Source organism: Eleutherodactylus coqui, chromosome 1 (genome assembly GCF_035609145.1).
Source record: "Eleutherodactylus coqui strain aEleCoq1 chromosome 1, aEleCoq1.hap1, whole genome shotgun sequence".
Lineage (NCBI taxonomy): Eukaryota > Metazoa > Chordata > Amphibia > Anura > Eleutherodactylidae > Eleutherodactylus > Eleutherodactylus coqui.
This window is the reverse complement of record NC_089837.1, coordinates 99,164,336-99,308,514: the sequence shown is the minus strand read 5'-3', so window position 1 is coordinate 99,308,514 and position 144,179 is coordinate 99,164,336. Positions and strand designations below refer to the sequence as shown.

At 44.4% G+C, this 144,179-nt stretch overlaps 2 protein-coding genes across 2 annotated transcripts; both read right to left on the bottom strand.

Annotated features, from left to right (window-relative positions):
* Positions 1 to 4,661: 4,661 nt before the first annotated feature.
* On the bottom strand, positions 4,662 to 14,635 carry LOC136610128 (transcription cofactor HES-6-like). The gene is made up of 4 exons (XM_066589388.1): positions 14,468 to 14,635; positions 10,559 to 10,654; positions 5,776 to 5,854; positions 4,662 to 5,349 (listed from the first exon to the last, which is right to left on the bottom strand). The coding sequence occupies exons 1-4, from the start codon at positions 14,522 to 14,524 to the stop codon at positions 5,033 to 5,035; spliced, it is 549 nt and encodes a 182-aa protein (XP_066445485.1). The 5' UTR covers positions 14,525 to 14,635; the 3' UTR covers positions 4,662 to 5,032.
* Positions 14,636 to 61,608: 46,973 nt separating this feature from the next.
* LOC136623690 (period circadian protein homolog 2-like) lies at positions 61,609 to 138,365 on the bottom strand. Its single transcript, XM_066598198.1, has 23 exons — positions 138,265 to 138,365; positions 117,046 to 117,683; positions 107,164 to 107,256; positions 105,852 to 106,006; positions 102,705 to 102,826; positions 101,069 to 101,270; positions 99,316 to 99,367; positions 85,341 to 85,477; positions 83,848 to 83,926; positions 83,655 to 83,761; positions 81,639 to 81,792; positions 81,424 to 81,532; positions 78,157 to 78,285; positions 77,016 to 77,109; positions 73,752 to 73,899; positions 73,340 to 73,443; positions 71,626 to 71,994; positions 70,231 to 70,443; positions 69,330 to 70,132; positions 69,050 to 69,233; positions 68,737 to 68,926; positions 67,626 to 67,776; positions 61,609 to 63,205 (listed from the first exon to the last, which is right to left on the bottom strand). Exons 2-23 carry the CDS (start codon positions 117,642 to 117,644, stop codon positions 63,107 to 63,109), a joined length of 4,293 nt encoding a protein of 1,430 aa, XP_066454295.1. The 5' UTR covers positions 117,645 to 117,683; positions 138,265 to 138,365; the 3' UTR covers positions 61,609 to 63,106.
* Positions 138,366 to 144,179: the final 5,814 nt, after the last annotated feature.

Here is a 144,179-nt window from a genome sequence, read left to right as displayed (position 1 = left end):
CTGCTGGATTTGGAACACTTGATAGGTATGTATTTTGCTTGGACTGTTTTTATATTCTCCCTTAACATTACGAGGGAAATGAGAAACTATCTTCTTCATTCATATACAGAATATGATCCGTGCTGAATTGCCTAAAGCAATTTCCTCTACTGAGCCTCCAAACCATAGAGTCCAAGTACAGCTTGCAAAGTGCTCTGCATGGTCAAAATGTCACTGGTTCTTATTCTGCATCATGTGAAGCTAATAAAGCTGGATATCCATTGTGGTGTATTGGTGATTGCATTTTGAAGGTTCCCCCTTCTTGGTCTTCTAGATCATTCATCTTCCCACCATGATGGCAAAGTATTGATAACATTTTCCTGTACTGTGTAAATTTGCATCTTAATGTGCAATAATCTATATATCTAACATATTATAAAAACATGGATCAGCTTTGGTGAGTGCTCCGTACCCTCAGCTGTCATCTGCCTCTTGGCTTCACTTAGGAGAGATGTCTGAGCAATAGACATTACTGAGCTGACAGCATCTCTTACTACTTTGGCCATAAGAGGGCGAGAGAGCCTAGCTACCTAAAATGCAGGAATGGTTGGGGTCTCAGACCCCTTGTTGATACTGTCTCCTTATATTACATATTACAGATTTATAAACGAAGATGCACGTTCTCTTTAGGGAAGCAATGCTAGGAAATGTTCCATAGAACCGATCCTATAAACCTTCCTTTATTCATGTCAATGGGAAAATGCCTTAGAAATGTGAAACAATGCAGAAGCAAGCCTTAATTAGTTATCAGAAATTCTGCAGTTCTCAATTTCCCAAGTCCTCGGACCTTTATAAATGGCACATTTTGATGCCTTCCTTTAGTTTTGAATTTCATTTTCTTCTGCTTCACCTTACTTGAAATGTAGTTTTCTAGCTTGACCTGCAGGAATCATACGTATATACAAAAATATCTGTATCCTCATCGCCTCAGTTTAGTTGTAGCGGTTTATAAAATGTTCACCCAATCCCTGTATCAATATATTGAGAAGGAGTGTCCTTCCTGTCTGTAACAACCAATCACAGCTGAGATTTAAAGGGGTTTCTGAGGATACTGATGCAAAATACTGACCAAATCTACAGCTTTCAGAAGAGGGTAGTTTTCATTGCTATCCTATCTAGCGCGCGCTAGAGGATCGCAAGTGTTACCCAAGTCAATGCAAAGTCTTTAAAGATCCCATTGAAAACAAAGGGCGAGGTGTTCCGAGAACGCAAACAAATAGGAGGACATGCAGTAATTTTTAACCTTGCAGCATCGCTCTCAGGAAAAAAAAATCGTTCATATGAATAACGCCATTCAAGTCTGTTCATGTGGGCATATAAAATGCGCTCAGATTTTTTAAAACGCACCATGCATTGCCTTTATCTATTTTGCCGATAGAAATTGACCATTGGAGTATATGGGGAGTGATGCATTTGTATGTGATCTAGATTTGATCTGTATCACATGTGTTTAGCATGCAGGTGGTTGTCCTCATGTAGTTCACTTTCTTGCCTAGAACATATATCATCACTATTAGGCCTTATGCACACGACCGTGACGGGCTCCACAAGCGGAATACCGCAGCGGAGTCCGTCATGGCACACCCCAAAGACCCCATACTCACCTCTGGATCCGCTCCGCGAAGTCCCGCATGCCGCTTCTCACAATCACACTATACTCCCACTGTGCTATAGCGGAAGAATAGCGTGACGGGCGGCTTTCATTGACTGCAATGGAAGCTGTCTGTGCGTACACCCGCGGCAAATAGGACATGCTGTGGGTAATTTCATGCTGCTGAATTCCGCAGCATGTACATTGAGCTATTAGGCTCAATGGAAGCTAATAGCTGCAGTGAAACGCCACGTGAAACGCGGCGGAAATCTGGCCGTGGGAATTAGGCCTTAGGGCTCCTAGAAGGTGAGTGAGGAGACTTTTAAGGCCATTAATTTTCCTCTGGGTAAAATGTAAATAAGGAAGATGGAACTATACCTCTGCAGCGCCACCTATTGGATGGCAGCATTCCTGCAAATCAGTGTCCGACCCTTTATACAGAATTTATCATAATGATTGGGAATTGAAAACCAATCAATGGTTTTGTTTTGTCCTGTTATGTGGCCATGATTATCATGGCCACATAACGGAACTAAATCACGCCCATCTGAAGAAGCCCTTAGGGTTCCTTCAGAAGAGCCGCAAAAAAAATAGAACCCGCTCTATTTTGAGGGCATTTGCACATCAGAGAGGCCCATAGTGGCCTACACATGTAACTGTGGGTACAGGCAAAATGCTGCACATAATCGCGAACACCGGCACCCTCTCATGTAAACTAGTGGTTCCTGCGCAAATACGCATAGCAACTGCTATCATCAAAATGCTTTGCAGAGCGGACCTTGTATTCTAGGCAATAAATCCTGGATGAGGCACCTTATCTGTACTCCTGCGTACCTGCAATTTGGCTGATATGTGTTCTTGGATACACGATACAAGGGTTTGGTGGTGGCCACTTTGGTCCCACATACCGCACTGGTAGAGTAAGTTGCTTGTTTTCTTTGTCTGTATATCCTATTGTCGCCAATTGAGGATAATCCCTGAGTGCTATCTATCTTTTTTGTCTTCCTGATCTCATGCTTACCATGGACTTTGGTATCGGGCTACTGTGATTGGCACTCTCCATTTTAGATGCCTGTTGATATATGGGGATTCCTCCTGACCCACTATGGTTTATATACATAGCCACCCAGGCTATTGGGTGTAGTAGTGAGCCCAGTGTTTCCTGCGGTGGCCCCACTACCCCAAGTGAGTTTGTTCTTGCATTGCCTATCATTTTTTATTCTTGCCCATATTCCAATTTCAGTTGCTGCATTTTTTGCACATTTGCATCATTTCCAAAGAGCAAAGAATATTGTTGTATAAACACTTTACATTTACACAGATTGTAGTATACATATCAATGCAAAAGGACAAATCACTACCAGCGGCCATACTTACCAATATACTGATGCAAAGACACACAAGGGCAGGTACAAACATCACTTCCCATTACAATGCAGACAGGCAGAATGCTACATGGAGGAGCACAAGTGCAAGATACTGATGAACAACCAATCACAAACCTACCACATATTGGGGGGATATGGCTGCTTAATACTATGCTTGCACATAAATAAGGCATACAAAGGATGCCACGTCCCACTGATACGTGTAGTGCACCATGCAGGCTTACAACCTATTAATGACATCACATACGATTCAGCCCAGTGGGTTGTCCTGGACCTCACAAGTGAACCGCACTGGACCGATACCCTGGGCTCCCCCAGCATCTAAAGTCAGACTGGTTACTGCAAAAATAAGATGAGGTATTAGTTAATATTTTGCCCCAAATATGCAAGCTCACAATCCATATCAAGGGTCCTCGTTATGTTTGAGTCCCTACACTAACACTTACAAATAGAGATGAGCAAGCGTACTCGCTAAGGCAAACTATTCGAGCGAGTAGTGCCTTATGCGAGTACCTGCCCGCTCGTCTCAAAAGATTCAGGTGCCGGCGGGGATGGGGAGCCGCGGGGGAGGAACGTGGGGGAGATCTGTCTCTCACTCTCTCCCCCCTCCCACTCCCCCCTGCTCACTCCCGCAACACAGCACTCTTCCCCGCTGGCACCCGAATCTTTTGAGATGAGCGGGCAGGTATTCGAGTACGCTCACTGATCTCTACTTACAAACATAGTATGGCCAGTGGCAGAGATTTTTTAGTTGATTTGTCCTTTCGCAGTGATGTTTATGAATGCTAGTGTAGGGACCAAAAAACAAAGTATGACCCAAAGACTGGCTGCACACAACTGGCTGTGACCCCGGCCCGCAACCCTGCGCAACTGCAAAATCGGTATTGCGGATGACCGCGAACGCTCGTTCTCAGTAATACACAGCTGCACTGTCGCTAGGTGATTATGCGGGAAAAAATTGCCCGTCTGCAATGTTAATTGTGAATGGGCTGCAGGTTGGATGGCCTCCATTGACTTCAATGCAAGCCGTCTACGTGGAGTCCGCAGCAGAATAGAGCATGCTGCAAATTTTTGTCCGCTTGCAGAATATGCAATTCGTATCCGCGAGTGTGAAGGAAAAGGCAAAAGTACATACCTCTCAATGTGTGCAATTTGCTGCAGATCCTCCATGCAGACGACGACTGGGGACTCTACAATAGGAATCCGGTCATGTGAGACCAGCCTTAAAGTAGGTTGTGAGCTTGCATATTTAGAAGAAAATACTTCATATTTATCAATATTTCTTGTTGTTTCTTGTGTGAGTGGTTGTTTATCAGTATCTTGCAGTTGTACGATGCTCCTCCATATAGCAATCAGCCAGTCTGCATTCTGTTGGGAGGTGGTGTATACCTGCCCTCCTGTATCTCTCTATCTGTATATCAGTAAGTATGGCTGCTGGCGGTGATTTCTTAGATTGTCTAAAATGATACCTTGACAGGGGTGTAGCTAAAGGCTCATGCAAAAGTTTATGATGGATCCCCTCAACTTCTCTTAACCCCTTAACGCAGAGGCGTAACTTGAAGCTTCTGGGCCCCAATGCAGAAACAATGAAAAACAAGACACAATTTGATGAATATATTATAATTTATTCATTAAAAGGAAGCAGTAAATTATCGTGTGAATAGAAATGTTACATGTTCTGTAATAAATAGTGGGGAAAGAAGCCTTCTACAATGCAGGCTACAAACATGGGGCTCCAGCCAGAAGCACCTGGTCTTTAGTACACCTACTGGGGTATGCACCCCAACATGTTAAAGCATATCTATAAGATACATATATATTGTATGGAAGACAAGCTACAGCCAACAGCAGGTTCACTCTCTGCTCCTATATCCAATGCGACTGCAGGACACAAGTGCAATACACAAGTAAGGGTGCATAAACTTCCTAAGGAGAGAGGGGAAAAAGTGAGTCTGCCTATGGTGTTACCCAGTCTGCGCTATAAGGCCCCTTTAACTAAGGTGGCATAACATAGTTACCAGGGTCTCCACATCTGCAGTGAGCCCATAAGAGGACAATGTTTCTGCAGTATGTTAACTTGTGGTTTTATGCCTGCATCAGATTTCAGGGTGGGTGAGGGAGTCCTCCCAACACCCTCCTCAATCATAAATGGCAGCTCCAACTTTGCATCCATGGCCTTGGGTAGTGATTTTAACAAATGATTAAGAAGCCGTGCACCAAGGACTTGATCCATCCAGTCACAGTTTAGAAGCAGATTGTGGAGCTCATGCATGCACTGAATGTATCCGGTGCTGAATCTCTGATGACCGTCTAAAGTTTGAGAGGTCTCACCTGCAAGAAAGGAAGGCTGTCACACAGGTACAGCATATACACATTCACTGCCTCAAAAAGTTGTCTCAAAGTTGGCTCGCAAACATGCCATAAGTGGTGCTTAGCTGCTGGGACCACCACTAACCTGACTATTTAACCCATGCTAGTGTCTGCCACCAATGTGGAAATGGTTTTGTGTGCTTGGCCACCCTACACTGAAGTGCATGGTCACTTTCTAATGGAACTCCCAAGTGTCGGGGGCTTTAGTAACTCCCATTCATTTTAACAAGTGCTTGAAGGGCAACAGCATGGGTGACCTGCAGTAATCCATTCTATGGATATGTCTTATTGGATCTGCTTTCAGTTCTGGCAAGAACAATATGGGTCCATCATAAATCAAGAAAACAAGTGAGTGAAGGCAACTTTTGAGACTTTGCAGTTCCTCACCTGTGTTCCTGCTTCTCTGAATATTTTCCAGATGTCTCACTGTCATCTCCAAGATGTCTGCTTTCTCCAGCTTGGATTGCTAAAAAAATGAAAATAGTACAGCTATTTAGGTTGAATTCATACCTTTAAAGCTTCCAGCATATTAGAATATTTGGGTCCATGTGCTGTCCGTGCCAATTCACAGACAGCATATGGACTCATTGTAGCCTATGGGGCTATGCATGTTACCGTTTCTTCATGTGGACTGATTGGTCGCGTGAGAAAGCTCATCACATGTCCTATCCTTGTTCGTATTACGAACAAGAATTAGGATGGGCAAATGCACGTCAATGTGCAGGCCATCCATACATTGGACAACACATGGACAGGTGTCCATATGATGTTTGATGCGAGTTGCGCTTGACTCTCTCAGGTGCAACTCGGACACAAGGCAACTGTGTTGATAGACTAAAGCGATTCTCAGGTTCCAGATGAATAAAGATGGCCACACCACTTCTCTGACTACCCTAACCACACTGTGCATTGGTAATGTAGGGGTGGCTTTACGTGGGACAACTATTGTCCAAGTTGTCACTGGACATACGAACGATTTGTTAGCGTATGAATCACTGCTGTTTGTGTGCTTTTACACAGAGCAATTGTTCTTCTCCTGTTGTTCAATTTTGCGGTCGCTAAAGCGCTCACCTCCCTGTAAAGTTGTTGGCCAGTCATTGAAAGCCAAATGATTGCCTGCTTACACCAAATGATAATTAATCAACCAGTGACTATTTTTAAATGAGCTGAAATGAAGTGACTAGTCAACAAATTCTCGCTCATCACCTATGGTAGTTGTTGGTCATGTTCACACAGAACTGTAGTCTACCGTTGGTCTTTTGAGCAATTAATCGGACAACTGTTATCCCATGTCAAGCCACCCTAAGGGTATCTTTACACGTAGCAAACGTGCTGCAGAATGTCCATAGCGGAAAGTCCGTGGCAAATTCTGCAGCATTTCTGCATTTAAAACAGAGTCAAAATCTGGAACCATTGGTCCCCGCAGCTGATTTCAGAAGACCCAGCACTCACCTTTGAAGTCTTCAGCTGTCCGGGCACTCCTTCACCTGATATCCGTTGGTCTCTAGTGAGCATAGCACCACTGGTCAAGTGATGGCAATTCCGCATCACCTGACCAGCGGCGTTGCACTCAGTACAGACCGCCAAGTCATGGGTAAAGGAGTGCACTGACAGTCGAAGACTTTGGAGGGAGTTCTGTGGGAACGCAGCTGATTTCAAATCAAAATCTGCACCAATGGTACAGATTTTGACTTTGTTTTGGATGCGGAAATGCTGCAGAATTTTCAGCGGAATTTCCATTGCGGACATTCCGCAGCATTTGCGCTCCGTGTAAATATACTTTAAGACGATACACTCTGCTCTAGCTGGCTAATGCTACTCATGTGAACAGCACATGTGGCCAATGAGAGCAGCACATAATGTCTGACTACCGATGTACTACCAATACACAGTGTACATCAGGTAGTCAGGAAAGTGGCGGGCCATCTTGGTTTATGTGGGAGAGTCTCTAAATAACACTGATGGCATAGTGAACCCTGCAGGAAAGCTTTAACAAAAATGGAAGGAAAGGAATGTAACATGCACAAGTTTTGCTTCTAGATGAATGAGAGGAGTTAAAAAGGACGTAACACTGGAAAACAGCTTCATTAAATACAAATTCAATATTCTTTGGGATCTTCTCATCACATGAAGCATGCCAGAAAGTGTCATCAGTAGAGTACAACTGCCAGAGCAAAATGGGCATGGCATTCTCTTAGCACCATACCCCTTTATACATTAAATCAAAGATCTGCAAATCACTGAGTCTGTTGTTGGTTTCTTCCTCATTGACACCATAAAGTGCATGTTTAGTCAAATGGGAAACAGACTAAATGTTTGCTAACCTTTCACAGATGATTGTCAGAAGATCATGTTAGTGGAAAAAGTGAACTAATAGTGACCTTATAGCTTACGGCTAGAGATGAGTGAACGTGCGCGTTTAGGACAATTACTCGATCGAGCATTGCTTTTTTCGAGTAACTGTCTACTCGGGCGAAAAGATTCGGGGGGCGCTGGGGGGGCGGCGGGGTGGAGCGAGGGATAGCAGGGGGGAACAGGGGGGAGCTCTCTGTCTCTCCCACCCCACACTCCCCACCACAACCCCCCGCTCACCCCCGGCGCCCCCCGAATCTTTTCGCCCGATTAGGCAGTTACTTGAAAAAAGCGATGCTCGATCGAGTAATTGCTCTAAACGAGCACGTTCGCTCATCTCTACTTACGGCCATTTAGATACAACGAGTATCGCTCAAAATTCTCTCAAAAGCCATCTTTTGAGCTATAATTGATGTGTGTAAATGTGCGCCCATCGTGTACTTTTCCTGCACTATTCGTTCATTGCTGACTTTAAACAAGCTTTAAGTCAGCGATGAGCCTTATCAGCGTCGCACACTGAGTTCTCAGCAGGATACCGCTGATATTTTTTCAGCTGGTATCCCACTCAGAGTTCTCAGCTGGATACCGCTCCGAGAATCAAGCAGTTTATGCAGAAGACAGTGCTCCTGCTGGTATCTGCATACAGCAGGAGCCTTCATTCACAAGCTAATAAACTCTTAGCTAGCTAATTAGCTACTTAAGAGTTTATGCAAAGTGATCAATCAAAACTATCACTCAAGCTGCCCTTTGAGTGCATTTTGAGCGATCATCTTTCAGTGTAAATGGGCCTTTAGATAGCCTTTGGACAACAGCTATTCCTCTCAACCCTCCCATACACAGGCAAAAACAGCGCAGCTGAGCATGTACATCCTCTCAGTAGGGATAGGGGAGTAAGCTGCTGCCAGACAGCTCTGATGCGGGCAAAGGATCAAACAGGTGGAAATCTGACATGACCAATCCTTGTTTCACCCAACATCTGTTTTCGGGGGAAAGTGAAGGCGCCACATATACATCAGATGTTTGACTAGTCCAGCCAGAATGGGTAAATTCATGCAATATTTATTTATTTAACTCCTTAAGGATAAAAGACAGTAAATTTATAGTGCCTGGACCTGGACTTTAATCCCGTCTGATAGCAAAAATACAATGCGAGATTAAAGTTTCTTCAATCTAGCAGAAGCAGTTCAGGTCTTCTCCTGTTAGTCACAGCTGAGGACCCAGAGGAGAAGACAGAAGTTTTTAACCGTTTCTGCCTTTTCCTTTATAGGCTACATGGTGCTCAATGAGCGCTAGGTAGTGAAGAGAGAAAGCAGAAGTGTTACTTCCACTATTCAGCTTGGTAATCACATGACCACTGGGTGCTCCCAGCACATCAGAGCTGCAGGGCCCTTACAGACCGAAATCAGCTCTACCAGTGACGACTGTCACTACAGGGGGATGTTATTCCCTACAACTGGGGATCCTAAGGATACCGCTCCTGTAGATGCCCCAGCTACAGTGGAAAAATGTGAAATTGAACCCATTCCTGTACATTATTTTAGCATAAATTTTGTATTTTTATGATATAAACAACTATAAATTAAAAAACAAACAAACATTTTTTTTAGCTTTTTACCGGGAAAAAAGTCAGTAAAAAAGATATAAAAAGATAGACTTATATGCCACAGAAGAAAAGAACACAGCAAAAATAATTTTGGTAGCTGAAGAAGAAAAATAGGGTCAGAAAAACCACCACATGGGCAAAATCCCTAAAAAGTTTCTGGTCCTTTGGGACCAAAACATCCTGGTCCTTAAGCGTTTAAAGGGGTTTTCTGGAACTAAGCTACTAGTGACCTATCCACTGATGAGCTGGTTGAAGTGACAAAGGCCCTTGAGCGAGCACCTCAGCTACTTCAGTCCATACATGACGCAGCATTGTACATTATGTAGCAGCTCTGCCCGGTATAGCACCTCAATCTCATTCACCTCAATAGGACTGAGCAGTTGTCAGGACATGTGCCGATTAATATAACAGCACAGGCCTGAGAAGAAGCCTTCGCACACACCGGAGTACCACAGACTCTTCAATCAGCAGATTGGCAGGCATCTCGAGGGCTGGGCATAGGTCATCAATGTTTTGGTCCTGGAAAACTCCGTTAATGAGTATGTTAAGACTAACAATTTCAATTTAGAGAATAACGAATGTTCAGATTTCCCCAGAATGTATGACCCTGCTCAGGCATTTCAAATAATGTAAGTATCTGATGCAATATTCAAAGCATGGGTTCAGTGATTTTTGTGGCTAGGGACTTAGAAGGTTGTCAAAGATTTCCACTGATAGAAATCTATGAGCCTCTCTCTCCTCCTTCTCTGCTCTGCACACTGACTGAAAAGTGACAGCTGTAAATTCAGCATTCCGAACCCAACTTCAAATGGCTGTAGCTCTGGTTTGGTAAGTGCTAGCTCTGCTCATTCAAAACTGTGATGTCCTTTTCTTGCAGAGCAAGCAGTGCTCCCCCTAAACTGTAGGGGTGGTGATGATGGTTAAGGAAGTTTCACAAGTGTATTATGGTGCAAGTCCCAGTGAGACCTCAGGTTGTATGACACAATCTTACAGCATCACAGAAATGAATTTCCCAAGAGCAGGGGGTTGGACCCGATGACCCTTGAGGTCCCTTCCAACTCTACCATTCTAGGATTCTATGAGATATACTTAGCAAAAGAGTAGATAAATTGTTTAACAGACTAACAGATGAGGACAACTCAAGGATTCATATTTCCATGTGATTATTTAGATTAGGAGAAAATATACATACCATGTGATAAGCAAGTTACTTACGTCAAGATGAAATGCCCTGATCACCGTTTCTTTTAGCTGTTCCAGGCAAGAGTTAATTCGTTCTCTTCTCTTTCGTTCAATGAGTGGCTTTCTGAGCTGAGTAGAGGAGAAAAATGGATGACCATTTAGAGAATTATGCTATAAGCCGTTTCACATTTCTGTTCCATCACTAGGAATGACTGGACACAATTTCAAAACTTAACAAGAAGGCAGAGAAACAAGGAACTGTAGTTATGCAGTAGCTGGAGAGAAACAGGCTAGAAACCACTATAGTATATACCATTGTCAGCTACGTAACCAGCTAACCCATACCGGATCCAATACTGCTATTCTTTTGGTTTTTATGGTACAAGGAGAAAGAAAAGCCACTCCATCTGTGAGGAACACAGACGTAGACAAGAAAAATGGATCTTCCAGCACTCTGGATGGAAAAGTATAATTATTCTTTATTTAAACCTCCAGTAAAAACATGATAGGAAGCAAGAAGTGGAACTCCATTAACACATTTCAAGCCTCTCACGCCGGGCTCTGACTAACATAATTATACTTTTTCATCTGGAGTGCTGGAAGATCCATTTTTCTTGTCTACGTAAGTATATACCATTAGCTAGAAGCAGGTGTCTCTGGGAAGGAGTGGCTGCGCTGAACTCTATATTAAAACCTCAAAATAGGTTTATGGGTTATCAGATTGGTTCATTAGCTGTCAAATAGGATTATTCCATGTCCCAATATCATCAAAATCCAATCAAAACTATACATGGTGCCCAAAGTGGAATTTATTGGTCTAATAGAGTCACAATTATTTACAGGACATCAGGAAATTTTTGGCCCACTTTGGGTGGTAAGCCGATGTCAGTAATCGTGTAGTCACAAATCAGTGACAACAGGAGGGCTACTTTAGCAATACAGTTATACCATGCATGACTGTTTCACAGATGTCAGAGTCAGGGCATGTTCACACAGCAGATTTTGCCTTCAGCAAAATGCGACTTGAAATCCGTGGCAGACATCCAAGGCCAACCTTCAGATTTCTGACATTGATTTGCATTTTGAAATGCCATGGATCCGCATGCCAGTTTAGACCAATTCAGTGGGGCAAATGCATGTGCGGCAGGGGCAAGAAGTGATTCTTTGAACTATGTATGAAATCTGACCTGAATCCCCATTGAAAATAATGGTACGCGGATTTCACATGGATTTCATGTGGATTTCAACATGGAATCCGCATGAAATTTCCTCTGTGTGAGAGGAAGGGTGCCCACACTGCAAATGATCTGCAGTGATATCATGCAGATTACCGCTAATTGCCAGGCTGCACCTGAACTTTTTTCATTTGGAAGTCTAGGTGAAACTTGGCAACGATTCGAACGACTATTTGTGCTTTTACACATAGCAATTGTTTACTTGTTGTGCAATTTTGCAATCACTGAACAAATTGTTGGGAGAATTGGCATGGGTCAAAATATCATTCGTTGACTAGTTAAGAAGTGTGAGGTTCTCTAGTGGGTGTGTATTTGAGATTTCAACCCTCCCCAATGCAAACTTATTGGTTGCCGAGTCCACCGGGCGCACATAAATATGTGTGAGTGACCTTCGAATGTTTTGTTAAAGGCCAAACCAGCGAGACACCACGGCCACGAGTCTATCTTTGAGGACCAAAACCAGCCAGAGACCGTAGCAGTGAGAGTTCTTTCAAAGACCAACGGAGACTGTTAGGTTGAGGATCCCTTGCATGTATTTATGATGCTTTGAGAACCAATAAGCGTTAAGTATGGGGGCAAAATGATCAAAAAAAAAGGTAGGAGCCAATCAGCTTTCGGTGGGAGGTGTATGCTGAAGACGCACATTCCTCCCTGCAAAGTTGCTGGCTAGTTGTTGATCACCTGTTTACGCCAGAGGATAATTATTTAACCAGTGACTATTTAGGTGAGTTGAAACTAAGCGACTAGTAAACAAATTCTCACCCGTCATCAAGTTGGTCGACATGTTTACACGGAACAAGTGTCGCATACATTCGCTCTATTAGGTGACTATATGAATGGGCCTTAAATCCTTCCAATATGATGGTTAATGGTTGTAGATGTATTACAGCATATCTAGACACGTTTGTCTGGGAAATAGGGTGACAACAGCAGTGGGAGCTGTAATGTCAGCCATATTGGTTGTCAGCCAACTGATCACACTGTCATTTTTCCTTGCTGTCAAGGGTTCCTGTATTTTTGACAGCAAGAATACTGCAGTGTGCGTGTTATTCTTGACATAGATGGAAACCTAATGCACCCATTATTAGTCAATGGGATTCACTGGAAACTAGATCGGTCATATGTGTCATGTCTTTGATATGAACAGAAGCCATGGACCCAACTTAAAGGGGTTGTCCCACTTCTAGCTATTGATGACCTATCCTCAAGATAGTGCTCCAAAAGCAGGCAGATGTCAGCATATCCAAATATTCTTTTATTGCCCGAAACAGCATATAAAGTGAAACGTTTCGGCTCACATAAGCCTGTTTCAAGCACTGTATATGCTATTTGGGGCAATAAAAGAACATTTAGATATGCTGACATCTGCCTACTTTCAGAGTACTATGTGATGCTGGGGTGGGGTCGACCCAACTCCATGGTCTGCTGCATTCCAGTGTTGAAGTGAGGAATTCATTGATGCTGTTTCCAACCTTGGATTTGTACTATTGTCAGGGCAGGTCATCAATAGAAGATCAGCTGTTTCCCCAGGCTGCTGTCTTTGTGAGCTGAGCTGTGTTGCTGCAGGAAGCATACAGCTCTGTACATTTCGCAGTGGCCTGAGTTGGTACTGCAGACTGAGTCTTGTTTAAGTAAATTAGACTCAGCCTGCAATACCAATTCAGGACACTGCAATGTACAGCACTGTCTGCTTCCTGCAGCAAAACAGTTCAGTACGCAAAGACACCAGCCTGGGGAAACAGCTGATCCCCTGGGGGCCCTGAGTGGCTGACCCCCACTGATCTGCTATTGGTGGCCTATCCTGAGGATAGGCGATCAATAGATAGAAGTGAGACAACTCCTTTAAGCAAACGTTGAACTGACATTGTGAAAACCTGACCATAAAGCCTATGTCTTAGAAGATATATACAGTATATGTTAATTTGTTTTTTTAACATTATTATTTTTATGCAGCACTTGGATTATCATTTTAGCTCTGTGCTATTATTTTATTATACAGTATATTACATTTGGTCCGCAGGCCAATGAAGCTCTAAATTCCCTACCAATGGTATGTGAACAAATACATGTCCAAGTGAGAGTCACAATTAATCAATACTCTTACCCTTGTGTCTGGAACCTGGATTGTCCAAAGGAAACATACACAATTTACACTTGCTTCATCTCTAGTCACACAATATAAGACCATATAAATTCACATGCTTGTCGTTAACAAGTATACTTATAGTCCATACAGGAGCAGGGCTCTTGATAGTAGAAGTAATATTTTGCCAAGGATTGCCAATCTTCATATTCCACCTACCCTTGCCAGTTCATACCACCAACTGCTCCAGCTGATTTCTGTACAGTCTTCTTTCATTATGCTATAAGTGAATACAACACAAAGCTATGCGGTGTTCACATGTAAGGCTTTTATACCCTGCATGCTGTGATTCTGAAATACACAGACTCAACAAGCTGCTTCTTGCTGTGTGTGAACCATCCCAATCCGCAATTAGGCACAGCCAGACTGCAGCGTCTAAATGAGTCCAGCTGCATGTGTGCCCCCTATGTGCATGTGAACTGTGCCATACTGTGGATCTTATACAGTATGCATAAGGAGGAATTTCCCATGCCGATATGTGCCAATAGTGAGTAACATGTGAGAAGTGACAGTGTGCAAGGAGACATGTCAAATGTGATACTTTTAACTCTTCACATGTCTTACCTTTCTTTCCTGTTTAGAATTGGATAGTTTCAGGGGATCCTTGGCTGCTGCAGACATTGCCACCTGCTAGCGCTGTCCAGCTTTCTGCTGTGATCCCCGGCTGAGATTGGCTCAACACTTGCACCGTACCTCAGGATTTGTGCCTCTCTAACCTCCCTCTCCTTGCCTTTTTTCTATGTCCCTACAACAGTTTCCCGCTCTAGCATTATATACAGGCTACTATTAGCATGTGAATAGCTCACTCTTTTGCCTCTCTATTCAAGAATCCTAAGACCAGATGTCCAGATCAGGGTCTATTGTGAAGATAACACCATCCCCTAAAGCCCTCATGTCACAATGTAACCTTGTCGAAAGAATGTAACTTGTAGATAAACAACAGAAGAAACCGCAGCATGAGAGGCTATGGCCAAAGTCATACATGTGCACAGTGAAGTATGTACTGTCGGAATGATAGTAGAAACCTATGGGATACTATATAGGTTATATGAGTGTATGGGGTTGTATAAGACAGTAATCATATACTGAATGACAACTTTATTAGAGACACCCATTGAGTCGCACGTTCTTTTGGACCTCTTTTGGTTTTCAGAGCTGCAACAATTTATTGCAGCATAGATTCCACTAGGTGTTGATTTTGTTCTGCAGGTATATTGGTCCATGCTGATTGGATTGCTTCTTGCAGTTGCCACAAGTTAAATTTAGGTACTGATATGCTCTTGAAAGAAGGGAAGCGATAGTCCACTCTCCCCTCTTATCATAGTGCAGTGGCCTGAAGGCAGCAGGGATGGCCCGAGAGGGAAGATTTGGAAACGTGTCATGGTGGTGGCCACCCGACCATCAGCGATGGCTTCCACAGCCAACGGATCACTCGACAAAGGAGGTAGAGCAGTAGTCATGTGACACCAGTACCTCTAAGAGTAACCTTATTAGATAGTCCAAGCCAAGTCAGTGTGTGCAAAACTGGAGGTACACAGTTTTACTGTAGCTTGAAAATTGCATATGATAACATCCACGAAAACAGTTCTTTAAACAGTAGTATCCAACAGTAGTTTTCTCAGTGATTTAACAAAGTCCTTATTGCTCTAACTTTCCCTCTCCGCAGTCAACTTTTCCTTGTCTTGATCACACAACCGCACTGGTCAGTCTAAATTATTTGAACCTTGCTCTGAACTCTTACTTGTATAGGGAAAACTGTCGGAGCTTGTCAGAAGGACATTGACTTCTTGATGATAAGGTTACGAACCACTCACGCTACATAGGCAATTCTCACTGTTCTGGAAGCGTTGGGGCGGCTCCTACACTGACACTTTCTGGTAGGATGCCAGCAGACCCTTGACGCGGATGGCTTCACCACTTATTTTCCCATCAGGCGCAGCTGGACAAAGACCAGGTTCCATCTTGGCAAAACGGTCCCTGAGTGCTGGGGGCCATCTGCCCAGGTACCACCGAACTTCACTCGGGGCCGACTTCCCATGAGGCTCTCATTCTTCCTGCTTCACTCACCTCTTTTCCCTAACTCTCCTTCTTTATGCTATTCCCCTACTCCTCCCATTCTGCAGCCTAGACTCTCCCTAGCTCCAACCCTCAACCAATTCAGCTAGGGGGCGACAGACTGAAACTCCGAGTGGGTTAGTGTAGAGGACACACCTACAAAAACCAAACAATGATCTATTAACACACACACACATATAGACAAAAACACACCAGGAGAGTATTAGTCACCTAAGTGCTGCCAGGGCCCCTAATTTGGGCCACTAGAATAGCAGCTTCAAGCTGCTTTGATGAGTGACCATTTTGGCCGCACTAAGATCCGCCACCTCCTGTTAGACAGGGGAGTGGAGTAAAGAACATTGGTCCTGCACCAGATTCAGGTACATTAGAAGCAGAAACCAAAAAGTGGCAACAGCATGCAAAATACATTTACTATCAGAAGTATACATACCTATAATAAATACTCTAACCACATTAAATAATGCAAGGTTCTTGGTATATAATTTGATCAAATCATATTGGCCCATCTACCAATGTCCAAGCTTACAGATGGGTCCTAACGCTAATGTAAAGTCATAGCACTGGTTAGCGTTGAGTGTGAACTCCCCTCCTTTCCCTCCAAAACAAGTCCAAAACATTTTCGGCACCCTGTAAAAAGGGAATTGTCTGCTTCACCACAGGAGTAGAGCAGCAGGGACTGTGACACTTAGCTGAGGTGCTGCCAGGAGTGTGATAACCTGCAGAGAGAGCCCAGGGTGTTTGGATAAAAGCCAGAATGCTGCAGACTCGGAGGGGAAGAGTCTACAGGTGGCACAAGGACAGCAAACGAGGCACTGTTAAGCTTGCAGCCGAACTACTTGAGTGAACATTAAAATTCATATGTAAGAGCCATTAGAAGGACAGAGAGGGCGCAGGACTGGTCTGCAGAGCAAATGGATTAAGGCCTAAAATGACACACAGGAATTCATTGGCACTGAGTTGTAAGTGAGGCCAGCCTCAGTAAAGCTGCTAGGTGTGCACATCGCTAGAGATCAAATAGTTAGTCAGCAGGCCTGTTGCAGTCAGGGACAGAGATATTAGTGGCTGCTCAAATGGCTATTGCAGTATCTGGGCTCAAGCACTCTTATATGGACTGAGATAGTTATGCTAATGAGAATTGAGCCTGAGAACCCAGAGACACTGATTATCCTTTAAATTATGCTACAAACTTGCTAGATTGGATGAAGAGCATTGTTGAATCTTCTAGGCAGACTGTGTATTACGTTAAGTGAGCCATACTTCTATTATATAGGATTGATCCTTGAACTGTATTATTGATATTGTTGTGTCTGTATTATTTCTTATTGTGCATAAAGTCTTATTACTCCTAGGATTCAGTTAGGCTGGGCTCATACAAACGTATCTCGCAGTGTGCTGGCTGCGAGATGTACGCGTGCGACATGCAGCCAGTAGGCAATGACATTGCGTACTGGCTGCGTGCCGCCCATCGCCATGTACTATCTTGGCATGTATGTTCACATAATAAACACCAAGTTAGAACATACTATGATTTTTTTTTGTGTGCAATTTACGCAATTTGTGTGAGCAGCAACATGGCTGCCAATGGGATATTGGTACAGCGTATTGCACGTGCAAAACCCACACGCATAATACGATATTACCATACACTCTTTGTCATTTCCACATTAAAAAGCACATAAAAATCCGCACCATTGTGCATTTACATCTGATTTCACCCTCTCAATGGATTTTTGATGCAGAAATTTTGTCACTAGGGGTCTCTCTTCCAGCTCATCTGCACTCCACTGCCGGTTGTTAGGTATTAAGATTCTGTAATTGCTAGGACATTTTCTTAGCTGTCAGGGAGGGGCTGTCTTCACAGGCTTACCTTCTCTGCATTCACAAGCTGACATATCTGTTTAAACCCTGTCTGCAATCCACATTCTCTGCTGCTCTTGCTATTTGTTTGTGTGTGTACATTACATTGGGCTTACTAAGCATTTTGCCAAAATCTCTCTGAATGCCTGAGTCATACAGTTGTTCTGGGACAGCAGAGGGGTGGGTATTCTGGTACTGCCCTCCTGCTGATTGGACCAGAGAAACTGTAATGCATTACTGGAAGTAAAGGAAAAGAAGCGCAGGACAGTGAACTACTGGCAGAATGCTAGAGTTGCTACATTTTCCCTGCTTGATAGTGAATTGCAAACAGCAGGGCAGTAGAAAAATGGGGAAGACCCCTTGTAAATCAGAACATACAAACATGAAACAGGGTGCAAACAGCAACAAATGAGAGAGTAAGGAGAACCTGGTATATTTAAATCTGTTGAAAACGAAGGTATACTTTAAGTTTTGGAATCACAGCATCAATAAATGATAACATCAGCACAGAACTTGAAGGCAGGAATCGGAGTGCAGGTCTGACTTGAGTTAGTGAAGAAAACAATAAATGTACATCAAAATGACAATACAGTTCTGTTTTTCATGCTTTTGTGGTGACAGGTGCACTTCATAATACAGTGTGCTTGTACAATGCATTAATACTGAAAATGGCAAACTATGTCAAATCCTTCCTGCTGGTTTATAAAATAGATTACTGGATCTTCAAATTCATGTTTAGCCCAAAAGTTGATATTTGATCTCCTTAACAGGTCTGTCTGTTACATAACACTGAGCTTCAGGTGTAAATGACTTTTCTTGTGGAAAGTCACTGTCCAAGGTACTGAATGCAATACATGATAATTGACTGTAGAATGTATTGATTTAGTCTACATTGCACTACAGCCTCCTTAACTCTTAGAGTTGTCCAAGCGGGCAACACAAATAAATGTTTTTACATTTTTACTAGGATAAGTTCTTAGGGCTCCTGCACACTTGCGGTTTTTTTGCGTGTTTTTTTTTCAAGCGATATCGCTGCGTTTTTTTCACGCGATTGTCAATGGGACTTTCTAATGTTAAAAACGCAACGCAAGTTGGTTCTTTGCAATTTTTGTGTGATGTGTTTTTAACATTAGAAAGTCCCATTGACAATCGCATGAAAAAAATGCGCAAGAAAAACACAAGTGGGCAAGAGCCCCTGGGGCTCCTTTCCACTGGCGATAGCGATATCGCTGCAAGAAAATCACAAGGTTAAAATTGCATCACAACGCTGCAAAATTGCAAGCTTTTGCGTTGCGATGCGAGAATCTGTTTTGCCATTGCACTATATGGGTGACAGAAAAATGCAAAACGCTGAAACAATCCTCCTGCTCAATTTTTAATCCTCGCATCGCATCGCTAGTGGAAAGGTTGTCATAGATCAACATGTGTGGGACTTTCCTGTGTCGCACTCTCGCATCGCACTGAAAACGTGCGATTACCTTGCCAGTGGAAAGGAGCCCTTAGTGATAGAAAATCTCCTGTGCCCCTCAGTATCTTTTAAATTGTGTAAAACCTTATGGTTTTATTCTAAAAACTATAAAAATCCTCATTTTTCTAGATCTTCACTCTCAGGGCGTTAAAAAAACGCTAGTGGGTAAAAGCCCTCAGACTGCCATAAATCACATAAAACAGTAGGGGCCACAAACATAGGAGGGGAGCGTGTCATCCTGGATGACTCTGTAAAAGATAGCTCTATATATGTAAAAGATGGAAGCTGCCGCTACAAGGAAAAGGAGAGGGTCAGGATTAGTGATGAGCAATAAGTGGAATAATCGGTTTGTGTCGGTGTCAGGCCGATTTCACGAAAATCATTGTGAATCAGGACAGTCGATTCCAATTCCCATGAAAGTCAATGGGAGTAAAAATCGGGATAGAATAGGAAGAACCATGTCTAAGGAATGCCAGCGGGCTTGCCTCGCCTACTGCGGAACGTAGAGCTGTTGCTTCATTAGAAGCCACTAGAAATGCCAACTTGGCCTGTCCTCTACCACTTCCATCACCACGACATGTCCTCTTCTCCTTGCTTTCTTCATGTTTTTTTTGTTTACTTTCTTAGTGTAGTTTTATGCAAGTTATCAGCTAACTTTTTGTTTTGCAGAAAACTGCTGCTAGCTGCGTTAGACCTGTAAATAATCCGTAATGGTCGGACTGGCGACTTTGAATGACATCTGAGCCCGCTGACACACACTGTGCGTATTTGCTGGTTCCCTATTTGGTTTTCTTTTTGTTTTCTATCAACAATAAATCATTGCTAACTAAATAAGCCGCAGCTAGCTGCATAACGTCTGCAAATAATTTAGAATGGCCAAACTGGAAACTTTGAATGTTGTCTGAGGCCACAAACACAGAACTGCAATATTCCCCACACTAAAGCATATTTTGTCTGCCTTCTTTGCTGCTCTATACATTGACAGTAGCAGAAATATACCCCCTTCTAATGTATAAACTATGTTTTGTATAAGCATATAAATGTGATGCAGCTTCTTTCTCTGCTCCCTCCAATAGAACCCTTGTTTAAGTTCTCTGCTGGTATACAAGGTTTCACACCAGCAGTAATATATCCTCTGTAGAATATCTGACCCTAACCACAGACAAAATGCTATATAGGCATATAAATGTCATGCAGCTTCTCTTGTGCTCAACTGTAAACTGGCCGCTCGTTACACTGTGCCTATGTTATACATGGCTAGTTCATGTGATGCATACAATGTAACTGCTGTCCATATACAGGATCGAAGACACATTTGGTGACATCAGCAAGGTACCCTGGCTGCTGATTGGCTGCATGCTGACCTTTGCAGTAGATATTATGGAAAATTTGATTTTCCCAGGATTTTCCACAAAAATCAGTTTGGACTGACCCGATTCAATATTACGAAAATTAGTATTTTATCAACCAGCCGATCAAGATGAGCAACACTAGTCTGGATCATAAATGGAAAGAACATAAAAAGAAATATGATTAAAAAATGGAAGGAACAAACAGAAGCGTTCTTAACAAAGCTAAGTTTTGAGAAATTAATGAAAATGTGCTTTGAAATAATTCCACTTACTGTTAGATATGGGGAGGGTAATAAATGTTAATTGCTACCCCTAGACTGACATCATGAAAATAGTTGTGCAGCCTTACAAAATGTGGAAGAGGAGAAGACACCAGTACTAGGAGAGGTGTGCCCTGTTTTAATTTTGCTTTGTACATATCCTATGAAGTGGAAGACTATTGAACATGTCTGCCTTTTGAAGGCCTTAAAAAAATTATGATGGAGCTCTTCTGCCTATAAAAAGGAATATAGCTCAGTGACTAATGTTTACAGGGTCATTAGGTCAGGTCTTCAAATGTCTGGGCCAAGAGAAAAAATTAATTCCATCCATCTAAGCGGTTTCGAACGAGACCTGGTCATTGGTGCTAGACTAGCCAGTCAAGTATTTGAAAAACTTTCAACTTTCTGGGGTTTTCTCATATACGGCATGGAGTGTGTATGTGAATGGTGTGATGGAGGAAAGACATCCAGCGAAGGGGATCCTGTGGATGTAAACAACGTATTGATGAAAGGGGTCAGAGGAGGATGTCAAGAATCATCCTGACAAAGAGGTGGTGCAGCTGAATATAATGCTGGTGCTCCATTTAGCATGTTCAAATGAACAACTCATTGTTCCTTAGCAGGGATGGGCTATAACAGCAGACGACAAGTTCCAGCACCATTATTGTAAAGAGAAGCAGAAAGGCAAGAGTCCAGTGGGCAAAAGAGCACAATTAATCAATCACTGAGCAGTGAAAAAAGATCACCTGGTCAGATGAATCCAGGTTTCTGTTGCACAATGCAGATGGGAGAATTTGGCACAAGCAGCATGAATTGATGACCCATTCCAGTCAGAACAGATAAGTACTTCCATGTAATTTGCGGCAACTACAAGAAGCTTTCCTGTCAAATGCTGAATGATTGGGCTCCAATGCAAACCTTGTAACAGGTCCCCCAGCTATAATGCTTTATTCATAGTATCGGGCTCCCTATATAGAGAAGAGAGGACTGATGGGCCCCCTAAGGCTACTGCGCCCGGTTGCAACCACATCCCCTGCATCCCTTATAGTTAGGCCCCCATTTAGAGTTCAGCAGGCTTGTCGAACCACAGAACACCACAAGAACATCTACCAATTTACTTCTATAAATGTTCTCATATTTTTAACTATTGGGGACCCTAACTAATGGAAAGGTTAAAAAAAAAAGCTTCCAACTACCACAGTTCTGTAATAAGAAGAAAAAGTGCTTACTTGGCAATGGAATAACATTAGCAGCCCAGATAAGGAACCACAAAAAAATAAGATTGACTTAGTGAAGTCTATACTTCAGCCAACATGTACGCAAAATGTCTTGGATACCCAAATACATGTCAACTGTTAGACATGATTACAGCAGCCATTGGAAGCCCTTTTGGCTATACAAAAGTGAGTCGCTTGGTTCTGATTGTTGAAGTCATGTGTAATAGTTACTTTAGGCCATGTATTCAGGGTCCATGCATGACGCTATGGACTGTAAGAAAGCAAGGATGCAAGGTGGAGGTTGTTGTAATTATGCATGATAGTTGATAATGGCTATGTTTAAAGGGTGCACAAAAATATTGTACATATATCACACCAGCAGAACATGGGCAAAGAGGCCTCTTCTCAGCTGTAGTACCCATAGTGTGAGACTGGCACTTACCAAGCTGTGCAGCTTCTAGTTACAGTGGCAAAGCAATGGGCAGTTATGGGCAATCAGGAGATCTTTCTGTTTGGGTGGATGGTTTTCTGCTAATGGTTGCTGCAGGCTCAGAACTCCCTTTAGGAAGTGTTCAATGAATGTCCCATAAACCACATACAAGTTGAGAGCGAGACAGAGACAGGTTGAATAGTAGTCAGTAATGTTGTATCAAAAAAATAGGTGCCCATTGTTCTCGTTGGAGTAACAACATTAGGAAAGGGGCAACTCCAGGTCTGTTTTTGTCAAGTGTTAATAGGCTTGTTAGCTCACCAAGTAGCTAGCTCATGCCCAACCACACAGGCTTGCCCTTTGCCCCAAGCACCTGCCTGCCCTGCAGAACAATAACATACCCCTCCCGAAAGAACTCCTCACAAAAGTCTGTGGGTTCTCTGCTCAGCACAAGAGAGCTGGATTTGCTTCTACCCTCCTCTCCCATGAACAAGCGACAGCTGCCAAGCCTGACACCAGATGCTGAGGAGGAAGGCACAGAATTCTAAAAGGAAAAAGTTGTTTCTTTGACTTTGATCAAGGGCAAATTAATTATGCAAGAATTGACATGGCAGATGCACAACACAGGGCTACACAGCTCCTGCCTTCTTGTTTCATGGCTGTGTACTGTACTTTGTAAAAGTTGTAGGCAGGTGTGGGAAAAATGCTGCAAAGTAAGAATGCTTTCAAAAATAGAAGTGATTTATATATATATATATATATATATTTTTTTCCTTTGGGGGGGGGGGGGCAATTAACGAAGTGCAAAGTGAATGAACAAAAGAGAAATGTAAATCACATCAATATTTGGTGTGATCACCCTTTATCTTCAAAACAGCATTAGTTCTCCTAGGTACACTTGCACACAGTTTTTTGAAGGAACTCGGCAGTAAGGTTGTTCCAAACATCTTGGAGAACTAAGCACAGATCTTCTGTGGATGTCGGCTGCTCAAATCCTTCTGTCTCTTCATGTAATTCCAGACAGACTGGATGATGCTGAGATTCAGGGTTTGTGGGGCCAAATCATCATTTTCAAGACTCCTTGTTCTTCTTTACACTTAAGATAGTTGTTGATGACATTGGCTGTATCTTTGGGGTTTTTGTCCTGCTGCAGAATAAATTTGAAGCTAGTCAGACGCCTTTTATTTTTGAAAAATAATTCTCAGTCTCAAGCATGTTTTCCACACGTGCCTAAAACTTTTACTATATATATTGTGACAAGCCAGGGTTACTTGACTTTTGGATTACCAACCTCTCTGTCTAGAAATGGGCACCACACATGTTGAAGCACTCAGGAAACTTGACTTTCTTTAAATCTGTCACCTGCCAGATTCCACATTAATTCAATCATGTACAACATACAATGTCTTTTTGTAGCCCACCAGGGTGAGAGTCGAGGGTTATCTCCCTGTCCGACTCGAGGCCTCCACTCGTCCACACCGGACCTCACCAGAGTAAGAGTTGAGGGTTGTCAACCCTGTCCGACTTGAGGCCTCCACAGGTCCACAGGAGACCTCAGTCTAGCAGTCCTTTCAGCTGCACTGAGCTATCACTTCCCTCTGAGTGTGGTGGGAACTAACATTTTTATGTTGCTTCCTGACACACCCATAGGTGTTACCTCTGGTCTCCAGTTACAGAATGCCTATTTATCACTCTCTGCAGGCCATTCCATATATTGCACTGCTACTATATATATATATATATATATATATATATATATATATATATATAGACATGCAAAGCAGGCTCGTAGCATGGTAACTACCCAGGCTGCATGTGGTTTGTAGCAGCACAAACAATGTCTCCACCTGCTTTCTGTGTTGGGTAAGGCAGGTGTAATGAATGCATTTATGTTTCACTATTACTTCATTCTGCTATCACTACATAATACACTGCTTGACATCGTCTTCATAAATATTTTAGGCCTTGTTGCAGAATATTAAAAAAATTGCCTGGAAATTTTTAAGTTTGAGCTTTTACTAATAGAGAAGTTTCACAAATGCTGTAGACTGTGAATTGTTGAATTTGTGGGGGGTGCCAAACTGTATAACCGCTTGCTTTGGAATAAAAAAACAGAAGAGCTTGGAAACGTTACTCGAGTGTTTCTCATTGTATTCTTATCTTATGCATCGAATAATAATTAGGCATACCTGATTGATAAGGTTATGATACCCCTTGAGTATAACCTAAATTAAGAGATTACTTCAGCACCTCTATGGGATTAACAGCGGCATACCAGTTATTAAATGCTCTACAGACAGATGAGACAGAACGCCCAAGCAAACCTGCACACCAGCACCTGTCTCTGACCCATTAACTTGTAGGCAATCGGTAACGGTAATCAAAGTGGAAAGAAAAAAGTAAGAAAAACCAGAAAGCGGGTATATTACATAGTAGTGACATTGATATATTATTAGAGACTGTGTTCTTGACAGACTTTGCTTCTATTCATTACCTGAGTACAGAGATAACATACTAAATATAATTAACTAACCGGTCACTGTACTTGTAGACTCAGGGTCCTCTCACACATGAATGCGGCAAAGCGCTGCAATTTTACTTTTTTTTGGCCGCAGCTCCCTCACTGCATGTTTTAGCGCACCCCATCACTGTAATGGGTGATGAGGTGCGCTAAACGACCAAAAATAGAGCAGACAGCACTCAAAAATCACGGCGCCTGAAAGCATCAGCCAGCGTCGCAATTGAACGCATGTCTGCGAGGTCCCATTTATTTCATTGGGAGCATTATGCCATGATTACTGTGGCTTTCAAAACGCCGCGTTAACTGTGTGAGAGAGGCCTTACTATTTCGGCCCGAGTATGACCTTGCATTAACATATACATTTGTTGATTCCTGCATTAAAGTTTCTTCTGCAACATGAGCGAGCCACATCCGTTTATGTACCCATGCAGTCCGAGATATATGACTATGCCACAAGTGCACTTCTACACATTACGACATCAGCCAAAGAGGGAGTTGGAGTAGCCCAACCAGGGCTATGAAAGCGTGAGGAGTTTGATGCCCTTGTATGTAGATAAAACCACCATGACCACAGTGATGATTCAGTCTCCCACTCAAACTGAGATATCGATTCAGATCTCGGAAATGAACAGGTTAGTGATCCAGCCTTTCCTAGAGGAAGGTGAAAACTCCCAACCTGCTACTTGGCCCAAATTAACAGTGTCATGGCCCCTGGGGCTCCACAGAACACTTGGTACTATATGGTAAAGCTCTATGCCAATAGTAGGGATGCGGCCTGGCACCTGTCAGTGTGACCACCACAGAAACAACCACCTCGGCAGATGCTGTGAAGAAATTACTGTATTTCACTGTGGTAAGTCCGGTGGTGCAGCTGCAGCCACTTGTGTTTTTGGTGTGTCCACACTGACTTAAAGAGACCGGTCTTGTTCCTGATAGGACACACTAACAGTCCACTGATGATACCTTTGTCTTCAGTGGTGTCTCATCTCCTGTAGCTGGTCAGGTGTTGCAGAGTATCCCTCTCTCTGACTATGGTACCTTCCATTCACCAGCTGATCCACCTGGCAAATGCCTGGAGCCACCGAACACATGGAAGATCCATTCACTCTGCACTGCACCCAGGCTCTCTCCTTCTATCCCAGCCCTAGTGGCTCTACCCATTTCTTGTGTGTCTCTATAGAGTTAACACTGTACATTGCATCTGATAGAAATCGGTACTTATGTGAGTTTAGGTATGCCTAATTTGGCGAGAGTCAATATTGCATGCCCTTAGAGAAACATTTAAGAATAGTAGCCTCTTGCCTACAAAGGCATCCATAAGATTACTATATAATAAAGTGCGTAAGTCAAGCAGCCACAGTATATAGTCAATACCTACTAAAGTGCAAAGGAGACGATATCCAAAGAAAAAACACAAGTAGAGCAATGTGATATCTAACCAAGCACAGGTTTCTCAAAGTCACAGGATATCAGAGAGCCAAGGTCTAAAAAATGTATGTCAGACTCTGGGTAGCAAACACCACGTATATCGCTACAGATATAGCTTCATCATGTCTACATGCGGAATTATGTATTTTGTATTTGTTTTTCTCTCTTTGCGAAAAAAAAAGAAAAATAGTAACTTTTTGCTCTTTTACTGCTTGGCTACCTCTAGCCTTAACTCATTGTGGTTTGCCCAGTGGGTGGCCCAGCTTTTTGTAGAGACTTTTTACTTGACTTTGGCAGTGAATTTCTAATCCCTGTTTACGGACAGTGTAAGATTGATCTATCTATTAACTTCACGCCTTGGCATAGTTTTGCTTTGCAGCGGAATGTGACACTTCTCCGGGCAGTTCATAGGTTAAATCTTTCCCGAGGTCAGAAAAGACATAATATGTGTTGTTGTATTAGCCTGTATTTCACGCTCCCTCTGTCCAAAACAAGAAGACACATCTGCTGTAGAGGAGCAGATGTCCCGCCGGTGCCACCCGACATGATGGCTGCTGCATCACGGACTACTGCTAATCTGTAATGCAGATATATGGGCTCAGTGCATTGCCCCCTTCTATACAAAGCTCATGGTGTATGCAGGAATGATAAAGACAGTATCTGTTTAGTTTCAATCCTTCTACTTTTTTTTTTTTTTTTGGCCGTTCTCCAAGGAAATGATTCATTAAAGTGTTTATCCACTCCACAATGTAGGAGAGTTGGGATTCTACAATTGGTTTTGTCCGTAAGTTAATAGAAGCTGCTGTCTGGACCAAGAACATATGTCTTATATAGGCAGCCACTGCAGTAGCTAGGAGGGACCAGGTCAAGGGTGACGCTACTCATAAGGGTTTGGCTGCCTCAGTCAAGACCAGATGAGAGTCCATATATTTATTTGTGTGTCGTGAGTGATGGTATGCAACACAAGGCAGACAATGGAGCTACAGAAATAGGGGACTTTTATATTAACCAAATCCCTGTAGAGGAATGTTAAGCAGTTAAGTAAACAATGCAAGGAACAAGTGAATTGTTATGATACTGTGATGTAATCCTTACTATGACTAAGTCTGCAGTTTGCAAAGTCTCCAGTGATAATGTACTCTAGGCCTGCACTCAATCCCAGAAAAAGTAACAATTGCAGTCTTATGCTATATACTTGAACTTCGTCAGTATTAGTGTCCCAGCAAATAATGTTTTACTACAATGCTAGCAAGCTTGCTTAATTCCTCAAACTCACTTCTAGTGTGCACACTATGCTAGCTTTTAACAAGGCCGGCCTCACTTACGACTCGATGCATGAGCACCCTGGTTCTGATTTGGTTGTTCCCTTAACATACTCTTGTGTGTAAAGTTTTCTCAGAATATGCTCCTGAGAGATCCTGACACTCTCTTCCATGATGAAACAAAGGGAGTCATCTCTCTACTGCAGTAGCTTCTCTCATTTAAATGATCTCTAAACACCTGCAGATCATTGCACTTATTTCACAGAACTGCCTCCTGTGATCCTCTTCTGCGGGCTATTGCACCCCATTGTTTTGAAGTCATACAGAAGTATTCCTCTCTTTCCCTGGTGCCCCAGCGCTCTGCACTACCATTTTCCCGTTACACTGTTTCTTTCCTCTTTATACGGTCCCAGAACATTGGGGGCCTCTGTGGAAGGGGGGGGGGGGGGGGCAAGTCCCTATTGATCCCTTTTACAAAGGTAGTCCTCTGGCAGTGATGTGATATTAGCTTCTCTCCACATCATCTGGGAGGCGAGGCCACCTCACAGTGCTTCACAGCACTTTCTATGCTGCCCCTGTTAATTTGTTCCCTACTGCTATTCTGGCAGTAGGGAAGAATGTGGCTCTGAATCTGTGCTTTTCGTGCCTCTATCCACCTCTCCCCTCCCAGACCATCTCAGATCAGAAGAAGGGGTGAAGCCAAGTCTCAGCAGCCACTCAAGACTCCGTCACAGCAGCTGTGCCACTGCATCGTATAAGAGGGAGGCTAAGGACAGTTAGGAGTGACTAGATATGCATATAGGGCACCTTTAACCCTGGTAAATCTAAGGTTTTTGACTCACATGGACCCACAACATGAGTCAGTTAGACTCACAGTTAATTCTGAGCATTGTATCACATTTTGCAGCTAACATGGTTTCAAAGGACCATTTTTAACTTTCTTAACTCTCAATTATATTAATCTCTAGTTTCTGTACATTGTGGAAGAAAAGTGTTACCAAATAATACTGCACTGTTCACTGACTTTTTTGGTAAACATTTTTGGTATTTCCTTGTAACTGAAGATTATTCGCTGCACACATTATTCTTACCACATACAGTTTTTTTCATAGTCCTTTCTTGGGGTCACATAAGTGGCGCCTTCTTTTCTTCGGTGTATCTGACGTAACAGCAGGTGAGCTTCCACTGACATGAGGAGGAACAATGTTTTTTATAGACCGAGTGATGTTTTTCTACAACCTCTGTTTTGACCTCCTTCGAATATGTTCCTGAACCAAATCTTCAGCTACATCAGTAAGGAAGATGTGTCTTCTGCTTTAGTTTTTATTCGCATTCCAGTCAGGATTCCAATGTATTGGACGAGAATACAATGAGATTCTTCACCTAAAAGACTACATATGATGCAACTCCAGCTATGCCAATGCAGTTCATGAATACTGTGAGCGGCCATCTCCTTGCTTTTCTACAGTGTAGGTGTACCATCTGATCAAGAGTATCAATACCTCCTTTTGTGTTATTGTAATGAAAAATTATTTCTCGTTTGCAAGAATCTTCCGCAATAACCTCAGAGGTGCGGTGTATTGTGGAGAGAGGCACAGCACTCATTCCTGCTTTGTGCACATAGGACATTAAGGAGTGGTCTCTTGCAAAAAAGAGAACTTTTTACCGCCCTGTGTTTGCTGGGATTAATTCCTTTGGTATGGAAGTCTTGTTTTAATGCATTGTGCCAACCAGTGTTAGCCGGTTCTTCAGCAAGTGATCAGCGAGTTCCATTGATGTAAAGAAACTCTCGATAGCAATATTTCGATGGGTGCAAAAGTACCCTATTGCCAATTCATTCAGCAATATTTGTTCCCCTCACGTTGATTTCTTTACCCAAGAAGGGCAAGCCTTTCAATGGGTAAAAGCAGTTGGAGGCACATATCCAGAAGATCCTTATTCCATATTTTGAACTCATTTTGAACTAGCTTTGAAGCACCAGCGACCTCGGAATGGGACCAATTGCTCATTAGCAGTCAGATTCACACCTGGAAGGTAATACATTGGAAGATTGTAATTTATTTGGTCCCATATTTCACGAAAAGATGCAAAATTTTTCTATAGCCCTTCGAACATTTCTTGACGAATTTGTCATCAAATCTTAAAAAGTTCATTAGGTTTTCAAGTCTACCCTTACTCATCGTGGCACGGAAAATTGGTGAACCGTATTTCTTGCTCCACAGAACATGGACATTTGAGAAATTGCTTTTCAAGTGACCTGCAGTGATCAGCAGTCCAATCAAAGCTTGAATTTCTAATGAATCGCATTTAGGCCAAATAAACAATGATTTTTTTTCTTTATAAATTTTTTTTGCTTCCAAATTGGAGTACTCGACAATTTTTTCAACAGTATCACTTTTGATTAGAGATGAGCGAGCATGCTCGTCCAAACTTGATGCTCGATCGAGCATTAGCATACTCGAAAGTACTCGTCACTTGAGCGAGTACCATGATGTGCTTGGGTAAATTTCAGAGGAAGGAGGGAGGGAGAGGGGGAGAGGGAGAGGGGGAGAGAGAGAAAGAGAGAGCCATCCCCTATGCAGAGCATTGAGTCTCCCATTGACTTCAATGGGGTTTGTTACTCGAACCGAGCTCTCGAGCATTACAAAAAGCTTGCCTCGAGTTTGTTTGTGACCTGATAATATTGTGTCTTCTCACTTTGCATGGCGCTGATCTTTCTCTACATATTAGGAATTTTCAGCAGCCAGCGGTGCAGTGCTGTTACCTTCCAAATCGTTAGCAATATTTTCAGCACTTTGCTTGTCTGGGACTTCATTAGCAGCACTCACACGATCCTCTTCACTGTCATTTGGCTGAGGTTCGAATTCATCGTCGCTGGACTCTATGTCACTGTTGTCTTCTGCAAGCAAACAAGTTATTTCTGCGTCACTCAGTTTTCTTTTCGGTATGCCGAAACACTAGCAGCAAGGTAAAAATTATGAACACACCTGTTCTCTGACTACTACTATCTGGTGACTCAACATATCTCTCACAATCATGGTGGGATCTACCCCCAAACCACTACGATACATTATCTGCCATCCATAGCAAAGCATGAAGGTGGGAAAAACAAGTGACCCGCGAAATAGCTCAGGAGTCCATCAGACTCATGTTAAGTGTCTACGGAACTAAATTAAGTAATATCCTTTATCTGCTCAATACATAAATGTAGAAAAAAAAGTGCATTATTGTGTTATATGTGGAATAACATGATGAAGGAATAGTGAAGGTGATATCATATTACATTAAGCTAAAAGGAATTACCGAAAATTCTCAAAAACATTATGTCCAAGAGACTCGACTTAGGCGTTCCAGGGTTAAATAGTGTCTTTCCATAGCTCCACGTGCTTAGTTTCAAACCGCCTGAATTAACTGTGACGTAATTACTATTGTGGTGCAAGCCTTTCGGTGTGTCGTCCGTCTACCGAAGCTCAAGCTAAATATTGACAGAGATGCTATTGGGCCAGAAGACCAAGTGCAGTTAGCTAAGCTTGTCACATGCCAATTGCCGTACACCAAAACTGCCATATTGCGGTATTCGCTGCTAAGAGACTGTTGTTCCATTGCTGTTTCTAGTTCTAAGTAAAGTTTGTTGGAAGCATCATGATAGCGGCCACCTCAAAAATTGCTTCATGACCAGCAACCAGTATGCCTTCAGTAAGCCTGACTCCGCAGACAGACTGGTGGGTGATCCTGATCCAGCAGGTAAGCCTGACATCGGCTTACATATTTTCGAGGAAGTCCCTGATGCAGAGTCTATGAACAATAAGATTAACTTGGGACTATACATGCATGTCCATACGGGTCCTCACACAACAATGCTGTTTACTAGAGATGAGCGAACGTACTCGGTAAGGCCGATTTCGCAATCGAGCACCGCGATTTTCAAGTACTTCAGTACTCGGGTGAAAAGTACTTGGGGGCGCTGTGGGGCGGGGCGTGGTGTGGTGGAGTGGGGGGTAGCAGCAGGGAACAGGTGGGAGCTCTCTCTCTCTCTCTCTCTCTCTACCCCCCACTCCCCTCTGCAACCCCCCGCTCACCCACAGCGCCCCCGAGTACATTTCACCCGAGTAGTGAAGTACTCGAAAATCGCGGTGTTCGATTGCGAAATCGGCCTTACCGAGTACGTTCGCTCATCTCTACTGTTTACATGATACCTCGTTAGTTGTAATTTTTTGCAGACATTTCTTCATACGTTCAACTATTTTTTCTTCAGGAATCTTATCATTTCATCTTCTGCACAAGCAGATCGTCAACAGCTACCATGTCTACTTCTGCATGTAATCGCTTCCTGCTTCTTCTCCGCCAGGGAGGGAGGCTAAAAATAATGTGCAACATGACCAAATCTTCAAATCTTGCAACCTTAGATTAACCCTTTCCAATCCACTGTCTGACGTCTGAAGACATTATGATTTAAGGCTGTACAGCTCTGATGTTGGAAGACGTCAGTCGGGGTACTCTTACTGTATATTGCCAGTCTCTCTGCTGTCGGAGCCTATCCAACGTGTCACCTCATGCAGTACTGGCTTTAGCCAGCAGATAGCGCCATTGTATAATGGCAGAAAGAGTAAGCCCCCTAGGAAAACCAGGATACAAATTGGTTTGGAAATATGATCACCCCTACCAGTCAGTGGTGGATAAGGGGACCATGGGCCCGAGGTGGTTCACACGACCTTAGCCCTTATCACGCACAATGTGCCCCACAGCAGAACATTCTAGTAAAGCATTAAACAAGTAGACACAATAATAACCATTTGGTGTGGATTTAACCCCTTCAATTGTGAGGAAAATCCACAACAAAATCCAAGTCAATCCAACGTCCCCAGAGGCTGCTTTCACATGGGAGACAAAATCGCGCAAATTTTCTCGCAATGTGACAGTGTTACAAATTGCATGTATGTGAAGCCCATGCTTTCCAACGGGTTTCTTCACATTCGCGATGTTTTCTCTGATTCTGTGTTGCGAGAAAAATAAAATCACTGCATACTCAATATTTGAGCGATTTGCAAATGTTTTTTGTAGCCCATGTTTCCCTATGGAGTCTCCTTGTTTATTGCATAGCATCTCATGAACTAACGATTTTCATGAGATGCAATACATTTCCCTACCCCTAAAATAAGCCCTGGCTGTATTACCTGGAAAAAAAAGGAATACTTACCTAGAAGTTTCGGTCCAGGTCCTCCTGCTGCTCTCCGAAACTTCGCCCGGCGTCCTGCAGTCCTCGTTCATCCACAGAAGATTACTTTCTGGTTGCGGGATTCAAAAATCCCGCCTCCAGGAAGCGATGGCTCTGATTGGTTCATCCAGTGCTACTCAGCCAATCAATGCAGTAGGAGCACCCGGACCAAGCCTGCTAGGTAAGTATTCCCCCCCCCCCTTTTTTTTGAGTGCAGGTAGGGCTTAGTTTCAGGGTAGGGCTTAACCTTCTCATGATAAGATCAGGCAGCAGTGATGCAATGTGTGATTTTTTTTTTCACAGGAAAACGCATCCCTGTCACTACATAATCATGGGGACAAAGCTGAGATATCGCTGCCGTATGTGTGAAAGAGGCCTAATAGTGCTTACAATGCAGCTACCACCAGTGATCACAGGTGAGGTTGTCTCTCTTTTGAGTAATCCATTTTCAGTTTTCTTCTCTCTGGGCTCAGGTCCACAATTGAGATTTTTTTTTCAGCCATGACTCGCTGTTAAGTGCACTGTTCAGACACAATCCTCTTCTTCTGTGTCTGGCAGAAGTGGGCGTCATCCTGCTCTCTCTGTTCACTGAACTTACATTTATTCTCTTCTAGGGTTAATTGCTTCTCAGCCTTCTGCTCAGCTGATGCATCTTTTCTAATCAGCGCCCTATATAGCTGCCCTGGGCCTTCCAGTCAGTGCTGTAGAGTTGTTGTGTGATTCATGTCCATAACTCCATGTTTAGCTGCTGCTCCGGCAGTTTCCTTGCTACCTTGTTTTCTGCTCGTGTCCTGTTCGTGTATCCTGCTGTTTGTTATCCTTGTGAGTCCACCTCTCTGTTTATCCTTGTCAGCCTGTACCTCCTTTGTTCCTGTACGCCCCGGTATTGTTCTGTCATTTGTTTTATAGTTGTTCTGTCCTGTCAGGGTCAGCCAGTGCCTAGAGGAAGACGAGTGCTCTGCTTATAGGCAGGGGTTTCCCGCTTCTGGTTATTAGTTCAGGGCAAGATACCCTCCCTAGTTTCCATCTGCATACGGGGTTTCTACATCCGGTATCTTACCTCCCACGCTTAGGTCGGCTGTTAATTGTACTGGACTGGATCATCACCTGTCTGCCATCTTGAGAGACCACTAGTGGTAACCACAATTGTCCTATAGAGCTCATGCCTGGTGCTGTGCCTCCTCAAGGTAGAGTATAACCTCTTTCTCTACCTGAGACCCAGTCCATGGCCGAATACGTTAAGGAAAACCTGGCCACATGGTTCATCCGTAAATCCTTATCTCCTGCTGGGGCTGTTTTTTTCTTCGTTAAAAAGAAGGACGGGTATTGACTATCGTGGTCTCAAAGCGATCACGGTTAAGAATAAATATCTTTTACCTTTGATCCCTGAGCTAATTGATCGCCTGCGTGGCACTCAGATTTCCACTAAGATCAGCCTGCGTGTTGCCTATAACTTGATCCGCATCCGCGAGGGAGATGAGTTGAAGACAGCCTTCAATACTCGAGACAGACACTACGAATACTTGGTGATGCCATTTGGTCTGGTTAATGCTCCAGCTGTCTTTCAGGAACTTATTAATAACATTTTCAGAGATGTCCTGCAGCAATGCATTATCGTATACTTGGGCAATATCCAGTTTGTTTTCCCCCGGATATACTCTCGCATCGGAGACAGGTTCGCTCCAGCGATTAAGGCAGTCTGTTTGCTAAATTGGAAAAGTGTGCTTTTGAACGCGAGTTGCTCCCCTTTTTGGGGTATATTGTCTCCAAGCAGGGGTTGGAGATGGATCCTGAAAAAGTCCTTGCAGTGCTAAATTGGCCTCGTCCCTCCGGCCTTCGGGCAATCCAATGAGTCCTGGGCTTTGCAAACTATTACCGACAATTTATTCCACACTTCTCCTCCCTGACTTCTCCCATCTCTGCTCTCACACGAAAAGGAGCTGATGCGATACAATGGTCTCCGGAGGCAGAATCTGCTTTTCAAGCCTTAAAGTTAGCCTTCCCATCTGCGTCTGTGCTGTACCGACCAGAGGGTTCGAAGCAGTTCTTTCTGGATGTTGATGCTTCTTCCTCGGGTGCAGGGGCAGTCCTACTGCAAAAAGGTGCATCTGGCAAGAGGGTGACATGCATTTTTTTTCTCAAAATCTTTTTCCACGGCAGAGCGGAATTACTCTATATGGGATCACTTCCTTGCCTTCTGCTCGTGTTCTGTGTCCTCCGTTCGTGTATCCAGCGGTCTGTTATCCTCACGAGTCTACCTCTCTGTTTATCCTTGTCAGTCTGTGCTTCCTTTGTTTCTGTATGCCCCAGTATTGTTCTGTCATTTGTTTTATAGTTGTTCTGTCCTGTCAGGGTCAGTCAGCGCCTAGAGGAAGGCTGTGGAGTCATCCCTATCAGGACGAGTGCTCCGCTTATAGACAGGGGTCTCCTTCTCCTGGTTATCAATTAAGGGCAAGGTACCTTCCCTAGTTTCCATCTGTATACAGGGTTCGTACATCCAGTACCTTACCTCCCACCCTGGGGTCGGCTGTCAACCGTGGTGGACTGGATCATCACCTACCCGGTAAGTTGACACAGTGGTTCCATGTCCACTGTCGTTACACTTACCTTTTCTCACTCTTCTCATCCTGCTGCACTCCCTTATCAACTTTTCAGTGCCTCGCATAGTAATAATGCGCTTGCTATCGCCCCACTTAGTAATAGTTATTCTTTAGTGGCCCCACTTAATAATATGGCCCTCTCTGTGGACCCAATTAGTAATAGGTCCTCCAATGTTTCCAAATTAGTAACAGCATTCTTAGTAGCCTTAATTAATACTAGGGCTCCATCTATGCCCCAAAACAGTATACAGTGAGTGGCCATGGCAGACAACTCGGCCCCACTGCTAAACCTCTGGATGCAGGGAGAAGAAGGCATTAAATCATTTACTACACATAGCTTTACCTCTCTGCTGCAGAGGAGCTCACAGTCACTGTTACGGCACTCTGACCCCCCCGAGTGCCAGGTGGGGAGCCCTGAACTTCCCGCACCCCACTGTCCCTGCCTACTTGCCTCGGCCCTGGCTAACCCCAGGTGGACAACTGGACGGCGGTCCCTGCACTGGCTAGGGACCTGGCGACTGACAAGATGTGACTAACTAAATGGGGGGACAGAGTGCCGACAGAGAGGCAGATGGAAATGACCAACAGAACATACAGAGCAAAGCAAAGCTGGAGATGGAAGCAGACAGGCAAACTAGAGGCTGAACTGAGGCTAGCTGCAGACAGGACCTACTAGACGCTGACCGAACCAATAACTGGCGGTGAGCTCAGGTCACTGCCAGCCTTATAACTGCCAGGCTCCGCCCAGGGGTGGAGAGTGGGAGGAGCTGACTCTCCCACTGCTGCATAAGAAGGGTGGAGGAGTGCGGGCGGCCCCCTACGGGCAGACACGCCCACGCCGCCGCACACTAGCTGCCCCACGCCGCCGGGAGAGCCCCGACTCCAGAGCTCCAGGACGCCGGAGCTGACACCGGAGCGACGCGCGCCGACCGCGGGACCCTGCGCCGCCCTGCATTGAATGGCTGTGACTGGTTCATCAAACGCTGCAGTGATTGGCTGGGCCACGGCACTCGAGAACCAATCAGAGTCAGCACTTCCTGGAGGCATGGTTTTGAACCCCTGACTAGGAAGCATTGGTGAAGACTACAAAAAAGCGTGCTGGAGCTGCAGAGAATTGCGGCGAAGCTGACAGCGCCTGTTAGGTAATGTATTGGTGTTTTTTATGCAGCTAGGGTTTATTTTCAGGGTAGGGCTTATATTTCAAGCCACTCCCTTCCCCTCCTCAAAAATCCCGGCAAAAGAGCACTACAAAGTCACGATATCGCTGTGAGAAAACGCAGTGATATCGCTCAGAACACAGATGTGATATTGCTACAACTTTCTTGCAGTGATATTGCTGTCGTCTGTGTAAAACAGGCCTAAAATTGGGACTGTGATGGGCCCCCCTGTATCCTTGGCCCAGGGTAGTCACCCCAATAATCCCTATTATAAGGATTGGGGTGACTACAAAGCTTACAGCTTATAATCACTTTGCAGCGCCACGGCGGATGAACACACTGACGTCACACGTTCAGTGTCTGCATCCGGGACCTTGTTTCCCCCTCCCCTGACCTCTCCTCTTTTGTTCCGCGAGAGGAGAGGAGAGGAGAAGGGAGGAGGCGCTTCTGCGGGTGCACACACACTTCCTCCCGCAGCAGGGCCGAGAAGAGGAGTAGCAGCAGCACTCTGAAGACCAGGAATAGGGTAAGTTTCATGGGTTTCATCGGTATGGGGGGTCACTATTACTACTGAGGGCTACTGAGGGTCAGTATTGCTACTGAGGGCCACTGTGGGGTTACTATTACTACTGAGGGCCACTGTGGGGGTCAACATTGCTACTGAGAGTCACTATTACTACTGAGGTCACTGTGGGAGTCACTATTGCTACTGATGGTCACTATTACTACTGAGGTCACTGTGAGTGTCACTATTGCTACTGAGGGCCACTGTGGGGGTCACTATTGCTACTGAGGGTCACTGTGGTGGTCACTATGTCCGCAGTGGAAATTTCTGCAGCATTTCTGCATCCAAAAAAACAGTAAAAATCTGTACAATTGGTGCGGATTTTGACTGAAAATGATCCGTATATCCGCAGCTGATTTCATGCTATGTGGCGCTCCCCCTCACCTTCTCCGTAAGCTTCCCGCTGTCAGCACTGCTTGGATTCCAGTTCCCAGTGGCCTGATCAGGTGTGGTGCCACTGGTCAGGTGTGACCAGTACAGGCCACTGGGACCCAGAAGCTGAGGAGCGCTGACAGTGGAAGGCCTACGGAGGTGGTAAGGAGGAGCGCCGCACAGTATGAAATCAGTTGTGTGTATGCGGCTAATTTTCTGTCAAAATTCGCACCAATCGCACGGATTTTGACTGTTTTTAGGATGCAGAAATGCTGTGGAATTTGCTCCTTGTCTTTTTTTGAAATGGCCCAGTACTTTTTATAACAACGGAGGTAAAATCATATGTTACAATAAGCCCCGCCCCTTGACCACACCTTTCTGTACCACTTTGATCGTGGGAAAATCTGGTCACCTTATCTTAGGGCCCATTCATAAATGTATATCTCCCGTGTGTGCTGTCCGTGTGTTACACAGATCCATTATATTCTATAAGGCTGTTCAGACCAGTGAACTTTCACATGTTCTGTGTGAAAGAAATTGCAATTTGCTCAATTCTAGTCCGTTTTCACAGACACAAGTAGGATAACACATGCAATGTCCACTGCCACTGCGGCTCTGACATCACACGGATGTGTGTCCGTGTGCTGTCCAATGTTAGTTGCGCCCAAGATACTCGTGTAAAACCTACACACCTCCATCAGAATGCAGCCTTAAACTCAATTTTTCATCATAATAAAGTGATGGATACGGGTAAAATGCTGATTTGTTTTCTTTGTTTTTAAATATTTTTTTAACCGTCTATTAAACTTTTTCACAGTTTTATTTTTACTCCTACTACAGAGCTTGAGCACTTGATTGCTTGTATAATACACCTCTGTGGTGCAGTATACTATACAGTACCAATCAGTTTTATACTAATAGGCTTCTGAAGATGGCAGATTGAGAGACCCATGTTATGCCTCCAGTTGCAAAACCAACCAATCAGCACCCCATGACCTTATCATGGCGAGGTGGTGTCAATGGACTGATGGAAAGAGCCCCTCCCTCTGTCAACCACTTAGATGTGGCAGACAGCATTGTCAGCAGCATCTAAGAGGTTAAATGGCTAGGATGAAAGCTAGCTCTGATCCTGGCAGTTGAGGCAGGAGGCTGGCTATATATGTCAGCTGGGCTCCCGCTGCTGATCTCCTGTGTACAGTGGCAGTACCAATGAGATCTCCATGACGTATATATCCATCATGGAGAAGGAAGTAACTTCTGCAGGATCTATACATCATGGACCATGACAGGGTTAAATTATAGCTATGATCATCATAAACTAAGAACACTCAATCTGCTCAGGGCCTGCAGGTGATCCACTGGCTATGGATCTCTGATATATATTGATTAGCCTTAAGATTGAAACCACTGACAGGTTGAGTGGAGCGCTGATAAACAATATAATGTAATACATTCCAAATGGTGTCTGTAACATAAAATATGATTTAGCTTTACTTTATAAATGGTCAATACTATGAAAACTGCAGTTTAATGTTTGCAAATGTAAATAATGTACTTGTGGAGGAGGAATCCTTGGCTGAGTATCGTATTAGCAGTTATGTGTTATCCTGGACTTCAGAAGAGAAGTCCACACAATGAGTCCACAGTGCAGTCAGGAAGTAGGGAAAGCAAGTAGGATGCTCAGCTGTGTAACTAGAGGTGTAACCAGTAGAAAGAGAGAGATTGTGATCCTGCTGTATAGAGCTCTGGTGAGATCACATCTAGAATACTGTATTCAGTTCTGGAGACCTCATCCACAGAAAGACATAGATAAAATAGAACAAGTCCAAATATGGGCTACAAAAATGATGGAAGGTATCAAAAAGAAAAAATATTAGAAGAGAAGTGAAGAACTTAATTTGTATAACCTGGAGGAGAAGGGAGAGGAGAGGACATGAGCAAAATCTTTATATATATAAAATGATCAAAAATTTTCAAAAGCAGTCCAGTTCTTCATTGGCAATTGCTTTGCTGCTGTTTGCTCCCGTTTTGAGCTATTGTTGCAGGTTTTGCAGTACAACACAGGTTCTAGGATACGAGGCAGACAACGGAGTTACAAAAATAGAAGCTTTAACTTAACTAATGAACTCTAAAGGAATTTGGTTATACAATCTAGAAAACAGTCTGAGCAGAAGTGTACTGTTATGTACGTAATCCTAACTCTGCCTAAAGGCTGATCTAGATACAGCGATTCTCACTCAAAAAAACGCTCAAAGCCGTCTTTTGAGTGAGAATCATTGTGTCTAACTGCACTGACTTTGTGCAGTTTTCGTTAAGCAGTCGCTGATCGCTGATCTTTCAGCATGCTGAAAGAGAACGATCAGCCTTATCAGGAGTTCACAGCGAGATACAGCGGCTACTATTCTTTCAGCTGTATCCCACTCTATGAACACAGTTGGGGTATGTAGAACACAGCGGTCCAGCTGTGTTCTGCATACCCCGCACGGAGCGCACAGCTGTATACCAGCTGAGCGCTCCGTGAACAGCCAGGGTATGAAGAACACAGCGGTCCAGCTGTGTTCTGCATACCCCGCTCAGAGCACTCAGCTGTATAACAGCTGAACGCTCCGAGCAGAGAACAGCTGGATGCAGAAGACAAGCGGCCCCTCTTGTCTTCTGCATACCCCGCTCGGAGCGCTCAGCTATATACCAGTTGTTCAAACCTCACTTGTCTCACTACATTCTTGTGATGCCTGTTAATACCTGAGTGCACACTTGATTTGGCTTTATCGATGCCAGGCCACAGGCTGGACCACTTTGCTCTCGCCTCAAAAGTACTCTCTGTACTGCTCACATAAGACCCCTCTCTTAGAGAGAGAGAGAGTGAGAGAGAGAGAGAGAGAGAGAGACTGGCGTGCATTTCAAAGTTGTAATCAAGTTACTAGCGACCAGTCGCCCCGTCCGTTTCTGGAGGCTGTGTCTTAAAAGAATCCCGTGTGTGTGGATTTAGTACGACAACTAGGAATTTCCCCACGAAGGCAATGCGAGGGTGCGTTTACTCCGCCATCCAGCAATTCCCCCACGGCAGAAGAAACGGTGGCGAGTAACCCTGGTTTCAGTCTTCCCCCATCAGTCCCCCTGTGGTATGTATCCAGCCGCAATTTGCTTGACTGCTCACTCCCTGTTCAACAATACAATTTAGGACAGCCTCCTTTGACCCCTTTCATTGATGAGTTGTTTATATCCATAGGATCCCCTTTTGCTGGCTGTCCTTCCTTGATCACACAATTCTCAATATAATCTAAGTAGTCGTGGATGAGAAAACCCCACGAAGTTGGCAGTGTATGAAATCTTGACCCCAGTTAGTCTAGCACTGATGACCAAGTCTTGTTGATAGCCACTCACACTGAAACGTAGCCACAAAAAACTTGCTCACTTGCTTTTATGTTGCATTTTGAGGCCACGGGTACAATTTCCATACAAGGAAGTTCCAACTGTAAAAAAGCCAGTGCCTATAAAAAGGGGCTGTTTGTGTTATATACCGTGTTTCCCCGAAAATAAGACAGTGTCTTATATTAATTTTTGTTTAAAAAGGTTTAACGTTTTTACATGTATAGCTGCCTGGACACTATTTAAACTGACTTTTTAAATTAACTGTTAGCAGGGCTCAATTTTGGCATAGGGCTTATATTTCAAGCATCCTCAAAAAGCCTGAAAAATCATTTTGCATCCTCAAAAATTCTGGAAAATCATGATATGTCTTATTTTCAGGGAAACAGGATAGCGCCGATTGCAAAAAAGTAAAGAAAAGTCCGTAAAAAGTTAGATATTCAGCTGCCCTGATGGATCGGATCCATCAGGGCAGCTGAAAATACTCACCCGGCTTGTCCGCGGTGTCCCCCGGAGATCGGGTCCTCCCGAACCCGCCGCCAGCCTTCAGCGTATGCGCGCCAGACGATGACGTCAGGTGCATGTGCAGAAGCCCGGGAGCCCCCGGCAAATTTAAAATCTCCTGGCTCCCGGCTCCTGAAGGTAGCCGGGAACCAGGAGGTGTCACCGGGGACCGCTCCATTGGATAGCGGCGATTGCAAAAAAGTTTTAAAAAGTTTTTAAAAAGTGTCATAGTTTCACCTCCCATCATGGATCGGATCCATGAGGGGAGGTGAAAATACTCACCTAAGTCCTCCCCGATGTCCCGGGACCCGAAGTCCCCGTCTGCGCATGCGCGCCCGATGTCAATCATCGGGCGCGTGCACAGAGGGTCTCGAGTCCCGGGAAATTTAAAATCCCTCTGCTCCTGGCTGCCATGTGTAGCCTGGAGCAAAGGGATGTCACCAGGGACATGATCACTGTTATCCAATGGATGACAGTGATCATGTAAAGTAAAAAAAAAAAAAGTTTAAAAAAGTAAAAAAAAAGTTAAAAAATCTTACGTCTCATCACCCCCCACAGATCATATCTGTAAGGGAGGATGAAATGACGTACCCAAGGCCCGCGGATTTTACCACAGCTTTTGCGCACGTGCCCATCGCCAAAGTGGCGGACGCATGCGCAAAAGCTGTGGATTGCCAGCGTAATTTAAAATCTCCCTGCTCCTGGCTACAAAACTTAGAGCCTGGAGATTTCACGGGGAGCCGCGGTGAGTGGTTCCTGGTCACGTGTTCGCTGTTATCCAATGGATAATGGTGATCACGTAAAAGTAAAAAAAGGTGAAGGTTCATCTCCCCTCACCGATGCGATCGGTGAGAGGAGATGAAACTTTTTACCGGAGGCCTCCGTATTTGCACCCCGATGCGATCTTCTTCCGTGAACTTTCCCGGATCCTGCGCATGCGACTGCCGGCAAAACACCGGACACATGCGCAGGAGTCGGGGAGCCCAGGTCGCCGAGAGCCTGGAGCAGTGACGGGTGGCCTCATTGAGCGGTCCCCGGTCACGTGATAAAAAGGTAGCGATCTACCTTTGGCCAGTCTCACATGACTAGATAGGAATTACGGATTCTACATGCGTCTGATCCGCGGTAATATGTGCGTTGGAATTGCGTAATCGACTCGCAGAAAAGAGAATGCAGCAGGTTCTATTTTACCGCGGATATCCGCAACATAGAGTCCATTGTGCTCCATGGTCGTGGATATACCCGCTGCCTATACGCAACTACATTGTATATGGGCTGCAGGTACCCGCGTCATCGCTAAGCGACGGTGCGGGAAATCCAAGCAAAAAAAGAAATGTACTGCGCATGACCGCCTGTGTGAGTAGGCAGTTATGCGCAGTATATTACATGGGCGTACGCAGGGTCACGGCCGGCTCACAGCTGGGATCCGCTGCGGGCCTTCGCAAGCGGATTCCACCTACGGCCGTGTGAGCCCGGCGTTATTCAGACCGCTACCTGTGATACGTATTTTACAAGAAGCCCCGGGAACGCTCGCCTTCCTGCAGTTCCAGGAGCACCTTGTTGAGCGCCTTCTGTGTGAGACCGCCGCACCTCATCAAGCTTACGGAGACTCACAGAGCGCCACCTTTTATACCCCATCCCCGCTACTAAGGTCATGAAATACCCCCAAAAAGCATGAGAGGAGGGGGGATAGACGGTTTTATTGCCCCATGTACCCATCCCAACCAGCCTCCGTAATTAACCCTGTCTTTGGAAATCCTACACAGTTCACATTATTACTTTTATCTAAGATTTGGGGAACGCCGAAAAGGGTGCGGAGTGTGTGTGGGGGGGGGGGGGGGGAGGATTTTTTTTTAAGGTGTCAATTTTTATTCCGTACAAGTGGGCAATGGGGCCTGGAATTTATTCAGTTTTGCTCTGCAATCCAACGGGTGTTCCCTCCATTATAGGCCTTGCCATGTGTCCTATAATTAGATTAGGGCCACAACGGGAATGTTTCTGAACACGGGACAAACAGGGGTATCCATTTTGGGGTGAAAGTCTTCATTCCTATGTGTGCTGTACAAAAAAACCCAGTTTTTAAATTGATACAACTGCCAAAAAAATGAAAATTGTAATTTTTTCCTACTGCTTTGCTTAGATTTATTCAAAAATTCTAGGGTAAAAATACACAGTACACCCCTAGATAAATTCGTTAAGGGGTCTAGTTTTCAAAATGGGATCATTTGTTGGGGTTCTCTGTCGTTTTGGCCGTTCAAGGGCTCTACAAGTGGGCAATGGGGCCTAAATCACCTTCATGCTAAATTTCAGTTCTGAAAGCCACCGACTACTCCTTACATTTTGGGCCCCGTTGTGCATCCAGACAAAAGATTAGGGCCACAATGGGTATGTCTCTGAACACGGGAGAAACAGGGGTATCCATTTTGGGGTGCAAGGCTTCAGTCATGTGTGTGCTGTACAAAAAAAGCTGTTTTAAAATGACAGAATTGACAAAAAAACGAAAACCACAATTTTTTCCTTTTGCTTTGCTAGAATTCATTCAAAAACTGTGGGGTCAAGATAGGTAGTAATCCCCTAGATAAATTCGTTAAGGGGTCTAGTTTTCAAAATGGGGTCATTTGTAGGGGTTCTCTATGGTTTTGGCCGCTCAAGAGCTCTACAAAAGTGCTATGGGTCCTAAAACGCCTTCAAGCAAAATTTATGTTCTGAAAGACACCGACTACTCCTTTCATTTTAGGCCCCGTTGTGCATCCAGACATAAGCTTAGGGCCACAATGGGTATATTTCTGAACACGGAAGAAACGGGGGTATCCATTTTGGTGTGTAAATCCTCATTTTCATGTGCACTATAGGAAAAAAGTATGTCTTTAAAATGACATATTTGCAAAAATATGAAATTTTATTTTTTCTCCTCTAAATTGAATTAATTCCTGAAAAAAACTGTGGAGTCAAAATACTCATGACACCCCTCAGTGGATACATTAAGGGGTGTAGTTTTTAAAATGGGGTCATTTGGGGGGGTATCTATTATTCTGACACTCATGAGCCCTTGCAAACTTGGCTTGGTGCAGGAAAACAAAGTGTTCCTCAAAATGCTGAAAAGTAATGGTAAATTTGTACGTCATTTAAATGGTTAAAAAAACACAAATGTTTTTCAAATGTGCATTCAGAATAAAGTAAACAGATGGAAATATATATCCTATCAAAAATTTGTACAGTATGTTTGGACATATTTAAGATATTACAGTTGAAAATGTGAAAAAATGACAATCTTTTCAAAGTTTTTCCAATATTGGTACTTTTAATAAATATACACAAATTATATCGGTCTCTTTTTACAACCAAAATGAAGTACAATATGTGGCGAAAAAACAATGTCAGAATCACTTGGATATGTAAAGCCTTTACGGATTTATGCTACGTTGAACGACGCATGTCAGATTTCCAAAATTTGGCTCCGTCACTAAGGCGCAAACAGGCTTCGTCACTAAGGGGTTAATAAATATCTCCAATTGCATTTTATTACAAATATTATTAAATAGGTTGTCTGTTTACTGGACAACCCCACTTTAATAGGGCAATATGGATTAAAATAAAAAACTTATACATACTTACCCTTCCATGGCTGCTGGAATCCAGCTCTGTAGCACCGCTGTGGTCCCAGTGGTTGATGTGATAGGTTATGTCATGCCTGAGGCTGTAGTGGAATCCGACCCTGTGCCCAGCTGACATCCGCGCATACCTGTCCTTTGTCTTCATAATCTGTACTGTTGGACATGTGCAGTACAGATTTTTTTTAAACCCCTGCTTTGCCTCCGTCATTAGCTAGTGATGACACGGAGTCCGTGATCTTTCCGCAGTGTCAATTGCAGAAGGGTCGCGGGTCGGATGGCTTCCATTGACTTCAATGGAAACTGTTGGGGCGAAATCTATGCAAAAATAGAGCATGCTGCGATTTTTTTTTTTTTTCTGCAAGCAGAAAATCACAGTCACCGTCCGTTCATGTGAGCGGACATACGGATGCTCTGTTGGTTTGAATTGGTGCGGAAAGCTGCGGATTATCTGCTCTGGAGACGATCGCGGATGTCGCAATTCAAATCCGATCATCTACAGGCAGCCTAAGGGGTTAATCACTGTAGTGATGCCACTTTCTGCAAGTTGAGTTTCACATCTTTTCCATTTTCAAGATCTGTTAGGGAGTAGAAAGCTGAGTGAGCTCATGAGTTATGTTATATATGTAATAAAGTATGTCAACTGCCAAGTTATGCAGCTATATGGGAGCTATGGTACATCAGTGTAAACCGTATCATTACTGGAAAGTGGGGGAGCAAGTGACAACTTGTGTGGGAGCTGTAATGGTGGTGGTCAGGAACATGCAGAGCCAAAATATGGCTAAGGATGTTTTTTAAATGTCAAACAAGTAGATAACTCAAGGACTTTTATGGAATGCCAAGTTTGTTTTCTTTGTTGAGATTTTAGGACTTTGTCTTTACAAATTTCAGGCTTCCTCTCTTACTGACTACAAAAGAACATTTTTGTCTTCTTCATACCCAACCTTAGTTTTCATAGTACTAGTGTATGCCTTCAACTGTATACATAGTCTGCCCTCTAGTGGACAACCAGAATGCTGACATCTAGCTCTGGGATAGCTTTTATATGTCTGTTCTATAGTAGGGAATTGGATGAAGTAATCACATTTCTTAAATGTGTCTAGATCCTGGGGGATTAGGAGGACCTTTTCATGTTTAGTTTATTTAATTCTGCTGATTAGCTGGGGGTCAAGTCCCCGCTGATTAAACTTTGGTGGGCTATCCTAATGAAATAAGCCCCTGGGACGGCAGTAGAGTCATAGGCAGGTGTTTTACTGGAGGGCTTGCAGACAGGGTCTCGACTGGAGGGCCTGCCAGAGTTTGGGTGACAGGTACTGGAATTCAGGCCATACTGAGTGTAGTGGGCTGGAAGAACAAACCCAGACAAGTCCAATGCTTCAACTGTTTAACAGAGTGGGGGAGTGGGGAAAATTGTCACCTTTGTCTGCAGGGTTTGCTTCTCCTCCGCAGTGATGTCACTGAGAATGGAGAGCTGGCCGAGCACGCATGTTCAGCATTCTATTAATGTCAATGGGGCTGGCAGAGATAGCCTAGTGGGTGCTGCTGAGTTGTCTCAGCAGTCCCGTTGGCAGTGAACAGGGCGTTAGTGCAGTTGCGCAGCCAGCGCTCCATTCAGTCTTTTCCTTACTGTGAGGGGTGCAGTAACCTTGCAGTGCGGCAGACAGGGGACACAGGACCCCCCCCATTCTCAAGATCGGAGGGCTCTTAGGAGTGAGACCCCTGTAATAAGCGTCCCTGAGAGACAAGCGGGACCTTGGGTGTGTCTGTGTGTGTGTGTATATATATATATATATATATATATATATATATATATATATCTGGGGATAGAGGATGTTTGCATGCAAAGTCTTGATCACAGGGATGAAATACTTTATTCCTCGGGGCAGGTGTGTTTTTGAGTGATGCAAGCTAGACTTGTGGTCCTTGCTGCAAGGTTTATCGATTAACCGAGAACAAAAGCCAGAGCCCTGGAAACGCACCCCAACGTCTTTTTGGTGGGTACCGTTGCAAGCTTGATTCTTCGTACACATGTGCAATGTTTTTTTTCAGTCTCTACAGTTTTCCTCACCAGAACACAAGTGGTCTCTACCAAGCGATTCCACAAGACGTTGTGTGAACCACAGAGCTGTGAGGGGAGCTTGATTCTGCATCTTCTCCTTCATGCAAAACCTTTTTTTCATCAGCTGAAACTAAGTGCAGCTTACGCGCTCCCTCTCATCACCACTCACGTGCCAGGGTACATCTCCCTGAATTCCCTCTGATCCGAGCAGAACCAACCAGATCTTTAACAATAAAAATTTATGGAAATGCGCAATTTTACACATGTCCACTAGGGGTCATATGAAAAAAAGGTTTGGTACTGTGTTTGCCAGTAGACTAAAGTGTAATTGTTCTTAGCCATTAAAAGGTATCAAAACCAACAAGATTACTTGATTTCTCTCACTAACAAAAATACATAATGTTACAGCGAGCTTTCGGGGATATCTCGCCCCTTCGTCAGGCTAATGAATGAAACTAGTTTGGATGGCACATAATTATAACATACAGATGCAGAGGGGAGGGGGACACAGCTTAATGAACCTCAGCCCGGGATTCTTGCATAAGTGGGGAATATGAAAGGTCTGAAGGAGGGCAAGACGGGTGTCCTCTTCCCAATCATTTCTTGTTTTTTGTCTTTCTCATAAAAATTCAGAAATTGATTGTAAGAATGTTTCCTTTCAATAGGTGGTGCTGCTGATTTAGTATTTCCATCTTTTATCTTCTTCTATGTGCATTAGAGATAAAAGACATCATAAAACTGTCGCATTCCTCAGCTCAGTGGACTGATTTAGTGTTTGTCTCTCTGCTCAGACTGTCTTGTGCTTTTTTAAGTCTCTAATTTCTGTGTGTGAACATTTATTTAGATCAAGAGGGATGCCCCCCCCCCTCTGCATCTGTATGTTATAATTATGTGCCATCCAAACTAGTTTCATTCATTATCCCGACGAAGGGGGCGAGATATCCGCGAAAACTTGCTGTAATATCATGCATTTTTGTTAGCCATTAAAAGGTATCATATCTACAAGATTACTTGGTTTCTCGCACTGAGAACAATCACACGAGGGGTCAGGCACGCACACAGAGCATGCTCAATTCGTTGCAGAAATGATCCAGAGTTTCATTGCTACATTAATTCACTGCAATGCAATGAGGGAACTCTGCAGTAAAAAGCAATGTATTTTTGTATGGGTGGCATACGTACACGTCATGAGATACCCTGTCATGTGGAATACAATATCACTGCTGTGCGCGATAGGTCGGCTCACCGCCGGCTGCACAGCGGTAAAACTGTGTGAGTCACACAGGGGTTTACGCATACGGTCATGTGAGCCTGGCCTAAAAGAACAATCCTGGCACAATTGATGAATAGTATGTCCTAAGAAGTGATGTTCAGATTTGATAACACTTGCAATCAAATGCCCCCTCTCCATTCATCCCCCAGCTGGAGGCGGCAGTTGGTGGCTTCAACACCAGATGGGACAGAAGTCAGAGGACATTTGCTCCTACCTGCTCCCGCCAGATATTTATGACGTACCCTGTGGATATCCTACAAATGTTTATGATTAAACTACCCCTTAGAGAGGCATCTAATGTTTAGATTTTTTTCATATTGAGAAAGATCACATCAGTAATACCTGTAGGCTTTAATTTAAAGGGGTTGGCCAGTTGCAAACTATTGATGGTAGAACATGGGTCTTCTGCCCAGAATCCCTTCCGGTCATCTTCTGGTCTAGTGCGCTCATGCACTAAGCTGATGTTTCACTGCAGTGGTCAGGTATTGCAGGCCAAGTAGTCATTGAAATTAATAGGAACTTTGCCTGTAATACCAAGCCTGACCACTACAGTGGAAATGGAGCTGTCTAATTCCTGTAGAAATCAGCTTGTTGCATGAGTACAGCAGTCCGAAAAATAGCTGATCAGGGAAGAGGAGCCACAGATAATGTGAGGACTCCTTGATTAAGGTCTATACCCAGTGGTGTAGCTAAAGGCTCATGGGCCCAGGTGCAAAAGTTTATCTTGGGGCCCCCCAACTTCTCTTAACGCGGAGACGTAACTTGAAGCTCCTGGGCCCCAATGCAAAACCTGTAACAGAGCCTCCAACTATAATGTTTTATTCCTAGTACTGGACTCCCTATATGGAGAAGAGAGGCCTTATGGGCCCCCTAAGGCTCCTGGACACAGGTGCAACCGCATCCCCTGCATTCCCTATAGTTACGCCAGTGCCTATACCGTCAATCACAAAGTTAATATCTTAGTGGCAGGTACATGAACTAGCACTTACTGGCCACTAGGTGTCAGCAGCTGACTAAACAATAAAAATAAATGTTAAAACAGAATAAAAAACAATGTGTCCATCATCATCACCAAAATAGTAGTAATAAAAACTACAGGTCACCTCACAAAAAACGCACCCTCACACAAACCCATTAAAGAAAAATAAAAACATCATGGAATTCAAAGCCGGCAATATTAAGCAAATTTTTTTTTGTTTCTTTTTAAAGGTTTTTATTTTTTTATTTTTTTAAAGCATTACAAAAAGTATATAAATTTGGAATCACCTTCCTTGTACTGGCCCAAAGAATAAATACAACATTTTATTTTTGTTGCATGGTGAACATCAGAAAAGCAACAACCCCCCTTCCCTCCTCAAAAAATGATATTGTCTTTTTTTTCCTTTTCTCCCCAAACTTTGTAAAAGTTTCTAATATATTATACGGGACATTAAATGGTACCATAGGAAAAATGGACTGTAAAAGTGCTCCAGTGGGGGGAGCTGGCATGTGTCTAAGGGTGCATTCACACGGCGAGCAGCATATCGAGCCTGATATCGCGCTCATCAACGTGCATTGATTCTCACCCATGCGAAGCTGGCCTCAGGCTGCTTTCACATCTTCAGTGGGGGTTCTGTCTTCCTGCTCCTTAATGGGAGCAGTAAAGGGGAATGCCCATGGTCAAACGGGTCTGTCTTACAACGAAACCGAACAGCGCCGGACAGACCCCATTGACTATAATGAGGTTTGTGAAAAACGGACCGATTTCCTAGTGTGTTTGTTCAGATTTAGTGCTTTTAATGTGCGAGTGCCGTCCCAGTATAACCCATTCGTCACGCACACGAAAAGAACATGTGACCCAATTGATGGAATTTAAAAGTTTCCTTGAAGCAAATAGGTGCTTTGAAAAAACGGAACAAAATGGCATGCTGTGTAATTGCATTCTGTTTTTTTAATGTACCCATTGACTTAAATGGGCATTTCTTGCCCGAGAATCACACCAGAACAGGACATGCCGTCATTTTTGAACAGACTACTTCTTGGTCCGTGAAAAAAAATGCACATGTGAACACACAGAGTGCGGCAGATGAACTACCAAAATGACCATTTTGTTGTGCGATTTGTACCAGAAAACTGTTGACTATGCTTTGTGCCATTTACTAAATGTTTTAGACGCTTTCAGAGAGCTTTTGCGACTTGGTAAAAAAAAAAGGGGGGCGTGGCCAAAATGTGCATCAAAAGTTTGGCAAATTTTTGGTGTTAACTAAGCCAGCTAATAGGTGGTGTAAACTTGGGCGAAGCAGTTGTAAAATTCAACAGATTTATCATTCAGCAGAACCACTGTAATAAATCTGGTGCATCTAAAGGGCTCAAACAGACGGCGGGAGCGCTAATACGCACGCTGTTACGGAGTGTATTAGCGCATGAATCCGGGGTTTTGTTCTTTTTCTTTAACTATTCAAACTCTGGGCTATTGCTTGCAAGTTTGAAAAAAAGATCAGGAATATAGGTCTTACCCTATGCTTCTTGTATGTAGAAATATAGAAAACCTTCGTGTGAGAAATAGAGATGAGCGAGCGTACTCGGAAAAGCAGTACTCGCTCGAGTAATTTGCTTTATCCGAGTATCGCTGTGCTCATCCCTGAAGATTCGGGTGCCGGCACGGAGCGGGGAGCTGCAGGGGAGAGCGGGGAGGAACGGAGGGGAGATCTTTCTCTCCCTCTCTCCCGCCCGCTCCCCCCTGCTCCCCGCTGCGACTCACCTGTCAGCCACAGCGGCACCCGAATCTTCAGGGACGAGCACAGCGATACTCGGATAAAGCAAATTACTCGAGCGAGTAGTGCTTTTCCGAGTACGCTCGTTCATCTCTAGTGAGAAAGATAGAGCGAGTCTTTTTTTTTTTTTGTACGTAGTATTAGAGTGCCAGAATTCCGATAGTAAAAACGAAACCATCGAAATCAATGGTTTCGTTCCATCCCGTTTTGCAGACGTGATTTTCACGATTTTCAGTGGGTAATACACAGGAGCGGGGAATTGTGCAAAATGTGTGTAGTTACAAGCTGCATGTCAGCAGGGATACAGCCATCTTGGAAAATAGCAATGTAGGGAAATATCAGAAATAGAGGGCAGGATAAGAAGGAAATGGCTGCGCGATTCATGCCCATAAACTGCCATGCATGCAGTTGGCACAAACACCTCTCGTATCTGGAATTTTTTAAAATTTGCTTCACAACCGGAAAACTCCTTTAAAATCATCTGTGTGAATAAGCCCTTAAAGAACACATCCCATGAATGCAGACGCTAATTCCTTCTCCTGCTCATCTTATCCCAGTTAGGCCGCCTGCAGACGGCCGGGTCGGATCCCGCTGTGAGAATTCTCACATCGTGATGCGAGCTGTGCCCCTGCTGTGACCACTGCGGCTCACCTGCTCCCACGTCACCCACCCGGCACGTGCGCAGAGCGGAGCCGGCGCATCACTAGTGACGTTTCTGTGCAGGCCTCTGCAAGACCTGCACAGAAGTAGAACATGCTGCCATTTGCTTTCCACGCATGTTTTCACGCAGACAAATCGCGGCTGAGTGCATAGGATTGCATTATGTAATGCAATCCTATGGCAGCGGGCACAGGCGGAAATTCTGCAGGAAATCCTGCCGTGGAATTTCCGCCTGTCTGCAGGAGGCCTTATTGGGGGTATGAATATACTGCATGTCTTTAAGGGTGCATTCACACGAACGTATATCGGCTCGGTTTTCACGCCGAGCCGATATACGTTGTCCTCGGGTGCAGAGGGGGGAGGATGGAAGAGCCAGGGCCAGGAACTGAGGCTCCCGCCCCCTCTCTGCATCCTCTCCGCCCCTCTGCACTATTTGCAATGAGAGGAGGTGGGACGGGGGCGGGGCTAAAGGGTGGGAATTGGCCCCGCCCCCGTCCCGCCTCTCCCTATTGCAAATAGTGCAGAGGGGCGGAGAGGAGGCAGAGAGGGGGCGGGAGCCTCAGGTCCTGGCCCTGGCTCTTCAATCCTCCCCCTTCTGCACCCGAGGACAACGTATATCGGCTCGGCGTGAAAACCGAGCCGATATACGTTCGTGTGAATGCACCCTAACTGTGTATGTAGTCTGCCCTCTAGTGGAACAACAGAATGCTGACAGCTCTAAGCTTATAGATGGTCTGTGTTATATTGCACCGTGATGTACTTAAGTCTGTGCTCCGTAGCTTGCAGAGCTCATTGGAAATAGGATGGCGCAAACTTCATGAATTCAATGAATGGCTGAGCGCTGCCTATAATTGGCTGAGCGCTCAGCCAATGAGACCAGCGCTTTCTGGGGCGGGGATTTTTCAATCCCCGGCCTCCAGAACACGAAGACTGCCGTTCCGGAGAGAAGAGCCGGACGGCTCTTCTAGGTGAGTATAATTTTTTTTTTTATACTACAGCTAGGAATGATTTTCATGGGAGGGCTTATATTTATAAGCCCTTCCCTGAAAATCATTGCTGCAGGGGTTGCCTTGAATCCACTGGATAGCGTCACAGACTTCTGCCACAGCTGTGACAGAGGATTCCTTCAGAAGTCCGCAATGTACTCCCTATGTTTTCAATGGGGCTGGCGCTGCGATATCGAAGAGTTTTCTTTGCGCTGCGAGGCACTCGCTCTTGCATCGCTTGAAAAAATATCACTAGTGGGTAGGCACCCTAAGGGTCTGTGGCTGAAATTCCAACAACCATCCCAATTATCTGCACAGGCTTGTAGAAATCCATGTCTTTGCCAGTGAAACAACCCTAATCAGGTGAATGGAGGGGATGTTCGCCCTCAGAAATGTTGGCAACAATTCAGTTGCATGAGAATTGAGCCCTGAGCAGGGGGTCGGACCCGATGACCCTGGAGGTCCTTTCCAACCCTACCATTCTATGATTCTATGGATTTCTCCCTACGGCCGGCTTCACACGGGCATAAGCATATATACACATGCATTTGCGTAATGGGTGTTGTGCTTTTGCACATGTGTGTGTGCATATTTTACTGTATTTTTCGTGAACCCAGAAAACACACACGCATGCTCCCACTGATTTCAATGGGCAATCGAAATTAATTAGTTTAATATGTGCTATTTTCGTGCGCAATTCACACGAATACAGAACATGCTGCGTATTCTTTTGCACAAACTGCACTCACAAAATACACTCATGTGAACAAACCCATTGAAATCAACGGGTTCTATTCACTGTATATTACATGCACCAATACGCCGGTGTAAAGAAGTCCTCAGGCTTCCTTCATATGTTTTTATGGTGTTTTTAGCTTCCAAATATAGATATAAAACCTAAATTTTTCTGTACTCACTGTAAAAACTCTTTCTTGTTTCATTGGGGGACATAGCTTGACCAGGAGTATATAGCAACTGCTGATTGGAGATGGACACAAAGAAGAAAAAGGGGTTGACTCCTCCCACCTGCTATATACCCCCTGCAGGCACTCAGTTAATCCCTTTTGTACACTAGCAATAGGAGCGCCCTCGCAGGGCCTGTTATAATATGGCAGTGCATAAACCAACTTAGGAAGGTGCCATTGTGACAACATTGAGAAGCCCCAATCAGGGGAAAGAACCAAAGCACAACCAAGAAGAAAAAGACCCTTATCAGGTGGGTGCTGTGTCCCCCAATCAACAAACAAGAAAGAGATTTTACAGTGAGTACAAAAAAATCTAGGTTTCTGTTTCGTATTATTGGGGACAGGGCTTGACCATGGGACGTCCCAGAGCAGTCCCCGGGTGGGAGAACCTGTTCAAGACATCTAAGAACAGTCCCTAGCCATTTGCAAAATCATCCGGCTGAGGGCGGCATCAGCAGACGCAGAGGTTTGCACTTGGTAAAATTTTGAAAAGGTGTGCAGCGACAAACCTTGGCAGCTGAGGCCCCATTCTGCATTGCCCACGAGGCCCCCTAACTGCGACCAACAGGGCCGCCTTATAGGACAAAACGCATAGATATTGACTCTAATGGTCCGAACAGATGTGACTGTAATGCATCCCACACAAGTTTAAGGTCCCACGGCGGAATCGGGGACTGAAAAGGTGGGGCCACGTGTGCAACACCCTGCAAAAAAGTATGTAGTTCCACCTCAGATGCCCATGGATGTTGAAAAAGAATCGATAGGGCGAACACCTGTCCCTTCAATGAGCTGAGGCTCAAGCCTAGGTCCAGTCCCTCTTGCAGGAATGATAGGAGGTGAGACAAAGAAAAATTAAAGGGGTGCACCAATGAAAATAACTTCTCCAGATGCGATAATAGACTGAGGAGAAAGAGGGCTTTCTAGTCTTTATCATTGTGTGAATTTCCGGCTTTGAGAAACCACGTTTTTTCAGAAATGCGGTCTCAACTGCCAGGCCGTCAAATCAAGATGAGGTAAAGTGGGATGAAAAAGGGAGCCCTGCGAGAGTAAGTTGATTTGAGGTGGAAGGTGCCAGGGTGTGTTGTCTAGCAGTTCGATGAGTACCACGCATGCCGGGGCCAATCCATAGCCATCAGAATAACTGGGCGACAATCCAACTTGATCTTTTTGAGAAGACGTGGAATCAGGGGAAAGCGTGGAAAGATGTAAGGGAGCTGAAAATCCCTTCATGAAATCATGAGAGCATCTACTGCCCAAGCCAGGGGGTCATGAAACCGAGTCACGAAGACTGGTAGTTTGCGATTGAACCTAGACGCCATAAGATCAATGGCTGCCCCACTTCAGACATATCGCTTGGAAAACTTCTGCATGTAGTTCCCCTTTCTCCTTGGTTGACTGTCTTTGGCTGAAGTCAGTCACCCAGTTGTCCACCCCAGGAATGTAAACTGCCGAGAGAGCCATTAGGTGAACCTCAGCCTAGTTGAGGATCTTGGCCACCTCTGCCATAACCATGACTGCGGGTTGCTCCATGGTGGTTTATGTATGCCACCACAGTAGCGTTGTCCGGTTGGATCCTCACAGACTGACCATCCAATTGAGGGGCAAAGTGGTAGAGGGAACAGAGAAAAGCTTGTAGTTCTAGAATGTTTATAAGTAGTGTTGATTTATGTGCGGCTCAGGTCCTCTGTGCTGACCAACTTTGCAATTTTCCAATCCCCAACCCGAGAGACTGGCATCTGTTGTCAACACCTGCCACAGAAGAACCACGAAGGGGCATCCCAGCCAGGTCTGGGAGGTACTTAACCACCACTGAAGGGAATTTTGAACCCAAATAGGAATCCAAACTCTCTTGTTCAGGGAGGCTATGGTCCTTTCCCACTTGGACAGGATGAACCATTGTAATGGCCGTGCATGAAATTGGCCGAATGGCACCGCCTCGAATGCGGCAACCATCAGCTCAAGCATACTCATACAATGTTGCAGAGTTACGGGACTAGTTGTCATTAGAGAGCTGGACCGGTCCTATATATTAGGACAAGTACTAAGGGTGCACTGTGTAGCCATGTCTGGGTCCCCTATATATTAGGACAAGTACTAAGGGTGCACTGTGTAGCCATGTCTGGGTCCCCTATATATTAGGACAAGTACTAAGGGTGCACTATGTAGCCATATTTGCGTCCCCTATATATTAAGACAAGTACTATCTTGTCACAATGACACTGCCTCGAATGTGGCAACCATCAGCCCGAGCATGCTCACACAATGTTGCAGAGTTACGGGACTCGTTGTCATCAGAGAGCGGGATTGGTCCTGAAGATGACGCAACGTCGTTAGCAGAAGACAAACTAGGGCCTGGGCTGTATTGAAAGAGAGCCCAAGAAAAATTATATTCTGAATTAGTGTTAGGGAGGATTTGTAGTAGTTGACTATCCACCCGAAACTGGTTAGTGTCTAGGGTGATCCACAGGCTTTTCAGATTGGCCGTGCGGGTCGGAGCATTTATCAAGATATTGTCTAGGTATGGGATGGCTCCCACTTCTCTGCCATGGAGAAGCAGCATCACCAAGGCCAGAACCTTGGTGAAGACACAAGGGGCAGTGGCCAATCCAAACCGAAGTGCCACAAATTGGTAGTGTTGTGTGTGCACTGCAAACCTGAGGAAGCGCTGATGGGCTTGACGGATGGGAATATGGAGGTAGGCATCCTTGATGTCCACGGATGCCAGAAACTCCCATTGTTCCGTAGACGCCACCACCGCTCAGAGATTCCATGCAAAAAGGTCTGACTCCTATGTACCGATTTAGATCCTTGAGATCTAAAACTGGATGCGCTAATCTGTCCTTTTTGGAGATAATAAATATGTTTAAGTAAAACCTCTCGAAACATTGGTAAGACGGTACGGGGATTATCATGCCCTGCTGTAGAAACTTGCAAATTGCCTTGCAGGGCTCAGTTGGCAATCCTAACACACACAAAAAAAACAGTTGGGGGGCTGGGACATGAACTTGATTGAATACCTGGACAAAATGACCTCTTGTACCCAGGAATCTGAAACCTGGGACAGATAGGTTTCCCTGAACAGGGACAGACGACCCCCTACCCACCCTGGTAGATACAGGCGGAGGCAGCCCGTCAAACAGTAGACCTGGGCTTGGTTGCCTTAGAGGCGCGAGCCTCAGAGTTCCAGGAGGGTCGTGGCTTGAAAGATGGACCCTGCCTGTGGTCCTGCAACCCTGAGCTGCCCTCCGAGGCCTGAGGACTTGGCAACAAAAAGAGGGAAAACTCGACCTCCTGTGCTGAGCAGCTCTCAACCTCCTTGGCCTATTTTGTGGCAGATGAGAACTTTTACCCCCTGTTGCATCTGCTATGATTTCATCCTGCCTGACTCCAAAGAGTCTGGACGCCGAGAAGGGCAGGCCAATTAGGGCTTTCTTGGATGAATCATCTGCTTCCCATGATTTGAGCCAGAGAGTCCTCTGCATAGCCACAGAAGCTGCTAAAATGCGAGATAAGAACTTTCTGGCATGCCCTATCTGGGAACCCAGATTACAGAGTACCTGCATTGAGGCTCCAGACTGGAGGCCTCTGCGCAGTGACCTTGCTCATTCCGTCATGAACTTATCCACCCACGTACAAGCGAACACTGGCCTGAAGGCCGACCCTGCAGCCTCAAAAGAGGCCTTAGCTACGGACTCAATTTTCCAATCCTGAGGATCAGCAAGTGCTGCTGCATCCACCATATGAAGGATGGTGAGTTTTGATAAGCAGGGCCCCAGGGAATCTACCACCAGAGGCACTGGCCATCTTTTTACCAGATCCTCCGGTAAGGAATACATGGTATTGAATTGGCTTGGGAGTTACAGACGTCTGTCTGGCGCATCCCACTGTTTTTGGATAACCTCCTCAAACTCTGCATGAGGAGGAAGTTCTTACGCAGGCATCAAGGACGTAAAAAAAGAAAAACAAACCCTGAGATGGCCAAAGTCTGATCAGACACCCGCAGCATCTCTCTCCGTGATAGCCGTAATTCACCTGTTCAACCTGGAGGAGAGCCCAGAAATCTGTTCTTCGTCCAAGTCTGAATTAGAGGCTCCTCTGCCAAACTACTGCCATTGATGAATACCTGCGGCTGTGCACCATGCAAAGATTGAGGACGTCTAAAAACTGCTTGAGCCAAAGTCTGATCGGACACCCACAGCACCTTTGTGATGGCCGTAATTAAACTGTTCACCATGAAGGAGAGCTCAGAAACCTGTTCTTCCTACAAGTCTGAGTCAGAGGGAGAAACGGAACCCTGCTCCTCTGCCAAACTACAGTTGTTGATGAATACCTGTGGCTGTGCACCATGCACAGATCGCGAGCATGACGCTGGGGAGCGCGAGGATTGCTTTGAAAGAGGACGTCTGCGTCTCTTCCGTGCTCTACCGAGTGAGGAACTCCGCCCCTGAGTGCCTTTCTCATCAGACACCAGTCTGACTGATGGGACTGTCCACTGGTCCAGTCTGTCCAGTATCGCCACGGAGGCCCTGGAGTGGTTTGCCACCACTTGAGACTGGGGGGCCACCCATTCCGGCTTGCTGACCTGAGAAGGCCTCACGAAAAAAAAGAGCCTGCTGCTTCCTTGTCAGATGGCCGCCACGCCAAGAAGCAGTTCCCACAAAATTGTTCAGCCTGACCGCCAGGAAATCTGGTCTTGCATTGGGAGCCCCCTGACCCCGGGGGCTTCTCTGGTGTCAGTGATGGCACTTCCAATAGCCAAATGCAGGGAGAACCAGCCAAGTTGCTGTCGCCCGTTCCGCCTGTGTTCGAGAAGCAGGATTGAGATGACCGGAGCACCACCACCCAATGAGATTTAATGTGTTCAGAGGGGATAGCCAAAGGACACCAGTCCCAGCTGCAGTCTCCTTAAAAACGCTGCGCAGCATGCGGATAGGCTGCGGGGGGGAAGGGGGTGCGAACTCACCTCCATAGAGCTCCTGGACGGGAACGAGCCCTGCATGCCACATGCACCAACAGTATGCCAGCAGGAGCCAGAGCACACCAGAAACACGTTACCCAGAAGTGGGGGCGGAGCCTGGGACCAGCACCGGCCGACACAGCATCAGGGGGACTGCAGGGCACAATGAACGCCATCTCTAGACCCCCATAACTTTAGTTTTTTCCATCGATGGGGTTATGTGAGGGCTCATTTTTTGCAGTGACCTGTAGTTTTTATTTGTACCATTTTGCAGTACATATTGCTTTTCAGTAACTTTTTTATTAAATTGTTTTTCTTGGAGTCAGGGTGACTAAAAAAGTGCAATTCTTGTATTGTATATTGTATTTTTCTGATGTTTGCAATGCAGGACTGGAAATGTGATATTTTAATAATTTAGACTTTTATGAGTACTAATTTCATACTTTTTTTAAATTGTGGGATCTTTATAGAAAAATCACATTCCATCCGTGTGCCATGCGGGCGTGATGCGAATTTTACCATTTAAACTATTGTAAACACTTGCGATTTCTTCACATTCAGAATGATACATTTAAGAGTACGATATTGGTCTGAGTTTCTCGTACCGCTATCAAACTTCCCGTGTGAATGCACGTTTACTGTTTAAGGCACTGACTGATATAACTGTACTTACCCTTTCCAGATCTTGTGTAAAGTAAGTTCTCACATGTACGATTATGGTCAGCTGCAAATCCATACCGACCACCGTAAAGTGTCTATAGTAATTGTCTGGATTAGAAGACATGGTTTTTAAAAACTTGATTAAAGAATTGTGGGAGTGAATAGAAGGGGGTCCCAGATTAAAAACCTACTTAAAGCTATCTGAAGTGGGTAGAGACAGTTCAGGCCCAGTTCACACGTGTTGGACTTGACACGGATTTTGGTGTGAAATCTGTGTCACATGCTAGAACAGTCCGGACCCCATGCATATAAGTGGGGTTTCCTCCAACCTGTTTAATGCAACAGATATCTCCGGCTCTGCAGGGTGGAATAAAATCCGCTGAGGATATAGAGAGTATGCTACTTATTTCTGAATAGTACACTAGGGATTAGCAGCTAGGAATGACAGTGGGACTAAGGCTGCTTTCACACGGGCGACAAAATCGTGCCATTTTGTCGCGTTGCAATGCCGCATTAGCAATGTTTTGATTGATGCTATTTAGCGACACATGAAATCGCAGTTTTCGTGCGTTGTGATGATACTTTAACATAACAAACTCCTACCTTAATGTATCGGGATTTTCGGAGGAGGGGAGGGGGATGGAAATATAAGCCCTGCCTCAAAAATAACCCCTAGCTGCATTACTCTAGGAAGCGAGGGCTCTGATTGGCTCTCAAGTGCCGGGGCTCAACCAATCAGAGCCCTCTCAAACGCAGCGATATCACACCTTTTTTTTTGTTAATATAGCCATGTGGGAGCTTATTTTTTGTGAGACAAGTTGTACATTTCTTATTGGCACCACTTTGTGGCATGTAGGGGCGGGGATGAAAAAAAACAAAAAAACTAAATTTCACCATTGATACGAGAAAAAAAAAAAACTGAAAATATTTATATAGTTCTCTTTATGTGTTATATGTGTTTTACAGACTAGAAGCAATTAAAATAAAATAGTTTCTCTGTTGCCGCATCACAAGACCAAGAACATTCTTATTTTTTGACAGAGCTGTATAAGGATTCATTTTTTACTGTACAACCTCTAGTTTTCATTAGCACCATGTTGGGTTACAGTTGACTTTTTGATCACTTTTTTGGGAGGTAGGATTAGCAGAAAACAGCAATTCTAGCATTTTTTTATCACGTTCACTGTGCGACATAAATGACGTTATAACTTTATTCTGCTGGTCAATATGATTTCAGTGACACCAAACTTATATAGTGTTTTATATTTCTTACTTCCTTTTTCCCCGCGTTCTCAACTTTGGTATCTTTCCATCAATGGAGCTATGTCGGGTCTTTTTTTTTTTCTGGAAAGAGTTGTAGTTTTCACTGATGCCATATTTGGATACATTGATCGCCTTTTAATGCACTTTTTTCCATTCTTTGGGAGATAGATGAATGAAAAATAGCAATTTTGACATTTATTTTTATGTCATTCATCTTGCGGGATAAACAAAGGTTTTCCTGTATTTGGGTCATTATGAACACAGTAATATTATGTGTGCATTTTTTTTTAAATTGTGTTTGTGGAGTAAAATGTATGTATTTTTTAAAAGTATTGAACTTAAACACTACATTTAGTCCCTCAAGGGGACTTAAAGATGCAATCGTTCGATTTGTAGCATAATACACTACATTACTTAGTTACGTACTGCAGTGTACTATCCCTATAACAGCACAGCTTATTAGACCGTGCTGGAGGCAGGGTCAGATAGACTTGAGTTACATACCAAAAACTGAGGCCTTTTTCAGGCTTCCAGCTGCATTGGAAATCCATTGGCATCTTGTGATCGCATTACAGGGTGCTGAAGGGTGACAGGAGGAGCCCCCTCCTCTGCTTACACACTGCAAACATTATTGATCATGGCATGGAAGTTATAGGTCAGGAACGGAGGTTTCTCTGCTCCCGACCATTAGAGCAAGAGCCTATCTGTCAGTATACATGGCGTATGACAAGCTGTACACTTTTCCTTCCAACTAGCTACACATGCCTTCCTCATTACCGATGCAGCATTTCCAATACCCCAGAGCAGCTAATCACAATTCTCTGCTATAGCTCTTCTGTATCCTAGCCTTACTGATGAAGAGGTCTTGTACATCGAAACGTGTTTATTTGCTGGTTCCAAAACAATAAATGAAAAGTTGATCCCAATTCTTCAGGCTTGCTGCTTCTACTTTTGATCTTGGAATTCTGCACCATCCTACCAGCTATTTTTTCCATTTTACTTCATAAACAGGTTTAAAGCCCATTAGTAAGTGCATTAAAAAGGCATATTGGTGGTCACTAAGCGGTTAAATATACAAATGCCAAATAATTTACCACACATTGTAAAAAATAAAAAATGTTTTTTACTTTTGGCTACCAAAGTTGGGACAGACCAGACATGATTAGGGCAGGGGCACACACTGAATATCAAAAAGGAGCACAGTGTAGGATTTGGTTACAACCTCTTTGAAGGTAACAGTCGATGATTGTGAATCAACTTGGGCAGGTCCACAGTGAGCTCTACAGTATGGGTACCGAGTAGGGTGATGATTCTACCATATGTCAAATGATGCCATGGAAGACTCCTCCGACACAGATGGATACAGCCTCGCTCACGGTGACACTTAAGGTGGTAGTGTTACATTATATGGACGGACAGGCACGGTGGTCTTCTTTACCATACATCACCTTCTATGCACATCTTCATATAGAGTCTAAAGGGGATGTTACTGCGGACAAGAGATGGCTAGAGACTAATGACTAAGCTGCATCCCAAACCAGACTCACCACGTAACTGGTCATCAACCAAATAGCTTACCCCCTTGGTCATGACAAATGCATAAGACCAAGCAACAACCAGAGTCCTCATGATGGGGCGATGCCATGTTGATGATGGTTGGTGTAGATATTTTGGTATAGAAGAACTTTAAGGTTACATAGCAGATTATTACATCCAATGCTGGGAACGGTTGAGGCAGCAAAACTCAACATCGCAATTTCAGATGTTCATGTTAAAAGGGTAAAGAATCCATGTTTCAGAAGTAAAACTACGACTACTGTTATCATTCGCGAATATGCACCTTAAGATTCAACTCTCCAAAATAGGAATATTTAAAAAGACAATTATCAAATAGCTGTAAAATAGCTCTCGTATAAAGTAGAGGAACTTCGAAAAAGTAAAATTCCTCCATGTGAAATGCAGTGTGATGCTTTCTACCTGTAGCCCTCTACTGACAACATTGCCCTAAGGGTTAATAATCCAGTGTTAGACTTGCAACTGATAAGAGACGGTCAAAAGGTATCCTTAAAAAATCCCCCATAGGCCAGCTATAAATAAATAACATAGTACAGTACATTGGTAAGTCATGGGCCAATTGGCACCAGCTAGGGAGGGTAAAGATGGCACCAGCCAAGAAAGTCACGTTGTGTCAGAGTTCTGGTAGATGACAGAAATGCAAGACGACTGAGTGCCGCTGTCCGGACGAAAGGAGACAGAATATGAAATGTTCCCACACGAGTGTTTCCGACAGATTCGTAGACGTTTTATGTACTTGGGTGTTCGTTGAGCGGCGCGGGGAGAACCATGTATCTTTAGTGCTTGCTTTAATCGCATGACTCCATGATGCCGCTGAGCTCCAACTCCTGGAGAGCTTCTGTATAGTCTTCACAAGCTGAACTTTTGTCCTTACAGAAAGTGCAGCCCTGGAAAAGAATGGAAACCGCGACTCAGACAATGTGGACCGGGAGCAGAATCAGTAGTCGGACAGATTTCACAGACTTGGGCCACTCTCACACAAGCATTTGTAAGAAGGCCCCGATTTTAAATGCAATGTTTTAGAACGCTTTAGAATGCGTTCAACATCATTTTTAACGCACCCCATCATTGCGATGGGTGATGTGGTGCATTAAAAAGTGTTGCAACACCGGAAAATAGAACATACAGACTTCGATTAAGCATCCATTAGAAATGCGGTGCTGAAACGCGCATCTGAGAAGCCCCATTGAAATCACTGGAGCCTCAGGACAACGTTTTTAGTGGGAGTTTCAAACGCTGCTAAAAAAAGGCTTGTGTGAGAGAGGCCTCATCAACATCAAATCTGATTCCACCTCTATGTTTTCAAGGACTTTTGAAATTGTCTGGCTACCATCAGCTTTCCATTAGCATGATTTTGATAAACATCCCCCAGCAATTAGCAAAACTTAACTATAACTCAACTTACAAAGTCTGTTTACTTGTCTAAACCTCCGAACAGTCACATTAAAATTGGAAAAAGTTAGCAATGACCGCCCCCACTCTGTACACAGCTGTAAATTCAGCATTCCCGGCCCCACTTCAAACAGCTGTAGTACAGGATCTATTATAGCCAAGGACAACCTCTTGATCTCATTTTAAAGTCAAAAACTGTAGTATGGTGGTAGCACTGATTGAACCGGAGCAACAGTTGTCTGCAATAGAATCAACCTTGTGCGTCAAAACTGTAATGTCTTTTTCCTGTGGAACGAACAGAGCTCGGGGCAATCAGTGGGGAGTTTAAAGGATGCAGTTTTTATTTACTGTAAAGTGATATTAGATTAATATGGGTAGCACGGTGGCTCAATGATTAAGCACTGTTGCCTTGCAGCTGGGGTCCTAGGTTCAAATCTCACTAAGGACAACATTTGCATAGAGTTTGCATGTTCTCCTTGTGTCTGTGTGGATTCCTATGGTTATTCCACACTTGAAAACAGAACAACATGTGAATTTAAAAACCGTGAGCTCTAATGGGGACAGAAGCCAATATCAGGCTATGTGAAGTGCTGCAAAATATGTATGCGCCATATAAATAAAGGGGATTATTATTATTACAGTTAATACCAGGATCAGAGGTACTCGCTCCAGTTCCAAGGTGGCACTCGCTCCTGTTTAGTGTGGCACCTGAGTGGACCACACTAAACAGGAGATTTAGTGGTACATCCTAGCTTGCCACTCCATCTGCTGTACACTTACGTCCTTGGCACTGATTGGTGTGAACTTGTATGGAAAGACTCACTGCAGCAGGGACCACAAAGGCAAGACTTTGCCACTCTGGTGGTCGGCACCTCGACTCCTGGCAAAAACTAAAAAAAATACTTCTACTACATGTAGAAACACTTTAAACCCTCCCTTCAAGTAAGTGATTACCATTTCTTCTACACCACTCTTTGTCCAACTAGATTGACCCTTTGAGCACAGGAGACTTTTCTTACTTTTATTGCCTGCATACTTGCTTCGAGACCCCTGGAGTGTCCTTGGATTCTCCCTGTACGATCTCCTGTTTCCTGGATGTCGCTCTGACAGGGTGTCTAGCCTACCTATTTCATATATATAAGGACCCGAGACGTGACGGCCTACCTGACCGGTAAGGCCGCCCACGCCAGGTGAGTTCTCTTTTATTAATACCATAACATTCCATGTCTTTCTTCCAAGCTCCACAGCGCCATCCTTTTTTAATTTGTATCCAATTGGAAATTCCAAGCTGGCTGCGGTAAAGTTTCACTGCTACAATGTTGCTGACAAGATTAACCAAGTAGCGGATCCTTAACATTTTTCTGCCAGATTACCTTTTCTGCATTATCTAACAAAAATCGTGCGCTCTCTATATATGGACTATATTATAATGCCAACTCTCTCGAGGGATATTCGGCACGGAAAAGCCTGTTTTGATGGAGTTGCTCTCTGAGAACAATCCAATATTAACTTGCGGATTACAGGCTGCTGTTTACTAACAGCAAGGGGGGATTTTCCAAGCATCAAAGCTTGCAAGCTATTACTGGATCCCTCCCATGTGCAAGGGCATTATGGAATTACTATTTAAGTAAGGTTCATACAGTTCAGCCCGACTGAAATATATTCTCAGTAAGTACATATATGCACGTGCACGGCCTAATCCCTTTGTGTACAGGGCGCTACATCCAAAAATAATCACCACCTGCTGCAACCACGTTTATAGGCCGCACATTTCCAGAGCTTTAATCCATCTAAATGTTGTCAGGCCAGGCAAACCGTGGCCCAAAACTGGACGGTCCCAGACAGACTCCACTATTTCCAGAGCAGACTTATCCTGTAGCCAATTATAGTATCTGCTGAGGCCAATCCGATTAGTGAATTAACTAGCAGAACGTTATTTATATACCTGCTATAGTCCGGGGTCTGCCAAAGTCCTCATCCTGCTAATATTTGCTGTCAGCTGATCCGGACTAAAATCACCCGGTGGAATCGTGCCCAGCGATCAACTATGAATTGTTCGTTCAGATGGAAAATTCATCATCATTTGTGTAGTTATGTGCAATTGTTCATCTGCCCCTTGTCTAATTAAAAGGATAATGCCTCAATGATCAAATGAGAATCTGAATGTTATGGCATATGTATGAGGAATCAAGGTAATTATTAAAGGGGTCTCCGGGATTCGAAAGACATGGCTACACTAGAAACAGCACCACACTTGTCCATGGGCTGTGTTTGGTATTGCAGCTCAGCTCTATTGAGTTAAAGGGACAGAGCTGTAATAAGACAGACCTGTAGCACTGTTTTGGAAATAAGCAGCCAGGTTATTCTAATTCTGGTCAAGCCTTGTAACGAGGTCCTAAGGGAATTTTTGAGAGTTCATCTTTAAATGCGTTACAAAAGAAAACAGAGGAGCGGAAGCTGTGACCGAGCCGAAAAGTTTTTTTATGGTCGCGGTCGCCCTGCTGACGTCATTTTTAGAGGCTGCAGTCAGCCTGAGCCGTCTCCAAACAAGCTGCTGCAGCCAATGACAGAGCTCAGAGCTTACTGCTGAGAGCTGTCATTGGCTGCAGCTGCAGGTTTACGGGACGTCAAAGCCTGTAATACACCACCAGAGCAGAGATAAGTGGGGATTGGTGAGAGACAAATATTAGTTCCTTCCTTATTCTACACCATGGAAAACCCTTTAGGATGCCTGTTAAGAACTCGGACAACCCCTTTAACATATATCGCTTTAAATATATTTGAGTGTTTCTTTAGGGACTGTATATACAGTATATATATGTATATATATATATATATATATATGTGGATGCGATTAACATTATGCATCTGGATGCTAATAATTTACATGCACCGTATGTTGTAGAAAGGACTAAAACTGGGATAGTCGCTTGTAAAGAAGGATCTGGATGTACTCATAGCTCATAGATTAAATGACAGCTCAATGTCAGTCAGCGGTTTCTAAGGCCAGCAAGATATTGCCAGGTATTTAAAGAGGCATGAACTCATGAGTCAGGGGCATCATCTAATTGCTCTACAAAGCTTAGTGTGCTCTCATCTGGAATATGTCGTTCAGTTCTGAAAGGATGCCCTGGAATTGTTGGAATTCAAAGAAGAGCACTGGGAAGGGGCATGAAGAACATAAACCAGGCTATAAAAGAAATATCATTTAAAGGCATTGTGCCAAGATTAAAAGTTAGTTATCCCCTAGCTAAAAGACAGATGATAACTATCTGATTGGTGGGAGCCGACCACTGGGATAACCAGCAACCTCGAGATTCTGAATATCCCCAACTGGTGCTGTGGTTGCTCCATTCATTTCAATGGGACTGATAGGGGATAACTGTTAATCTTGGCACAACCCTTTTAAAGGGGTATTTTGTGCTATCAATCCATAGTTGATCGTCAGCAGTCTGCTGATTGGGATCCCCGGCGATCAGCTGATCTCAGGCCTTGTACTTACTGCAGTGGGCCAGATGTTGACAGCAACATTCGCATTGAGGTTGGAGCTGGAAGTGCAGCAGAAGGTATAGCTCCCATTGATTTCAATGGAAGCACATTTTTCTATTAATACTTCCGCTTCTGACTTTAATGCGGACATGCAACTGCGCAGCAATGAGTGCGGGGGCTGAGATCATCTGATTGACAGGGATCCTAAGGATAGGTCATCAGTAGTTTTGTTAAAGCAGCTCATTAGGGAGTCCTTCCATGCATTCTCTATGAGAGAACTGTTTAAATAAAGTATACATCCAACATTTTGTAAGTATCCCCAAGCAATGATAAGCCCCTAAGTCAACCTGATTATCAGACCAATCATCAAAGCAGGTAAAAATATTGGGCAATGTGTGCCCATGTTACCAAAGGATATAATCTCACCGTGACCCCTACTGCCCATGGAAGGCCTCCTCTTTGTATCCATGGATGAATCTCTCCCAGTTCCTTCTTCTGATCATCTGTAAAACGAGGCTGAAGCTTCTGCATAGATTTCAGTCTGTCACGATCCTTCTTCAGAACCACATCAATGTCCCTGATATATAGAAATCGCATATATTAATAGACAAAACATGAGACACGGAACTATACCTTCAAGTATTCCACTGGGATTGTGAAATAATGCACAAATGTTTAGTTACTGTGCAAAAGTTTTAGGCAGCTGTGGAAAAATGCTACAAAGTAACAAATCATAGAATGCTAAAGTTGGAAGGAACCTCCAGGGTCATCCGGTCCAACCCCCTGCTCACTGGAGGAGTCACTACATCATCCCAGACAAATGTCTGTTCCGCCTCTGTTTGAAGACTTCCATTGAAGGAGAACTCACCACCTCCTGTGGTAACCTGTTCCACTCATTAATCACCCTCACTGTCAGAAAGTTATAATATAATATCAGATAAGTGGAGGTCCAACTCTCGACAGGCCCTCCGATCAGCTGTTTGAAGGTAAGTACAATGACCTCTTCTTCTCTGACCTGTGATGTCATGTTCATCAGTCACACGGCCTATATGCAGCTCAATCCCATGCAAGTGAAAAGGACTAAGCTGCAATACCAAGCACAGCCACTACAAAATGTACAGTACTGTGCCTGGGATACAAAGAAGCAGCCACAATGCTTGCCAGATCACCACAGCTGCTTCAACCTGCTGATCAATGGAGGTGTCACGAATCAGACATCGATGGCCTATCCTACAGATAAGTCATCAATATTATAGTACCAGATAACCCCTGTAGGACCAATCACACTCATGGTGATTTAATGTCCATATCTAAGATGTAATTTGCTTTTTTTTAGAAACAACTTGGTAGAGAAGACTTCAAGAACTTTTGGCTAGTAAATATGGCTAATGTATAGGGTGAAGTCAGCTGGCCAACTACACACCAGAACCTACTTACTATACTCTGATCCTACGCTGCTACAGAGACCAAGGAAAAGAGTACAGAAGGAAGAAATGGTTGCAAATTTGCAAGCTGTACGCCCACAAATTGAGCTTACCGTAAAGGGATTTGGTAGGTCATCATAACATTTTCATCTGCGTTGGCCATGAGAAGCCACATGGGATCTTGCAGGACATACTTCATGACAGACTCTCTACTTGCAGATGTTGACGCCCTTGCTTTCGGAGTGTTCTCGGAGGAGTCAACGCTTCCAAAATACTTGCTACTGTGACTTGTCTGGCTGCTCCCTGCAAAAGAAAGAGGCTAATTAGAGTATTATAATGAGCAAATACTGAAAACAAACATTACATTTGCATTGCAATGTGGTCTCCTCCAGGTAAACTATTTCCCTGCTACTGTAACCCACCCACCTGTTTGACTCCCAGATGTGCCATTTCCATTGGATCCTGAGGTTAATGATTCTGAAACTGCAGATGAACCCGAGCAAGTTCCTGAGCATGCATCTTCTTGAAGAAGAATGTCCATTAGGTCACTGCCGGTAGACACAGCATCACTAGTGTGGCCATCAGTGGGGAATCCTGCCGGTGATATAGGCTGAAGGAGTAGAAAAATAAAATGGAAGTTGAGAACTAGAAATGCAAAATCAAAAATGTAACAATAGAATATAATAAAATTTAATGTTGTATCTACCAAATCAGGGTCTTCACAGGGTTGAGGCATAAAAGTAGTGTTGACAGCACCTCCGACAGCAGCACCTCCCTCCAAACGATCAGCCTTTTGTGATTCTTCCAACTGCAGCAAATTGAGTTGAAGAGGTGAACTGCAGCGAGACTGGAAAAGAGGAGGTGACTGAGGATCCAGCGGGGTGGAGGAGCGAGAGATTCCTTCCTTCATCTTTGGTTCTGCAGGAGGAGCTGGATACGAAAAAGGCTGCACTGACTGAGGAACACAGGACGGCTGAGGAATGGGGAAGCCCTGCTGGGCAGGTGGGAATGCAGGTTGTGGAACAGGGAAGGTGGGAGTGGATGATGGAAATGTTGCTTGCGGCGTATAAAACGGTGAAGGAACTGGAAATGGTTGGGAGGGTGCTGTTCCAGGATAAACACTGGGTGGCAGAGTAGGTGGGTACATGTAATTCGGCAGCACAAGTGCTACCATGGGTGGAAGCAGAGGGGCATGGAAAGGCGGCATAGTGGATGACACTCCGTTAGTTGTTGGAATACCAGTATCATTTGGCACCGGGATTTGGGGAGAAGGAAAAACTGGCAAAGAAAAAGCAGGCAACACTGGATAGGGAAGGGGAGGACAACTAGCATGTGAGGTGCCTGACTGAGACCAAGCTGTAGTATTTAGCCCTTGGATAGGGCTGCGATGGGCTTGGGGTAATCCAGAACTGCTGCTATCCCATGATTCTGGACGCACACGTTTTTTTCGTGTCTTCCCGGTTTTCCTTCCAGAAGTATCTGGACCTTGTTGGGCATGAGATCGCAAAGCTTTAAAGGAAAGGAAAACTTTAATGAGATATCACTCCTATTCCAGCAAAAATCCAGTTTAATTCATTCACAGATGTATCCAGCAACTAAGGACTCACCTCCTGGCTTCTCATGCAAGTAGGTGTTGCACCTCGTCTGGAAGGCACTTAGCCTTTTCACATCCATAAAACCACTGAGAAAATCATTCTCCTCTTTTTGGGTGTGTGCTACCAGTACTTCCTTAGTTAACCCCAGCAGTTTATAAGGCTCCTTTTCTGTGTTGCCTGGTGGAATTGGTGGGACATCCGAATGTGACTGCCCCTCCTCCAATTCTATACAGAAACAAGGGCAGACAAAAAGTTCTGATATATAATACACTGTGTCTGATAAAAGTGCCAAGTCTGACAAGTTTCTGTAATGATCATGTGATTAAAAAGAAACTAAAGTTAAAGCATTTGTTTGTCTAAGTTATTTCATTTTTATGGCTGCCTATGTATAATAATAAGAAGCCTTCCCCAGCTCCCCGCTGTGTCCAGCTCCACAACTCCGGGTCTCTCCTGTGATGTACTGTTTACAGGCTGCAGCAGCCTGTGTATATGGGACATTACAGGCTGCTGCAGCCAATCACAGACCTCAGCGCTCAATCGACCATAGTCTTGTATGGGACAGTGTGAGAAAAAGAGTCAGATTTTCCTGCACTGCGCGTTCTTCACCAGGTGACAGCGCTGGATCATGGGAGCGGGTGAATATATAAAATCCTTCACCGACTCTCTATAATGTCGCCTAACAGCACTTAGTTTATGGTACTGTGGGGAGGTGATGGGTTCCTTTTATACAGGTTGTCTCCTTTCTATTGAGGCAAATGGGACTGCAGTACCAGCCGGGTCACTGCACAATGTACTGACTTGTTCGCTGCCTGCTAGAAGTGACACAACTAGAGATGAGCGAACCTACTCGGCCACGGCCCTTTTTCGCCCGAGCGCCGCGATTTTCGAGTACTTCCGTACTTGGGTGAAAAGATTCGGGGGGCGCCGTGGGTGAGCGGGGGGTTGCAGCGGGGAGTGGGGGGGGGGGGGGGGAGAGGGAGAGAGAGCTCCCCCCTGTTCCCCGCTGCTACCGCCCGCTTCGTCACGCCTCCCCCCGCCCCCCAGCGCCCCCGAATCTTTTCACCCGAGTACGGAAGTACTCGAAAATCGCGGTGCTCGATCGAGTAATTACTCGAAACGAGTATATTCGCTCATCTCTAGACACAACCCTTTTTATGACTGACTATGTCACACAGAAGAAAGACTTGGGCAACTGTGCCATCATTGCATGTGTTGAAAACAATCCCCATTTTCAATAACCTTCTCACAGTGCTAAGGGCAAACAATACCAACAGTTTTCAGTGTTTTTTTTACAGTGCTTTAAAAAAAGTTTAAAAAAAAGTATTTGACAGTTATGACAGATTTGGTGAGTACCAGATCCCAAGTATTCTTACATCATCTTAATCCATAAATCCTGTGAATATATACCTGCTTCTGGTTGCAATTTCTTGTCTCCCACATGTACTATGGTGCTGCTGTAGCTGCAGTGGCTGGTAAGGGATAGGACACTCTCAGCCTTGGCAGCCATAGAAAGCTGTGTGATTGCAGCGCTGGGAACAGGCAAGGACACAAGGGATGGATGCGGCAGAGAGCCTGGCACAAACTGGGATGTGGCAGAGGTGCCAGGAACACCAGCAGAGAGTACTCCTGGTTGTCGACTGTAAGTAGTGCCTGCCACACCAGAAATGGGATTCAGTGCAGAACCTGGAAAAATAGCTGGTATAGTCTGTGGGTTCCGAAAACAGTTCTGGGGAAATGGTGGCAGCCTGTGCGTCATCCTGGACAGACAGCGATCATCTGCATCAGAAAACAAACGGTTAACATTTAGCTAATATGGGATCTAGATTTTTGCAACAAAGTGCATATAGCGCAGATAGTTACATTTCCCCAACCATTTTCCCCATGTTCAGGTAAAGCAAGCATATGTAAGGTGCCTTTACACTGAGCGACTAGCGTTCAGATGCTCGCTGAGAAAAGTCGTTAGCGTGTACAAATGACAGACGTTCGTTCGCTTTTACGAGCGTGAGGATTGCTTATTATTTGTTTGCTGAGATAACGTTCACCTCCATGTAAATTCATTTACAAGTCGCTTAAATACGAACACCTGTGACTTCACACTAGACGACTTTTGATCAAGCAGTGACTATATTTTTGGTTTGCTACAATGTAACAATTAGTGACTTGTCACACTGTTGGTGGCCGTGTTACAGTGAACGAATATGGTTTAAACTTGCTCTTTTGAGTGATTATTTGCCCAAGAGCCGGCCCGTAGAATGGCCCTTTCAGACTAGACGATTATTAGTCAGAATCGTCCTGCGGGAATCTAATCGCCCCGTGGAAACACATGCAGCGACTGAACGATGAGCTGTACAGTGTAAACAGCAGTCGTTCACTTTTGACCGACTGTCTGCTTACTGTGAATGCAGGCGGACGGACGAAGAACGCTGTCTGGCCGCTCCGCCTGCATTACGATAGCTCTCTGAGCGAGGACAGAGATACTAACAGCACAGGAGTGAACATCACTGGAAAGAACTAACGGGCATCGCTTGCCTCACAGCTCGTCCCGCGTAAGGCCAGCAGCACACAAACGGATTTGCATTGCGGAATCCATGGTCGGCGTCCACACTGTGGATCTACAGCAAATACCATCCATAACATGCTATGGAAAAGCGCTTCTTATTTCTGCAAATGAGCAGAAATCAATTACGGAAAAATAGCAGCATGTTCTATTTTTGCACTTATTGCGTGCGGACGGCTTTCATTGAAGTCAATGGAAGTCATCCGACTTGCGGCTCTTCCTCATTTAACATGGCGGTAAGGTTGCGGATTCCACGTCATCACCTGGCAACGGCACAGAAAAAGCAGGGATTTTTTTAAAAAATCCAAAAAGCAGAGATTTAAAAAAAAAAAAAACTAACAAACTGTACTGCGCATGTCCAACGGCTCGCCAGCCAGGCACAGGGTCTGATTCTGCTGCAGGCTCCCGCATGCGGAATCCAACCCCTGCGTGTGTATGCGGCCTAAAAGGACCTTAAAGGTACCTTTTATTTAGACAATTAGACTATAAACTCAATTTTAGCAATTAAATCAACATGTAAACGTACAATTTTGGAAGATAAGAACCTATGTTGGTCAGACTAACCTTCTCGCATTTGGATTTGATCATCAGATAAAGATGACGTCATGTTCTCAAATGACACAAGTTCACGTTTGTCGAACGCCAAAACACTACAGCTCTCAAGATATCTAAACAGATATAATGGAAGTAAATATATTAATGAGCCTCCCCAAATAAACTGACTTTGTGCAGAGTGAAGAGAATTAGCCAGATGCAAACTTTTATCAAAAAAACAAAACTGTTGACTTCTATGGGAGAGTGTTGTTGCCATGCTCTGTGAGAAGCATAGAGGTCACTGTGTAAGGAGGAGGAAAAAGAGCCAAGCTGTCTCCATAACCTATGGTCAGTGGTATGGTTCGGTGTCATAGGTGGGATAAAATGTCGAAACCCCAAAAATTAGGAGTTTTATCTCAATATGCATTCATGATCTCCTCACCTGATAACGTTGTCCAGGCAGTTTATTTGCTGGTAGGAGTAGGGGGGCTGCTTTGCTGGCGGCTGATCATTCTGTGAGGGGCAGGGAGCAATCCCCGACCCTTCGCTATTGATGTCTTTACTGCAACCATTCGCACTTTGGCTAGCGCCTGCAAGGCAGGGAGATAATGTCATAAAGAGCACAACATGCACTAAATTATCAGCTTTGCAGCTGGCAGCGTTTCCTGGATACATCATGTTCTAGTTGGTAGTAGATTGTGCATCCGAGAGACTCCATGTACCTATTCTCTATACATAGTAATTCATGTCCTTGCGTATCCCCAAAGATGTTTTTTCTTTAGAACACCTCATTGTACATACAGCCTTAATACATAAAATGGCACATCTCATGTTGTTTTTTTCAAGCTTCACATACAGTACTGTGTAAAAGTTGTAGGCAGGTGTGGAAAAAAATACTGCAAAGTAAGAATAATTTCAAAAATAGATGTGTTAATAGTTTATTTTGTCAATTAACAAAATGCAAAGTGACTGAACAAAAGAAATGCAAATCACATCAATATTTGGTGTGACCACACTTCGTCTTCAAAACAGCATCACTTCTTCTAGGTACACTTGCACGCAGTTTTTGAATGAACTCAGCAGGGAGGTTGTTCCAAAAATCTTGGAGAACTAACAGTAGAATTCGGCTTGCTTAAATCCTTCTGTCATTGCATGTAATTCCAGAAAGACTGGATGATGCTGAGATCAGGGCTCTGTGGGATCATATTATTACTTTCAGGACTCCTTGTTCTTCTTTACACTGAAGATAGTTGTTAATGACATTGGCTGGATGTTTGGGTTTGTTGTTCTGCTGCAGAATACATTTGGAGCCAATCAGACTCCTCCCTGATGGTATTACATGATAAGTAAGTATCTGCCTGTATTTCTCAGCATTGAGGACACCATTAATCCTGACCAAATCCCCAACGCCATTTGCTGAAATGCAGCCCCAAACTTGCAAGGAAGATCCACCATGCTTCACTGCTGCCTGCAGACACACATTGTACTGCTCTCCACCAGGCTTCACTGCTGCCTGCAGACACTCATTATTGTACCGCTCTCCAGCATGCTTCACTGCTGTCTGCAGACACTCATTATTGTACTGTTCTCCAGCCTGCTTCACTGTTGCCTGCAGACACTCATTATTGTACCGCTCTCCATCACGCTTCAGTGCTGCCTGCAGACACTCATTATTGTACCACTCTCCATCATGCTTCACTGCTACCTGCAGATACTCATTATTGTACCACTCTCCATCATGCTTCAGTGCTGCCTGCAGACACGCATTATTGTACCGCTCTCCATCATGCTTCAGTGCTGCCTGCAGACACTGATTATTATACCACTCTCCATCATGCTTCACTGCTGCTTGCAGACACTCATTATTGTACTGCTCTGCACCAGGCTTCACTGCTGCCTGCAGACACATTATTGTACCGCTCTCCAGCATGCTTCACTGCTGTCTGCAGACACTCATTATTGTACCGCTCTCCAACATGCTTCACTGCTGTCTGCAGGCACTCATTATTGTACCGCTCTCCACTAGGCTTCACTGCTGCCTGCAGACACTCATTATTGTACCACTCTCCACCAGGCTTCAATGCTGCCTGCAGGCACTCATTATTGTAGCACTCTGCACCATGCTTCACTGCTGCCTGCAGACACTCATTATTGTACCGCTCTCCAACATGCTTCACTGCTGCCTGCAGACACTCATTATTGTACCACTCTCCACCAGGCTTCAATGCTGCCTACAGACACTCATTATTGTAGCACTCTGCACCATGCTTCACTGCTGCCTGCAGGCACTCATTATTGTACCGCTCTCCACTAGGCTTCACTGCTGCCTGCAGGCACTCATTATTGTACCACTCTCCACCAGGCTTTAATGCTGCCTGCAGACACTCATTATTGTAGCACTCTGCACCATGCTTCACTGCTGCCTGCAGACACTCATTATTGTACCGCTCTCCAACATGCTTCACTGCTACCTGCAGACACTCATTATTGTACCACTCTCCACCAGGCTTCAATGCTGCCTGCAGACACTCATTATTGTAGCACTCTGCACCATGCTTCACTGCTGCCTGCAGGCACTCATTATTGTACCGCTCTCCACTAGGCTTCACTGCTGCCTGCAGACACTCATTATTGTACCACTCTCCACCATGCTTCACTGCTGCCTGCAGACACTCATTATTGTACTGCTCTCCACCATGCTTCACTGCTGCCTGCAGACACTCATTATTGTACTGCTCTATTGCTCTTTGGTGAACAAACTGCCTTCTGTTACAGGCAAATATTTCAAATTTTGTCTCAGTCTAGAGCAGCTGCTACGAGTTTTCTGCACCCAAATTCCTAGGTTTTTGTGCATAGTTGAGTTGCTTGGCCTTGTTTCTATGTCAAAGGTATGGCTTTTTGGCCACAATTCTTCCATGAAGACCACTTCTGGCCAGACTTTTTCGAACAGCAGATGGGTGTACCTGGGTCCTACTGGTTTCTACCAGTTTTGAGCTGAACACTTTATTCCAGCAGAAAGTAAGCATGATGTGGCTTTCATCTGCAGTACTATGTTTCCTTGACCGACCACAGCACTTACGGTCCTCACGATTGTCCGCTTCTTTGTGCTACTTCAAAAAAAGCTTCAACAGCACATTGTGAAACCCCAGTCTGCTTGGAAATCTTTGCCTGGGAGAGACCTTGCTAGTGCAGTATAACTACCTTGTGTCTTGTTGCTGTGCTCAGTCCTGCCATGGTGCATGACCTGTGACATGAAATGGTCTTCCACAACCTCCCCTTTGTAGCAGAGTTTGGCTGTTCCTCACTCAGTTTTAAGCCTCCAACACAGCGGTTTCTGTTAAGGACTGTGTTCCAACCTACATATGAAACTCATGGTAATCCCCTGTTTGGTATAACTGGTTAATCATATACCTGACTTTAATCCTACACTATCCCAGACTTCGTACAAGTGTCCCTAGAAGAACTCATACTGTTTTGAAGGCTAAGTGTGCTCACACTAAACACTGATCTGATATTCATTCACTTTGCATTTTGTTAACTGACAAAATAATCTACTAATTAACACTTCTAATTTTGAAAGGATTCTTACTTTGCAGCATTTTTTCCACACCTGCTTAAAACCATTGCACAGAGATATTATATATATGGATAGATTACATACATATGCATGGAGAATCTCCAAGTCACCTGCCATCTTTCTCCCTACCTGCTTCAGGGCTACCCTGACCACTGTGGTGGCCTTTATTCTCCGGACCGCTGCTAGAGCCTTGGTCTTTGGATCTACGACTTGAATGTGTGCCCTGCAAGAATAATGGAAAGGATTATATAAAGCACAACAATATGAATCAATAACTGCAGGAATAAAGCCATCAGAATAGCCATCTCACAGTAGGGATCAGGCGTGGAAACTAGTACAGAGAGAAAGAAAAAGTGCTGCTTCCTATGGTTACCAGCCAGAGCAGCCCGCAGATACGTCACATTCTAGGTTTGCTAATAGATAAATCGATTAACTATCAGCTGGGAAAACTGACTCCTCCGCTATATTCTATGGGGGGGCAAATTAGATGATCAATTCTCTCCTATCTATTTATAACACTGCGGCTCTTATATGAACTACTTTTCTTACATGAGCCTCTTTATTAGTAACCTTGCATCTTAAGAGGAATTTTTTTTGTGTGCAGAAGACGGTTCTCATTACCAATTTTGCAGATTCCGTATTAAACAAGCAACAGTACATCTAATATGGCAATTTATAGAGTTATAGTCATGCATTATTCTTGATGTTATCAACCACCCCCCCCCCATCAATCAGAAAGCATATTTGCTGTCCGATTGATAGGGGGTTTTCCATGGTCATTGCAAACAGAATGTGCATTAGCAGACGAGTAATCATTCCAGCTGTATATACACCCAGACCGAATATACAGCAGCATTTACATCAGATTAGCACATCCGTCTCGTATTGACGCACAGACTCTGTGCCATATTTGCAGAATACATTGACATGCTTGAGGTCTGACGTACATTCATGTAGGTGGGCTGCTTACAGTCTATTGTAGAAATGGATTCTACTACATGCTGTCACTGGGAATCAAGCCCATAATTGGCTCTCTTCCCACACACGGCGAGTAGGAAGCCAGTGCCGAGTGGGAAAGCGGAGAGGAGGGGTGGGTTTATTATAGTGTATTCTGACAAGGTGAATAAAATGATTTAGGAGAAGGAAATGACAATGTCTATGTATGAAAACAAGCAAGGGGAGATCGGAAATGAGGGTGGAAAGGAAATAAGACAGAGAAATAGAATTAAGAAGAAAGAGAAAGGGAATACTGGTCAATTTGAACACTTACACGTTTCTCTTTAATGTCCTCATTCACATTCCCATTGCTGTCGCTCGATGAAGCTCCGCTCATTGGGTTTTCATGGGACCCATTGCTGCCCAAACTCCCATATCCACTGGAGCCACTGTTATGGACGGGCTGAGTGGAAACAAAGAATATGCATTCACTTAGGTTATGTTCCAGTCAAAAATATGGACACACTTTCATTCCATGGCTTTTTCTACATTGTTGATTCCTATTGAAGACATGCAAGCTATGAAGGAACACATGTGGAATTAAGTGGCAAACAAAAAAGTGTTCAACAAACCAGAATATGTGTTATAGACTGGGTTATTCAGCCCCCTTTTGCTTTGATGATAACTTTGCACAGTCTTGCGTTCTCTGAATCCGCTTCACAAAGACATGGCAGTTGGAACCAAAAACCAAAGTACAGATTTCCACTTGGCTTATGGCAATTCCTTGTGTTTCTTTCTTGGCCTAGCAATTCTCTTCTTGTTAAAGTTCTTCAGTAGTGGCTCTTTAGAGCAATTTGGCCAAAAAAAACCTGATTCTCACCATCTCCACTGAACAGCTGATGTTGAGAAAAAACCCATATGTGACAATCAGACAGCAAATATGCTCTCTGATTGATGGGGGTGAGGGGAGGGGATAACAAGAAAAAGGCATGCCATCCCTCTCCTGGGACAGAAAGATACAAGGGAATCACAGATCTTCTCTGCTACTACTGGTCTAAGCCCCCCCCCCCACTCCCCCACCCCGTAATACTGTAAATTCAGTATTCCAGATCCTATTTCTACTGGCTATAGCCCCAGTTCTGTAGTATTTTAAAGCCAAGACTCTTTATTTTGAAATGACACCACCAGCATGTTGGTAGCCCTGATAGACCCGGAGCTACAGTGGTTTAAAGTAACATGAGCTTTGTTCGTCCAAAACTGTAACGTCCTTTTCCTTCAGAATGAACAGAGCTCGTCCTAAACTGTAGGGTAGTTAACACTTTTTGTGTACCACCTAATTCCATATGTGTTCCTTCATAGTTTTCACATATCTACAATGTATAAAATGTAAAAAACAACAAAAAAAGCATGGCATGAAAAGGTGTGTCCAAACTTTTGACTGGTGCTTTATATAGAAGCAGTTAATATTACTAATCTACTGACGAGTAACCTGCAGGAATTAACGAGTCATTTTCTCCCCTACTTCGCTTAGGATTTTGATTGATTCTCCACACAGACAAAATCTAGACCACGCGATCCGCCTGAAGCAACAATTCACGAAGCTTACCAGGACTTCAGATTAACTCCTTCCTATGCTATGCAGTGAGCAGGTCTCAAGAACTGCTGTACTAGTGATGGTATGGGCTGTGGCGCAGCCTCTTCCATCAGCGGGTGGCAGGAGGGCCAGGAGTCAGCCCCCCACCAATCTGATATTGATGTCCTATCCTAAGAATGGATCATCAGTTCCCATTTAACAACTGGAGAACTTCTTGGGATTTTTTTTTCGTGGGAAATGCTCTTTTATATTAGAATATTTGTGCATTTTTTTTTTTTACAAGAGCGGTCGCATGATTGTTTTTTGCAGTGTTTTTCACACATCTGTAATTCTCTATTATACTTGGCTCTATCACGATAGCCAGGACGGCAGTGAACCAGATCTGAGCCAACAAGCTGGGTGCTATTGCAAAAAGTCAAAAGGTCCCTGACCACTTATCTGCCTCCACTTTTAGCATTGCAGTCCCATGCAAGGTTCCCCTCACCCCACTATAGGTGCTAGGTGGTTATACTTACCACCTCCGGTTTGTCAGGGCTTTTGCTAATCAGATAATTCTACTTTATAAAACTTTTTGACCTGAGACCTGGAGATGTCACATATGGTGGTATAATGGGATTTTAACAAGACGTGTATCCCTTTAAAGTAGATGGGAGAGCCAATAAGCTTTTTAAGCAGGTAGTTATGGCATGAGTATGAATGTTGTGGTTCGAAACGCATAGGTGAGAGAGATATGGCTCTCTTAATCTCTTTATGCAACAAGTTTTACTGAACTAGTAAGACAGGAGCAATTCTACTGCAAAGGTCTTAGGAGTTAATATATTTTGTGGCTTAGTGTCATTGGCAAGTTCCGTGCACTTGAAGATAAGGACATGGTGAACTTAATGTGTGAACTGTTGAGCACCGTTTATGGGTTGACCATGAAAATGGTAAACTGTGTTGTGTTTTTATTCTCACGTGGGAGTGGGCTGGCTTGGCATGGTTGGGTTGGGATCTCAACAATCTAAATGTTACTAGAAAAAGTCCGAAAGGGTTGTAAGAAAGACCCCAATTACTTCTACTTCAGTTCAGTCAACTGAAAAAGAACTAATTCTACTAAAAGGGGAGGGAGCTCTGTCATTTTGTAAATTCCCATCTAGGAGCAAACGCTTGGAGTAATATATGGATTAGCATAATATGATCATTTAGCATCAAGTTATTAGGCCGGCTTCACACGGGCGAGAAAGTCACAGGAGATTTGTGCGTTGCAAGACGCACAAATATGAACCCCATTCTTTTTAATAGGGGCTTACGCATAAGAGTCTTTTTCCCCCATGGCATTACGATGCGGGAATTAAATTGCGGCATGTCCTATCTTGTACGTGCTCTCCTATTGCCTTGCCCAATGGGAGAAACTCCGAAAACGTCCGCCGTGGCTATCAGCCATGGCGGAGGTTCTCTGCATCTCTGAAGTGATGCAAGACTGTTTTCAAATGAAAATGCCTTGCGTCCTCGGGCATTTCACATGGATGGCTAGGGCGGTATGGGGGCAGGATTGATGGCCCGATATCGCCATTGTCCATATGAAGTTAGCCTTAGGCCTCCTTTCACACGGACAACAGCGATATCACTGCTACAAAATCGCGGCAATACTGCAGCTTTGTTCCCAACATTTTGTAGCATCAACGATAGTTTTTCTTGAGAATAAACTTGCATTGCTGCCGATAAAAATCGCATGTTTTTTATCGCAAAAGTCAATAGGAGCTTCTAATGTTAAAATCGCAAGTTCGTGCGATGCGATAAACAAGGAGGCTCCATAGGGAAACATTGGGGACATCGCAGAATGATGGAGCATGCGTCAATTTTTTTTTCTCGCAACATCGCATCAGTGAAAACATGGCTAATGTAAAGGAACCCGTAGGAAAGCATGGGTTTCAAAAACATGTGTTTTGTAGCATTGTTGCATCGCTGGAAAAATTGCGCAATTTTGTAGCCTGTGTCAAAAACAGCTTTAGAGTCAAAGAAAGTTACCTGCATGAGAAGCTGATGGATTTGCTCTGTGAGTTCCTGAATCTCTGGTTGAAGTGGCCGATCTCCTGAGCACACGGGTGCAGTGAAAATGTCTTCATTAACTGGTCCCCTATGTAAAAAAAAGTGCATTAAGCTATTCTCCAGATCCAGTGCAAATACAGACAAACATTATATCCACTTATTACATACATAAACATAGCATATGCCGCACTCACATCCTGACTTTATGTCTACCAATGATGAAAGAAACTTTCCGACTCCAGGGGTTGATGAAGCTGGACCAGCTGGTATCTATGGTGATGTATTCTCCATTTCTCGCACAAAATCGTATTGGAGAAAAATCAAAAGGCTGCCCTCCATACTGCAGGACTAAAGAGAAGAACAGGAGCGTACACAAGGGGATTTTATTCTAACAGGAGGACAATAGTAAGGGTAAGGATACATCATCACATTAAAGTGCACCTCGGATCCTACACAAATTTGCATAAATCAATAGTACAAGCAAATATAAGAAACTTTGCAACATCTAGTATATCTATTGAGAGAAGAGAGGGCTCTTTAGCTTCACTGAGAGATCAAATTACATGCTGGCCTTACAAGTCTATGGAGAGTAGGAATGGAGGAAGCAGTCCCAGAGTGAGTGAGGCAGAGATGCACACATAGGCACGGCTGCCAAAAAGTCTAGTAAGTGTTTTAAGGTCACCTCAATGCTGGATTCACAGCAACACTGCTCAGAACTGCTGTATAATGTCCTTTGTGGTGCTGCCATATCTCAGGGTGTGCTACAGAAATAAGAGAGCAGGATCTCCTTTTGTCTGTGTGTGCAGTGTATGCGAAACATTACAGCAGCTAGTCTCTTCCTCCCCACTCGATAGACTTATATGGGCAGCATGTAACCTGATCTCTTAGTGAAGCTAAACAGTAATTGCTTCTCTGGACCAGTGAATTCTAAAGGAGTGAGCAGTTTAGAAAACATCAATGAGGAAAGAGGAAATGGGCCTGGTAAGTGAAGAAAGAATCATTGTTCTGTACTATGATATATTACAAAGATTCTTATCTCCGCTTACACGATACATTTATGCAAAGTTGTTCAGGACTGGAGGTACACTTTTAGATCTACAGAACGTACAGAGAACATAGCTTTTTGCATGATGCTCTTCTAAGTGGGATAAAATACAGTTGTGTCATGTTGGAGGCAGAACAAAACAAAAGCAAGGGTACAAGTTCCCCTAAACCTTACAGAATTAGTCTAAAGCTTTCAGTATAAACCAGGCCACAATCTGCATGAAATTGGTATGTTCTTCCAAAGTACACATTAAGGCAAGTTTATGAAAACTGGCATAGCACTGTAAGTCTCACTAGTCTGAATTTGAATGGCGGTACACATACTATCCCCTAACCAGAAGCATGTCTGTTGACCAAATTACCATAGGGGCAGTATTTCTCAGCTCTAGCCCTTAAGTATCCCCAACAGCACGTTTTAAAGAGACTCTGTCACCAACTTCTTGCACCCCTCTCTGAGAGCACCATAAGGTACTAACAGTTATACTGATCACAGTATGACTGTGTGTATCTGTGCAGTACTATAGAAACTTGCATTTTATCCCTAATAGCACATGCATTGAGGACTACCTGAAGTAGTCCTAGATATTCATGAGCTGCAGGCTAGTCCCACATACTCCACTTTCCAGCCACTGTTTGACTGTTGTCTGCCTGATACTGTCCATAGAGGGAGAGCGCTGCCAAACATTGATAGGTGTCGCTAGCCTGCAACTCATAAATATCAAGGACTACTTCTGTATCTGGCTGCTACTAAGAAAATGCATGTTTCTTCCAAACAACTGCACAGTTACACACAGCAAACATATCACTGCAATCAGTGCAATATGGTGTTCTCACTGAGAGCTGCAAAGAGATGGCGACAGATTCCCTTTAAATCCTCAACACCGGAGTTGAGGAACACTGGTGTAGGTTATTTACCCATAAGTGGCAAGATTTTCATAAAAGAGTCACAGCTGGTGTGACGTAGTGACTTATTAAATCTCTACTGATTTATTTAGGTACTGACACCAGTATACACTATGTGTGGTTGAGATAGGGAAACTAGAGTGTGAGCCCTGGTTGAGAGAGTCGCTGATGGGGTGGACACAACTCTGGTGCTATAGGAATACCATGCAATAGATATAGTTGCTGTTCAACTTGAAAATAGACATAACATATACTGTACGTACTCTTCTTGTGCACAGCTAGCATGAGGGGCCGATCACTCGGATGTAGATGCAGAATGATGGGAGTGCCGATGAGGTCTTGAGGCAGGTAGCCCAATAGGGGCACAGCTCTGTGGAGAGCATAGTATAAGGAGGAGGACAGAAAAAACAAAAACCGATCTGAATCAGGAGGGTAAATTTCTAACGGTTGACTCACCTTTCATCGACATCCTGAAATAAACAGTTTGGGGTGTGAGTGGTGGTAAAGATGCGTTTATCTGCAGGGATCCGAGGAGCTAAAACAGAAAAACAAGAAAGGAACAGAATTTCCCCATCTTCAACAATTCACCTGACTAGTACAGTAATCCGTAACAGAAGGGTACCACAATGAGGAAAGAGGAGCGCGAAATAGGATGTGAGCATAATCATGACACTACAACAAAAAGTCACATGCAAGAAAGTAATCGCACACCCAACATACAACAAACAGCCTTTATTTATTTTAGAAGATAAACACGTGTGCTCATTAAAAACGCTTAAAAAAATTCAAAACCATATCATTTATGCTACAATAAAGGCAAGAGGTCATTACAGTTAACTTACAAAGATAAACATAAACCTCCTACGGTAACAAGAGCAGCACAGCAAAACAACCAAAGTGCACATGCAGTCCAATGGAAGAGGAAGATAAAGTATAATAAAGTGCATAAGATAATCAGAAAGTCCCAAATAGAATAGAATGATATGGTATTGAAAAGTAGCAAAAAAAGCCCTAAATACAATGCATGCTCCAGAAAGTGAATGTACATAAATCCAGGCCGAGGAAGCCACATGGAGCACGGCGTAACGCGTGGGGCTCGGAGTGCTACTACAGGCACATATCACTTTTGTGGAGCATGCATGGTGTTTAGGACTTTTTTGCTTCTTTTTAATACCATAGGATTCTTTTCCATTTGGGACTTTCCAATTTTGATTATCTTATGCACTTTACTATACTTTATCTTCCTCTTCCATTGGACTGTATGTGCACTTTGGTTGTTAGACTATGCTGCTCTTCTTAGGAGGTTTAGGTTTATCCTTGTAAGTTGCCTGTAATGACCGTTTGCCGTATTTTAGCATAAATTTTTTTTTCAATGAGTGGATGTGTTTTTTTTTTCTAAATAAAGGCTATTCATTGTATTTTGGGTGTGCAATTACTTTTTTGGATGTGACTTCTTGTTGTTGCGTCCCGACTAGTACAGAACGCAGTCGCCTATTGCTCTCAGTAGCCTCAATGTAATGCTTCACTCTTTTGGTCTAAAAATACCAGATAGAAGATCACAAGTCTCTCACAGAGGATAATAGGGTCATGTGATGTATTTACAAACATGCCTCCAGGATCTCACAGGAATCAATGTGACGCGGATGCCCTGCTGCTACAGAAGATGGGAGGTACATTGACTTCTTACTGAGCAGCAAGCGGATGGCAGAATGAAAATATAACACGATAAATGGAGACCACTCCAGCACTAATCGTACATTCAGGCATTTCCAAAGTGATGGCAGAAGTAAGATGCCATTACTGGAACTCCTTCTTATAGGTCATGTGACTTTTTTTAAATTTGCAAACAGAAATGAAGGGGCAGGGTTTACTGCAAAACTTTATGCAATTTGGTCATAATTCTTCTAAGGAGCATCTACATAGCCAAAATAAGTGGCAGCTATACGTACCTTCATAACCAGAGTGGACTCTCTCTGCAAACAGTACGCAGCACAACTGCTCCGCAGCATCCTCCTGAGCACGGATCAGATATGGCGTCAGGCGGAACGGGTGGTAAGAGATTTCCTTTCGAGATTCCCGTCCACAGCTGGAGAGAAATAAAAGGTACACAAAAAATACAAGTTCTGTTAAGACTCCAAAGATAAAGCAACAACATTACAATAGTATGGCAAAATAGCAATAGGTGTCTACAAGCAAGTTACTAAGGCCGGCCTCACATTGTCTCAGAACTTCCCACCGGAGGTTCCGTCACAGATCTGGCTCAAAATAACCGTAAGATAAAGCGCTGCATGTGTCCAAGAGCCATGCGGAAAGCAGACGGACAGACTCCATTACAGTCAATGGGGTCAGTTCAACACTGTTCGCTTCCCTCCAGAGAGGAGCCATTTGGCCATGGGGATTCCCCATTGGTGCTCTCCGAATGGAGCAGGAAAGGGGAACCCTGAGCGCAGATGCTTTCTGATTATCTTATGCATTTTAATATACTTTATCTTTAATGGAAGTGTTCAAACAAAGGCTGGACAAATATCTGTCTGGGATGATTTAGTGATCCTGCACTGAGCAGGGGGTTGGACCCGATGACCCTGGAGGTCCCTTCCAACCTTACCATTCTATGCGATGTGAAAGCAACTAGCCTGCAGATTTAGTGGAGAAGTTACTAAAAATCAGTTCCAAGAGGCGAAAATATTGTCTTCCGAGTCTTTAATCGCTTCTGAAATCTTATGCAATAGTACAGAGGAAGTTGTAAGGGAATATATGAGGCCGGCTCATACGCAGCATATACACAGCTAACACCTGCCTGTAGCATCTGAGATTGGTGATAATTCTGAGCTCAGATGTTTAATCCCTTAAATGCCACAGTCAATAGTGCCCAGCACATCTGAGTGGTTAGCAGTGCTGGCCCGAGGTTAGATGTCACCTTGTTGTGGAATTTGTTTTTTTGTGCCCCTTTCCCCATTATAAGAAATGTATTGCACTGCAGGCAGTCTGTCAGTATTCTGCTAGTGCTGAAAGTAGCAAGATAGCAACATACCCACACCAGAACATAACTTAAACTAAGCACCAGAACCAAGCTCAGAACATAAATACAGCCCCAGAATCTAGAATATAAATTAAATAACTAGGCGACTGTGTTATGAAAGTATCAATGGGCTGACAGAGGTGCTTTGGAACATCAGAGGGCTGTAGACAGAGGAAGGAAAAAGACGATTCACAAAGCTCCATAAGACACTGCCGCATAGAGGAAGAAGATCATTTTCCTGGGCAGACCTACGAGGGGTGATCGCGACCAGCCTACATCCGCCTGGTGCCCCCCCCCCTACAAGCTGGTGGCCAGTGACCTGTGCAAGCACCCGGGTTGCATAGACCTAAGGCTGGCCATGATGGTTAAACAGATGAAGGGTGCTCCCTCTGACTCATGATCGCTGGGTGTTGAGGAGTTGCAATGGCAGCACCCGCAGCCTAACAATGGAACTAGGGCAGCCATATATAAAAAACTGTGAGGGTTATGAACATGAAAACTTATATATGTATACATTTCATCCATCTGTAATATACGTTTCCGGAGGCTGTAGGCCTAAATTGTACACTCTATTCTGCTTTCCTATAAAAAGCTCTGCTAAAATGCTTGTACATTTAGGCTAGTACTTAATTACATTATGTAGAGGTGTAATCTTAAGTGTCCATCATGTCTCCAAGATCTTGTTTATCTCGTTACACTGATCAAAAGGTTGTATGGAATGCTTTGTTTCTTGCTGCTGTCTAGGTAGGGCATGTGATTAGAATGTAGAGTGTGATGATAATCAGGGTACCAGACACGATGTCTACATACAAACAAATAAAGCATTGTTTATAGAGAAGACAAAATTATGTACCAGTAAAACAGGTCGACCTCTGTAAAGCAGTTCAACCTCTGATACGCCTACTATTTTTTATATAAGAAAGACAAAGTACACAATAAACTCAGATTGCTCTAAGACACGACCGTGATGCCTGTGTCTATTGCTTTCTCATGGTGGCCGGCATAACCAGCTCTGATTTGGAGCCCCACAGCATATTAACGTAACATGGATTTTATCCCTATCAGTAATTGGCGCCCAACGTGGGGCTTGATGGAACAAGAGGACCACCTACACCTCGAACCCCCCCGGACCCAGATGGGATAAGGAGCCACTCGGAACCACGGATTGACAAAAACTGCGCAGTAAGGTAAGGTTTTATCTTGCCACAATCTATCCGTGCTTCCTGGCTGCTCCTTTCCTGTCCGAGGGGTAAGAAGTGCATGCCTCTTATAAATCTTCAAGTTTTTTTAAGAATTCATATGGTGGGCTGAATATGCTGTGCGGGTGTTTAACTGTTATTGTCTTTATTTGTTACTTTGCATGGTCAGTGTACAGAATATGATACCCTATTGCCAATCTCTGGAAGGCATGGTATAAGTTATATCAGGGAAGCCTAAAATTTTCAGGGGATAAAACCCCTGATGGGATCCTCTTATAAACATAAGAGAAGTAGTAGAGACGAGGTAAAATATACAGGGTGAGGAAGTACAGAATATGAAACCCGCTTGCCGATCTCGGGAAGGCATGGTATAAATTGTACCAGGGAAGCCTAAAATTTTCAGGGGATAAAATCCCTGATGGGAGCCTCTTATAGGTATAAGAGAAGTAATTGAGACGGGGGGAAATAAGCAGGGTTGGGAAGTACCGACACTTTTAGACAAGTGAGGAAGTACTGACACTTAAAGTACTGACAAAAAAAAAAAATAGTAACTGACATGCAAATGTTTTTGTCTTTATGTGTGTGTATAAATGGAAGGACCTGTATGAGAGTTAGACTGTGTTATATGGTGTATACTGTCCGGTAACCAGAAACGAAATGAAGCAAAAATGACCAAATGCTGAGCCAGACCACAGGGGGTGGAGCTAGGTGATGTAAGGAGATGGGAGGGAAGAACAATAGGAACAGGTCTTGCTCCACCCTCCACACAGTCCAGCCTAGGTGAAAAGTGTGTCTCCATTTTAAGTGGATGTTGGTGTATATATATGTATATTGTGGTAATGTATAGAGTGAAGGTCACTCTTAGACTCCATGTTAAGTCTCTCACTTGAACAAATGGAGTGACCAAAGGAGGGGCATCTAATTATCTAATTTTATTCCTGAGACTAGTTGTGTGAGATAATAGCCCAGGATTACCACAGTGTATATATGTATATACAGATTCGTGGAATATGTGGAATTCAAAAATATTGGGTTGTGTTAATTTGAATATTATTGAATTAAGATATTAATATGAGATAATTGTGTACTTGAAACACCTGATAAGTACTTTAGTCAAATTAATAACAAAAGTTCTATTTAAAGTGTAATTCATCTTCAATGAACAACAGTATTTTATTTGAAGAGTGTATAAAAATAATAATAAAAATAATAAGCCTCTTGGTGTATATAAACCGCCAGCCATTGGCCATAGTGCTGGTAAAGAGGATAAGGTATGGAAGACTGCATAAGAAAATAGTGAAACAAACAATTGTTTTATGTGTGTGAAAGAATAAAAACAATAAGCCTCTTGGTGTACATAAACCGCCAGCCATTGGCCATACTGCTGGTAAAGAGGATAAGGTGTGAAGGATGGCTGGGGAGGTTGGCGGATGAGTGTTGGTCCCCATCCCACTTGTTGGGGTCCCAATCAACTACAGTATGAACCTTTTATAGTGTCTAACTCTCTTTAAAGCGTAATTTGAACTAAGTCTTGCTCCTTGCAGCAATACATAAATGGCGCTGTGAACCGGATTACGCAGAGAGTAATACACTAGTTTGTTTTAAAGGAAAATTTTGATAAACTGATAGTTGAAGAATTTCTTGTGATAATCGGGCTTAGTGTGAAAATGTCGCTGTTTAAGAAAATCCGCAATAGTACGAAAATGTCGGTAGCTAAGAACAAAGAAGTGTCCGATGAATTGTTAATTATGCCAGGGTGGAATAAAGCCCCCTATAATATATTGGCCGCTGAGTGGTCGCAGTGTGGTGAATATCAGTATGTGGATAGAAATGGGCATAAGTTGTATTGTGTTTGTCATTGGGTAGCCTATTCTGAACGAATTGTGTAAAAACCGCGGTACTAAGAGTTTTTCTTATCTATACATAATTCGCTCATTATTGGAAGTCTGGTGTACAGTAAATACAATCCCAATTTCTACTTCACATATTATCAGTCCGTATAGGAATGAATAAAAACCCCCTTAGTGAGTGTGAATTTGCAGTTTTTGTAAGGTGGGGGCAAGTGTATTACACTCTAAGTTCATTTTGAATAGTCAGCCCAGGTTATTTGCACAATAGAAGATGCTTACAGGCAGTGGAACCAGTTATACAGCTATTTGTCTGGAGAAGTTTCTGTGTTCTATAGAAGATAAGATACATTTCAAAGGGTGGAGTACTGGGCTTTAGAAGACCTACTTGTCTTTGCAAAGAAATCTGAATTAAGAATTGGTTATATTTGGCTACATAGGAAGTATGTTGTATCATATATATATATATACTGTTCAGTAGCTGAAAATGAAATGAGAAAAGAATTCAAAGATGTTCTCTCATTGTCGGGTTAGTTCCCTCTTCCATCTTCACCCCCTCCTTCATCTCAATTCCAACCGTCTCCTCCCCACCCTATGCCAAGTCATCCACTCCAAGGTCAAACATTGGACTGGAGGGATGGACCTGCTGGCATTGTGGACAACAGAACCCGGATTGGAGAGAGAGCTGCCCTGCTTGCGTAGCTCCTCGGCACAAACCGGTTATGCCTATGCTCACTAGATCCTAGGCTAGTGAGTGGAAGCATGAGGACAAGGAGGAGATGCAGGAGTATATGTAGAACAGGGAAGGCAGCGGGAACTATAATCTAAAATTATGTGAAAGACTATTGTGGCACAGATTGGGATAAAATTAAACATAGAGAATTGAGAAGTGGTAAAATATTTTTAATTTGTCTGAAACATTGGGGAAAAAGAAAAAAAAAAAAAATTGAGAGAATCCTCCTTGTCTCTTTCTAATATCACACAAAGAGAAGGAAGAAAGTGTAAAACAATTCTATGCCCGCCTTCAACAACATTAGTCAGATCTGGGGTATAGGGGCATAGAAAAGATGGGCAAACATGTACTTAGTATGGCCTTTGTAGAAGGTCTATTGGAATCCCTAAGGTCATAGATAATAAGCCAGAGTGGAGACAGTCTGAATCTCCGGCCCTTTTTCAGACAAAAGGGCATTTATGTAACTGTCCTGCAGGCTTGGACTCCGCCTGAGGGGACTGTGCTGTTGCAATATGTTAATGACTTTCCAGCTTTGTGCTGAGGATATGAAAACATGTCAATCTGCACCCATTTCTCTTCTAAAATTTTTTTTAGCAGAAAATGGCTGCAAGGCTTAAAAAGGAAAAATTACAGCTTTGTAAACAAAAGGTTGTTGTCTAGCTCAAGAAGGCAGACATCTCACAGAACGACGCAGGGCTGCAGTTCAAGCCATTTCTGTATCTTCTTCTGCTGCCAAAGCTTCGCACCTTTTTGGGACTTGTCTCATACTGCCGTCCCTGGCCTTTCATGCGACAGCAGTATTGACGCAAAAACATGGAGGACGTCCACGGCCACTTGGGTATTACTCCATGAGATTGGATCCGATAGCCTGAGGAGCCCCCTCCTGTGTCTGTGCGGTGGCAGCAGTACAAGTAAGGGTTGACAAGTCTTCTGAGTTGGTCCTGGACTACCCCCTAGTGGTTCTCACCCCTCATGACATCCAGAGTATACTCACTCAAGTACAACCTAAACACCTGTCTCTAGCTCGTCAAATAAGGTTGCAATGTGCTTTGCTCATGCCCCCCCTTTTAATATTTATTTTCAATGGTGAACCCGGCTACTCTTCTTCCAATCGAGTATCCTGTTTCAAATGGGGGAGGGGGAGGCATAGGTGATCAAATGGGGGAGGGGGATGCATAGGTGATCTATGTATTACAGATCAGCTATTTTTAAAAATTTTTGCAAATAAGAACGTGATCTATTTGGAATAGAATATCAGCATGATTGTCTAGCATTGATGCAACAAGAAAGTTTAAGTTTTAAAGAGTTATTGAAACCCCTTGTTAATACATATTTTGAGTTGTATTTTATAGATGGTACCAGGGTGATTGACGACTCCACACCAGATGTTCACACAACAAGATCTCTAAAAGCAGAATGCCTCCGCATGTCTCGGTACAAGAAGCGGAACTGAAGGCCCTCACTGAGGCGTGTAGAGTGACAGAAGGTAACCATTTACACTGACTCCTGGTATGTATTCGGCATAGATCATGGTTACGGCCCAATATGGAAGGCCAGACATTTTTAAACTTCTGTAGGACAACCCATTGAGAATGGTGTAGCAGTACAGAACCTTATGAAAGCCCTACTCCTACCAGACAAAGTAGCAATCCTGAAGGTGAAAGCTCATACTAAAGCCAACAGTGCAGAAGCAAAAGGCAACGCCCTAGCAGACTTCAACGCAGACAGCGGCCCTCAAGCCGTGGAAGAAAGAAGAAAAGAAGATACTGACCGCACAAGTCAGAGACTATGATTTGGACTTTGATAAAAATTTGAACATTGATGTACTAAAGACATTACAGTCACAAGCCAGCAAAGAAGAAAAAGATAAATGGACTAATATGGGAGCAGTAGAACAGGGTGGTGTATGGCAAACAGTCAGTAACTTGCCTACCACGATCCCTGTACCCCATGATGGCCCAGCTGATCCATGGAAAGACTCACCTATCGAAGGCAGCTATGTTACCTACGCTTGAGAGAGAAAGGGTTGCCCCCTGGGTTCTTTGTAGCTGCTACATCATTTGTCCAGTTTTGCATGAGCTATGCCGTAAGCAACAGGGTAGAAGTAAATTGACCACAAAGGCACTTGCCAGGACCACTCTACCCATTTCAGGGATTGCAAATTGACGACATTCAGCTCCCACGTGTTGGGAAGTATGAATATGTGCTTGTTGTTGATGTTTTTCAGGTTGGAGGCGTACCCTGTTACAAAAGTAAATGAGCAGGTAACCGAAAAGAAGCTCATGAATAAGGTAATCTGCAGATACGGGGTACCAGAGGTAATCGAGTCAGATAGAGGTACACATTTCACAGGTGAAATAATGCAACACTTCATGTCTGCCCTGGGTAACTCCAGGGCATTTGACACCCCTTATCATCCACAAAGAGCCAGAAAACCATATTGCATTATAATATTTCTCTTCAGGCAATGAAACCCTGCACCAGAGGAAAACGAAAATGGTATGATACCCTATTAGGGGGAATTGGTACAGGTGTAGGGGTTCTGAACTCTATAGATTTAGAGGTGATGAAGAATAAAATGGCTGGGGTGGGACAGGATGTTTCTAGATTGATAAATGTTCAGGCACAATGCATGCCTTCCTTGTTCCTCCCCCGATGTCTTGCATTAAGATATGATAAGGATGTATTAACGCTTTTTAATCTGGTTTTGCGGTTTAAAAGGATTTGTTTGTAAATATGAGTAAATTCATGAACTATACACAATGTAGCCTGCAATATGTATATATGATTCACGAGAGGGACAAAGCGGTCAGATGTGATGACAAATAATGAAAAATTGTGGAGAAATATTCTCAATAATGTAATTCCAGTAGCATCTTGGATACGGCCCCGGGCTGATAGTGTAGAATGCTCTGATGAGTATAGCACTGGGGAAATGACTTTATGATGTAAAGGACACAAGCCTGATGTGTAAGTCTGTAGTACTACCTGTGGTGTTCGGACTGCCTCTATATGCTTTACAATATTGGTTGCCCAAGTTCACAGGTACTATGATTGATAGTGAAAATAAAACCCATGGTATAGAGAACTGTGAAGAAACACTGGATGGCCTAGCATGCGGACGGAGTACAGCCGCATATGAGCCATGTTTCCAGCAGCCTTCAATCAGCATATGTGATTGGACGGTGTTACCTGCTTCATCTATATGCTGATAGAAGTTGGCCCCCAATATGTATATATTCTTTGTTGCCAACCGAACTGGAACCACCAGTATGTATAATCTCATCACTCCATTGTCTGGATGTATACAGAACATATCAGTGATACATAGATTTACAGAAACTTACACCTTTTTGCCAGATGCTGAAGCTGCAATAAAGTATTACTAGCACCCAGATGCTATCCCTATGTCAACTCTGACTGTATCCTTGGGTAGAATTGTAAGACTAATGATAGATACTGAACACCTTTAAATGCATTTGGATGTTACTAACCTCTCCCTTATGGAATTAGAAAAATGTATGGGTAGGAGATAACCTAGTCAGCCTAGGTACTAAGATCCAGGTAGACACAGAGTATAACTGGTATGATATTTTTACTGAATGGTCACCTATTGCAGGAAAGATGATGGATTTTATGTTTCACCCTTTACTAATACTGTTTCTTTTGTTCATTCTTTTGAGTGTTTGCAATTTATGGACATTCTGTGGGATACGGAGACAAGCAAATTATCTGGAATCGCTCCCTCTACGATATCGTTAAAACAGTCATACGTAAAAGAGCAACAACAGTGGGGATCCGGCGAAGAGGATAGAAAGACCGGCAGGGGTGGCTTAGCACCCTTGATAGTACCACTACAAAGGCTCTTTTCAAGATGGACTGTTTCAAAATGGGGGACTGTGAGGGTTATGAACATGAAAACTTATATATGTATACATTTCATCCATCTGTAATATACGTTTCCGGAGGCTGTAGGCCTAAATTGTACACTCTATTCTGCTTTCCTATAAAAAGCTCTGCTAAAATGCTTGTACATTTAGGCTAGTACTTAATTACATTATTTAGAGGTGTAATCTTAAGTGTCCATCATGTCTCCAAGATCTTGTTTATCTCGTTACACTGATCAAAAGGTTGTATGGAATGCTTTGTTTCTTGCTGCTGTCTAGGTAGGGCATGTGATTAGAATGTAGAGTGTGATGATAATCAGGGTACCAGACACGATGTCTACATACAAACAAATAAAGCATTGTTTATAGAGAAGACAAAATTATGTACCAGTAAAACAGGTCGACCTCTGTAAAGCAGTTCAACCTCTGATACACCTACTATTTTTTGTATAAGAAAGACAAAGTACACAATAAACTCAGATTGCTCTAAGACACGACCGTGATGCCTGTGTCTATTGCTTTCTCATGGTGGCCGGCATAACCAGCTCTGATTTGGAGCCCCACAGCATATTAACGTAACATGGATTTTATCCCTATCAAAACTATTAAATTCTAAAATTCAAAAAAACACCCCTTGTGCCATTTTTTTGCAAGTTGTGGCCCTTGGAAGGTGGGAATGAAAAAACATCAATGAAAAAAAGAAAAAAACTAGCTGCATCAAAAGCTTTACTATAGCATGTCACTGTAGATATGGAAGGAGGGGAGTCCTTTCCCATTTCTTCTCAGCACTAAATATCAGAACGTGCTGCATAGGGGCCAATCGTTACACCCATGACTACATTACACAAGTGCGGAGATCTCCTCTGTAGTGTGCCCTGCTAACCTCCTTCTGCCTATACCGAAGACTAAAGCACAAGAACATTTCCTGCATATACTGTACATTCTGCAGTCAGTAATTATGTACAACACCAGAATGAATCAAGGAGCTTCTTCTATATACTAAGTGCTTGGATTATCAATGGTAACATCATGTGACTGTGGGCGATGCGTCTACAGCACATTGATCGCTTGCCTGCAAGCATTCATTGTTCAAGAAGGCGGGCAAATCATTCATGAGTCAGAGGCACAACGCTGGGGACTCATTCAGGACATGTCTGGAAGCTGCAGTCCACGCAAGTGGCGCACAACAGGACTGACCCCTTAATTCTTCCTGTATTTTGGGCATTATAGTGAAAAAAGAGGGTCATCAGAGAGCGACGCTTTGTATAAAATCAAGTTTTTGTGTTTAATATATTTTTTTATCAGTATTGTAAGCTTTTGATCATTCTGTGTAGAGGAGGCATAATAGCTACAAACAACAACTCTTCTCTGCCTTCCCTACTGGGTGCACAACTGTTTGTGCGCACCTTAAGGAGTTAATAATCGTGGTGTTGACGGGGTCTGAAATCCTTTTTCTGGGAATGCAGTTAAGCAAATTAAGTCATTAGACCGCACCGATGAAGCCAAGAAAAAAATCATTTTATGTAACTTTTTGGCCAGCGGACTGTTTTTAGAGCGCATTAAAGTTAAATTGACTTGGGCTGTAAATGGTGCGTCAGGAAGCTGCCCGTAAGGAAAAGCAGCAAAAGCCGGTTTAATATGTAAGCGGCTGGCCAATTTTATTCCTCCATAAAGAAGTAGTTCTGGGAAATATTCTCAGAGCAACTTCTACGAAAAACCACACAGCAGTACCGCATGCACTAATCATCTGACCGAGAAATGACGGGTAACACTCAGCACTGAACAGGTTTTCTCAGTCCTTTCTACTGATGACCTATCCTCAGGACAGGTGTTCACTAGATGATCGGCAGGGTATAACTGCTATGGATCTCCACCGATCGCTGGCGTCGCTGTCACTACAGGAAGCAGATAGCGCTGACTATAGCGCAGTGGCCCGGGTTGGTATTGCAAGCATAGCTCTCATGGGTGGTTTTATACAGTGTGTTTTTAGGTAAAAATGCATCGTATGGCAGCGCGGGAAAAAAAAAAATATTGAGTCATGTCCTATGTTTGGCATCGTTTTCAATGGGGCTGGTAACAACATTGCACAGCGTGCGAGGTGCATGCAAGTGCGATACAAGGTTTTCCATTGAAAACAATGGGAAACACTTGCCGATTGCTACATAGCAATGCAAGGTGTTTTTGTGTCATCTGTGGGGAAATCGCATATTCCTGTGTGTGATATCGAGTCAAATTTCAAGGCCCAATATTGCACTCGCCAGTATGAAATTAGCCTTAGAGACAATCTAGAAATGTAAAACACACTACATACAGGGTGTTTTTGTGTAGTTTTTCTTTACTTTTGGTGCTTTTACATAGTAACATAGTTAGTGAGAGAAAGAGCAAGAGAGAGCGGTAGAGAGACAGAGAGAGAGTGGTAGAGAGACAGAGAGAGAGCGGTAGAGAGACAGAGAGAGAGCGGTAGAGAGTGAGAGAGCGACAGTGAGAGAAAGAGCAATAGAAACAGAGAAAGAATGATTGAGAGAGCAATAGAGAGAGAGTGAGAGAGCAATAGAGACAGCGATAGAGAGACAGTGAGAGAAAGAGCGATAGACAGAAAGAGAGAGATAGTAAGACAGACACAGAGAGAGAGCGCAATAGAAAGACAGACAGAGAAAGATAGAGAGAGCGATAGATAGACCAAGATAGCGATAGAGAGACAGAGAGAATCAAACAGAGGGAGAGTGATAGAGAAACAGGGAGAGAGCTATAGAGAGACAGACAGAAAGAGAGAATGATAGAGAGGCCAAGATAGCGATAGAGACAGAGAGAAACACATGGAATGAGAGTGATAGACAGAGAGAGCAATAGAGAGAGAGTGAGAGAGCGCCAGTGAAAGAGCAATAGAAACAGAGAGAGAATGATTGAGAGAGCAATAGAGAGAGAGTGAGCGAACAATAGACACAGAGAGAGAGAGAGATAGCGAAACCCAGAGAAAGCGATAGAGAGACCCAGAGCGCGTGACGTCAGGCGTCTACATGGTGTCTACATGGTGGAGACACATACGGTAGATCTGCATTTTCAATAAAAGCAGCACTCTGATTTTTTAAACTATTCCCTCAGTTTGCAAATGTCCTTAAGTAACATTGAATCGTCTTATCCAACACTTTACTGAAGAAGAATCGGCTCCAGTCCCAGCGACCCGTACATCACATGACCGCTAAACCGGCAACTCCAGTCCCACAGCGTCTATTGTGTCGACCAGAATCCAGTCTTTCTATGAACTCTATGACACTCATGCCAAGGGTCTCATAGACTTGCATAATGAAATTGAGTTCCTGACATTTAATGATTGATTACCTCCAGATGCCAAAAACTAGTCAGCTTGAATATACATCACATGTAGCAGCTGACTGACTGAAAACTGCTGCGTTTCATGTTTTTCAGGGCTCATTCACACAGGCACTGCAAATTTTGGCCACCCACATCGCGGCCACAAATTGCATGAACAAGTGAAAGCCATGACCCAGCCGTGGCTAAATCTGGCGTTTACTCACCCATTCAGACGGCTGAGTGAGGTGTGTATATATACAAGCCGCAGCCCAGAATTCCATCGGCCAGGGGGAGAGAGTTTAGCGCATAGAAGCCTATGGGAGATGCCGGCAAAGGGAGGGGGGAGGGAGTTTAAGCAGTCATGGTAAACTCCACTCAGTTCTCTCATCGGCAGCTCCCATAAGCTTTTATGGGAGCTGCAGGCTGATGGTGGCCAAAAGAAGAGACAAGACATCTGAACAAATGCATTGGAATCCAATGGTTCAGATGGCCGCGATTTTCGGCCGACGTTTTATCGAGGCAAAATAGCCAGAGCTTTTGAGTGCAATTAACATCAACATCAAAAACGCATTTGAAATGCTATAAAAACCTGGTAAAATAACACCACAAGCACCGTGTGGAAGCAGTCTAACGAGCCATGAACCTGCGTCAGGCCTAATTAGGTCAGGCTTTCAGCCAATGATTTTGAACAATGATTTCATTCAATGACAAAGATTGAATACGGAAAGTAAATGTATTTATAACGATTGTCTTAAAGCAAGAAGCGTATACACAGCCGGCAGTTCAAGAAAGGAAAAGTCTTCTACGTTACTTGTGACCAGGTAAATCATCTTGAGATGTGAATAAGGCTAGGGCTACATAGCCAAAGATCACATCGTCATGCTGCCTCCATAGCGAACAATGAAAGCGAAGAAGGTCGTTGTAGACTTGTAATTTCCCAGGTCGCAGTAATCCAGCAAGATGGGAACTCCTGTGACTGTTGTGTGATGTCACTTGTAGGTCACAACACAATCATGTTCACTTTTATTGCATCAAAGGCAGCATCATCTTGATTTCTAGTTTTTTTCCCCGTTTTCTTTCAGTATTCTGTGCTATCAAACCCACACATCACCACATGACCAGCTAGGGCACATACCATCTCTGTCTGCTGGGAGGACACTGCCATTACCGTTTGCATTCTTCAAATCACTTATATAAGCTACAGACGATAACTGTACAGTCAGAGAGATGAGCTTTGATTTCCTTCATTATAACTTTGTGAGAGGAGCCTCTAATCATCAGCAAGAACTGTGACAATTGTTTTATGTGTCCCTCTCTGAAGAGCTTGTATGGTAGGGTCCATCACACAGGAACTCTGCTGACTGAGAAACTGACTAATTTGAGAACACATAAACCCAAGTAAATCTCAGGTGACCAGAATGGGATCACATGACCACCTGATGGTACTGACGCCAGGAGGTTCAGATAGAAAGGAATAACTAACCAATGTAATACTAGCTGACTTATACAAGGGATAGACAAAAATATGGAAACACCGTACAAAATGATTGCCTTAAGTTACTTGGGATTATAAAATCATATTTCAGTAAGACATGTAGAGACTGATTTTAAGTGGAGGTAATATGACACAGATGCTGCCAGGCAGAAGCGAACATCTGCCTGAGCAACAAGGTCCTATTGGTCAGGGGTTTGAGCCACTCAGCTGTTGTTACCAGCTGGTTTCAAAAACCACCCAGAGCAGGGCAAGAGGTGAAGTAAACACAAATTTGGTGGGATAGTTCTCAGCCAAGCAAGGGTAAAATGGGCAGCTCAATGCTAATGATTAAAATCCCATGCATTTCTAAGCAGCTTCCATATTTTTGTTCACCCCCTGTATATAGGGGAGATAGTTACATAATGAATGAAAAAAATTATACTTTGAGCTTACCTTATACGGCAGTAAAATGACTTTTCTTCAAAACCATCCAGATATCCTGTATCTGGGGAAAGTAAAGGACAGTCAAAGTTTAACGAAGTGAAAAAAAACCAGTTAATACCTACTGAGTGCAGCGGCATGTAGATGCCCTTTACTAATTAAATAAAAAGAAGAAATGCGTCAGCCGCCTCAAATTACTGCCCAGCTTTGTCAACATGAGACCGTATAGAAAGACATCCGTTACGTCATGTAACTGACTGCTATATGGTATATGCACTTGTCCTCGGGAGCCTGAAGGGACCTTTATACGTCTCCACAGTCAGGCGGATTAATGCTGTCAAGGCAATCAGTTAAACAAATAGCAGTGGAGCCAGACCCTGCCGGGACATGCGCTATGGTTAGCACTAAATGCATTATTATATGGAATTTCCAGTTTTCATGAGTATTCTGAAATCTCCTCCACCTGGCTTGTACTGTAATACACACAAATCTGTAGTAAACAATACTCGTCCGGTACTACTTTCTTGTAAATGTCTTCTAACTTCTAATTTCTTCTAATGTCTCTATTAGATGACTCCCCCATTGTATTGTGTAAGCCGCTGATCACATGACGTTTCTAACATACGTTTAGCGTATATATTCAATGCACATGGCGACGTATGCAACCTTAAGTATACGACGATTTTGGGTCATTTACTCATTTTCTTTTTTATGTATATAGTTTTATTTTATTATGTAATTTTTTTCTTACTTATTCTTGTAACTATTTTTTTACCATCTATGACCCCATGATGCCATATAGGACCTCTGGGGGACATTCACATGGGCTTTTTTTTTATTACACAATTTTCCACTGAAGCTGGGGCAGCCATAGGAGCCCCAGTTACAGGGAAAAACATCTCCTGCAGTTACACTAGTCACTGGGAGAGCTGATCAGGATGCAAGGACACTGCAGCTCTGGAGTGCGGTCATGTGATCGCGGGGTCACAAAGTAGAGGTAATACTTCCCCTTTCACTACTTAGTACATAGCGCTCATTGGGCGCTATGTACCCGGTAAAGAAGAGGACAGAACTTGTTAAAAACCGCTTTTTCCTTCTGCTCAAGGTTCTCAGGTGTGACTAACAGCCGAGGACCCGACCTGCTCCTGCTTGATTGCAGGAGTAGAGGCTTTAATCCCGCACCATATTTCTGCTATTGGCAGGATTAAATCCCACGACCAAGCATCGTATATTTACAGCGCTTGGTCCTAAAGGGTTAAGAAAGTTTTGTAAAAACTTTAGGCATTTGAGAACAGAAAACATATACATTAAACATATGGAAGCATTCAGCGAGTGACTCTACCTACTGCTCATACAGTATGTACACAGACTTTATCAACTCCAGTCCCCAAGTCCCTCCAACAGCCAATGACTTAACCCCTTGAGGACATTTGCATTTCTTTATATTTCATTTTACCTTCCCACTTTCAAAAGAAAAAAAAATCATAGCTTTATTACATTTTTCGCTCAACAGAGCCATATGAGGTATATGAAAAATGTTAAAAAAACACTTCTAAGTGGGTTGAAATGGAAAAAAAAAAAAAAAGATAGCAGCATCTTTTGGGAGTTGTTTTTACAGTACAGCAAAAGGTTGTATACAGATTACAGAAACAATGGCTAAAGAAGCGAGTAGGTCTGTAATTCTCTTCCATAGAGAACTCGAAGGCAAGGAAGATACTTATTTCTTACTCAAGGAATGCAAGAGTTTCGGATTCCCGTTGCTTACCGGTTCCGTTGCACATACTCCACGATGGCAGTCTATAGGGGGTAGTTGAGCTGTAAAACACACCAACATCCTGGGGTGAGAGAAGCTCCACAAACCGAACCTGGGAGAACAGGTCGGCACTGCAGCGCAACATGATGGAGGCCTGGTCCGAGATGTAAAGGATCCGTCCAGTTACAAGGGAAACTGCTGCAGCAAATACATCCTGTGTGTAAAGTAATGGAGAACATCAAGAACAGTCCTAAAAGCGGCACAGCCAAAACAAGAAGACGCCAGAAGCATCCCTACTTCCATATTCCTTTTCTTCTGCGATTACCTATTCCAGTGCTCACCACCCTACGCAGGTTAGTATGTCCACTTACCCATTAGTTTCCATATCTTTCCACAAATTTAGATGCTACATTTATATGTACTTTAATTTTTTTGATACTCCACTATTTCCCAATGGGCAAATACACCACAAAAGGCACGATGGGCGCAGCATGCTATGGTTTTTCAAAAAAACTGTTTTCGGCCATATTGGTCAGCCGGATTTTATAGAATCCTGTTTTCTGAGATGGCACATCATAATTTACTACAGCAACCAAACCAACAAGAGGTTAATGTGCGCATACGTAAAAGCCACCTTTAGCTATTCGCTCGTAAACAGCATGTTCACCTTTAAACGGCATTTTACAATGTATACTTGAAATTAACCCTTAAGGACCAAGCACTGTAAATTTACGGCGCTTGGTCCTGGGCTTTAATCCCGCCCAATAAATACAGGAGGGATTAAATACGGCATGGGATTAAGGTCCCTGCTTCTGCAATTAAGCAGCAGCAGGTCGGGTCCTCAGCTGTTAGTCACAGCTGAGAACCCGCAGGAGAAGGAAGAAGGGGTTTTTAACCACTTCTGCCTTCTTCTTTTTCGGGTATATAGCGCTCAATGGGCGCTATGTACTAAGAAGTGAAAGAGGAAGTGTTTCTTCCACTACGCGAGCCGGCGGTCACATGACCGTTGGGATTCCCTGGCACAGCAGAGCTGCAGGGTCCCAGTAGACCCTGATCAGTGCTGCCAGTGACTATTGTCAGTACAGGGGGATGTTTTCCCTGTAATTGAGGCTCCTATGGATGCCCCAGCTACAGTGAAAAATGTCAAATTAAAAGAAAAACGAAACATGTGAATGTCCCCCAGAGGTCTTATATGACATCATGGGGGTCATGGATGGTAAAAAAAAAATTACAGAATAAAATAAAAATATATGTATAAAAAAAAGAAAATAACCCAAAGCCAACGCCAACCAAAACTGTCAAAGCGTGCGCCCTGTAATCCCAAACCATTCATATTATATATCAAAACATCCTTTATTTTAGCGTACATATACTATTTAAAAAAATAACTATAAATGTTTAAAAAATTATTGTTTTTTTTATGCTTTTTACCCCCAATGAAACGGAAAAAGGAGCACGGGAAAAAAAAAAGTCAGCGAAAAAATTACTTAAAAAATAGCCCTATATGTTCATGTATATGAAGAACTATGCACATAGAGCTGTTAGAGTTCTAGAACATATATGTTAAATACAATGCAAAGGGTTAAACCCACAGGACTTCATAACAAAGAGTTTAGCAAGAGACAGGATCTTCCAAGGCTTTTCTCACCATGTTATTCTTGGTGAACTCAGAGGTGATGTTTGCGATCTCCTGCACCGTGTAGCATGACAGATCCTGGCCGTACGGGAGCTCATTATTAATCATTAGCAGCTGATAGTATTCCTCATTTGCTGCAGAACACAAATATATCAGCTGAGCACTGGAAGGAATTGTATATGTGAATGTTCTACTATTAAGATAAAAAAGACAAATATGTATGTAGTAAATGAACGACTAATAGCAATAACAAGATGAACAAACCCCTCCCGTCGTGACAATTGATCAATGGGTTACTGATCTTGTAGACTCTGGAGCTGCATCATTTTTGTTATATACTCTTTGGCAAAAAAAAATCCTGCCCCTAGAAGGAGTTGTCATGTTGCTGGAAACCTCGGCATGCAGTTCCATCTCAGGCAGATATACAAATGATTCGAGTTGTGATTAGATGAACGGTCTTGTCACCTGAGGCCCTTAAAGTGGTTCCCCTCTTGGCCTATAAAAAGTCTCTAAGAGTCTACTTGTGTGTAGTGACCTCTTCTTCCGCTAGTGTAGAGCTTGTTGGCCACTAGATGCCTCTACAAGGTAATTAAAGAGATTTCGCACAGTTATCAGAGTTAAGAGAGGGGGGGTATTACTGGAATGTGAGAAGCTGGATGGTTGAATCGATGAGTTGCCGCCACCTGGGCCGTTCTGACCAGACTGCTAGGAGGTGTTGGGACCAGTGGTTGAGTGAGGGCACACAAGGTGACTGGGCTCAGGACCCCCAACAGACCACCAGTAGAGAGGATCATCTCATCTTAAGACACGTAAGGGCAGATCCAACAGTTTCGTTGTCCACCATCCAGAGACAGGGGGCACCATCATTACAGGCTCTGTGTCTGTTGAAACTATTTCCAGGCTCTCGGCTGAAGGACACTACATGTACTGCCTTTACAACCACCCACTATCACTTCTGTTTGCAATGGTGTCCTGAATGACGAAACTGGACTGCTATGGAGTGCAACCAGGTTGTCTTCAGCTTAATGCACTGATGATGGCCATGTTCATATCTGGAGACCTACAGTAGTGGTGAGCACCTCAATCATGCCTTTGCTGTGGAGCGGCACACTACCCCCACTGCTGGTGTCATGGTCTGTGGGGCCATTGCATACAATAGTCGGTCACCCCTAGTAGTGGTATAATGAGCGCTCAGCGATATGTTCAGGACATCCTGCAGCCACATGTGTTCCTCTCATGGCGGCTTCCAAGAGGCATTTCACAGCAGGATAATGCTCAGCCGCACACACATACAGACCTGCCTGTATAACATCTTGTATTCAAGCTAGAGGCGGTACAACAGAGTACGAGAGCCTCCATGCCCACCTGTATTACATCTTGTATCCAAGCTGGAAGCGGTACAACAGGGTACTAGAGCTTCCATGTCCACCCATATCACATCTTGTATCCAAGCTAGAGGCGGTACAACAGGGTACTAGATCCTCCATGCCCATCCATATCACATCTTGTATCCAAGCTAGAGGCGGTACAACAGGGTACTAGAGCCTCCATACCCGCCCGTATCACACCTTACATCCAAGCTAGAGGCGGTACAACAGGGTACTAGAGCCTCCATGCCTGCCCATATCACATCTTGTATCCAAGCTAGAGGAGGTACAACGGGGTACTAGAGCCTCCATGCCTGCCCATATCACATCTTGTACCCAAGCTAGAGGCGGTACAACAGGGTACTAGAGCCTCCATGCCTGCCCATATCACATCTTGTACCCAAGCTAGAGGCGGAACAACAGGGTACTAGAGCCTCCATGCCTGCCCATATCACATCTTGTACCCAAGCTAGAGGAGGTACAACAGGGTACTAGAGCCTCCATGCCCGCCCATATCATATCTTGTATCCAGGCTAGAGGCGGTACAACAGGGTACTAGAGTCTCCCTTTAAGGGGTCAGTTTTCCACAATATATTATCCTTTTGATCTAATTTTGTAATCACTTCGTTATATCAATGGTAAAATCACACAGAGAAAGTTTCATTTGACTCTGACAACTCCTTCTAGGGGAGGGATTTATTTGGAGAATGAGTATATTCAGTGTTCTCTACTTGATGCAAAATGATATTACAAAGTAGAGCCTCACTTCAATACACAACTCTGATTTGGGGGTATTTTGGTTCAAATATTAGATAACGCCTGAATAGCTGGAAAGAAGCTTCTAGCGTGGGGTTACTGATGGGAAGCCCAGACAAAGTTTGCCTTCATGATAACTACATTTTCCCAAACATCTTAAAGTGCAACAGGAACTTTTAGGGCCCTTTTACACGGCACAACTATCATGTCTAAATGCTTGCAGTGAGCGAATGATCAACGATAAATTGTTAGATTACTGCTGATTGGAGCTTTCATGCAGATCTCAACATCATCATTCGTCTGTTGCATAGGCAGACGGCAGTGGCTGAAGTGTTGACTAGAAGTGCGGTTATGATCCAATAAGTGATCAAAACTACCCAATTATTGTTCAGTGTAAATGCATGCCAAGCAAATGCTATACAATCGCCACATCACTGCTGGCTGTATGCTCGTTCCAATTTATCTTTCCAGGTAAAAGGACCCTAAGAAAACTTTTAACATGTCACTGATATGGCAAAAAGTTTGATTTGTGGATATCCACGTGCTGAGACCCCTACTGAACGCTAAAATGAAGAGTCAGAGGCAATCATATCAGCGCTGTACCCATTCAGCTTTTTTCCGCCCAGTGTACAGGCTTGATAGAAAGTTTGCGAGCCTGTATGGCGCTTGCCAAACAAGCCGAAGGCATAGCACTAAGCTCAGTGTTTCTGACCCTTCATTTTGGAGATCAGAGGGGTCTCAGCACCTCGACTGCCACTGATGGAAACTTCAGACATGTCACTATGCAATGTTAGAAGTTTAGCAAAAGTTTAGTTACCCTTTAATTTCCGTAAACCTCGAGAAAAGTACAAATAATTTCAAACAATGCTCATTTCTATAAAATTAACCCAGCTTCTATCTGAGAGGGGTTCAGAGATCGGAGATATACGGCTTTCTAGAATTTGTTCCAGTATCTGCATGGACATACTACCAGGACTCCTAGACAAGCCTGCGAGACCCATACATATATGCAGAGTTCCACCCTGTACTGCATTACCTTTCACCTGCTGGATGCAGTGCAGTGCGTAGCGTAATGAAGCCATTGTGCTGGACTTCCCCCTCAATCGCTTTTCAGGCGGTAGATAAGAGCGTAGTTCTTTAAGTATCTTCATCAGTTCCTTCTGTGTTTTGGCCTTTGCTGGCTGCTCACTGCTACAAAAAAATAAAAAATAAAATATGGATTCTGAGGACACTGTTGCAGTGATAATAGATGCAAGTACAAGGATGTAGGGATTCCTTAAAGGGGTTGTCCCGCGAAAGCAAGTGTGGTTAAGCACTTCTGTATGGCCATATTAATGCACTTTGTAATATACATCGTGCAATAAATATTGGCCATACAGAAGTTATACACTTACCCCCTCCGATGCTGGCGTCCCCGTCTCCATGGCGCCGACCAAAGCCGCCTTCTGCCTGGATTAGACGCGCTTGCACAGTCTGCCCTCTTCTGTCTGGCTCCGGCATGCTCGCGCCGGAGAGGTCTTCGGCGCATGCGCAGAAGACATGTGCGTCGCGTGCACGCCGGAGCGGCCCCTTCAGCGTAAGCGCGTCTAATCCAGGCAGAAGGCGGCTTTGGTCGGCGCCATGGAGACGGGGACGCCAACACCGGAGGGGGTAAGTGTATAACTTCTGTATGGCCAATATTTAATGCACGATGTATATTACAAAGTGCATTAATATGGCCATAGAGAAGTGCTTAACCCCACTTGCTTTCGCGGGACAACCCCTTTAAGTTACAACGGCCTCAGGATACAAGATTTTCAACATAAGTGGTCTTCCTGGGGCCACTGTAACCAGAGTCGACATACAATGTCACCGACACTCCAGATGTGCAGCGTATGTCATTAATGGAAGATCAACCAATCTGCATGAGCATTGCACTGGTAAAACAGCTGTATTAGTGAAGTGCCTGCACCGATGGGATGTCTAGTAGCGCCTCTCTACAGTATAGTGCGGTACTACATGTTCTGTACCAGGATGAGCTATTCTTTAGACACCAGGCAAGGGCGGCTCCATGTTATCTTTCTAGTACCCGCATGTAGTGATTCAGGACCCTGAAGAAGCTGCTGTCCTCACCATAGTAAGTTCATTTTGTATTACTTTGGTGGATATTTTGGGACCAATTATAAGTTTTCCATTTGGTTTTAACGTAACATACAAGGGTTGTCTGAAACCAATTACTATTGTATGTTGCAAGACCACTGGTACTTTTTGTTTTCTAGGCCATAGATTAAACATTGGAAGTCTATGAACCAGGGAACAATTATTAGACTAAAGGATTGATAAGAGAGTCATCACTAATGGTGGCTTACCTATACCCACTTGTAGAGGGGTTGTGTTCAGAGTCTGCCATCATTAAAGGAAATGCATTGGAGCCACAAGAAGGAGGCTGGCAAGTAGAAAATCTGAAAATGGTAACAAAAAAATACTGTGAAATGCCACCACTGATGGAGGGGAAGGAGACAAGCGGGAGGATAAGTACAGTGGAAAGAATCCTGTCATTTAAGAAGAGCTTGTCACTTTGCCCTTGACCCCAATAATTTTATATTACACACACACACACACACACACATATATATGTATAGTAGTAGGGCAGAGCTTAGTGGGGATGCACAGGAAGGTAGTACAGAGGGGGGATTGTGGAAAATATAGTTACAAGCTGCATGTCAGCAGGGATGTGTCGGCCATCTTGGAAATAGCAATGTGGGGAAATATCAGAAATGGAGGACAGGATAATAAGATAATGGCTGCTCAATTTATACCCGCTGGGTGCTCGGAGCCGGAAACAGCTGGATGCAGAAGACAAGCAGAGACACTCTGCATCCTCTACTCGCAGCGCAAGGTAATCGCTTATCTTGCACTGTTAATGACACAACGATTATCGCTCAAAAGTCGCTTGAGCGACATCTTTTGAGTGTTAATCGTTGTGTCTAAATGGGCCTTCAGAAGGCAAGTACCTTATTGGTCAGTGACATGCAGTTCCTTCCTTTAGCATGAATTCTTGGCTTTGGCTTAAAGGGGGTTTCTGGCATTAAACGTGTCCCAAGGAGCAACAGCAGCATGGAGGACATTATACAGCAGTACTAGTAATTATTAGGAAATTATATAGTACCAGTGTTTCTGTTGGCGCCACACAGCACTGCTACATACATTGTTCAACCCATACAACAGGGATCAGAAGCAATACAGCATTGAAGATGAAGGACCAGTGATGTCACCATCATGCTCCGTCCATGATCACATGACGGTGACGTTTATCCCGAGTGAATGACTTGCAGGCTTCGCCCCTGATCCCATGGCGGCGACATCAAAGGTCTTGCATTCTTGTCGTGGATTTACTTTGTGTCCAACAACTTATTCAATTAGGAATGTTTACACCCTTCCATATTAATTCTGAATTGATAATGCGCATAAGAAGTTTTCACACTGACACAGGTTCAGCATGTATAGCTTCCTCAATTCTACTTTAATGTTGGGCGCGCAGCCTCTTTTAAAGAGTTTAACATATCTGCCCATCTGGGCAGGTCAAAGATTACATAGATACAACGTATTGTTTAATTATTGGATAAGCATCTTGCAATTCTTCCATCCTCCGGTCATCTGTGATTGGCCATCAGGTGGTGGATGAAATGAGTGGGTTGTCTTGGACCCACGTGTGGTTCCTTCGATATGATTGGAGGTTACATCATGAATTAGTAATTGCACAAACCTCCCATGTTATTTGCATAAGTTTCCAGTAAACTTGCTTGGGTAATTATTGCGGTATCTAAAAGCGGTACTTGTCTCAAGTGCGGTTATCTATGTCTGATCCTACTTCTAAAGTTGCAAAACAGATGGAAAAATATAGCGTGTCTATGTTAAATTTCATCTTGTCAGCAGAGTTTGAGAAAAAGATGTTTCATTACAGGAAGTAGAGATATTGCATAGATGTAGGAACATATATCTATGTATCCGAATAGAAAACAAACATGACATTTTGTTATACAGAATGTTAAATTCACAAATGTCCACTACCAAAGGCCCACAGTCCAAAATATAGAAATATTGGGTTTCCACTACCTTCTTGTGCAGATTACGGGCAGACTACAAACCCCCTGCAGCCTTGGTTGCTATGGAATAATAAGAAATACCTAGCCGGACAGCAGTCGTGTGCATACAGGACCTGTGATGATGTCACCGTCATGTGATCAGGGGCGGAGCATGTAAGTCACTCACAAGCCCACTCACGCACGGATGGACAGGTCAGAGTTAGTATTTTGATTTAGCAGTGCAGCCAAAAATCCAGCATGGAGATGAGTTTAATCACTTACTATTAGCAGCAGAAATGTCTCTGTGAGCCTCTCCCCCTCTGTGCCAGCTCTTCCCCTCATAGAATTCTATGGAAAGCAGGAAATAACACCCCTTCCCACTTCCTGTGGCCAGCACTTGGATGATTTTTCAGCCCAAAAATGACTTTTTAGATTAATTAAAGTAAATTGCACTTTTGCTAGTAATCACATTGACTTCCATACAAACACAAGCTTGTTGAAATGGGTAAAAGTTGTACAACTTTGTCAATTAATTGCCATAACAGAGTTTTATGTAGAGAAGTTACTTCATCAGAGAAAACCACTTTCCGAATGGGACCACTGGGGCAATCAGCCAATTACCGCGGGCACCACTCGCAGATTGCGGGGCAAACAGCCAGCCAGGCATCAGAGTGGTTCAATAAGATTAACCCTATTAACTGTATAGGTCTTGTATACTTCCACTAGTAGTCATCCCTTAGATCCTAAATCCTCATACTCTCCCAGATGCCCACGTGTGTACGGATGCAGTAAAGTTACATGCTAACTTTGATGTTAAACCACATTAACTTGGGATTACCAACTATTTTTAGACCCATGACCTGTTTAACAACATCTGAAGATTTTACGACTTACCAATAGGTGGAAGGAGGTCAGACACGTCCACTACACGAACACATTCACCCGCATACCGCGATAAAACCTTGTACAATCCTACACTAATAGGATGAGCGCTATCACACCAAGCCGATAGAGGAATCACATGCCAACATCTCCTCACAACATGGAATACGGGCAAACGCCAAGATCAGATTGGTAGAAAAACAGGAAGAAGTGTCGGTAAAAAAAAAAAAAATCAGGGATCACAAAAGTAAGGTCCTGGTAAAAAGGAATGCAAAGTACATGGCTGACTTACTTTGATTGGTTTCACAATGGATGATGGGTCGGGAGGGGTGTCATCTACTCTTAGGAATGCCCCCAGAAGGGGTGTGGAGACACCTAGGATGTGAGTGAGGAGACTTATACGTAATGCCATGCATGCTCCTCTGGGTAATATGCAAATAAGGAAGATGGAACAATACCTCTGCAGCGCCACCTATTGGATGGAAGCATTCCTTCAAATCAATGTATAACTCTTTAAACAACTCTTTGAAACAATGATTGGGAATGGGAAACCAGAAATCCATACACAGACAGCTGTTTCGGGGTGTTTGCCCCTCATCAGTGTGCAGCAAGTTTCTGGCTTGGCTAGTGAGAGGTCTATGATGTGAGTCAGGAGGGGTGTCGTCTCTCCTTAAAAAGAGCACCCAGAAGGGGTGAGGAGAAACCTAGGGGGGTAAGTGGGTCGGGAGGGGCATCATCTCTACCCAAGGAGGGCACCCAGAAGAGGTGTGGAGACACCTAGGAGGTGAGTGAGGAGACTTTTAAGGCCATGCTAGCTCCTCTGGGTGATAATGGATGATAACATGCGTCATTTACTGATAATGGTGAGGGTGTAACTATAGTGGGTGCAGAGGGTGCTGTTGCCCCCAGGCCATGGAACTTTAGGGGGTCCATAAGGCTACTAGGAGACTAGTACTATAAAGTATTATAGCTGGTGCCCCAAGTAATTCCTCTGCTGTTAATGGTTCCATCAAATTTAGGCGGGCGTATACGCAGTGAATAGAACCCACTGATTTTAATGGGTTTATCACATTTCCATATTTTGCATGTGCATTTCGGTCGTGCCAAACTAAACACTGAATGCATTACTTTTCTGCACATTTGTGTACCAGTGATCCCCATAGAAGTCAATGGGGAGGAGGGGGGGGCGCGCAAACACATGCGCAATATGCAAGGAGATGCGTAATACGCTGCATAATTCCACTGGAAAAAGAACACATCTGGAACTCAGGAAATTACTCTGAAAATGACCATGCCCTGCGAGTGGAAGAAGTGCAGTAAAATACGCCCATACATGCACAAGCCTCGTTCAGTGTGTAAAAACGTTGCGCGGAGGTGTGTGTGCGAATACGCATACGCCCGTGTGATGTCGGCCTTAAGGGTTTTTTTTTCTGTTTTCTTTTACTGGTTAGAATAGCACAAGAGACAAAATTATTCTGCATATAAAGAGTAATGGGAAGCTGACGGAACAGAACCAGCGCACCAGTGTGAACACGGCCTAAGTAAGCAAAGCTGTGGTTGGTCTATGTACATAGGGCATGGAGATGATAATAAATCGGCAGTCTATTTGTATTTAACATGTTTATACTTCTCCACATTTGTATGTGAAATATCCAACCATACAATGAACAGAAACTTCTCAGGAGACACAGTAGCTTGCAAAAATATTCAGCCCTTTGTTGGTTTTCTTGCTCTATTACATTACAACCAGCAATTAAAGGGGTTTTCCAGGTAAATAAAATGACCGATTCTCGGATAGGTCATCACTACTTGATCACTTGGGGTTCACCACTCAGGACCCTGGCCGGTCAGCTGATCGGGCGCCCACAGACAGCGCCATAACACACAGGAGCACGGAGAGGAAGCTGCTGCTAGGACCCCTGTGTAGTAGCCTGCACTGGTAACTGCAGCTCTCATTCTAATTACTGACAAGTGTGCCTGCAGTTACAAGCATTGGCCACTACACAGCAGACAACACTCCGTATCCCTGTGTATAGCAGCATGGACAGCGGGCACCCAATCAGCTGATCGGCCAGAGTCCTGAGCGGTGAACCAAAAATCCATAAACTATTCATTACCTATCTAAAAAATAAGAAAAAAGGTTTTTTGTCCCACCTTTCGTTGGTCTGCTTCTCCCAGTTCCATTAACAGGCATACTCACAAATAATTAATTAGCCATCCGGTCAAAGTGACACTAGCAGGAGAAATCCACAATCAGGAACAAAATACTTGTGTGCAGAACTTCTGTTTATTAATAAAAAATGTGCTTGATCACAAAAACATGTTTTGCACACGAGTATTTTGTTCCCGATTGTGGACAACAATTGAGACACAAAAACAGATTACTTTAATGTGCATAAGTATTCACACCCTGAAAGCCAATACTTTGTGGAGCCATCTTTTGCTACAATTTCCAATTCAAGTCTCTTAGGGTATATTTGTACCATATTTCCCTGAAAATAAGCCCTGATTTTTCAGGATTTTCTGGAAAAACAGGGGTCTTGAAATATAAGCCCTACCCTGACAACAAGCCCTAGTTACACTACATTAAAAAAATAATACATTACCTAGCAGGCTTGATGCAGGTCCCTCCCGCTGCTCTCCAGAGTTCCGACACAGTTCTCATAGTCTTCAGCCACTTACACAAGATCACTTCCTGGTTACAGGATTCATAAATCCCGCCTCCAGTAAGCAAGGGTTGTGATTGGTTCTTCGGGTGTTGCTCAGCCAATCAATGCAGCGATCGAAGAACCAATCACAGACATTGCATTGGTTTATCGAGCGCTGCATTAATTGCTTGAGCAGCGCTCGAAGAACCAATCACAGCCATCACTCTGTGGAGGCGGGATTTATAAACCCCATAACAAGGAAGTGATCCTGTGTGGGCGGACAAGAACTGCAGGAACTGCGCCGGAGCTCTGGAGAGCAGCGAAAGGGACCTGGACTGAGCCTGCTACGTAAGTGAAATAAGACATCCCATAAAATAAGACCCACTGCCTCTTTTGGTGCAAAAATAATATAAGACAGGGTCTTATTTTCAAGGAAACATTGTAGTAGCTTACCACATCTAGACACTGGGATTTTTCCTATTCTTCCAGGCAATACTACTCCAGCTGCTTCAAGTTGGTGGGTTGTGTTGGTGTCCTGCAGTCTTCAAGTCCTGCCACAGACTCTCAGTTGGACTGAGGTTGGGGCCTTTACTAGGCCATTTCAAGACATTTACATGCTTCCCCTGAAGCCTCCCCAGTGCCGCTTTAGCAGTATGTTTATGGTCATCGTCTTATTGGAAGCAATCACCTATTCCAATCTCTGGCAGACAAACAGGTTTTCCATTTAATTGGCTGGACCAGATCTTATTTAAGGCTTCCATAGCAAATGGAGTGAATACTTTCACAAAGCACTTTAAGTGTATATTGCCAACAGGGTAGTAAATGCACATAAAAGGAAGTAAAAAAATATAAGCCCTACCCCAAAAATAAGCCCTGGCTGCAGAAAAAAAAAAAAAAAGAATACATCACCTCTCCGGCGCGTCACCCCTGAAGCTCCGGCAGGCTTGCTTGAAGCAGTCGTGCAGAGCTTCCTGGTTGGGACTTTGAAAATCCCCGCCTCCAGGAAGCTCTGCCTCTGATTGGTTCATCTATTTTGGGAGTTGGCAAGCAGAGCTATGCGTAGATACATCTACGGCGTTATCACAAATTGCCCAGCCCTTACTCCTGTCTGCATAATAGCTTTCCAGGTCACTATAAATACGTATGGCGGCGGGCAGAGCACTTATCGAGAGTTAGGCCAGGGCCCATCACACAGAGGAGTTTATCGATGGGCTTAAATAAATATACACCACTACATTTAGGCCTAATTCCCAGGGGCGGACATCTGCGGTGTTGCCCCACAGCTATTAGGTTCTATTGAAATTAATAGCGCAATGCTCACGGTGCGGAATTCCACCATGGAATTCCGCCCCGTGAAATCACCCGTGGCATGTTCTATTTGCCGCGGGCGTCCATCACGCCATCTTCCGCTGTAGCACAGCGGAAGATAGCGTGAAAACACTTCCCCGCCCATTGCATCATAAGACACTGCCGGCGCGTCCTGCGCTGTACTGTACATGCACGCCGGCACAGGATGCGGGACATCGGATCCGGAGGGGAGTATGGGGTCTTTGGGGGGGTGGGGGCACCTTGACGGACTCCGCTGCGGAATTCCGCTTGCAGAGTCCGTCACGGCCGTGCTCACTAGGCCTTAGGGTCCATGCACACCGCAAATCCATTTTTACTGATCCTATACAGCAGTGCACGGTCCTACCAAAAGTAATTGGACAGCTGAGCAATAAAAATTTTTTAAAAAGTCAAAAAGTACTATTTTTTTCCCTATGTTAATACCTATTGGGGCTCTTTTGGCCTTAATGACATCAGATCCTCACCATGGTATACTTTCTACTAACGTCTGATACATTCCAGCTGATATTTCCTTCAATTTCCTACAAACGTCTGGCGAGTTCTATCAAAGAAGATATATCAGCCCATCTACAGTAGTGCAAAGTGCGCAGTCATTGGATAATTCAGCAATTGAAGAACATCCTATGTAGTGACGAATCACACTACTACATCCTCAAATCAGATGGCTGTACCGGGGTGTGGAGGAGTCTGGGGAACATCTTTTGCCTGAGTGTGTTGTGTCAACAGCTGAAGGTGTATTCCAGAAACTGGGCAAAATTTCCCTAATATTCCCAATTATTGCCATTGTTCCAAACGCCCAAGTAAATTGCTAAACTGAACTCTAGTACCTTTTTTTGCCAAACTGCTCCACTGCTGCTACATTTACCACAATGCCCCACTGTCAAGTACTCACAACTGTAGACACTATGTCATCATTAGGGACCTGTCACACGGGACTGAATAAGCCACTTAACGCACCGTGTATCGTGGTAAATTCGTAGGCTACCTGCAGATTTTGATGCGGAATTGAAAATGTCTAAAAACCTGCCTGCAATGTCACATCAAAATCTGCAGTCAGACCTACAAATTTTGGCATGGGGTTCTTACCTGGACCCTACTGAGCATCTTTGGGACAAACTGTAACGTTGGATTGGGAAATATGAACAGTGTCCGTCTTCCTTAAAGGGAACTCATCAGACATTTGCAGGATGAATGGAGGGCCTGGGACCCCCTCTTTTTTTACATTAAGAGTGCAATTGGTTTTGTTAAAACCCCATTCTTTGAAGTTTTACAGTATTTCGTTGCACAAGTTCTGCACTCGAAATTACGCAACAAAAACACAAAGTGTAAGGACAACTTTTCAACAACAGAAGTTTGTCCATGTTCTAAAGTTGGCCTGTGACCTATTCTATATTTTATGTGCCATTCATATAACTTAGCAACCGTTAACACCGCATAACCCTGTTATACTCCCTCCTACGCATTTCAGGATGAATGAAGTCGCTTTCTTCTGTTTTTAGCATTGTGTCAGAAATGTTAACTCTGTAGCAAAGCAAAGATGATAATAAGTGGCTCATAAATACACGATGATAGAACGCGGCAGAAATACAAATCACATGTCAGGGACGCTTTATATTAAATGAGCGCTGGAGTCAGAACTAAGTGGTTGTTTATCATTCTCTAACACATCGCATTAGTTAATAAAAATAGAGATAGGATATAGTGAAGTAACTCAAGGACTTCAGAAATTAAAAGTATTGCCACTTACAAGCCACCTGAAACCTGCGGCAAAGTATGGACTGGGCAGCGGTGCCTTACTCCTAGTCCTTACGGGGAAGAAGGGTGGGAGAGAAGGTGTTTGGATTTAGGTCAAAACGTTGTTTTGGCTCATCATCAGCTGATTGCCAGGAGTCGCCAGGCACACCTCTCCGCTGCTCTGCTGATAAGACTTTTACCACTTATCCTATGTAATGGTGATAAAGTTCTACTCTGTTACAACCCTTTGAAGAACAGGAGCCATGCTGACTAATAGTACTCCAGTACTTCAGTACTCCACGGTGTTACGGGGAGGGCAAGCCAATACAAAAAAAGCAGCTGTCCCATTCTAGTGGTCCATAGTGCCTCGGCTCAGAGTTGGGTACATGTATCGTATCACTTATATTAGTAATGCACAGTTGATACCTTGCATTGGTTCAGAAGTATATTCCCCATAAATGACTGAAATCCAGACAGCTCCCTATTAGTCAGAGCAGAAGCCGTTGTAGTGGAGAGGGACTACACCGATTTACAGGTTATTTCCAGGACAGACATCTGGGGGGACATAGGGAGCCCGGGCTTCAGCAGAAGGAAAGATATGCTGCGGACAATGATCCTCTTTGGCAGCAAGTAAAATATAACAGAGGAGCCTGCCTTCTAAAATCTCGTGAAAAAGCAAAAAGTTGTCCCAGAATAGAAAAAACAAAATCTGTGTTTTTTTATTTTTTCCAGAAACTGTGCCATTTCTCACCTATAGTAACTTACAGATGTAGCAAAGTTTTAATTGATACCTAAAAGGGGCGTCCAGGACTTTTACTATTAATGACCTATTATGAGGATAGGTCATCCACAAATGACTGGCAGGGGTCCACCTCTCGGGATCCTCATCCCTCAGCTGTTTGGAAGCAGATAGCGCTGCTTGTATTGCAGAGGCCCATGTTAGTACTGCAGTCAATGCTCCCACTGAATTCAATAGCAGCTGTGCCTGCAGTACTAACCAGCGCCACTGCAATGTCAACAGCGCTATCTGCTTCCAGTTCTGTCCACACTGATGACAGCTTGGCAAACAGCTGTGTGGTGGGTATCCTTTGTGGCAGAACCCCCGCCAATCAGTTACTAATAGCCTATCCTGAGAATAGTAAAATCTTGGACAACCCTTTTAACGCATTACGAATAGAGATGAGCAAGCACGCTCGTTTAAGGCTGATGCTCGATCGATCGGTCTTGTCGAGTAACTGATTACTCGACCGAGCACCGTGCGGGGGGCAGCGGGGGGAAGAGAGGGAGATCTCTCTTACTCTCCCCCCCCCCCCCCCCCGCGCATGGTGCTCGGTCAAGTAATCAGTTACTCGACAAGACCGATCGATCGAGCATCAGCCTTAAACGAGCTTAAACGCTCATCTCTAATTACGAAGCTTGGAAGTTGTGGGTGTAGCTTATGTTCTGGGCAGAATAAAACCTTATGTAAAGCACAACTTTCACACGTGATAGACCAGCTAGCCCCACGCCAACAACATTCATACTTTTTGCCATGTACCAACATCCTGTCTCCTACCTTTTCAGTGCATGGTCCTTTCCATGTTCATCAGAATCCATAGGTTCTTGTCTAAGTTCATTACTGCTGGAGTCATTGCACGTTTCCATGTCCTCTGAGGGTATGGCAGGATTTACAAAGTCTTCTATGGAATCATGTCCAAGTAGGTCTTCAGTCTGGTTAGACCTCGAGGTGCCAGCTGGTGAGATTGTCTCAAATGTGACATAATGTTCTTGTACTACCTGGTCTTCAAGGTGAAATGAGCTACAACTTCTATTCGAGGTCTCACCGATTGGAAGGGGGCCTTCAGCCTCAGATGTTAACACGTTGATAGAATCCATTAGTGGTGGACTCACAAAGTCATTGGATCCTTGCATGCTAGACATTACGTTTTGTGGATCTGGCAGGTCATCTTTTTTGTAACCCTGTGTAAAGGGGTCTGCCTGTGTATAGGGAAGGCTGGTGTGCCACATGCCTATAGCCACATCTTGAGGGCCGGATATCAACTCTGTAGACTGAGGGTGTAAGCTTTCTGGTGAATGTGTCACCGATCCAAGGGACAAGTGTTGACCTTGTAATGGGTTATCTTGATGTTGCAAGTTTTTTCTCTGCATGGGCATCGCATTAAAGAAAAAGCTTCATAAGGTTCAAAAAGATACCTAAACAAAAAGAAAAATACAAGAGGAATGAGTTTACTAGGTCAAGGCTGAACGGACAGTTTTTAGTAGTGTACAAAATATATATGTTGCTGAGTGACTGTCATAGCTTACAATACAAAAATTGGCATTTTATTGCATTATCCATATTAAAAATGTTCTATCTAAGAGCTCAGTCACACGGGCGCCGATCCGCCCGTGTTCCTGCACAATAAGACGGCCGCACCGTGTGTGGACGACTCTTTGCGTGACCGGCTCCATTGCCGGCCATGTTTTCTTTCTTCCGGACAGTGCGGAGAGTCATCCGCCCCTGCAGTGCAGCGGTCTTATCATGCAGAAACACGGGAGGATCGGCGCCCGTGTGACTGAGCCCTAAGACTGTGTTCATACCAGCATTCGGGCTCAGTTCTAATTTCCGTTTTCTTACTCCTTATGGGAGTGTTATGCCCAAGATGGACCCCCAAAACACCTTGTTTGGCTTGGAAGTCAGTAATGGTTGTCCCAAAAAAAGGAAATACACACTATTTAACAACTCGGAGAACAAAACTATTAAAAACAAAACTAAACAGTGAAGGAAATGGGAAATCTCACCTAATCATACTAATAGAGGAAAACCCTGCCCAAATGCAGGTCAATCACCCTGAAAAGGGCGGCCCCACATCCGGAATGTGGGGGCTACTTAGACTTGTCCCTAGATGAAAAAAGACCAGTCCAGAACTCCGCCATGCAGTGGAATAACCGTTGCCCTCTAAGAGGAGGGGACATAATATATACACTACAATAAAAGTTGATTACCAACCTCTCCACCAACCAATCAAACACCAAACCAGCAGATGGATGTTTACATATCGGAACACAGTGCCGGATGACAGGGCATATGCGCCAATACCACGGTCACACAGGCTAGGTTGGCATTGTGACGATAGTCAAAAGTTGCTTCTGTGTCACGGCTGCCACACCAAGACAGGGAGCAGGAAAATTAAATCTCTGCCCAAACTGACCAATCCTATATTGGAATGAAAGGCCACTGAACAGACCCCACTGACTATCGGGCACTGCTTCCAGATGAAATGGTGCAGAATGCAAAACTAGCCGTTTGTTGGAGGTGCCAGGAGCCAGATCCATGGGCATCTAGGAACCAGTCCAAGGGTTGTCTCTGATAAGACAACCTTTTTAGGTCTTGAATATGGAAAACAGACTTCAGCAGAGCAGAAGGGATATAAGAACACTGCCAGAACGTGCTTCGTATTTCATCATAGAGTATACTATTTCTTCAAGCAATCCAAAACTGTCGAGTTTAATATTTCCGAAATACGTTGCAGTGCCATGTCTTACGTCAATGAATCAACAACCCCTACGCTCCTGTTGAGTGGAAAAACCTCTGGGTCACCTAAAGATTAAGTCTCGCCCTTTTCGTCTATCACTTCAGGCTAAGATCTTTATCTATATACATTGCAATCGCCATCCTGGTACATATCACATATTCTACCACTCAAGACAAAAATCTGATATACGGTAGGAGAATCCCTATAACCACACCTGACATCGTGCCTCCAACTACGAAATATGGAAAGCTGTAACACCCATCCAACTGTGCATAAAACATCAAATGCCATGGTCAGCCCAATACTATTTGCAGGGGCATAAAAGCATTGCAACTTTCTACATGTAACATCAGGCAGTAACATTAAAACGTGGATTGCCTCGATGCGTAAAACAAGTCGAAGTCCCACGAATCCCCCCGGGGTCTCCGATAAGCGGCAGCGTCTTACTCTAGTGCATTCCAGAAAACGTTAAGCACAGAACGGCACCTCTGTAAGCTGGTGGCTCGAGATGACCCTGAATATAACAGCTGTTGTGTAAGCGGGCAACCTACATCTGGGTCCTGCCATCGCTCATCTAGAAGCTGCTCCCCCTCCCTCACAAACATGTTATATAAACCTGCTATCTAGGCTACGCACCCATGTGACCGAGGCACAGGATGCCAGATCCCTTCTAATCACACAAATTCTCTCTCTCTGCAGGGACCCATCAAGCCAAGTTCTTAGCAGCTTGACTCTTCCATTAACCCCTGCGACAGAAGTACTTCAAGAAGCCTGTATGCCTTCAAGAATTCAGGAGCGTCGCTCATAGAGAATAACCAGATCAGCTATTTTACAGCTAGATATCTGCATCAGGCACAAGGCTGGGTGTGTGACCAGGCATGAGAACAATGTAACAGAATCGCAAAGTATCATTTCACTAGTTTATTCCCACATCCCATAAAGGGCAGGTGTGGTTTTTGCAGCGGATTTTGGTGCAGAAATGTAGCAGCTTTGCAGAATAGATCATCTTTAGTTGGTTGGCTGGGGTCCACCGCTCAGAACCCCAGCTAATCAGACGCCCCCAACAACCACTCGGGACCCCAGCTAATCAGATGCCCACCATCCACCGCTCAGAACCCCAGCTAATCAGACACCCCCGACAACCACTCGGGACCCCAGCTGAACACACGCCAGCCATCCACCTTTCAGGAGCCCAGCTGAACAGACGCCCGCTGACCACCACTCAGCACCCCAGCTAATCAGACGCCCGCCTTCCACTGCTCAGGACCCCAGCTGAACAGACACTGGCCATCCACCACTCAGGAGCCCAGCTAATCAGACGCCCGCTGACCACCGCAACAGGTCCCTCCCTGATCAAAATTTTTGACATGTCGCTCTGATGTGTCAAAAGTTTGTTAAAAGTGTAGTAACTCTCCACCACTCGGGACCCCAGCTCATTAGACACCCTCCGTCCACCGCTTGGGACCCCAGCTTAACAGATGCCTGTCGTCCACCGCTCGGGACCCCAGCTGATCAGACACCCCCGACCACCATTCAGGACACCAGCTGATCAGACGCCTCCGACCATCGGTCAGAACCCCAGCTGATCAGACGCCCCTGACCACCGTTAGGGACCCCAGCTGATCAGACGCCCGCTGACAACAGCCACAGGTCCCCCACTGATCAAAATTTTTGACATGTCGCTCTGACGTGTCAAAAGTTTGTAAAAAGTGTAGTTACTCTTTAATTTTTCTTCTAGCCCACCCCTGTCCCATTAGCCTACAATCATTCCTGTTAGTTTCAGAGTCCGATATTTGTAAATTGTCAAGTGGGCAGTCTCTACTGCCCAGTGTCAGTAAAATGTCTCATCAGCTATTAACTCTGTGTAGTGGAGATCACCCACCCGACAGCTTCCTAGTGCCAGGCTCCAAAACTAACGGGAATGATTGCAGTCGAGGAAGGGGAATAGAAGACATATAAAAACAGTGTTGGAATCAACAAGGCGCAAACGGTGAAGCAAGGTAGCCCATTCCCCTTGTACGAAGACATGTTAGTTTCTCTTTGAAGGGGTCTCCAGGATGTTAAAAAACTAAATAACTGTTTCATAACTGAATCTGATCAGAAACAATTACCTATAAACTCCAGTCTTTGTACTCTACCCATAAGTGACTGCTGCAGCCAACCAATGGCCTCAACAGTGGTGCCTGTATGTACGCCACATGGCTGCTGCAGCCAGCGATTGGCTCTAGCGGTCACATGGATGTACGACACGTCATTGCTGCAGTCAAGTAAACAAAGACCAGCAGGGACCTCGGGGCAGTGACAAGGGATCTAAGAAGTAACGCTTGGGGTTTCCATATATATAATTTTTTTATTTTATCATATTCCCCGCTCTTGGTGAATTTTTTTTTAAGATTGTGGACATCCCTTTTAAGGCTGAATTCATACAACATAAATCTCTAGACTGTGCCTTTTCATACAGGGTTCCATATGAATACCCCAAAATGATATTCAAATGGAACCCTGCATGAAACCATTGTCTGCAATGAGTCAAATGGAATCCAAAAAGGTGTACGTTTTGGTCTCCGTCCGACATGGTTTGCTTGTTTCTATCCTCTTTTGGTGGCCACAATGGTGTAGTCCTCTCCGATCCAGCTGATGCCTATAAGACCAGACTGGAACCATCACAACTGTCAGCTACAAGATAATAAAAGTTACTTTTATGTACTAGCGATTTAAGGGCTCAAACACCTTATGGAATAGGGGGAGGGGACAGGGAGAGGTGTTTAATGCCAGCTTAGCAGAGTAATTCCACGCTCTTAAGCCACGTGTATTACCTGCTCTCTAAAATAGGTCAGTCACCAGGAAAGTGTGGAGCGCGCCGCTCGCTTTCTCCTTCCATGATAACAATGTCTTAGCATGTTTTTACCAAGAGTACACGTATGAGAGGGGAAGCATGGCAGAGGAGTACATATGAAAAGACCAATTTATAGCAGGTGATTTGTGGGAAGCGATACCTCCTTTATCTATTGCATGCAAAGTTCGCAAATCTTCCATCCTGATTGGTTCTGTATTTTGCTAACGGTTAATGTTACAGAAATATGAGCGCCCCTATAGGAAACTACTCTGTAAGTCAATGTCCAACCCACTAACAAGCCTGGAAACAAGCAGAGTTACCTCCAAAGGGATGAAACACCCATCTGTATATACCACAGTAGTAGGTAACACAGTATGTTAAGGTTGAAGAAAGACATATGTCCATACAGCTCAACCTATCCCCCCCCCAATGTTTATCCAATGTGATAGAAGCCAATTTTCCCCATTTAGGAAAAAAACTCCTTCCCGACTCCAATCTGGCAATCCAAATAATCCCTGAATCAATAACACTTCTGAAGTAATTAGTGATTATAGCATGGATAGGTCATCGGTTGTTGATCAGCTTAGGTCCACCGCTCTGTGATCAATAAATCTCAGCTCCCGAAGTTGGAACCAAAAGTGTAATAGAAGACTTGATTCCATTGAAATCAATGGGCGCTATACCTCCTAATCCTAAGAGCGGGCTCACACGAACGATTCAGATCCTGCAGTGGAATCCGGATGTGACCCCGGCCGGCAACCCTGTGTACCTGCTATTTCTACACTGTCCATCTAGTTCAGCCTGTTTCCACCCTCTCCTGTTGATCCAGAGGAAGGCAAAAAAAAAACCTATGAGGCAGAAGCCAATTAGCCCCCTTGAGGAAAAAAAAAATTCCTTCCTGACTCCGTTATTGGCTGAACTGGATGGACAGATGTCTTCTTTCGGCCCTACGTACTTATACATTCAGGTCACAGGACTGCTCAGAAGTTTGCTCTTCCAGACATATCGCACCTCTTTCAATTCCCAAGCACAGTGGAAAGTTTTCCGCTAGACCTTATTACATTGTGTCCTTGTACTGTGATGTCATCAACACATTCATGGGAATCAAAGGGACTGAATTGGTAAAACTGGGCCAGCTCTCCTTCCCGCTCACAGGACACACGGGGTAATAAATAACAGCAGCAGTACAGTAACAAACATGGAACAAGAAGCTTCACATTTCTGCATTCAGTCAACGTAATGCAATGTAATACCAGCATTAAAGTAATTAGAGCTGTAATAACAAACACAATGTGCAGGACACGAGTCCGGCATTATTATCCTAATCATCCTTCGTCATTAGCGTCAGCAGCATGTACAGAACTAAATGAGGAGAACTACTGAATGACAAATCAGTCCTCAATGATTTCCACAGACCGCACTCCCAATGGACACATATGGCTCTGTAAGTTTAAAGGGAGCCTGTCAACACCTATGGGCACTATCAACTAAGTGATGGCGCTCATAGGCTAGACTAAGTTTTCATACTCACCTGGCTTCCCGTTTCCGTGCAGTCACCCGTAAAAGTTGGACTCATCGGACTCATCTCTGCGTTCCTATAAAGAGCAGTGCGTGTGCAGATGAATTTTGCGTCCCATTTTCATGGGCACAACAAGGGCATGACGGTCATAGTGCAATTCCCATTTCAGACATTTGTGGCATATCCGCCTGATACACCATAAATGTCGAGTCGAGCTAAGTACTAGGGGGTAGACTCGGTACGGTCATGGGTTTGGGAGAACCCAGTTAGCAGTAAAAGTAGTCTCTAGTTTGACCCTCTAAATTATAACAGCACCCTTGGAAAATTACACCAGGAGAATGAGGATTTGGAGTAGGAACACTGCCTGAAGGACTTTAGGTCCAAAGACCAGATTAGGGACCTTCTTCCGCAATGCTCAACGGGACTTGCGGCTGCGGAAATCCTCACCAAACTCTGTTTGCCAATTTTAATACCGAATCGCTGGCAGAATTAAGCTATTTTCAATGCCGAAACCTCTGGATTTTAAGAGGTGTCTGCTCATTTGGCTCACGGGGTAAACACAACCCTAGTAGATTGGGCTCCGAAATAAGGAGAAGAAGGCTCTCTAAATGTATCGCCTGTCTTATCTACTTACTGATAGTGGCCTAGTTGTGCAGCCCTTAGTCTTTCCTTGGAGCTGCGCTAATAGACATTCTGAATGCCTCCATTCATTCAAGTGGCGTCTTGGTAATACAGAAGGCATCTTTTGATGTCTACGCAGTTTCCTCCCTAGGATCTTTTGGGTCATTATGAATAGAAGGGAGGATAATTTCCTGAGTTTTATGAAACTCAAAAACTTTAGCTACAAAAAAAGGAAGGGTCTGCATTACCATTCGATCATCAAAATCTTAGTATAATGGGGGTGAACCGAGGGAGCTTGGAATTCTCCCACTCTGAGGGCCATATGAGGGACGGCAACTTTACACAAAAACTCTAGATGTTCAAACAGAGGACATGATATGGCTGATAGAACTAAAACTCGGGTCCCAAGGTGGAACTGAAGGTGTAACAGGTTGTTCAAGCCTAACGTTTGGTTTACGTACATGAGCGTTTCTTTCCCGCTTATTATGCGCATATTTTTCACAAACCTTAATATGCCACTCACAGCTGCGGTTTTTAGTACGCATGTGAAAAACAAAGCACTTTGGTGCATAATATGTATCAATATAGGCTATGGGGATTTAACATATGCTGCAAATACGCATGTACATACATATTTACTGTATAAGGTTCTCATAAGACCTACTTGTATGGTGGGATTTCTCCAAAAGGGTGACAATGACTGGGTTCGAAAGACCCCCCTTCTCTTTAGGATGAACCCTATGGTTCCAAGCTATTCAATGAAGATTCATTAATCTTGGAGGTAGAACCGAGCCCTGGGATAGAAGATCGTTCCTGAGGGAATGGGTCCATGGCTAGTCTTCAGACATAGCCAGGTAAACCGTGGATCTTATTGGCCACAATGGCACAATAGAATTACAGATGGCTCCTCCTCCCTGACTTCATATGCAAAAGGCATATTGGCCGATTCCTTGAATTGATTGAGAAGGTGCGTCTCAAGGCTTTCATATGATCTGCTGTAGGCATTCCCCACTTCCTTGTGATCATGTGAAAAACTTCTGCACTTAATTCACCATTCCTTAAGTTTTTCGTTTTACTCTTCTGAGAAAATCTGAAGTTCTGTCGTTCTTCCTCCATCAGATGAATCACTAAGACTGATAAAAGGTTGTATTCTGCAAGATGAAAATCTCGTACCTTACACTTACCAAGGACCGAGTCCCTCCTTGTTAGCTTATATAACTCACTGCCATTGTATTGTCCGTGTAGAGCTTTACACTGTGTTTCTGGATTGATTGGGAGAAAACGTGGCAAACTACTGACAACTCTATGTAATTTGCTGACACCTATTCAGCATGGGGGTCTCAGAGACCCTGTAGATAGAGATGATCTGAATAGCCTTCCCACCCCCACGGACTTGCATCCGTAGTAATGCTTATGACTGGGGAGGTATCTCTAGAAACTTCTAGACTTTTTGATTCTGGACAGATTGGCAATCTAAAGACGTTTTTCTCCCGTCCCACCTCCGTTGTAGAGGTCTGACATAGAACTGAGCCCACTTCACTGCTGATATACACAAAATGAGAATATTCCACGTTGGCACTGCTTTCCCTAAGGGAAGATGAGTGGGAGAGAAATAAATGCGTCACCGGCTTTATTATTAAATCCTGTTTCATCGGAAGGAGAAAGGATTTCTGGAGAGTCCGGAAGGAGATCTAAGAAATATCTCTCTTTGAGGGGGAGAGGAAAGTCCTCTGAGCAAGTAGGGAATAGGAAGCATGTCCTTGGTCCTTATAAATGAAGGCATCTCTGTCAACAATTTTGTGAAATCTCTTAAAGCCTGGGAGACCACCGAGTGGGAGGACCCTCTATTGGAGGGGAACTACAGAGCTCTTGGGGGTTACTGCTACTCACAGGAACTTCTGAAGTGACCCACAGATCAAACAAAGAGTTGTCCTGGTTCTTCTCATAGAGTCCTCCAGTAGGATCTTATCAGCTGGACAGGTGTATCCACTTTTTATCTTCTCAGGTTTCCTGTCCAGCAGTGGGAGCTACCCTCATGGGGTGCTGTCATGAGTGAGGACTGCTAAAAATGCTGGAAATTCGCATACAGGTTTCCTGCACCCGCATAGGGGATATGTGACAAGTATAATGGATGAGCGGTTGGAAGTCACAAGGCTGTACTGGTAATTCCATCTCATATGGTGCATGAACTAGAATATGTATCGAAAACTCAAATCATCAAGAAACTTATTTCTCAGGATGAAACATTTATGAGACAAGTGAATATCTATAGTGACCATGCCCCCCAACAGGAAGATATTTCACAGTATAGCAATGTATATCTGCTAATAATATGTATATACTAGAGATGAGCGAACGCGTTCGTCCGAGCTTGATATTCGTGCGAATATTAGGGTGTTCGGGATGTTCGTTATTCGTAACGAACACCATGCGGTGTTCTGGTTACTTTCACTTCCTTCCCTGAGACGTTAGCGCGCTTTTCTGGCCAATTGAAAGACAGGGAAGGCATTACAACTTCCCCCTGTGACGTTCAAGCCCTATACCACCCCCCTGCAGTGAGTGGCTGGGGAGATCAGGTGTCCGCCTAATATAAAAGTCGGCCCCTCCTGCGGCTCGCCTCAGATGCGGTGTGAGTTAGATGAGGGACAGTGTTGTTTGTACCAGAGCTGCTGTAGGGAAAGAATTGGTAGTTAGTGTAGGCTTCAAGACCCCCCAAAGGTCCTTATTAGGGCCACTGATAGCTGTGTGTTGGCTGCTGTTAGCAGTGGCAAATTTTTTTTTCTCAAAATCGCCTCTGCAGACCGTTGCACCTGGCATTAGGGACAGAAGTGCTGCATAGGCAGGGAGAGTGTTAGGAGTGAGTGTAGCCTTCAAGAACCTCAACGGTCCTTTCTAGGGCCATATTTATCCGTGTGCAGTACTGTCCAGGCTGCTGTTAGCTGTGCTGCATTTTTTTTTGCTTCTCAAAATCGCCTCTGCAGACCATTGCACCCTCCATTGATACTGCAGGGAAAGAATTGTATAGGCAGGGCCACAACACAGTTATTATTCATAGAATATACGCAGTGCTGCCTTTTGGTGGAAAAAAACTGAAAACAAATCTATTTGTCCAGCCTCTGTCCGTCCTTACGGGCTGTGGACATGTGTGAGCTGCGTGAAAAACATTGCTAAATCATACGCACCCAGCTACGCTTAACTGCTGGCTTCGCCATTTGCTTTCCTTAATTGGGAAAAAAATACCTGCTCTGCCAGAGTTATAATAACTCTGCTACCCTCACGTTCTGTGACACATAAGCAGGGACACAGCACAGTTATTAAACTTAGAAAATTCATTCACTAGAGGCAGTGGGGCCTTTCGTTTTCCAAAAAGGGCAAAAATTATATTTGGCCTGCAGTCTTGCGCCAATTTATTTCCTGCCTGTGAAATCAAATCACTGGTAATACAGCATGCTGAGGGGTAGGGGTAGGCCTAGAGGACGTGGACGCGGCCGAGGACGCGGAGGGCCAAGTCAGGGTGTGGGCACAGCCCGAGCTCCTGATCCCGGTGTGTCGCAGCCGACTGCTGCGCGATTAGGAGAGAGGCACGTTTCTGGCGTCCCCACATTCATCGCCCAATTAATGGGTCCACGCGGGAGACGGTTATTAGAAAATGAGCAGTGTGAGCAGGTCCTGTCCTGGATGGCAGAAAGTGCTTCGAGCAACCTATCGTCTACCCGCAGTTCTGCGCCGTCCACTGCTGCCAATCCGAATCCTCTGTCTGCTGCTCCTCCTTCCTCCCAGCCTCCTCACTCCACTACAATGACACCTGCTCAGGAGCGGGAACACTCCCAGGAACTGTTCTCGGGCCCCTGCTTAGATTGGGCAGCAGCGGTTCCTCTCCCACCAGAGGAGTTTATCGTCACTGATGCCCAACCATTCGAAAGTTCCCGGGGTCCGAGGGAAGAGGCTGGGGACTTCCGCCAACTGTCTCAACAACTTTCTGTGGGTGAGGAGGACGATGACGATCAGACACAGTTGTCTTGCAGTGAGGTAGTAGTAAGGGCAGTAAGTCCAAGGGAGCAGCGCACAGAGGATTCGGAGGAAGAGCAGCAGGACGATGAGGTGACTGACCCCACCTGGTGTGCAACGCTTACTCAGGAGGACAGGTCTTCAGAGGGGGAGTCAAGGGCATCAGCAGGGCAGGTTGCAAGAGGCAGTGCAGTGGCCAGGGGTAGAGGCAGGGCCAGACCGAATAATCCACCAAGTGTTTCCCAAAGCGCCCCCTCGCGCCATGCCACCCTGCGGAGGCCGAGGTGCTCTAAGGTCTGGCAGTTTTTCACAGAGACGCCTGACGACCGACGAACAGTGGTGTGCAACCTTTGTCGCGCAAAGCTCAGCCGGGGAGCCAACACCAACAGCCTCACCACCACCACCATGCGCAGACATATGATGGCCAAGCACCCCGCAAGGTGGGACGAAGGCCGTTCACCGCCTCCGGTTTGCACCCCTGCCTCTCCCCCTGTGCCCCAACCTGCCACTGAGATGCAACCCCCCTCTCAGGACACAGGCACTACCGCCTCATGGCCTGCACCCACACCCTCATCTCCGCTGTCCTCGGCCCCATCCAGCAGTGTAGTTCAGCGCACCGTTCAGCCGTCGCTTGCGCAAGTGTTCGAGCGCAAGCGCAAGTACGCCGCCACGCACCCGCACGCTCAAACGTTAACCGTCCGCATAGCAAAATTCATCAGCCTTGAGATGCTGCCGTATAGGGTTGTGGAAACTGAGTCCTTCAAAAGTATCATGGAGGCGGCGGCCCCGCGCTACTCAGTTCCCAGTCGCCACTACTTTTCCCGATGTGCCGTCCCAGCCCTGCACGACCACGTCTCCCGCAACATTGTGCGCGCCCTCACCAACGCGGTTACTGCCACGGTCCACTTAACTACGGACACGTGGACAAGCACAGGCGGGCAGGGCCACTACATCTCCCTGACGGCACATTGGGTGAATTTAGTGGAGGCTGGGACAGAGTCAGAGCCTGGGACCGCTCACGTCCTACCCACCCCCAGAATTGCGGGCCCCAGCTCGGTGCTGGTATCTGCGGAGGTGTATGCTTCCTCCACTAAAGCACCCTCCTCCTCCTCCTCTGTCTCGCAATCAAGATGTGTTAGCAGCAGCATGTCGCCAGCAGTCGGTGTCGCGCGGTGTGGCAGCACAGCGGTGGGCAAGCGTCAGCAGGCCGTGCTGAAACTACTCAGCTTAGGAGATAAGAGGCACACGGCCCACGAACTGCTGCAGGGTCTGACACAGCAGACCGACCGCTGGCTTGCGCCGCTCAGCCTCCAACCGGGCATGGTCGTGTGTGACAACGGCCGTAACCTGGTGGCGGCTCTGCAGCTCGGCAGCCTCACGCACGTGCCATGCCTGGCCCATGTCTTTAATTTGGTGGTTCAGCGCTTTCTGAAAAGCTACCCACGCTTGTCAGACCTGCTCGTAAAGGCGCGGCGGCTCTGCGCACATTTCCGCAAGTCCCATACGGACGCTGCCACCCTGCGCACCCTGCAACATCACTTTAAGCTGCCAGTGCACCGACTGCTGTGCGACGTGCCCACACGGTGGAACTCTACGCTCCACATGTTGGCCAGGCTCTATGAACAACGTAGAGCTATAGTCGAATACCAACTCCAACATGGGCGGCGCAGTGGGAGTCAGCCTCCTCAATTCCTTTCAGAAGAGTGGGCCTGGTTGGCAGACATCTGCCATGTCCTTGGTAATTTTGAGGAGTCTACCCAGGTGGTGAGCGGCGATGCTACAATCATTAGCGTCACCATTCCTCTGCTATGCATCTTGAGAAATTCCCTGCAAACCATAAAGGCAGCTGCTTTGCGCTCGGAAATGGGGGCGGGGGAAGACAGTATGCCGCTGGATAGTCAGGGCACCCTCCTGTCTATTTCTCAGCGCGTACAGGAGGAGGAGGAGGAGCATGAGGAGGATGAGGAGGAGGGGGAAGAGACAGCTTGGGCCGCTGCTGACGGTACACCGGCTGATTGCCTGTCATCCTTTCAGCGTGTATGGCCTGAGGAGGAGGAGGAGGAGGATCCTGATAGTGATCTTCCTAGTGAAGACAGCCATGTGTTGCGTACAGGTACCCTGGCACACATGGCTGACTTCATGTTAGGATGCCTTTCTCGTGACCCTCGCGTTGCACGCATTCTGGCCACTACGGATTACTGGGTGTACACACTGCTCGATCCACGGTATAAGGAGAACCTGCCCACTCTGATTCCCGAAGAGGAAAGGGGTTCGAGAGTGTTGCTATACCACAGGACCCTTGCGGACAAGCTGATGGTAAAATTCCCAGCCGACAGCGCTAGTGGCAGAAGGCGCAGTACCGAGGGCAAGGTAGCAGGGGATGTGCGTAGATCGAGCAGCATGTACATCCCAGGTAGTGCAACAGTCTTTAAGGGCCTGGCCAGCTTTATGTCTCCCCACCAAGACTGTGTCACCGCTCCCCAGTCACGGCTGAGTCGGCGGGAGCACTGTAAAAGGATGGTGAGGGAGTACGTAGCGGATCGCACGACCATCCTTGGTGACGCCTCTGCCCCCTACAACTACTGGGTGTCGAAGCTGGACATGTGGCCTGAACTAGCGCTGTATGCCCTGGAGGTGCTTGCTTGTCCTGCGGCTAGCGTGTTGTCGGAGAGGGTGTTTAGTGCGGCTGGGGGAATCATCACAGATAAGCGTAGCCGCTTGTCAACCGACAGTGCCGACAGGCTAACACTCATCAAGATGAACAAAGGCTGGATTTCCCCAGACTTCTGTTCTCCACCAGCGGACAGCAGCGATACGTAAGCAATACGTAGGCTGCACCCGCGGATGGAAGCTACGTTCTCTCTCACCATCCAAAACGGGGACATTTCTGCTTCATCAATCTGTGTCTAATATTCCTCCTCCTCCTCCTGCTCCTCCTCCTGAAACCTCACGTAATCACGCTGAACGGGCAATTTTTCTTAGGGCCACAAGGCTCACTCAAATAATTTTTCAGAACAATTTTTAGATGTTTCAATGCGCTTAAAAGCATTGGAACTTTAACTTGAACCAATTTTTCGTTACACTGGGCTGCCTTCAGGCCTAGTTACCACTTAAGCCACATTAACCAAAGCGATTAATGGGTTTCACCTGCCCTCTTGGCTGGCCATGGCCAATTTTTGGGATGTACATTAGTACTGTTGATACAGCAATTTTTGTGGGCCCTCGCCTACAGTGTAATCAAATTAATTTTTAGGCCACCTGCATTACAGCTGACGTTACCTCAGCTGTGTTGGGCAATGCAATGGGATATTTTTATGTACCGCCGGTGGGTTCCAGGGAGCCACCCATGCTGTAGGTGCACACTGAGTTTTTAATACATCTGTACACTTCTAAAGAACCCGTCTGACTGGGGCATGCAGTGTGGGCCGAAGCCCACCTGTATTACGCACGACATTACTACCTCAGCTGTGTTGGGCAATGCAATGGGATATTTCTATGTACCGCCGGTGGCTTCCTGGCACCCACCCAGGCAGTGGGTCCACAGGGAGTTTAACCTACATGTGTCCACTTGTAAAGAACCCCAGTCTGACTGGGGCATGCAGTGTGGGCCGAAACCCACCTGCATTAACCCTTTCCAGTCCACTGTGTGACCTGTGAAGACATTAGGGTTTAAGGCTGTACAGCTCCGTTGTTGGTAGACGTCCGTCGGGGGTTCTCTTACTGTATATTGCCAGCCTCTCTGCTGTCGGAGCCTATCCTACGTGTCAGCTCATGCAGTACTGGCTTTAGCCAGCATATAGCGCCGTTGTATAACAGCAGAAAAAGAGTAAGCCCCCTAGGAAAACCATATACAAATTGGATTGGAAAGGGTTAAGCACAACATTACTACCTCAGCTGTGTTGGGCAATGCAATGGGATATTTCTATGTACCGCCGGTGGCTTCCTGGCACCCACCCATGCTGTAGGTGCACACGGAGTTTTTACTACATCTGTACACTTATAAAGAACCCCAGTCAGACTGGGGCATGCAGTGTGGGCCGAAGCCCACCTGCATTAAGCACGACATTACTACCTCAGCTGTGTTGGGCAATGCAATGGGATATTTCTGTGTACCGCCGGTGGGTTCCAGGGAGCCACCCATGCTGTGGGTCGACAGGGACTTCACAATAGGGAGTTGTACCTGCCTGTGTCTATGAATTAAAAAGCCCGGTCTGACTGGGGCATGCAGACACCTTGACAGAATGAATAGTGTGTGGCACATAGGTTCCCCATTGCTATGCCCACGTGTGCAGCTCCTGATGGCGGTGGCACAGGATTCTATTTCTCATTGCTTCTGTACAGCATTGTGGGCTATCGCTCCGCTACTTTTAAAGAGGGTCGCTGCCTAGCCGTGCCAACCTCTGCAGTGTGTGCCTGCGGTCCCTCGTCATGGCAGACGCAATTCTAAATAGACATGAGCGTGGTGTGGCATGAGGGCAGCTGAAGGCTGCGCAGGGACACTTTGGTGTGCGCTGTGGGGGGGGAGGGGGGGCGGTTGGGCAGCATGTAACCCAGGAGAAGTGTCAGTGGAGTGTCATGCAGGCAGTGATTGTGCTTTGTTGGAGGTAGTGTGGTGCTTAGCAAAGGTATGCCATGCTAATGAGGGCTTTTCAGAAGTAAAAGTTGTTGGGAGGGGGGGGGGCACTCTTGCCGGTATTGTGGCTTAATAGTGGGACCTGTGAACTTGAGAGGCAGCCCAACACGTAGCCCCTCGCCTGCCCTATCCGTCACTGTGTCATTCCCATCACTTTCTTGAATTGCCCAGATTTTCACACATGAAAACCTTAGCGAGCATCGGCGAAATACAAAAATGTTCTGGTCGCCCATTGACTTCAATGGGGTTCGTTGTTCGAAACGAACCCTCGAGCATCGCGGGAAGTTCGTTACGAATAACGAACACCCGAACATTTTGGTGTTCGCTCATCTCTAGTATATACGGCCTCTGAAATCAACAAGCATTGTGGTGCTGATTAGGGATAAATCTTAGCATGTCTTTGGCCAGCTTTACCGGCAACCATGCCGCCTAGTTAATAGGTTCTCATGAAGTTGGTGCCAATTTGTGCCCCACTGGGGATTCGAATTCATCTGAGTAAACAGCTATAATTATCTGCATCGTTCCAAATTACAAGTAGCAGCAAAGGCAGCAGGTGGGTCTGCATACAGTGGCAGTATTGTGAATGGGGAGCGTAGAGCAGCTACTCCATAAGGGTATGATCACACACGGTGGAAAACCTGCAACATTTTACAAGGGGGTCACAAGGAATGGCCGTCGGCTGAACAAGCATTTGGCCGGCCGATATAAACAATATATGCCAACTTAAAGAAGTTGTCCAGTTGTAAACTATTGATGGCTTATCAGCAGGATAGGTCATCAATAGTGGATTGACGGGGGTCTGTTGTCAGGGACCCCGCTAATCAGCTGTTCGGTGTGCTTGTGCACTGAGCTGATTTCTACAGGAAGCAGGCAGCTCCATTTTCACTACAGTGGCCACACTTGATATTGCAGGCCCAGCTCACATTGAAGTGAATGGGAACTTGGCTTGCAATACCAAGCCTGGCCACTGCAATGGGAACAGAGCTATCTGCTTCCTACAGAAATCAGCTCCATTGTATGAACACACTGACCCAAGACACAGCTAATCGGCAGAGGTCCCCTTGGGTGGCAGTTTGACCCAATATGCAATTCTCCATGGGAATGACAGGTCATTTACACTTGCGCCCAATCTACGGTCTAATGTCCAACCCTTAGCTTCATCCTCTGAACCAAACAATGAACATACCGAAAAAGCTAGAACCAGCATATGTTGGACCCCATTTACTATAATGGTTCCTTCCAACTTCCAGAACTGGATGAAATAGCACACCATGCTGTGCTATCTTGTCAAAATTTTGTGCCGAAGCCCCAACACGGACATGAAAAGGCCTTACTGACGACAATGCAAGGAAAACAAGGAATTCTCATCAAGCCGAGGGGATGTGGTTTACATCTAAGAGCAATATAACATTTTCCAAACTCAAGAGGAGTTGTACCAGAATTACAAGTTATCCCCCGTCCACGGGGATAACTTGCTGATCAGTGGGGGTCTCACCGCTGAGATCCCCACCAATTCTCAGAATGGGGGTCCTATGTCCCCTGTCCTCTTTACTGCAGCAAAGAAGAGACTACAGTCACACAAGTGCAGACGGTCCATTCACTTTCACTGGGACTGATGGAGATAGCGAGGCGGCAGGCGCATGGGTATGGGTATGGCCGCCAGCCCCATTGAAATGAATGGAGCACCCGCAGTGTTTGCTCTATTCAATGTGACATCACCGCTGGGTAGAAGCATCTAAAAAGTGATGAGAGCAGGTGAACGAGGGACTCCTGTTTTCAGGATCAGTGGGGTCTCATTGGTGAGACCCCCACCAATCACCAAGTTATTCCCTAGCCATAACTTGTAGCTACAACCCCTTTAAATATACCAATATTATATCCTGTACAATAAAACATGGCAACTAGAATAATAGTAGCAATAGTGGGTATACTGAAGTAACAGTAACAAAGAGCAGTAACACCAACAACCAAGGGCAATCATAGTACGATATAATACTAAAACATAATGGCACCAATAATAAAGGAACTAATAAGGAGAACACTAACAATAGTAATAAAAGTGGTAGTATAAGTAATACTAGCAGTAATAATAATAAATGACACCAAGTGAAGTAATAATGGTGACAATACCCTGAACAATAGCACTATTGCCATTATTACTAGATCTATTGTGATTCCTAATACTATTATTTTTACTCCTAGTACTACTGATATAACTACTGCTAGTACTATTATTATGTATGATGTCATTACATAGTAATTATTATTATTAATACTACTAACTCTATTTTTATTCCTAGTACTACTATTTTACAACTAGTACCAATGTTATTACTACTAGTACTATTGTTATGGTCATCAATTATGATTGTCATTTATTATTACTTTAGCACTACTAAAACTATTTATTCCTAGTACTATTATTCTTACTACTAGTATTGGTACTATTTCATCTTTATTACTCCACTTATTATTGATGTTATTAGTACTACTAGTACCATTATTATCCTTACTACTATTATTTTTATTACTAGTACCAATCGTATTACTAGTATTGATGACCATAACAATAGTACTAGCAGCAATGACATTGGTACTAGGACTACAATAATAGTACTATGAATTATAATAGCATTAGTAGTATTATCAATGATAGACAATAATATGTGAAGGAATGACGACAATAGCAATAATAGTAGTGATAATAATAATGCTACTAGTAATACTACTACTATACTAATACTAAAGAACAATAAGCACAAGTATGAGCGGCAGTAATAATAAATGTGATCAGTAAACAGAATAGTGAATGGTAATATACAATAAATGATAGTAATAAAACTAATACTACATAGCAATACAAGTGTAGCAAAAATGGTGATGATAGCAAGAATAGTCAAAATAACAAAGGCAGTAATAATGTAGCAGTGGGAATAATATAATAAATAGTAGTGGTAATGAGAGTTGGCAGTAGTACTAACAATACTGGCAGTACTAATAATACTGGCACTAGCACTACTAATGATACTGGCACTACTAATAATACTGGCACAGGTAGTACTAAGACTGGCACTAGCAGTACTAACAATACTGGCAGTACTAATGATACTGGCACTAGTAGCACTAATAACACTGGCACTACTAATAATACTGGCACTGGTAGTACTAAGACTGGCACTAGCAGTACTAACAATACTGGCAGTACTAATGATACTGGCACTAGCACTACTAATGATACTGGCACTACTAGTACTAATAACACTGGCACTACTAATAATACTGGCACTAGTAGTACTAATAACACTGGCACTACTAATAACACTGGCACTAGTAGTACTAATAATACTGGCACTACTAATAATACTGGCACTAGTAGTACTAATAACACTGGCACTACTAATAATACTGGCACTAGCACTACTAATAACACTGGCACTAATAATAATACTGGCACTAGTAGTACTAATAATACTGGCACTACTAATAATACTGGCACTGGTAGTACTAATAACACTGGCACTACTAATAACACTGGCAATAGTAATAACACTGCTACTAGCACTACTAATAACACTGGCACTAATAATAATACTGGCACTAGTAGTACTAATAATACTGGCACTACTAATAATACTGGCACTAGTAGTACTAATAACACTGGCACTACTAATAATACTGGCACTAGCACTACTAATAACACTGGCACTACTAATAACACTGGCACTAGTAGTACTAATAATACTGGCACTACTAATAATACTGGCACTAGTAGTACTAATAACACTGGCACTACTAATAATACTGGCACTAGCACTACTAATAACACTGGCACTAATAATAATACTGGCACTAGTAGTACTAATAATACTGGCACTACTAATAATACTGGCACTAGTAGTACTAATAATACTGGCACTACTAATAATACTGGCACTAGCACTACTAATAACACTGGCACTACTAATAATACTGGCACTAGTAGTACTAATAACACTGGCACTACTAATAATACTGGCACTAGCACTACTAATAACACTGGCACTAATAATAATACTGGCACTAGTAGTACTAATAATACTGGCACTACTAATAATACTGGCACTGGTAGTACTAATAACACTGGCACTACTAATAACACTGGCACTAGCACTACTAATAACACTGGCACTGGTAGTACTAATAACACTGGCACTAATAATAATACTGGCACTAGCACTACTAATAACACTGGCACTACTAATAATACTAGCACTAGTAGTACTAATAATACTGGCACTAGTAGTACTAATGATACTGGCAATAACACTACTAATGATACTGGCACTAGTAGTACTAATAACACTGGCACTACTAATAATACTGGCACTGGTAGTACTAAGACTGGCACTAGCAGTACTAACAATACTGGCAGTACTAATAACACTGGCACTAATAATAATACTGGCACTAGCACTACTAATAACACTGGCACTACTAATAATACTGGCACTAGCACTACTAATAACACTGGCACTAATAATAATACTGGCACTAGTAGTACTAATAACACTGGCACTACTAATAACACTGGCACTAGTAGTACTAATAATACTGGCACTACTAATAATACTGGCACTAGTAGTACTAATAACACTGGCACTACTAATAATACTGGCACTAGCACTACTAATAACACTGGCACTAATAATAATACTGGCACTAGTAGTACTAATAATACTGGCACTACTAATAATACTGGCACTAGTAGTACTAATAATACTGGCACTACTAATAATACTGGCACTAGTAGTACTAATAATACTGGCACTACTAATAATACTGGCACTAGCACTACTAATAATACTGGCACTACTAATAATACTGGCACTAGCACTACTAATAACACTGGCACTAGTAGTACTAATAACACTGGCACTACTAATAATACTGGCACTAGCACTACTAATAACACTGGCACTAATAATAATACTGGCACTAGTAGTACTAATAATACTGGCACTACTAATAATACTGGCACTGGTAGTACTAATAACACTGGCACTACTAATAACACTGGCACTACTAATAACACTGGCACTAGCACTACTAATAACACTGGCACTAATAATAATACTGGCACTAGTAGTACTAATAATACTGGCACTACTAATAATACTGGCACTGGTAGTACTAATAACACTGGCACTAATAATAATACTGGCACTAGTAGTACTAATAATACTGGCACTAGTAGTACTAATGATACTGGCAATAACACTACTAATGATACTGGCACTAGTAGTACTAATAACACTGGCACTACTAATAATACTGGCACTGGTAGTACTAAGACTGGCACTAGCAGTACTAACAATACTGGCAGTACTAATAACACTGGCACTAATAATAATACTGGCACTAGCACTACTAATAACACTGGCACTGGTAGTACTAAGACTGGCACTAGCAGTACTAATAAAACTGGCACTAGTAGTACTAATAATACTGGCACTAGCACTACTAATGATACTGGCACTAGCACTACTAATAACACTGGCACTACTAATAATACTGGCACTAGCAGTACTAATGATACTGGCACTAGCAGTACTGCCCCCCTCCCGATCACGGGATGCCAATCTACCGCTACCAGCTCCTCTTACCGTTTATCGTGCAGCGTCAATTCTTTTAATCACTGCTGCCCACCTCCGGTGCTTCCGGCCGGTGCCCACTCGGTGCCCGCTGCCCACTTCTGCCCTGACAGCACTGACACTTCGCTTCACATAGACCTCAACGTGATGTGAACACCATGCTCCACCCACAGCGCGCTCTCATTGGTCGTCTAACGCATAGTCCCTCCCCTTCTGGTTAGTAATTGGTTATCGGGTAGATGGACGGCTCTTCAGCGCTCATATCGGATAGTCTCCACCCGACTCTTCTCCTGATAGGGTAGAGATGACGTCCATCACCAAGGGAAGGCCGCTGATTGGTTGAGGGTGTGCTGTAGCTCATTGCATAAGATTCACGTGGAAACCCATGAGATAAAGCGAGTGTGATATGTTGTGGCCGGCGTGTGATAAGTCATCGCGGCTGCTGCTACCCTACAGTATAATGGAGATGCCTGAGGACCGGCTTGTATAATCATGTGACAGAGCATTCACCGAGCTGGGAATGTTCTAGAAGTGTCTCTCGTGAATGGAAATAAAGGTTAATAACAAACCTGCTGGTGTTTTCTAATTACTCGTCATTTATAAAACCTTTGCTTGCTGTCAATGAATAGAAGCATTTTTTTTTCTACTTGGGAAGATGAAAACATCTGCTGCTTGTACATATGTGTGTTGGTTCTCACATGTCGCATGTAATACGCCGCACGCAGCAAACATGCATGTAACGTGTATTTACTGTGTATTATTGTGCAGCAGACTACAATAATGGAGGGTAAGGGCTTAAGCAGACGGACATGTTTGTGCGCAAAACATGACGAACAGAACCCATTAACTGCAGTGGGTTTGTTCTCATGAGCGTGTTTCTCGCTCGCAATTTCTGCGCGCAAGAAAATAAAGGTCCCGCCCTATTTTTCCGCGTTTTATGCAAAAAGCTGCGATAGAAGTCCATGGCAGGTTCAAAAAACCAAGGGGAAGGGTGTGACTGGCGGACAACGGAGGGAGAAGACAGCGGGGCGCACGCGATCAGATTTGAAATGCGGATTCTGCGATCTGCGTCCGTGTGGACTTTTTGTGGTAAAACGCGGGCGTTGAAAGGCGTGCATTTTTGAATCTTCCTTCAAACTTGGTGATACTGCATATTCCGCAAGTGGAAGAAAAATTGCAGCGTGCTCTATTTTATCGAAGAATCTAAGCGGACGGCCTCCATTGATGTCAATAGATGCGTCCGACCTGCGGCCCATACGCAATTAACATCATGTACGGGCTACGGACGCCCATGTCATCGCTGCGGGTGCGGGAAATACAAACAAACAAAAAAATGAAATGCACATTACCGCCTGCGTGCTCCGCAGTCATGCGCAATATAGTTATACGAGGTAGGCGAGGTCGCCGGCCGGGGTCAGAGCCGGAATCCACTGCGAGCCTCCAGCACCCTGAATCCGCCCTGGTCGTGTGATCCCCTCCTTACCTGTCCGCCATCTTCTCTGCTTCTGATGTGCCGGCCGCCCCACATGCGCATTACAGAGGACACCGCGCCGTTGCTATGGCGATGACACGGCTGCCGCGACCATTCTGCAATGATGATTGCAGAATGGCCATGGGACGGACAGCTTCCATTGACGTCAAGGAACACAGCCATGCGCAGCCCAAAAAAAATCGCAGCATGCGGCGATTTCTCCCCACGAGTAGAAAAGTGGCAATTGATTTCCGCTCGTGGACAGGAATTCGCGATTTGCCGAAGCATGCTATGGGCTGGATTTGCTGCAGAATTTGGAGGCGGAATCCCGCTCCGGATTTCGCAATGCAAATACGCCCGTGTGCAGGCGGCCATAGTAGGGCAAAAATACATAAATACATGTGTGTGGTTTGTTTTTTTTGAGAAATGCGTGAAGATAGGAGGCAGGTCCTGCCCGATCTTTCTCACACGGGTATTAACCAGCGCAGGTCCTATCTTTTCTCGGGCATTATTCCTGCCACTGGTGAAAACGAAACCATTGAAATCAGTGATTTCATTTTGTCCCATTATGGAGCCGTGATTTTCACTGCCCCATAATAGAAGTAAAACACGCCCATGTGTTCAGGCCCCGACACGCGCATAACACGCAGGCCAAATACACTAGTGGGAGCCCTTGTCATGAATCCCTGTCTTAGGGCTCCTTCACACGGATATGTGGTGACAGTGTATTACAGCATGTTCTATCTTGGCGCATATTACATGGCAATTTGCAGCAAAAAAGCAAGTATGCAATGTCATTGCGTACTTGCTGCATGCCACACGCTTGACTTTCGTGGTTGGCACACAGTAAATTATGGAATGGAATGAAACTTTTGTGATTGTAACACTGATATAGGTAAGTAATTACATTATCGGAGCACAAGCATCATTTATTGTGGAGAACTGACCCCTTAAGGGAGGCTCTAGTACCCTGTTGTACCTCCTCTAGCTTGGATACAAGATGTGATACAGGTGGGCATGGAGGCTCTAGTACCCTGTTGTACCTCCTCTAGCTTGGATACAAGATGTGATACAGGCGGGAATGGAGGCTCTAGTACCCTGTTGTAGCGCCTCTAGCTTGGATACAAGATGTGATACAGGTGGGCATGGAGGCTCTAGTACCCTGTTGTACCGCCTCTAGCTTGGATACAAGATGTGATACAGGTGGGCATGAAGGCTCTAGTACCCTGTTGTACCGCATCTAGCTTGGATACAAGATGTGATACAGGTGGGCATGGAGGCTCTAGTACCCTGTTGTACCGCATCTAGCTTGGATACAAGATGTGATACAGGTGGGCATGGAGGCTCTATTACCCCGTTGTACTGCCTCTAGCTTGGATACAAGATGTGATATGGGTGGGCATGGAGGCTCTAGTACTCCGTTGTATCGCCTCTAGCTTGGATACAAGATGTGATACGGGCAGGAATGGAGGCTCTAGTACCTCATTGTACCGCCTCTAGCTTGGATACAAGATGTGATACGGGTGGGCATGGAGGCTCTAGTACCCTGTTATACCGGCTCTAGCTTGGATACAATATGTGATACGGGTGGGCATGGAGGCTCTAGTACCCTGTTATACCGCCTCTAGCTTGGATACAAGATGTGATACTGGTGGGCATGGAGGCTCTAGTACCCTGTTGTACCGCCTCTAGCTTGGATACAAGATGTGATATGGGCAGGCATGGAGGTTCTAGTACCCTGTTGTACCTCCTCTAGCTTGGATACAAGATGTGATACAGGTGGGCATGGAGGCTCTAGTACCCTGTTGTACCGCCTCTAGCTTGGATACAAGATGTGATACAGGCGGTCATGGAGGTTCTAGTACCCTGTTGTACCGCCTCTAGCTTTGATACAAGATGTGATACGGGCGTGCATGGAGGCTCTATTACCCCGTTGTACCACCTCTAGCTTTGATACAAGATGTGATACAGGTGGGCATGAAGGCTTTAGTACCCGGTTGTACCACCTCTAGCTTGTATACACTGCACTGCATTCCACGAGCCTTGAGTTTGACATGTGCTCTAGATTGTGCAAACTCGTAGGCTGTCAAAGTCGGCATTCCAGATGGTAACATGCATGTTCTCTTAATGACTGGGCAGCCACGGAAGTGTGGCAATGTAGTGCAGACATTCCTGTGACCCCCTTGTGTGTGCGGCCGAGCATTATCCTGCTGGATGCCTCTTAGAAGCCGCCATGAGAGGAACACATGTGGCTGCAGGATGTCCTGAACATATCGCTGAGCTGTCATTGTCCCTCGTACCGCTACTAGTGGTAACCGACTGTCGTGTGCGATGGCCCCCCAGACCATCACACCAGCAGTGGGCAGTGTGTTGCTCCACAGCAAGGGTAGGATTGAGGTGCTGATCTCTAGGTCTCCAGACACGAACGCGGCAGTCATCAGTGCCCAAGCTAAACCTGGATTCATCGCTGAAGAATCAGTTCCACTCCATAGCAGTTCTGTTTTGCCATTCATTATGTCACTGCAAACAGAAGTGAAAGTGGGTGGGTGTAAAGGCAGATAATACAACATAATACAGATAATGGGCACCAAATGTCCCTCAGCCAAGTGCCTGGAAATGGTTCCAACAGACACAGGGGTGTAATGATGGCACCACCTGTCTGGATGGTGGACAACAAAACAGTGGGAACTGCTTGTGCTTGTCAGACGATCCTCCCTACTGGTGGTCAGTTGCCTTGTGTGCCCTCATGCACCACTGGTCCCAAAACCTTCTAACAGTCTGGTCCAGGCGGCAGCAATTCATCAATATCACCATCCAGCTTCTCACATCCCAATAATGCGCCCCTCTCAGACTCTGGTAACGGGGTGACATCTCTTTTCTGTCTCATAGAAGCGTCTAGTGGTCAACAAGCTCTACACAAACGAAAGAAGAGGTCACTACACACAAGGAGCCTCTGAGAGCCTTTTATAAGACCAGGGTGGAACCACTTTTAGGGTCTCAGGTGACAAGACCGTTCATCTAAGATATGCACCCAAGATGCAGGAAACAACAGGCATGCTTGGAAAGGAGGGCCCAGAGCTTTACTTCAAGGCCTTATTGTAGAGAGGCGATGCGTTTCTGTGCCGGACCGACAGCTTCATCTGGCTGTTGACAACATTCAATAGAACAGAGGTAGCGTTTACTAGCCGTGGGCAAATGTGGTTTTGGTGACGTCATAAAATCATGTGGCCACTGTCATATGATGTAATACAAAGACGGCCGTGTTAAAAGCAGCAAATATAAAGTAATAGAGATACACTCAGAAGAAAACTAAGAAATAAATACCTAACTGCGCATGAATAGCACCGCAGGAGACGAAAACAAGACAATGCAATTGATTTCAAATGATTTCCTGCACTTTCTTATTTTTAATCTTGTGGATTTGAATAAAGACGCTCTGATTTTAACAGGGGCAAAATTCAAGCCCCATAGGGATAACATTGTGCTGCAGCAAAGTTAATTCCGGCCCATGTGAATGATCCCAGAGGGTATGAAAATGACTATAAACCAGCCTGCAATTCTGCATCAAAATCCACAGTTAGACCAGCAGATTTTGGGGGGGGGGAATTCCACAGCTGCAGATTTGGCAGCGTCCTGCGGCGTAATTCTGTCCTATGTGAAAGGGGCCTAAGGCCGAATAACCGCGAACGGATTATCGCAGTGGAATTCGCAGTCAGACACCCGCCGTGAATTCTGCAGCAATGTCCGTCCATAGACATGCCATGTTAAACGATTCTCCCCTGCTCACAAGCGGAAATCAACTGTGATTTTCCACTCGCAGGGGAGAATCGCAGCATGTTCTATTTTGTGCGGAAAATCGCATTGACGGCTTCCATTGCAGTCAATGGAAGCTGTCCATCCAGTGATACTTCCGCTGTGAGCACTGCGGAAGTATGGCGAGAATCCGCATCACCCCCCAGCGCTGGCACGTTATGCGCTGCACTGCGCATGCTCGCCGGCTGAGACACTCGCAGCGGATCCGGTTAGGTGAGTATGTGTCTCTAGGGGGCGCCGGGTCTGATTTCGATGCACGATTTTGCAGTCCGAATCTGACCCGACCATGGGGAGGAGGCCTTAGGTTGTGTTCACACAGGGAGGTTCGGATGTTGTAAAATACACAGATGCAAAACTGCATACATTGGCAAAAACACACATGGTGGCTAATATAGTTTTTAGTGTGGTTGCATCCAAATCTCCCCGTGTGAAAACAGTCTTAGAACTTGTGCCATAATTTTAGCATTTTAATATTGTAAAGAAATTAAATAAATTTTTTTCCCATTTCATTATTAAAGTGGGATTTCTGGGAGTCAAACTGTGAGGATCAGAAGATTTAAAGGGTTTTCCAGGGTTGTACTTTTGATGACATCCTCAGGAAACAGTAGGTAATCAATATCAGATCGGTTGGGTTCCAAACCCC

Coding starts and splice junctions, on each gene's coding strand:
- LOC136610128 (XM_066589388.1), bottom strand. CDS start 14,524: ATGTCTGCAGCAGCCAAGGATCCCCTGAAACTATCCAATTCTAAACAG. Junction 10,655..14,467: donor ATTCTAAACAGGAAAGAAAG/GTAAGACATGTG, acceptor TCCTCTACTCAG/CTCAGAAAGCCACTCATTGA. Junction 5,855..10,558: donor TCAGGGCATTTCATCTTGAC/GTAAGTAACTTG, acceptor TCATTTTTTTAG/CAATCCAAGCTGGAGAAAGC.
- LOC136623690 (XM_066598198.1), bottom strand. CDS start 117,644: ATGCCCATGCAGAGAAAAAACTTGCAACATCAAGATAACCCATTACAA. Junction 101,271..102,704: donor AGTTCACCAAGAATAACATG/GTGAGAAAAGCC, acceptor CTTTACACACAG/GATGTATTTGCTGCAGCAGT. Junction 81,533..81,638: donor GGTAGACATAAAGTCAGGAT/GTGAGTGCGGCA, acceptor TTTTTTACATAG/GGGACCAGTTAATGAAGACA.